The sequence below is a fragment of the Mirounga leonina genome, unplaced genomic scaffold (assembly GCF_011800145.1).
Source record: "Mirounga leonina isolate KUSES-001 unplaced genomic scaffold, KU_Mleo_1.0 Mir_94, whole genome shotgun sequence".
Lineage (NCBI taxonomy): Eukaryota > Metazoa > Chordata > Mammalia > Carnivora > Phocidae > Mirounga > Mirounga leonina.
The window spans coordinates 14,598,332-14,742,510 of NW_023270855.1; the positions used below are offsets into that span (position 1 = coordinate 14,598,332).

The following is a 144,179-nucleotide window of genomic DNA, read 5'->3' on the forward strand; positions in this document are numbered from 1 at the left end:
AAATGATGGTAAAAAGACACTACAAAAATTTTTGTCTATTGTCCAAAACAAAAATCTTACCCGTCACAGCCCCACTACTGTAACACAATTATGTTCGTTGTTGCATAGCTTACTTTCTCTTTTGCCATATAATAACCAATTTTTACTTAGTTGAAGTCATAATGAGTCGTTTATTTTACATTCAGACAATCTTACTTACCAGGGAATCACAGGCCTTTTTCTATTCTGTGTAATCATCATTTCAAGCATCTGCTTCTGATTAATACAGGTTAATTTTGGAGCACATGTGGAAACGACTGAAATTTGTTGAAAGGAGTATCAGCTATAAACTCCCTGCCCTCGGAATGACGCCTGCATCTTCCCAGTCTTCATACGCATACTTTGTTATTTAAAGATTGGAGTTAATGCCCTATAAGCAGGTTTCTACCTGCTCCCTGCCCCCTTCATTCGGCGCGAGGCGGAGACAAGGACCCGAGCCTCAGCTTCCCCACAGGCGAAACGTCACGCCAGGGGCGGGACCGGGCGAGGGCTCCGCAAGGACCGCGGCGGGCGGGAAGTCGCGAGCGACCGGCACAGCTTTCAGCCCCGCGGTGCGTCCGCCTTCCCGCCGCACCGTTTCCGGCCACGCGCTGTGGGCCCGGGGGCCGCCAGAGGGCGCTGTGGCCCCGGTGCGCGGCTGCAGCGGCGCGGTGCGGACTCTCCCCGGGCTGCCCGGGCGCCGCCCTGTCCCAGCCTCCTCTGCGGGTAAACAGACATGGCCGGCGAGAGAGACCCGCAGGACGCTGCGCACAACATGGGCAACCACCTGCCGCTCCTCCCTGGTAACCTCCCGGGGCCGGTCCCCGGCGGCGGGACGGGGCGAGGCGAGGCGAGGCGAGGCTCGAGCCCTGAGCGGCGCGGCAGGGCCAGGGAGACGGGCGGGGGGGGCACCGAGGCCTGCCGGGGCGCCCGGGGAAGCGGCCGCACGTCAGGCTTCCGGCCAGCGACCGAATCCCGGCTCATCTCTCTCCTGCCGGGTCGCCCCAAGCTTAGGACGAGGGTTTGGGATCGGGGAGGGGTCTGCATCCAAGGGCAGAGACCCTTCCCTCTCCGTCCATTGTGTGTCCAGAACTTGGCTCCAAGGAAGCGGCTTAAAACTGAGGGCGAAGGAGGGAGGGGATATGGGGGACCCGGACAGGTTAGCAGCCGTTACTTTTCTGGACTTCTTCCGTTTAATAAGAGTGACAGCTAACAAGTATTAAGCACTTATCCTGTCAGGGGCCCTGCAGTAAGCGGTTTGCATGCATTTCTCTGTTTAATCCTCCGCACATAACTTTTCTGCTCCCGATTTGGTAGGTGGGAAATGAATTAGCGGATTAGTTCAGTGACTTGCCCAAGGTGACACAGTTGCAGAGCCGGAACTTCAGTTCTAGTCTTTCTGTCAGCATAGCCAATGTCCCTTAACCACTTAACTGCCAAGGCAGTATTGGTATGTTTTTCTCAAGGCATGTAGCTCAAGCAGGTAGTAGAATATGCTTGATGAGAGAGACTTAGGAATGTGATGTTGAATTCGGTTTTCCCTTTTTCCTTTATATTTCACGAAAATTTAGACCTTGGCTTTATATTAGAATCCTGGGCAGAAGAAAATGCATGAATTAATTGTACAGAATTGTCATGGAAGACTATAGAAGTGATGCTTTTCAAGAGGTTATCAGACAAACGGGCTGTTAGCTGAGTTCCTTCACTGTGTACCAGTTAGGTGGCACACTTACTGTGGACTTGAAAAGAGATACGATACACAGTCTGGTACTTGAGAAGGTTTATAATCTCTATGAAGCAAAAGGTAGTTGATTTAGGACCTGATAAATTAATGCTATTATTGTCCTTAAGAGAGATTGAGGTAAAGCATTGTGAAATGGATCTGGAGACATCCAAAAGCATACACTTAGGATGGGGTTGTGGAAGAGAAGGCCTAGGAGGTAGGTTGAGTCTAATTTGTTGGGGAGCTTGCGTCTTTTGCCAGTGGGTTGGTGCTTTTTTCTGTGGGTTGCCAAGAAACAATTGTGGGTTACAGGGAGTTGCCCAAGGAAAGCTTTTCTTGAAGGATTAATTTGTCCCCTGGGAGTTGTGTGGCTTGAAGGAGGAGAAGACTGAATGAATGCATGCCCACCATATAGAAGGGACCTTTTATGTAAAAATAAACCAGAGTCAGAGTCGGTGGTTGTTCCTGAAGCCAACCTAGCTGAATTGACATAAAGGTAAGTGTGTCAGCCTTTGACTGAAGAGCTGAGCTGTTTATTTCAGAGACATCAGCCCCACTCTGAACATGCCAAATCCAGTGTTTCAGGGAGGTTACTGATGTTCTGTTGGCATTCATGTGGTGCTCCTGCATGGGATGAGTCATCAGACTTCACCCTGGTAGTTCCGAACACAGTGTGTGTTTTGTTGAAAAGAATCAGGAGTGAGGGGGTGTCTGGGTGGCTCAGTTGGTTAAGCAACCGACTCTTGATTTCTGCTTGGGTCATGATCTCAGGGTCCTGGAATCGAGCCCCTGCATCAGTCAGCTGCACACTCAGCAAGGAATCTGCTTGAAGATTCTCTCCCTCTTTCTCCCTCCCCCCCGCTCGCATGCGCGTGTGCTCTTTCTCTCTCAAATAAATAACTCTTTAAAAAAGAAAAAAAAAAAAAAGAATCAGGAGTGAGAAGGCCCAGAGAGGTTGTAATATATAATAATAAAGCTTTTCTAAATCATATGAGTTTTATTTGTAAAGAAACATTGGATCATCCATAAACCCATGTAGTATGAGTTGTTTTGAAGAGCAGTACTCTTTAAGTGATAAGGAAATAGTTCAGTAATTAAGATCCTTGGCCAAAGGAAACGTTAGTAAACAACCAAGTAGAGGAAAGTGGGTTTTGGCCATATTTATGAGAAAGGCTACTGTATATAAGGAAATTGGTTGAGATTTTTTGTTGTTTTTACTTTTGGTGAAACTCCTCTGTTCTTAGCAAAAATATGTATGAAGTGTTAGACCACTGACCATTCAAATATAAGTTGAAATAATTATGTTACTTTTTGACCAATCCCTATATCTAGAAATTCCTGAGAATTAATAAAAAGTCCAAGGCAACTACTATATTGAAAAACATTTGTTTTTTTCTTGTCAGGAACCTACCTGGAGGTAACTTGATTTAAATAGTGACATACACAAAATAAAATGACAATTTTGTAATTACATTTTATCTGTTTAGAAGTGTATTTGGGGCATTTAAAAGTACATGAAATATGAAATCAAAAATGAGATTCAGTTTGTCTAGGCCAGGATTTCTTAACCTCAACACTTTCGATTTTGAGGGGCTGGAAAATTCTTTGTTGTGGAGGACTATCCTGCAGGATGCATCCTTGTAGGATGTTTAGCAGCATCTCTGGCCTCTGCCCACTAGATGCCAGTAGGGCTCTCCTAGTTGTGACAACCATATATTTCCAGACATTTCCAAATATCTCTTGAGGGGCAAAATCACCTCTGGTTGCGAACTGCTGATCTAGGGTTGGAATTTTACCCACAGCAGGTGTTAACAGGACAGACTCCCATTTATAGTAGTATGCAAGAAAATGTCAAAGTGATTTAGTAGAATAGCATCTATTTGGTATAGCTTTTTCTATTATTAATAACATCAAGGTTTTAAAGTAGATCAGCTTAGTTTTCATAATTTAAAAACTGTGAGGGAAGTTTTCTAAGACATTAGCTTTAAAATATGTTTTATGTTCCATGTGAACTTTGTTTTTAAATTTAAAATTCCAAAGCAAATTTGGAAGGAAAATGATTACAGACATTTCATTTTTTAGTAGTATAGTGACAGCCAAGGAAATGATGTCCCTGCTATGAAAATGTTTTTGCTGGGTAATAATGTTAACTTTTTTTATTTTAATTAAAGGGCCTTCCTGCCTGCCTGCCTGCCTTCCTTCCTTCCCTCCCTCCCTGCCTCCCTCCTTCCTATCTTCTGTAAGAACTCTTTAAAGTTAAGAGTTTGAAAGAAACTTAGAGATTGTCTTGTTCCTGCCTGTCATTTTTCAGATGTGGAAATTAAGGCATAATCAGGTGAAATGAGTTGTCTAAGGTCCCTAAGTTAGTTACTACTGGCAAGAGAGAAGAAACAAATCTCGCACACTGAAGAATTAAAGTAATTTATGTAGATACTTCCTCTTCAAGGAGAAGGGAACATAATCCCTCACCTCTTAAGTGCGTGTTGTGCTGCGTAATTGGCTTCCAGATAGTACAATGTGGAAAGGAGGAAAAGAGTAACTTTACAGTAGAGAAACCTTTCAAAGAATACCTCAGGCAGGTGATTATGGTCAACATCAGCAGTGGTAAGTCATATTGATAGTATGCACCCTTGATATGATGTGATGAACACAGCCCTTAACCCCTTGTGGTCTTCTCCCCAAAGTACATAATGCCAGTGTAATCGTGAGAAATATATCAAATTCTAACTGAGGGACACTCTACAAAATGCCTAACTAGTACTCCTCACAACTGTCAAGGCCATCAAAAACAAGGAAAGTTTGAGAAACCAGCCCCAAGGAGGCTAAGGAGATATGACAACTAGATGTTGTGTGCTAGCCTGGATGGGATCCTGAAACAGAAAAAGGATAGTAGATGAAAATAAGAAAATATAAGTAAAATGTGGAGTTTAGTTAATAGTTAACGTGCCAACACTGATTGCTTAGACAGATGTACCATACTAATAGATGTTAGCTGTAGGGGAAAGTGGAGGGGGGATCTACAGGAAAAGGAAATCTCTGTACTATCTTTGCAATCTTTATGTAAATCTTAAACTATTCTGCAAAAAAAAAAAAAAAAAAGTGGTTAGTGGCAGAACCCGGCATAGACCCCAGCCCTCTGGCTGCCTCTTCGCAGGATGTAGAAATCACCACATGCGAGTTGCGTTTAGAAGAAGCCCTCTTCTCATGGGCTCAGAATCCTCGTGAAGGAATTATGCATTCGAAGGGAAACATCACTTTGACATTTTCTTGCATCCATTTTTTTTCTCATAATCTTCTACTTTTACAGCAGAGAGTGAGGAAGAAGATGAAATTGAAATGGAAGTTGAAGACCAGGATAGCAAAGAAGCCAAAAAACCAAACGTCATAAATTTTGACACCAGTCTGCCAACGTCACATACAGTATGTAATGTAGTAACAGATCTTAATAGATACACACATATAACAGTAGATGGAGGTTCCTTACAATAAGACCAAGGTTGGCCTTATTGGATATTACCTCACAGTAGGAATTGTGGATGAGGACATGGGCTATTTGCCAGTAGATACACATTCTTAACTCTAATTATCAAGCAGTTCAATACTATATCCTGGAATAATTCTTTGAAGAACTGTGACCCTCTGTATGTTTCTACTAATAATGGAGCTACTAAAGTACTTCTTACTCTCCTCAGTACTTGGTACCAGGGTGTTAGTTAACATGCTGACATCTTATGGTCGTCATTTGTGATATGTGAACGTAGAGATGTTTCTTATCTTAGTCAAAGAAAAATATTTTGAACTAAAAAATGTTCTTGAATTTGTGAGACATTCTTCACAAATAATAGAACTTACACTCCTAAGAATCAGAATTAGATTTTCATGTGGGAGGCTGATACACCTACTTTATTACTTAAATAAATATTTGTATCATCTGTTTATATTTCTTTTAATCTGATTTGCTCTTTAGGCTCTTGAGTTTGTATTTTTATTATGTATCTAAAATGACAGTGTATCTGTGTGTGTTCTTAAATAGTATCTGGGCGCTGATATGGAAGAATTTCATGGCAGGACTTTGCATGATGACGACAGCTGTCAGGTTATTCCAGTTCTGCCCCAGGTGATGATGATCCTGATTCCTGGGCAGACCTTACCTCTTCAGCTTTTTCGTCCTCAGGAAGTCAGTATGGTGCGGAATTTAATTCAGAAAGACAGAACCTTTGCAGTTCTTGCATACAGGTAAAATATTAGAATGAATTTGCTTAACACATTCTCTCTCACAGCAGAGTCACAGCAGAGGTCAGTGTTAAAGCCAAACCTGACTGTTATTTTGCATGCGCAGGAGACTGGATAAGGATGTGAGGTAAGAAATTTTGATGAAAGATTGAAAGTGCAAGTTAGAGTATTTTTATTGTTCTCATTACCATCGAGATCAGACATTTACTGTTACACACAATTAAACTTTCTGGTATTTGAAATTGTTTTCGTCATTAATGTCTAATAAAAATTTCTAGGATCTTATTTTCAAGCACTGTCCTTATTTAAAGAGAAGGAGGGCTTTTACATTTTAATGTAAAGGATTATTTTTACAAAGAAGTAGCTTGTTCTTTTGTCTGTCTCTCAGAATTCATAAGTTGAATATAGACCAGTGGCAAACTGGTATTTTAGGTATCTTGTGGCAACTGAAGGAAATCAGTGGTAGAGGCAGGAGATGAATACAGTGATTTCCCACCCCAGTACAATGCTGCTAGGATTAAGCAGCAGAATTGATGGTCTTCTGAAGTAAAAGAATGTCTCATTTGGAAAATGAGAGTTTAAACCCTTATCAGTCCTAGATCATTTTCGGTGACTAGAGAGCTATTATTTTCCTAAAGTGCTGTAATTGTAATTCTTTTTTTTCTTTTTTGCTCTGTCATTCTGAAGCCTTCTATATCTGCATTCCCCATGTGATTTCAAAATAAAATGATAATAGCTTTGCAATAAGGGCTAACTGCTGTAATTTTTTTTTATTGTGTATATTGCTTTGCCACTTTGCACATTTAAAATTTTTTTGCCAACTTTGCATATTTAAAAATTAAATGTTCAAAGTTATTTTCTTTTAAAATTTATCTTGGAAGTAATATACAGGAGAGGGAAGCACAGTTTGGAACAACAGCAGAGATATATGCCTATCGAGAAGAACAGGATTTCGGAATTGAGATAGTGAAAGTGAAAGCAATTGGAAGACAAAGGTTCAAAGTCCTTGAGCTAAGAACACAGTCAGATGGGTAAGAAATACCATAGATCTTAAAGCTGTATGTACATCATTAAATGAGGTGGTTTTCTTATATTTTTCCTGTTGTACTGACCCTTCACAGTTTGTAACTTTGAGTTAGTTGTTCTCTTTCCTTTGAAGGTATAACCTAGTGGTTTCCAACCTGGCTATGCATCAGAACCACTTAGGAAGTTTTAAAACTATAGATGCTTGAGTTTCATCCTCATCTCCCATCCGTAAAGAGTGGTTTAACCTTGGGTGAGGCTGCAGCGTCTCTTTTCATGATTTCCAGGTGATTCTCATGCCCCTGCACGTTTGAGATGAATAATATAAACCCAAAGTGCATTGTCTTTGGGGACAGGGCTTCTTTGGGATTGAAGGCCTCTCTTGAGAATGGAGAGGCCACAAGCTTCAGAGCTGTCTGTGTGCACGCAGGACAGCTGTGGTGTTTGCAGCATTCCTGTGATATTTGAAAACCACACCGGTTACACCTACCAGCTCCTCCATCCGAGCTGCAGAAACCATTTGCAGTTAGCACCCATCTCCGGTGTGAATTTCACATCACCCACAAATGTATTAACTATATAATAAGTGATCAATAAATGCTTGTTGTGTCTGTACCTTATAAAGTTTGGCAATTCTCTGAGTATATTGTTTTAACAGTTATTTTGGCATGACTCTCATGATTCAAGCTTTTTAAGTACTACTGACCTCATCAAAAAAAAAAAAAAAAAAATTCCAGTTCACCTTACTTCATCCTTTTAAAAACAAAGCAAAACAGAATAAGCATTTGTCCATATGATTGCATATTACCTGTTAAAGGAGTGGTTCTCAACTCTGGCACATAAGAATCACCTGTGAAGTGTTACAAGGATACAGATTCTTGGAATTCACCCAGTCCTAGTGAATTGGTCTCTTTATAGCCAAGCTGAAAATGTTATCTGACCTCTGTGTTGAACAGATAATATCTTCTGAACACATGGAACTTCAGAAGTTTTGTCTTGTTTTGTTCACATGGTGGACATTCACAAATATCACTGAGAATATGGAAGTATAATGGACAGGTGAGGCAACCCTTTGGGGCTAGGGAAAGCATGGAAAAATGAGGGATGAGGTGCCAGAGCCCTCAGTGGTACCCCCAGGACATTCACGATGCAGACTCTCGTGGTATTAACACACTGTACTGTCATTACAGGATTGTGTATCTGTCTCCCTCAATAGATGAGCTGCCTGAGGACAGTGACTAACACTTCTATATGTTCTACACTTAATAACTATAAATGCCATGTGAATGAATGAAACCGTGTCCTCCTGAGGGCTCTGCATTCTGATAATTAGCAAGCTGTTTTGTTACTGCAGATTTTGCTAACAGTTCCATATTTAAAGTGCTTCTTATCCTCCTGCTTATAAAATTTTTATTATTTGTGAATAGTATATTATAGGAACCAAAGAAGAAAAATGACTTGGGAGAAAAGTATGTTTCTGAGGCTTTCTTGACTTTTGATTGTGGAAAAACTATTTTCAACACAAGATGGCAGTAGACCATTAACTCTGAAAACCGGTCAAAGACTTAGTTTGACTCTAGTGAAGATAAACATGAAACTGATAGTCAGGTTAGACAAGACTTGGCAAAGGCACGTTCTCTTTATTATTCCATAGACCCACTGCTAAGACCTCTCACAGAGGTGAGTCTTTCTTACTATAAAAGGCTTCCATGGAGTGAGATTTCTCTGGTTGCCTTGCCCCTCTGGCCTGTAACTCCCTTCAGTAGAAATGGTGAGATGGAGATAATATAGGGCAATTTCTTCTTTTTCCAAATAAGACAACTAAATACTAGAGAGATGAAGTGATTTGCCTACAGTGATGCAGCTAGTAAGCAACAGTTGGTTGGTTCTAGGTCCCCTGACTTCCAAACTGGTGCTCCTCGTACTCTACCTGAACTCCTCCATAGCACCTTGAAACTCAAGCCAGTTTCCTTTCCTCCAGTCAGGTAGTGCTGGATAATAGTCATCTGTCTTTTACGTAAATGACCCTTCACTTAAAAACTATAGTGCTGCCTTCTGACCTTGTCTAAGTTAAGAGTCTTTATTTCTTTGGCATTTTCTGAACACATGGAAGGTTTTTTTTGTTTTTTTGAAAGGTTAATTAAAAAGTAGAAGTGTGTCATTGAATCACCGTAGAACCCTTCAGAAATAACAGGATTTCTTAGCATGTAGAGGGAAAGAGATTAATACCCTATTTGGAATTACAGGACAAGTTCTCTTACCTGTCATAACTGAAACCAATAATCATCTGAATTATTAGAACTGTCTGAACCTAATTTGAAAGCAGTTTTTATTGCTCAGCTTTATTCATTAAAGCCATTTTATTTAAGTCATATTTCATTGGTTTTTATAATACTTATATAAATTATGTAACTGTAATCACAAAACAACTGCTATAAACAGGTTGGGAAGAAACAAAAGTTTTGTTAAAAACAGGACCCAGCAGGTGGGAGAACTAGCCCGTGTGTGCAGCAGGCCCCGGGCATGTCTAGCAAAAGCAGCGGAGAGCATTGCTCAGTCCTGCAAGGCAGTTCAGACAGCTGGTACTGCAGACTGATCAGTAAAATGATCAGTAAGCCAATCTCTCAGTAACATTGATGTTTTTATCGTACTACAATAAAATCATACATGATAGTTGAGTTAAACATCATTCATAATTTAGTTACTGATGACCTTAAAGAAGAATCAGATTTCTAAACATTTCTTTAGAAAGGTACACACTTTTGTTCTAAAAATATGATTATAAGTATTTGTGTTCATGTGACAGGTGAAGAAAATAGATTTTGTTTTTAATGAGCTCTAATAATGTAAGAACATTTGAATATAGTTTGAACATAATTTGTTTTTTTAACATTTTCAGAAGTTATGCATACATAAATTTGAGCTTCCAGGAAAGAAATGAAGTTAGTGGAATAAGTCTAACCAAGTTAGCTATTTTTATTTAATAAATAAATAAAAGTATCAAAATTTCATTCCTAACTTTTTGTGGGTCAAGGCAGTAATTAATATGAAAAACCACTTGAGAATTTCTAAACATAACTAATAATGAAGCAGAGACTTTAATACATTGAATTTTGTCCGTCTGACAGTGATTTGTTCCAGCATTTGAATGTACTAATACATTCTACATTTCAAGAGCTGTACTCTAGGAAAAATGCTTCAAAAGAAAATAGCTCATAGGTACAGTGTTCCTATTGGCATTTGTTCCTGATAAGATGTTTGCAGTTACAATATTTTCCAGTAGCAATCTGGAAATGGTGACTTCACTCTCATGGGAGTTTAAGTAATTTTTAGGATTAAAAAAAGATAATATGCATATTTTGATTCTTTGCATTTTCAAGTTAAATGTTTGAGAAGGAGAAAAAGAATGCACATACAAATATAGGCTACATGTAATTCTGTAGTCTTATTTTAACTATCCACATAAATGGGTTCTTGATTTTCTTTTCCTTTCTCTACCTACTCCTCCAGTTAGATTAGACTTAGGAGAAGGGACAGGTGTAAGAGCCCAGCAGCAGATGGGGAGCTGGGAGGGGTAGGGTATTTAAGGATGTCTAAGAAACTAGTTTAGAAGTATCAAGCAGTAGTAGATGGTTGTATATTTATTTTTTTAATTTTGTTTCATTAATAGACTCTATATTTATCTGAAATGTACAAATCTCCCTTTGCATTTCACAGTGAGACTGAAAATCCATGTTTTAGGTTATCTTTGATTTTAACTTTGGTATGATTTATGAAATATAGATATTCTGAAAATACTTGCATCTTAACAGTATCTTATGGGTGTGCTTAAAAAAGAAAACTGAAAATCTTAGTATTTAAAACTGCCCATAATGTTCAGAAACTTAAAGTTTGCGTTAGTTTATTTTAAAAATGAACACCATGCTTGGTTCTCTTTATTTTAGAATCCAGCAAGCTAAAGTGCAAATTCTTCCTGAATGTGTGTTGCCTTCAACCATGTCTGCAGTTCAGTTAGAATCCCTCAATAAATGCCAGATATTTCCTTCAAAACCTGCCTCATGGGAAGACCAGTATTCATATAAATGGTGGCAGAAATACCAGAAGGTGAGAAACTGATTTTTTTTTTTTTTTTTGGTGGGAAATAACATTTTTTTTCTCTTTTTTTTTTTATCATGTTAATTGCCATGCATTAAATCTTAGTTTTTGATGTAGTGTTCCATGATTCATTGTTTGCATATAACACCCAGTGCTCCATTCTGTACATGCCCTCTTTAATACCCATCAACAGGCTAACCAATCCCTCCACCACCCTCCCCTCTAGAACCCTCAGTTTGTTTCTCAGAGTCCATAGTCTCTCATGGTTCATCTTCCCCTCCAATTTCCCCCCTTCATTTTTCCCTTCCTACTATCTTCTTTTTTTTTTTTTTAACATATAATGTATTATTTGTTTCAGAGGTACAGGTCTGTGATTCAACAGTCTTACACAATTCATAGCGCTGACAATAGCACATACCCTCCCCAATGTCTATCACCCAGTCACCCCATCCCTCCCACCCCCCACCACCCCAGTAACCCTCAGTTTGTTTCCTGAGATTAAGAATTCCTCATATCAGTGAGGTCATATGATACATGTCTTTCTCTGATTGACTTATTTCGCTCAGCATAATACTCTCCAGTGCATTCCACGTCATTGCAAATGGCAAGATTTCATTCCTTTTGATGGCTGCATAATATTCCATAGTATATATATACCACATCTTCTTTATCCATTCATCTGTCGATGGACATCTTGGCTCTTTCCATAGTTTGGCTATTGTGGACATCGCTGCTATAGACATCGGGGTGCACGTACCCCTTCGTATCACTACATTTCTATCTTTGGGGTAAATACCAAGTAGCGCAATTACTGGGTCGTAGGTTAGCTCTATTTTCAACTTTTTGAGGAGACTCCATACTGTTTTCCAGAGCACTTTTTCAGGTGTCTGTTGGCCATTTGGATGTCTTTGGAAAAATGTCTGTTCATGTCTTCTGCCCATTTCTTGATTGGATCATTTGTTCTTTGGGAGTTGAGTTTGATAAGTTCTTTATAGATTTTGAATGCTAGCCCTTTATCTGATATGTCATTTGCAAATATCTTCTCCCATTCTGTCGGTTGTCTTTTGGTTTTGTTGACTGTTTCTTTTGCTGTGCAAAAGCTTTTTATCTTGATGAAGTGCCAATAGTTCATTTTTGCCCTTGCTTCCCTTGCCTTTGGCGATGTTTCTAGGAAGAAGTTGCTTCGGCTGAGGTCAAAGAGGTTGCTGCCTGTGTTCTCCTTTAGGATTTTGATGGACTCCTGTCTCACATTGAGGTCTTTCAACCATTCGGAGTCTATTTTTGTGTGTGGTGTAAGGAAATGGTCCAGTTTCATTCTTCTGCATGTGGCTGTCCAGTTTTCCCAACACCATTTGTTGAAGAGACTGTCTTTTTTCCACTGGACATTCTTTCCTGCTTTGTCAAAGATGAGTTGACCATAGAGTTGAGGGTCCATTTCTGGGCTCTCTATTCTGTTCCATTGATCTATGTGTCTGTTTTTGTGCCAGTACCATACTGTCTAGATGATGACAGCTTTGTAATAGAGCTGGAAGTCCGGAATTATGATGCCACCAGCTTTGCTTTTCTTTTTCAACATTCCTCTGGCTATGCGGGGTCTTTTCTGGTTCCATACAAATTTTAGGATTCTTTGTTCTATTTCTTTGAAAAAAGTGGATAGTATTTTGATAGGGATTGCATTGAATGTGTAGATTGCTCTAGGTGGCATTGACATCTTCACAATATTTGTTCTTCCAATCCATGAGCATGGAACGTTTTTCCATTTCTTTGTGTCTTCCTCAATTTCTTTCATGAGTATTTTATAGTTTTCTGAGTACAGATCCTTTGTCTCTTTGGTTAGATTTATTCCTAGGTATCTTATGGTCTTGGGTGCAATAGTAAATGGGATTGTCTCTTAATTTCTCTTTCTTCTGTCTTGTTGTTGGTGTATAGGAATGCCACTGATTTCTGTGCATTGATTTTATATCCTGCCACTTTACTGAATTACTGCATGAGTTCTAGCAGTTTTGGGGTGGAGTCTTTTGGGTTTTCCACATAAAGTACCATATCATCTGCAAAGAGTGAGAGTTTGACTTCTTTGCCGATTTGGATGCCTTTTATTTCTTTTTGTTGTCTGATTGCTGAAGCTAGGCTTCTAGTACTATGTTGAATAGCAGTGGTGATAGTGGACATCCCTGCCGTGTTCCTGACCTTAGGGGGAAAGCTCTCAGTTTTTCCCCATCAAGAATGATATGTGCTGTGGGTTTTTCATAGCTGGCTTTTAGGATATTGAGGTATGTACCCTCTATGCCTATACTCTGAAGAGTTTTGATCAAGAAAGGATGCTGTACTTTGTCAAATGCTTTTTCTGAATCTATTGAGAGAATCATATGATTCTTGTTCTTTCTTTTGTTAATGTATTGTATCACGTTGGTTGATTTGCGGATGTTGAACCAACCTTGCAGCCCAGGGATATATCCCACTTGGTCGTGGTGAATAATCCTTTTAATGTACTGTTGGATCCTATTGGCTAGTATTTTGGTGAGAATTTTTGCATCCATGTTCATCAAGGATATTGGTCTGTAATTCTCCTTTGTGATGGGGTTTTTGTCTGGTTTTGGGATCAAGGTAATGATGGCCCCATAAAACGAGTTTGGAAGTTTTCCTTCCATTTCTATTTTTTGGAACAGTTTCAGAAGAATAGGTATTAATTCTTGAAATGTTTGGTAGAATTCCCCTGGGAAGCCATCTGGCCCTGGGCTTTTGTTTTTTGGGAGATTTTTGAATACTGCTTCAATTTCCTTGGTGGTTATACGTCTGTTCAAGTTTTCTGTTTCTTCCTGGTTCAGTTTTGGTAGTTGATACATCTCTAAGAATGCATCCATTTCTTCCAAGTTATCTAACGTGCTGGCATATAGTTGCTCATAATATGTTCTTATAATTGTTTGTATTTCTTTGGTGTTGGTTGTGATCTCTCCTCTTTCATTCATGATTTTATTTATTTGGGTCATTTCTCTTTTCTTTTTGATAAGTCTGGCCAGGGGTTTATCAATCTTGTTAATTCTTTCAAAGAACCAGCTCCTAGTTTCGTTGATCTGTTCTACTGTTCTTTTGGTTTCTGTGATTGCTGCTCTGAGCTTTACTTCTCTTCTCCTGCTGAGTTTAGGCTTTATTTGCTGTTCTTTCTCCAGCTTCTTTAGGTGTAGGGTTAGGTTGTGTATTTGAGACCTTTCTTGTTTCTTGAGAAAGGCTTGTATTGCTATATACTTTCCTCTTAGGACTGCCTTGGCTGCAACCCAAAGATTTTGAACAGTTGTGTTTTCATTTTCATTGGTTTCCATGAATTTCTTTAATTCTTCTTTAATTTCCTGGTTGACCCATTCATTCTTTAGGAGGATGTTCTTTAGCCCCCATGTATTTGAGTTCTTTCCGACTTTCCTCTTGTGATTGAGTTCTAGTTTCAAAGCATTTTGGTCTGAAAATAGGCAGGGAATGATCCCAATCTTTTGGTACTGGTTGAGACCTGATTTGTGACCTAGTATGTGATCTCTTCTGGAGAATGTTCCTTGGGCACTAGAGAAGAATGTGTATTCCGTTGCTTTGGGATGGAATGTTCTGAATAGGTCTGTGAAGTCCATTTGGTCCAGTGTGTCATTTAAAGTCTTTATTTCCTTGTTGATCTTTTGCTTAGACGATCTGTCCATTTCAGTGAGGGGGATGTTAAAGTCCCCCACTGTTATTGTATTGTTGTCAATGTGTTTCCTTGCTTTTGTTATTAATTGACTTATATAATTGGCTGCTCCCATGTTAGGGGCATAGATATTTACAATTGTTAGATCTTTTTGTTGGATAGACCCTTTAAGTAGGATATAGTGTCCTTCCTCATCTCTTATTACAGTCTTTGGTTTAAAATCTAATTTGTCTGATAATAAGGATTGCCACCCCAGCTTTCTTTTGGTGTCCATTAGCATGGTAAATAGTTTTCCACCCTCTCACTTTCAATCTGTGGGTGTCTTTGGGTCTAAAATGAGTCTCTTGCACACAGCATATCGATGGGTCTTGTTTTTTAATCCAATCTGATACCCTCTGTCTTTTGATTAGGGCATTTAATCCATTTACATAACTATTGAAAAATAGGATTTTAGTGCCATTGTATTGCCTGTAAGGTGACTGTTACTGTATATTGTCTGTTCCTTTCTGGTCTATGTTGCTTTTAGGCTCTCTCTTTGCTTAGAGGACCCCTTTCAATATTTCTCGTAGGGCTGGTTTTGTGTTTGCAAATTCCTTTAGTTTTTGTTTGTCCTGGAAGCTTTTTATCTCTCCTTCAATTTTCAATGACAGCCTAGCTGGATCTAGTATTCTTGGGTGCTTATTTTTCTCATTTAGTGCTCTGAATATATCATGCCAGTTGTTTCTGGCCTGCCAGGTCTCTGTGGATAGGTCTGTTGCCAATCTAATGTTTCTACCATTGTAGGTTACAGATCTCTTGTCCCAAGCTTCTTTCAGGATTTTCTCTTTGTCTCTGAGACTCGTAAGTTTTACTATTAGGTGTCGGGGTGTTGACCTATTTTTATTGATTTTGAGGGGCGTTCTCTGTGCCTCTTGGATTTTGATGCCTGTTTCCTTCCCCAAATTAGAGAAGTTCTCTGCTATAATTTGCTCCAGTATACCTTCTGCTCCTCTCTCTCTTTCTTCTTCTTCTTCTGGGATCCCAACTATTCTAATACTGTTTCGTCTTATGGTATCACTTATCTCTTGAATTCTGGCCTCGTGATCCAGTAGTTGTTTATCTCTCTTTTTCTCAGCTTCTTTATTTTCCATCATTTGGTCTTCTATATCCCTGATTCTCTCTTCTGCCTCATTTATCCTAGCAGTTAGAGCTTCCATTTTTGATTGCACCTCATTAATAGCCTTTTGGATTTCGACTTGGTTAGATTTCATTTCTCCAGAAAGGGTTTCTCTAATATCTTCCTTGCTTTTTTCAAGCCCAGCTAGTATCTTTAAAATCATAATTCTGAACTCTAGTTCCAACATCTTATGTCCGTATTGTTTAGGTCCCTGGCAGTAGGTACTGCCTCTTGTTCTTTTTTTTGAGGTTATTTTTTCCATCTTGTCATCTTGTTCAGAGTACAATAGAGGAATGAGAGAACAAAATGCTAACAGGGTAACAACGACCCCAGAAAAATATACACTAAACAAATCAGAAGAGACTTGAAACCAGGGGAAAAGAAAGGGAAAGAAAGAAAAAAGAAAAAAAAAGAATATGATCAAGTATGATCAGACTGGTGCATAGATCATTGCCACACACTAGATTTTGGGCATATTTTGGTCTGTTAGAAGAAAGTGCCTCCCAAAATTTTAAAGAAAGAAAACTTATATCTGTACAAAAATAAGGGTAAATACAATGAAGGGATGGAATATGACTGTAAAGATGATAATTATAAAAGATTTTATAAAAGGAATTGATAAGTTGGTTGAAAAAAGAAAAGAGGAATTAAAAAAAAGGGAGAGAATGTGATCAGGCAGGAGACTAGAACACTAGAGATTTAGGGTGTATTTTGGTAGTTTTTGGTCTGTTAGAAGAAACTGTATCCCAAAATTTTAAAGACAGAACAACTTATATATATATATATACCAAAAATAAGGTTAACTACTATGAAGGCATAGAACATGACTCTAAAAATGAAAAATAAAAAAGATTTTTAAGAAAAGGGATTGATAAGATGTTGGTTGAAAAGGGGAAAAAGAAAAATAAAAAAAAGAGAATTAAAAAAATTAACTTTGAAAGACTACAGAATCATGGTAAAAAAGCCATGAATTCTATGTGCAGTATTCCCCTAGCGCTGAAGTTCTGCCGTTCTCATTGACAGGTAAACTTGGTCTTGGCTGGCTGTTCTTGCTGATCTGCTGGGGGAGGGGCCTGTTGCCGTGGTTCCCAAATGTCTTTGCCGGAGGCGGAATTGCCCCGCCCTTTCCCAGTCGGGGCTAAGTAACCTGCTCTGATTTGCTCTCCGGAGCTTTTGTTCCCTGCAAGCTTTCCGTGCAGCTTTGGAGGCAGAGAGTGAAAATGGCGGCCTCCCAGTCTCCGCCCTGGAGGAGCCGAGAACTCGGGGCCCTGCTTCTCAGCACGCCCCCAGAGAAAAGCAGTCAGTCACTCCCGTCTCCTCGGTCTCTGGCCGCACTCCGTGCTCACTCGCCTATGACCGAGCATTTCTATCTCTGGCCCCTGACTTGGTGTGGAGTCTCCAAACACAGCAGATCCCTGCGGTGCGCTCCCGCGCGGCTCCTCCCGGGGGAGGAAGGGGAGTCTCCCCGGATCTGCCGCTTGTTGGGTCCCTGCTGGAGGAGCAGGGGCCCCGACTGTGCCGCGGATCACGGTTTATGGCCACCCCGAGCTGAGAGCCTGTGCCTCGGCTCCGTCTCTGCAGCCGGCTTCCCCGCTCCGTTACCTGGGAGCTCTGCCACACTCAGGCACCCCCGGTCTTTCTGTGACCCCGAGGGTCCTGAGGCCACACTGTCCCAGCGACGGTCCCACCCTTGCTTAGCCACTGGAGTGATGTCCTTCAGCAGAGCCGGCTTCTAAAAGTTCCAATTTTGTGCTCTGCTGCTCTATCACTTGCCAGAAGCAGCCAACGGAGGCTCCCTCCCCCGCCATCTACCCTCCCGAATATCACCTTGGATTCACTTCTCTGCACGTCCTACCTTCCAGAAAGTGGTCGCTTTTCTGTTCTTAGAGTTGCTGCTATTCTTTTCTTTGATCTCCTGTTGAGCTCGTAGGTGTTCAGAATGGCATGATCCCTATCTAGCTGAATTCCTGGGACCAGACGAAAATTAGGTCTCCTACTCCTCCGCTGTCTTTCTCCTCCCCCTGGAAACTGATTTTTTATGCATCTTCAAAAAATGAAGACAGGTTGCTTTTTTTTCCTGTATTTAAGAAAGGAACACAAACAACTCTCATGATTTATTCCCCAGACACCTTCTGTGGTAATACTCTAGCTACATTTGATCAAAGGTAGAGCTTCTGAAAATTTCATGGGCAGCCATTTATGTAAAAGCAGTTTGCAGAAATAGTAAAATGTCACAATACTGTAAGGTGTTCTTGCTTTTATGCCTTTCAGTTTTATATTAGTTAATAGCTTGTGATTTTTAGTTCTGGAGGAATCTCTTTCTAAATCTCTTATCATCAAATCAGATGTTTGGCTCTTGAATCACAAACACATTACCTTAAAGAAGAGTTTCGAGTAGCACATCGTAGTCATGTGTTTCAATTCTTCTGGACTTCTGAAAGAAAAGCTTTTTAGCTATCTTTTTATACAGTGTGGTTGACACCACAAAAATTGGCTTGAGACTGTGTACTCTGTTAAAACACTGCTTGTTTCGGCATTAATTCTTACACATATCCTTTTGGCTAGATCACTTTTAGAAAAAAATTGGTGAAGCCTGTTTCTACTCATTTTTGAGGTGTATCAGTTTTGAGTATAAAATTCCTGCCTATAGGAAATGACTATCCGTTTTTAAATTTAGGAAATACAGGTTCTTTGCGGTTTATCTTTTTAAAATATGGAGACGATTTCTATTTTAACCTGGAAAGTTGTGCATTAATCACCCCTATTCTTTGTCAAGTAGTGCAGGTTTTAATTGTGAGTAAATTAGCATAGGATCCTAGTTTGATATAAATATAGATAATTGAAAAAGGAGTCTTACTAGTCAGTGTACCACCACTTTTAATGTTCTGGAGGTAGCATTCATTCAGTTTTGAGAGAGGACCTTGTGAGGATGGCTGCTTGGTGGTCAGCAGGCTCATAACCAGGTATCTATATGCTTCTTGATCTTGTTAATCTGTATCTCAGTTGGACAATCTGAGACATGGTTTTGTGTATTTTAATGAGTGTTTCTAAGAGGAGTCTAATAAGCATGTTAGTTTGCTTAAGGATTCCCACGCCAGCTTGACACTATTTTTGAAGATTTAACAGATACTGCCTTAAGTTTGCAGGCAACTTTTGTATAGTTAGGCAGTCCTTCTTTTTTCAAACCTGATACAGACACTTTAGATACACTTTTACCCTTGTTTTAGTTTAATGGTAGAACAGTGGAAGATTTTGTCCTCATGGTCATTTTAAATATCACTGTTGAAATAAGTATGTCAGAGTCAGCTCTGAGGTACATGGGCTCTAAGGGAGTGGCTTTGGAATTTATTAAGTCATTTAATGCCTAATAGTGTGTTCAGCACCGGGTGGTACTGAGATGTTATGTGGCAAGGAAACTGCACAAGATGCTGCCTATTTCTTGTCCCAGTGTTTAAACAGTTGTGTTCATTTTTCTGCACTAAGATTGGTTGTTAAAAATTAACCATTAAAAAATCCTAACTTTGTTTTGTAAAGTGGTAAGCATAGGGTGAGCGTGACTGTAGTTCATTCCTGACTTAAGTGCTCTGTGCTAGTTGTGTGTCCTTGTCTGTGGGATCTTGCCATTTTAAGCCTGAACATGATGAGTGAAACAAATAAGACTGCTTTTTTATTCTAATTTTTTTGTGAATTCCTGATTGAATTCTTCCTGTTCTGTGGCTAAAGCACCTTAGCTTGTTCACAGTAAATTCTGAATTAGGCCTTTGCAACAGGGCTGTCACTGGCTTACCGCAAGCAAGGAGGGCCAGACGTGCAAAGACCAAGGATGCATATGTTTGTTTGGAACTAGGTCCTCTTTTCCATATTGTTTTACTTCTCTCGTAATAATAATAATAATAATTCTAGACTCTCAAACATTAGCACTCAGTTACTTTCATATTTAGAGTTGCCAAGGACTAAACAGAAGGTGCTAAGGAAGGAGAGAGGCATAAAAGATTTTAGGAAATACAATTCCTTCATCCCATGTATTTTTCAGATTGTTAAATGCGTTCCCTTGCTTAAAATTTGAGTAAAGTTTGTTAGGTTCTGAAATTTGGGTCTCGATCACTAGGCCAAGAAAAATTGCAAGCTGATTTATTCTGGACTGCAGATGACCTAAAAACTCTGTTCTACTTTAGGGAGACCTCTCTGAGCCACTCACAAAGTGTAGGGAAAGGGGATGGTAGATGCCCTTGGCGGGAACTCCATGTGCATTGGTACCGTCTCAGTGGTTCAGCTTACCGCGCCATTAGCCGGGTGCTGACTCACCACAGGACTGGATCACGTAACACCGCTTGTCTTTAGATGGATATAAGGCTCAATTCACTCCTCTCTTCATAGAGTTTATTCACATTTGCCTCATATTTCCCACCAGGACCTGAAGCAGTGCATCCATTTGTCTCCATGTCTGAGAAGTAGGTAGTCAGAATTGGGAGATGCTTACATGATTCTAAACCAACCCAAGCTTCTCAGGTTGCCACACATTTTTTCAGCAGAAATGATACTTAAAGGGTCTCGAAGTGTAGTCTTCCTGATGTGTATTCAGTGAACCTTGAAACCGTTTGCATACACTTCCCTTCACATTTGCCATTGAGAACTGCACATCCCAAACCACATAAAATTAAGCTTCCACAAGTATGCCTGTGTCATCTTCCGTTCTGACAGGGCTGCATCAGAGAAGATGTCCCTGATCACTAAGGAGTTAGGCCAGTATAATCTGGAACACTTCCAGAACTCACTTCCATCTGGAAATGTTCCTTATTCTGTGATTTGATCTTTGAAACTAAAATTTGCTTATTTCCTATCACAGCGCCTTTCACTCCTCACTGGGTTTATTGTAGTGGGGTTCTCACAGTGAGGAAACTTTTCTTTAACCTACTCGGGAGCGACGTAAACGTTTTTAAGTGCACTCTCTCCTTACCCAGACTATCTCTTCGTTCCTTTATACAGCCCTACTGTGTTCATCCAATATGAAATGTAAAAAGAAATGAAAGGTGGAAACAAATTAAGAAAGTGATCGAAGCTCATCTTTCTAGTCTTGCTGAATTTATAAGCCATGCTCATATGGAGCAGGGAAGAACTGAACACTGATTCCAAAGGGCAGGGCCCTCCAATGTGGACTCACATGTTAGTTTCCAGGTCTGCTACAGTTTCTCTACGAAGACGCAAATGTTCTCATCACGTTCCGTTTTCTTATGTGAAAGGATACACACTGTCCTGGGCCAGGAGATTATTCTGTATGGGCTTTTGGAGCACGGCTTCCTTGTTGCTTGAGCTGCACAGTGTTCTCTTGCGTGGCTGCACTGTCACGTAGATAACCGGTCCCCTAAGGATGACAGTGTACAGTGACCTCTCATACATGTAAATATTTATGATAAGTTTTGAGACATGGGATTATTGGATGATAGGGAAGCTGCATTTGTAATTTTGACAGATATTTTCGAAGCACCTCACTAAGGAGGTTGTTGCTATGTGTACCCTGATGCTGGCTTCACAGACTGTGTAGTGTCCAGCGTAATTTTTGATGACCTGATAAGTAAAATACAGAATCTTGTTGGAGGTTTAATTTGAACTTCTTTGGATATGAATGAGGTGTAACATTTTGTGTTGAATAGCAATTTGTATTTCCTTTATTGGGAAGTATCTGTTCATTGTATTTGCCCTTTGTAGATTTTTAGGAGTTTTTCATACGTCAGGAAACTTATCCCTTTGCCTGTAATTAATAGGTTCCAAACATTTTCCCTGGTTTGTGACTTGTCTTTTGACTTTGTCTTTGGTGTATTACAGAAAGGTTTTTTTTTTTTTCTTATGTAGTTGAATTTACCTTTCTTTGTCAATGCCTCTGTATTCTGACTTCTTTTTTTTTTTTAATGTTTTATTTATTTATTCATGAAAGTCAGAGAGAGAGAGAGGCAGAGGCAGAGGGAGAAGCAGGCTCCCCGCCTAGCAAGGAGCCCGATGCGGGACTCAATCCCAGAACCCTGGGATCATGACCTGAGCTGCAGGCAGTCGCTTAACCATCTGAGCCACCCAGGCGCCCCAATGCCTCTGTATTCTGAATTATAGCTAGAAATGACTTCCCTGTACAGAGGAATCTTTATTTTTTAAAAAAATATTAAAAATGTGATCTTTTACTTTTGATTGTTGATTTCATTGCTTTTAACGAAATCAAAGCTTTTAAGCTTTTATCCACGTATGGTTTATCCTGGTATGAATTCAATTCTACTTTTTTTCCTGATGGCTCCCTATTGTCCTGTTAGCATTTTCTGAAAAAGCTCATATTTTCCTTTACTGATAGGACCAGATATCATATAGACCAAATTCAGGATTCTTTTTCTTCTGCTTTGTTGTCAGTCTGTTTGTGTAGCTCCACAATACTGTTATAACCGTGGACAGTTTATAATTTTTATAAATGTAAATATGACTAGTAACCCCTTACTGGTCTTCTCTTTTTTCAAGGTGTTTGTGAAGGCTACTGTCGCTTCACCTTCCCATAGGAACTTCAGAATCTGGTTTTGTCTTGTCCCAGAATAATAATAGGAGCAGTAAAAAAAAAAATAGCACCTGTTACCTATTTTTGTAGTAAAGAAGAAAAAAGTCTTGAAATCTTAGGCTCTGTGTAGTCAGGGACTCCCGCAAACAGAGTTGTGATTTCCCAGGCATACATCTTATCCTTGTAGCTGTGCATCTGCCATGAGGAGTTGAGAACTCTCAGAGCAGGAAAGAGCATATCCTTCCATTCTCTTTTTTACACGCAAGTAGGGATTTGGTAAAAGAAGGAAGGAAACAAAAACTAGTAGCTTTTGAATAATTTGGATAGATTATTTTCATTATTTACATTGCTGATTGTGATGGGATTTAAAACAATAAATGACCACCTTTGGTCACTGTGTATATCAGTGGTGATGATTTACTATTCATGTTTAGCCTTTTAAATTACTCTTCCAATTTCATTGCACTTCAAAGAGCCATTTAAGTAGAGTTTCACATTTTTTTAATATTCCGCATTGTTGGAAGGCAAAGTTGGAGCTATAGTTACGAAGCTTAAAAATGGAAGAATGTGATGGATTATGTTCAGATAGCAGAGATTTCATTTTAAGGGCCTTTCTGCTTGCTTTCGATAGTAAATCCTGTTCCCAGAGTGAATACTCCTTCACTAGAGAATCAGTCATTGGTCACTTTTAAGCACCTAACTTTTGGGCTAGTATTAAAATTTTTTGAGGTATAGCCCTTTTAAGAAGTAAGTCATGGTGTTGATATATGTGAAGAATGCCCATAAATTGCTAGAACTTACCATCATTATTACCCAGATACAAGACAGGAGCCTCTGCTCTTGTGTCAGAAGTCTAAATTGGACTTCTAAATTTGAGATACTGAAATGGCTTAAATCTGGGCATGATTCGCTCTGTGCAAGCTAGCTAGTCTTCGCTGGTATACTTCTCTTCAGTTTGTATAGTTGACTGTATAAAGCACATCACAAATATTAAGGCTAAATATATTTAATTGATCTATAAATGGAACTTCAGAATCTGTTAAGATAATCCTGATAAGAGAATTTTTTTGGCCTTCTCACTTTAAAAAGTTACAGCTTGGTCACGTTCCCAAGCATGCGTGGGCGGCAGGGCACGTGGTAACCATCCTGAGCCGCTGCGCTGCTCTTAGTAGACTAGCCAGCCACGCTTTGTTCGCCTTATATTCTCGTGGGAAGGAATGTTTATAGATGAATAAATTGGTTTGGTTTCTCTTTATCTTGACATGGGTGCCAAATAAAATTATATGCTTTTGTATTACAAAAATGATCATTCTCACATCATTCTAAGTGTATATTGATAACTGAGCTGGGAGTGTGTAGTGCATGTCAATCAGCCACACTGAAGCTTCATTGCATTTTTGTCATTTTGTAATTCTGAGTATACCACTGGAAAGTAAGCTTCTCTGCACTAAAACATAATGCTCCACAGGACAATTTTAGTATTTTTTTTGTTTTAATCACTGGTTTACCCCAAATGCGTCAAGATAATGCCTGACACATATTGGGTGTTCAAAATATTTTTTGAATATCTGAGTAATGGTTAGAGTCAGACTCCTGGATGCACAGCCTAGCAACTCCCCATTTATGAACTGCGACCTTGGGCAAGTTTTACCATCCTTCTGTGCTTCTGTTTCCTTATCTTTATTTTTATTTATTTATTTATTTTTTAAGATTTTATTTATTTATTTGAGAGAGAGTGAGAGACAGAGAGCATGAGAGGGAGGAGGGTCAGAGGGAGAAGCAGACTCCCTGCCGAGCAGGGAGCCCGATGCGGGACTCGATCCTGGGACTCCAGGATCATGACCTGAGCCGAAGGCAGTCGCTTAACCAACTGAGCCACACAGGCGCCCCTCCTTATCTTTAGAATGGGGATGATAATGCTACCAAATGCAGAATTTTTGTAAGAAATGTACAGTGGTTGCCTTTGCTATTACTGAATAGTCAGGGTTACCTGATAGGCTGCTTTAGCATGTTTTTATTCTGTGTTTATTCTGTAGTATTTATTTGTACTGTGACAAAAATCCTTAGCCTTAGTTTTTTTGTCTGAAACGTAAAGAACTGATTGGAGAGTAACTTAAGTGTCTTATGTTCCGGCTCCTTTGGCTTAAATCACTTTTTGAACATGTACTTGGAGGCCATCCCAAACCCATTCTTTGTTTTCTTGGAATTGCCAAATTTCTTATGTTTGCCCCCGTGGTAATTCATCTTTTGGTAGCTTCAAATACAAGAAGGATTATATTGAACCAAAAAATCTCATTAAAGAATCCAGTGGTTCATGAGCCTTGAAAAACAAGTCTATCCTCATCCATGTAGTAGTTCCCTAAAATACTTAAAAATTATTATCATGTCCCCTTGAGAGGCAGCTCCAAACTGATCATCCCTAAAGCAAACTCTTGACCTCCCCTTAGCATCCTGATCCCTGACCTGACAATTGGAGTTCCCAGTTCTGGCTGTTACAGAAGGGGAACATTATCGTCTCATTTTAGATTCTGGATGTCTTCAAAACCATAGGATTGCGGAGAGAGTAGGATGTGAGCTCTGCAGCACAAGGGTTAGTTCATAACTGTCAACTGAGTCCCCCAAGTCTTTCCTACATGTGTCGTGTACCTACCCCATTTCATACCCATTCATTTGGTCTTGCAGGTACAAGCGTAGGATTTCCTTTTCATTTTGTTAAGTCTTATAGCTTGCTTTTCTTGTTCCACTATGGGACAGTCCCCATCTTCTTCCTTTCCCACCTACTTTTCATGTGTCATGCCCGATGTCTGACAGTTTACAAAAATATGAATATCTGTACCTCTGTAGGTTTTGTTTTCTTTATTGAGAAAGATGAAATCATTCATTGTACTGTGGGTTTGATATGCCTTGTTTGATCAGGTGCAGCATATCCTCTCTTACATACATACACAACAATCTATTGTTCCTTGACATTTAGGTTGTTTTCAATTTGTTGCTGTTAACAGCACTACTGCAATGCATTCTCTCAGTCATGTTTTTGTGTCCTATAGAACACTTCTCTTTCCAAACTTTCCTGGTAGGTTTTATACATTTATTTTTCCAAACCAACTTTAACTTACCCTTCTAAATTCCAATCTCACTGGTATTACATTGAATATATACTTTGAGGACTGACATCTTAATGATTATCGAGCCTTCTCATCAAACATAGAAATTCCACTGGAATTTAAGTATAATTCACATTTTTCTATGGTTTTAGGCATGCTTTCATTTGTATTCCAAAATACAACAATTGGAAGACATACCCAGTGGTTTTCCCCTTTCCCTGAATTCTATGAAATGGGGACTTCATCATGTTGAGTCTTAAGTGTATGATCATTGTTTCTTGGAATTGCCAAATTTCTTATGTTTGCCCCTGTGGTAATTCAGTTGAAAGCCATTTAAAGTTTTACACAAAGACCATTTGGATGGTATTTTGAGTTTTCACTGCTTATACTGAACAATAGTATAAAAGCAGATAATGTGGTCAACAGAAGTATGTTTAGTCACTCTTCAAGTTCATCTTAATTTTACTAAGTTTGCTTGGCACTGAAATTTTATACTTAAACTTTGCCAGTAAGAATGAGGATTCTAGGTACAATATAAAGATATAAAAACATGATTGTCAAATTTAATAGAAAATCATCTGTTACAGGGTTATCTACAAAATGTTCCATATTTTTGAAATTAAAAAATCTTTTCCAGGGCCAAAATCAATTTTCAAATATTTTTCTTTCCACTATAAGAATCTGAGTTTCTTAAGTGACTTTCTTTTTCGGTTTTCAGAGAAAGTTTCATTGTGCAAATTTGACTTCATGGCCTCGCTGGCTGTATTCCTTATATGATGCTGTAAGTATTACCTGGTACATTTTTCTTTCTACAGTAAGCCTTTTCATAATTAAGGGTCATTAGAATGAAACATATGCTTTCATACTCAGTGGTATCTCATTTTCAGAACTAATGCCATCCTTTACATTTAGGTAGAGCACGAAGGAATCGGATACTACTGGACTTACTTTGCTTTTAATCTATAGAATTTTTCATTTTCCCAGTTTCTAGTGGCTTATAAATTCAGGACAAGATGAGACATTTTGGGGCCTATTAAGGATTTGAAATGTGGTAAGTGTAGGTAGATTTAGAAAATTAAAGAATCCCATAATAATGTTTTGGGTTTTTTTCCCTAAATGAGTATATGAACTTATTGTCTCCTGATCCCCAGTTAGTCTGTTACATCCGCAAGCATTTTGCTCCTCAAATTGTAATACTTCAGCATCACCATGCCTTGCAAAACTTAAAACTGGAATTCTTCAAAGAATCTGGGTTTTAGACATAAACACTGTGTTCGAAGCTTTTCTATCATTTCCTCTGTGGCATGGGGCAAATTACTTACCTAAATAAATTGATTTTAAAAAATGGGTATAATGATAGTCATTGTACTTGGCACACAGTAGGCATTCAACAAATGTCAGTCATTCCCCTTAGTGAATCACCTCACGCACAGATGTAGACTCTTGCTTGGGAAGACTAAACACTGAAGGTTGAACACTTACCACAAGCAGAACACGAAAGGAAACTACAGTTCACTCTGCCCTGCAGCAGCTTTGGGCTATTACAGATGACACAACAGACAAGTATTTGTGAAAAGATAGTAGGCAGTCTTGTGTACTAAATAGGTGCCAAGTAAGGTATGTAGGTAGCAAGTGCTCATGAAGTTTTTAGGAACCACTGTCCCTATGAACAGAGTCAGAAAAGCCGTCCTAGAAAGGGGGAGAAGGGAGACCAGTTCCACACAGTTGATCAAAGAACACCTAGAAGGCAGTGAGTCAGGAGCATGTGCCATGGGGAAAGAGACAGTGGAGGAGAGAAGCCTGGAAAGCTAACTTAGTGCCGGGCACACAAGCTGGGGCTTTGATCATCTGAGCATAAGGCAACAGACACTTTTAAACTGGGACTCAGATTTTAGTAGAGTGAAGACTTAAATTGCTATTAATATAGTAGTTTTATTAAAGAGAGTTGAAAATCTAGCAGTACGTTCTAAAAAGTCTGTGAACCTTATTATGGCTGCTTTTACTTTAAACAAGGAAACTTTAATGGATAGAATCAAGAAACAGCTACATGAATGGGACGAAAATCTAAAAGATGATTCTCTTCCTTCAAATCCAATAGGTATGAAAAGTCAGCTTCCTTCCTGGGGCCTTTTGATATTTTACTAAATTATTTTTCTGTTTAATGAAACAAAAAATTTTAGTTTAATATTTTTATTTGTTCTGAAAAGCATACATATCTGGGCTTTTAAGAAAGATTTTTTTAATTAATTGTAACAAAGTTCTTAAATTTTGTGAGTACTCTAATCTTAAGCAAAGTTTTTTCTGTTAAGTTCAAATTGCAGACAAGATCGGGCACGTTCAGGGTGGTATGGCCGTAGACCAAATTGCAGTAAACGGGGCACATCCAAAAACTTGAGTGTCAGAACGCTCCCTTTTCTTTAAGATGGCTTTCAAAAGGACCCTGATTCTAAGACTTACTTAATCTTATGTACATCATTGCTCTGGTTATTAGGTACAGTTACTGTAGCCATTTTTCTAGTCTTTTAGCAGATTGACTTCCTATACCATGGGTTTGATTTTCATGTTCAAAAGACCAAAAAAAACCTGTTGATAAAAGTCAGAAACCCAGACCCTGGAGCACAGCTCTCTTGGACCTCGCCGCCCTCACATCTTGAGAGTGTAATTTGGCTTCAGTAAACTTTCCCGCCTATACTGCTAAAAATAAGTAAATAAAAGACATTTCTAAAACCAATTATGGGAAAATAATTTTAGAACTTCCTAAGAATATATACTCGATAGCTAGTGTATTTTAGTATTAATTATGTCAAACACATTCTTTGGGAGCCCTGTAGAGAGGGTTTATTTCAAAAAGACACTGTCTGATTCATAAGTCATCTGTTACTTATCTGCTTCAAAAACTTGAAAAACCACCATGTCTTTAAGACTTTTCTTACAGAGTAGCTGCTTGTCTTCCTATTGATGATGTATTAAGGATTCAGCTCCTTAAAATTGGTAGTGCCATCCAACGACTTCGCTGTGAACTAGACATTATGAATAAAGTGAGTAAAGTGACCATGTTCGTGACACCTATTTTAGGCTTGATTATCTATGGGACCCAGTCATGTAGTCATGCAATTAGAAAACTAGTTGTGCTAGTTTTATTTATTTGAGAGAGTGAGCGAGCAAGCATGGGGGTGTGCAGAGGGAGAGGGGAAACAGACTCTCTGCTGAGCAGGGAGCCTGACACGGGGCTCGATCCCAGGACCCTGAGATCATGACTGGAGCCGAAGGCAGACGGTTAACCTACTGGGCCACCCAGGCGCCCCGCTAGTTTTACATGATTTAAAGGATAATTCAGACATTTCATTTGGGATCATACAGACACTTAGATTGTTTTTACATCCCTCACACATTTAAGAGTTTGTGAAGACACTCCATTTCTACACGGAGCATCTGTGCCTGTATGTATCTGTCACTCCTTGTCCTACAAAGTCAGTAGTTTTATAAATGAGTAGGTGTGAGATCTCAGAGGTTTTCTTGGTCCTACTTTAAAACTCTATTTTTGAATGATTGGAAGGAAAACATATTTAGAGGGATCAATACTTTAGAGAAGTTTCTTGATGAGCTATGTAATTACATAATTAAACAAGTGTGATTTTTCCCCACTAATTTTCTCTTAAATTTTTTAGTGTACGTCTCTTTGCTGTAAACAATGTCAAGAAACAGAAATAACAACCAAAAATGAAATATTCAGGTGAGAGCTTTATTACATTTTCAGTATACTTCTAAATACATTTTCCCAACTGCTGTAACAGAGTTATGGTCAAGACCATATTTCCATTTCCCATAGATTTCCCTCTATTAAATAATAATCATTCAGCAAATGCAATGTGGGGAGTTTGGGTACTCAGCAGCAATGATTATGTAAGATAGTATTCACAGGTAATGAGCATGGTAGAGTCAAACAAAGGGGCAGTCCTTATTTTCCTCCATTCCTGCTTGATAATCTGTTTATCTTCTTAGTGATTAAGGACCTAACATGAATGCCTCAGGTATGGTCTTCCAGGCAGACATAGGGCCCAAAGGTAAAGTGGGGCATGCTTCTGAACATGTACTGATGCTGTGATATAAGTGTTTAAGAATTATTTTAGTTAGTACTTATAAACCAGGACAGTAAAGATAATCAGTTGCCCAAGGATGACTAAATAGGACCTTTTCACTGTACTTCCACTCTGAGACTCCTTTAGATGAGCTCCCTGTTTTACAAACATGTAGACTAATGAAACTGGGCTGACTCCCAACCTCCTCTTCACATACTAAAGTTCTGATATTACCTCTTATAACCCCATTAGACATTTTTTTCCTTCCCATTTTGACTTCTATGCTGATTCTGTCTTGTAGTTTATCCTTATGTGGACCAATGGCAGCTTATGTGAATCCTCATGGATATGTGCATGAGACACTTACAGTGTATAAAGCTTGCAACTTGAATCTGATAGGCCGGCCTTCTACAGAGCACAGCTGGTTTCCTGGGTAATGTGGTGGTTACTTTTTTTGGGGGGGGAGTGGGTTTGCCTTAATTGGACAGAGTCCTAAGCAGAGCTGTTAGAATTGTAATCAAAAATAGTGAGATGAATAATTCTATTTAAATGTTCATTTTATGAATGGCTAGTAACAGCTAGTTTGGCATACTCTCACTAAATATAAAGTTAGAAGGTTGGCAACTGCAGTTATCCTTAAATTAACTATACATTTAATCCAGACTTAGCTCATTCTGAAAACCAGCTGGCTTAAAATCCAATAAAACTGTATCTGAACCATATTCTGTACTGTCAAACCAGAGAATATTTCCCAAGCAATGACAAAACAGCTGGAAAAGCATTGAATCCTGGTTTTCTTCATTTTTTTTCTTTCTTTAGCCCAGTGGCCTTCAAAGTATGAGCCTAGAACTAGCAGCACCACCTGGGAACTAGTGTTAATAGTCTGCTTCCAAATTCTGGGTCAGTCTTTTATTTTGAAAGAGGCCAGCAGAGTATGAATTAATGATTACAATTATCCTTTTGGGAGCACCTGAGGAGCAAAGCTGGTTAAGCATCTTTTAGTTTCTGCTCAGGTCATGATCTCAGGGTAGTTGAGCTCAAGCCCCCACGTCTGCTTAAGACACCCCCTAAGGCTTTCTCTAAAATAAAAATAATTGCCATTTTGGATGTAGGACCATATCACTTGAATTGTCCAAGCTTATTTAACATCCTTGTTAAGGATTAAAACTAGAATTAACTGATTTTCTGGATGAATTTTCTGACAAAGTCATTCTTCAGAAGTAGTTCTTAGAAATTCATGTATGTCTCCCTCCCCCCCCTCCCCCCCTTTTAACTCATAAGTGTATTTCTGGAAGTGGATAGTGTTTTGTAACATGACTGCAATACAAAACCATGAAGGAAAGGTACCTGCGAGTTAATCCATATTAACAAGATTAAGTTTTTTCTCCAATGCCAAGAAAGAAAAAAATAAACACAGCTTAAGAACACAATCAAATTTGTTTCAGGAAACCATATAGAATTTAGCTCTGTCTTGATAACAGCTTTATACAATGATAGGCTTGGGGTACAGAAATGTGTTTCCTTAGCTGATACCTTTCTTTAATTTTGTAGGTATGCTTGGACTATCGCCCAGTGTAGGATCTGTGCAAGCCATATTGGATGGAAATTTACAGCCACCAAAAAAGACATGTCACCTCAAAAATTTTGGGGTTTGACTCGGTCTGCTCTGTTGCCCACAATCCCAGACACTGAAGATGAGATAAGCCCCGACAAAGTAATACTTTGCTTATAAACAAATATGGTAGAGATAGTTATTTATCTAGTTGGTCTTGTAAAATCAGATCTGCTTTGGAAATTACTGCTTTTGATGCATACCTAAGTAAAAAGCAACATTATGTGGAAGGTTGCAGTTTCTTAGTCAAGGGTTTTTGAAGATTTAAATTAAAATATACTATTGAAAAGGCTGAAAAGCAGTCTAGAAAACTTGGTTTTTAGGAATATCTAGCTTGATACCATTATATTCTGGCCTGCTAGGATACGAAGACCTCTCTGAAAGGGAGGAGATGGGTTTTCCTGCACCGAACATATTTGTAATTCCCCTAACTCGAGGTTAATCATACATGGAACCAACAGCAAGTTTTTAGAAGTTCCCAAAGCTAGGGTGCCAAGTACATGTTCCCTTTGAAAGAGGCAAAGGCTTTAATTTTCTTGAGTTTCTCTCCTACTGATTTGTAAATTTTGAAAATATTAAAGAGTTAAAATACAGTTTGAGCCCCCAAATAGTGTTCATTTCCTTATGTATTTGCTGAGTGTGTCTGAACACCCTGCTTATTCTGTTCCAAATTTCAATTTGAACCTTAACTAGTATGGAACAGAGATACTAAAACATACCTTCCTTCATTCAATCAGGCTACAAGTGACTATTTTGTAAGCACCTTTGTTCCATGTAAATTGAAAATCTAAGTAAAGATTAAGAGCAAATATTACACATTTTCTTTGTCTAAATAATGTAGAATATTTACTCACAAGCTGATAATTTAAGCATAAAGATGAAGCTCTAGATACTGATTAGCCACCTACCTCTTTGCTTGATGGATCCTTTCACATTTGTGTAATTAACTTCAGTTTTCATAACTGGGCAAAGGTCAACTGATGGGGAGACTGTTAAATCTCGTTTTAATTTATCAATATTTTCTTTTACCAAATGTGCAATGGTTGTGAGTGCCTAGACTAAAATGATCAACTGAAGATCTCACATTGCGTATTTACGTACAGGAGGCAAATGAAAAGCAATGTAGGACCTGCCCAAGTTGTAGGGTTTTTGTAATACTACTGAGAACCTTGGGTTTAGAGGACTATACTAGTTGTTCACATAGTCTTACACTATTCCAGTAGCAGTCACAGAGAGGGCACCCCGCTTTTACTTTTGCCACCTGAAGGGTGTAACCACAGAGTGTTCTATTTATTTTGTTCATTGACACTGGCCAATAAAATTTTCTGATATGTAAAAGAAATGCATATAACACTTTTAGATTGGTTTTATACATAACAAAACAAGGCCTCTGAAATAGCGGTATCTCTGCATACTTCCTATTTAGAATAGAGATTCTATTTTAGTAGGACTTAAATTACTGACTTGTCCCCACAGAGGACAGAGATGCTAGGACTGGCTATACAAGAAGTCAAATCAGTTATAAAATGTTAGAACGTAACAGCTGAAACAGTACTTTGCACTGTACACCCCTTTACCTACCCAAAGCATTTAGGGCTCAAACCTTTAAAAAGCATATGTACAAGCCTGGTCATGGATATTTTAATGTAGGCCATTATCTTTTTAATTCGTGAAAAAAATTAATGACTAAGGGTACAGGAGAAACCTGATGTATACTGTCACATACCACATAAGCACATTTATCTTCCAGTTCCAAAGGGAATGTTTATTAAAGGCTCAAGAGTAACTTTCAAGCCAGTCTTTCTCAGGCTTAGCATGCATAAAGAAATCATTATGACAAAGGAAGGTATCAACTACATACTAAAACTTAGAGCTTGCGAGAACAAGTTTCAGGTGTATGAATGCCAGCCACCCAGGACATACCTAGTCTTCATAATTTTATACAGGATATTGTCAACTAATTTCAACACAAGTTGGTGTTGAAATTAAATTCATTTAAATGTGTTAAATTCAAGTAAGAATTAACACTTAAAGACACTGATAAAATAATGTAGTTATTTCAATAGCAAACACTTTTTTCTTAAAGATAGTTACCACTTTTTAAGATCAGTAATGCGCTACACCGGAAAAAAAAAAAAAAATTTAAACCCTAGACAGGGGAAGCCAACTATACTATTCACAGCAGGAACTATTCCAGAAGCAGCAGAAGGTTCAAGGATATAAATGAGATTTAAGAGGAGGTAGACTTGAGTTTACTGCCAGAAACTCAAAAAGACCTCTGTTGATCTGAGAAGGTCCTCCAAGCTGGCTTTCATTCAAGTCTCTTAAATCTCACTGAGAGGGAGAGAAGAAAACCTAGCCTTACCCCCAATTTTCTGCTATTTAGTGCCAGCTCTCATCAATTTTCGCTCTTCTTTATGTAACTTAGGAGTTCGTCTTTCTCCATTTGGTAGCCGCTTTTTTTCCACTGTTCTCGCAACTGCTGCAACAGAGCCCCAATTTCTTTTCCTGAAGAAATGCCCACTTTTCTGATGTCATGGCCACTCACAGGAAATGGAGGAATGCACCACTGCTGCATCTGCTGCAGAAGACCATGCTCTCCCTGGTACTTCAGGAGTTCACACACGCGGGGCATTGCATCAGATTCCCTAGACTAAGGGCCAGAATCAAACATTAAAGTTCCATCTCACGTTAGAATGCTTGCTAACGAGCATATCCTAAAAGGTAAATAATAACCGAGGTGAAATTTTTCATTTAAAATAAATGACATCCACATAACACACTGTAGACCTTATTAATTAGTTCTGACCAAGCCTGTATATACTTACATCTATAATGAAGTCTTGATAGGGTTTCAGTGGCTCTGAACTATCCATTGCTTTAACTAAATCTTTCCTGTTTTTAACTATGAATATACCAAGGTTCTTCTCTTCTTTTGAAATCTTCAACCTCAAATCCAATTTTGTGACATCATCCTGTACTTTGAATAATGAGGCCAAGAGAGTCATTGGCTTTGGTGAAAAACCATCAGCATTTTTACTAACTTTGTTAAATTCTTCTAAACTTGCACTAGTAGGTAAGCCTGTAGGGACAAAAACATTTTTCACCGATTATGATTTTTTACACACTCATATCCTCAACCAACCATGGTGTAATATACAAAATGCCCTGTCACTAGAACTCACTGATTCAGTCTGATGCTCCATCTTACAGGTTAGTTGCTATTCCCTCCCATAATGTCCCCAAAACCCAGGGGAGTCCTAACACATGAGTTTCCATTACTGAGCTACATCAGGAGGTCCTGAGGCAGTGGTGGTGTCAGACTCATGGGAGATACTAACTTACTCATGACTTCCCACTGACCTGTCACAGACCATCCACGCCCCACACTGCCATGCAAAAACTGTATATGACATAGCCCCAAGTTTCCTGCAGTGTGCTCCAGCATAGACCACTGTTCTTTCTAAAACAATATTAATTTCTATGTATCTCACTCTTTCAAGTGCTTTACACGTATTAACTCATTGAATCTTTTAGCCCTTCTATTAGACCGATGCTGTTCCTCTCACACCCTTTTGGATTCAGTAACTAATGATCATGGAACTAATCCAAATCACAAAGCTGACATCACTCAAACCCAGGTCTGACACCAAAGGCCACTGTGTCCCACCCCCGACCCCGAAGTTTATCTTATTTTAAAATACTGCATTTCTCCTTTTGGAATTAGTCAAACATTTTTCCCTATGAAATTTTAAACCAGATGTTTCACTGTAAAAAATTCAAATATTTTGTAACTTGCTCTCACCTATGTAAGGAGCCACATCAAGATCATAGAGGAGGTGAATCAAATGATTTACATGGTTACCAACAAGAATTTTTTTCAATTCCACCCAAATCCTCTCTCCTGATATTCCAGCCAAGCCTTTTGCATTTTCTGCAATTGCTTCCAAAGTCTCAGGATCGTGGTCACCAGGTTTGTCTACAATTCTCCCATAAAACCTACAAAACAAAATTCTCAGAGCATGTTACCTCTATGTTGGCGTATCACTAGAAAAATCTTGTTTTTCATTTAACTGGTACTATTCCATACATCTAATATGAGACAACACAGATTTAGGTTTAAGAGGGACCTTAGACATCATCTGGTCAAATCCTTACCTTCCTTTTGTTCCCAAATGACAAAACCTGAGCTCCAATAAAATATAAATAACTTTTTTTTTAATAAGTAACTTTCTTCAATTAACAAGAACTAGAAACCTCTACTCACTTGCATTTCCAAATCAGTGACTCAGACATTTAGAATGGCCATCAAATGTACTTCCTGGAACTGGTACCTATACTGGATGAATAACGCAGAACATTCTTGGGAAGACTGGAATGCCATCAACAGAACAGTGTACAAAGCTTGCCTCTCTGTGCCCATCAATACTTTTAACGAAGAGTTTCAAACAGGACTCATCTAGCTGCAGACAACGGAGTATATTTCTAGCAATCTCAGAATTGGAAGCTTTAAAATACACCTGTACTAACACATCTTTAAAATTCAGTTCATTAATAATGTAGATTAAATGACAGTAAATACAGATGTCAGTCTGTGTTCTATTATTTGCAAAGAGAGACTTTTGCAAATACTCAAATTTAAAGGAAGAGCGTTTACTGACAAAATATGTAGGCTCTGTTACAGAATATTCTAAATATGATCGCAACCAGTGAAAAATATTATTCGACATAAACTAGCCAGTTAGAATCGTTTTTAAAAAGGGTTACAGCTTGGAGTTTAAAAATCAGTGCTATGCACAAAACCATCCAAATTTATTTCATGCTTTTAGCAAGTTCATCTAAGGGTTTCTCATGACCACCTAAAACTGTAAACCATATGAAGGCAAAGACACTCACTCCTCCGTATTCAAAGCACCAGGAAGTGGTTGGCCTGTGGTAAACACTCAATTTTATGATCAGTGCAGGAAATAAAAAGAAAAATGGACATTTAAAAAATGATTTAAAGCTGAATTCTATAAAAGACCATCACAGAATGGAATAAATATCTATGTTTTGGGAACAATCTCACAGTTAAGTCACATTTTACTAGTAAGTCTATTGGAAGCAGACATTTGGGATGTCACCATGTTGTACTCTGACCTGCGCATTTCACATGACTGGAATTGTGCTCTGGGATATTAAAATCTGTATTATTTTTTAAAAATTCTTACCGGAAATACCGTAAAATTCGAAGATAATCTTCTTGTATTCTCTGTTTAGCATGTCCAACAAACCTAACTTTCTTATTTTTTAAATCTTCATAACCATTGAAGTAGTCAAATAAGGTACCATCAAAACCTATTCATTAAAAAAAAGGGAAAAGATCACTGTTAGCAAATAAGAACTGGAAAACAAAATTCGCTTTTAAAAACTACTACAACAGTAAAAGCTAAGTGAAGAGTTACAAAGTTAAAATACAGACATGAACAGCATTCATGCATACCTACTATCAGATGGAAGATCGAATGGAATAAAAGGCTGTATTTACAACAGTAATTAAAAAGATAACGCCCAGGGGTGCCTGGATGGCTCAGTCCTTAAGCGTCTGCCTTCGGCTCAGGTCGTGATCCCAGGGTCCTGGAATCAAGCCCTGCATTGGGCTCCCTGCTCCGCAGGAAGCCTGCTTCTCCCTCTCCCTCTCCCACTCCCCCTGCTTGTGTTCCCTCTCTCGCTGTGTCTCTCTCTGTCAAATAAATAAATAAAATCTTTAAAAAAATAAAAAGATAATGCCCAGAAATGAACTAAACAATAAATATGTCTCAAGTATGAACTGGGGTGGAGATAAGACACCAGACAAGCTGATTTTCAAGTTAATATAGGAAAATAAACAAGAATAGCCAAGGTAATCTGGGAAAAAAAGTAAGCAGCAAAAAGAATCTGGAAAACTAAAACAAACCTAGGAAAAAAAATTTATGATCCTGGGAGAAGACCTTTCAAAATACACAGTTAGGGTGCCTGGGTGGCTCAGTTAGTTAAGCGTCTGCCTTTGGCTGAGGTCATAATCTTGGAGTCCCAGGATCGAGTCCCACATCGGGCTCCCTAGTAAGTGGGGAGTCTGTTTCTCCCTCTGCCCTTCACCCTGCTTGTGCTCTCTCTTGCTCACTCTCTCTCTCTCTCAAAAAAAATCTTAAAAAAAAAATACAGTTAATCCTTAAACACAGGTTTGAACTCTATACATCCACTTACAGGTGGATTTTTTTTCCTGAAGATTTTCTTTTTTAATTTATTGGAGAGAGCAAGAGAGAGCACAATGGGGAGGGGGGGGCGGGAAAGGGGGGCCGAGGGAGAAGCAGGCTCCCTGCATGAGCAGGGAGCCCGATTCAGGGCTTGATCCCAGGACCCTGGGATCGTGATCTGAGATGAAGGCAGACGCTTAACCAACGGAGCCCTTATCTTTTTTTTTTTTTTTTACAAGACTATAAGTGTTTTCTCTTACGATTTCCTTAGCATTTTCTTTTCTCTATATTGCTTTATTGTAAGAAGGCAGTATATAATACATTGAACATAAAAAGTTTGTGTTAATTGTTTCTGTTATCAGTAAAGCTTCCTACCAGTAGTAGACTATTACTAATTAAGTATGGGGGGGTGGAGTCAAAAATTAATATGCAGATTTTAGACTGCATGGGGGTTTACTTAACAAAACTAAACACACACACACACACCACCAGAACCTTAAATAATTCAACCACCTAAAAATCAAATATGCCTACATGACAAGAACCACCATAATGAAAAGCGTAAGATAACTGACATACTGAGAAAAAGACATGTAGGTCAGTATAGAGCCAAATACCTAACTTCCAGAATATACAAAAAGCTCTTGTAAATAAACAAAAATACCATGTATAAATAGAAGAATTAGCTAAAAATATACTAAGGAAACATAAAAAACCTTTAAAAATGAAGAATTTTTGGAGAACCTGGGTGGCTCAGTTGGTTAAGCTCAGATCATGATCTTGGGGTTGTGAAATTGAGCCCCACATGGGCCTCTGCACTTAGCTGGGAATCTACTTAAGATTCTGCTTAAGATTCACTCCCTCTCCACACCATTCAACCGTCCAAATGGGGAGGTCGGTGATTCTGAGAGATACTTCACTTGTGCTCTCCCAGAAGAGAAGCACTGCCACTACTTCTGAAAAACTACTTCTCAATTTAGTTCTGTCTGAACTTTAATGCTTCTTGATATCCCGAATGCAAAAATAATAGTAAGCTCAGGCTTAACACTTCCCAAACTGTTTGGATTTATATGGCATTTCAATATGTATAGCAAATTCAAAAGGCTCCAAATTCAAAGAAATAACAGAATATGGGGGAAAAAAGGAAATAGGCAAAAATATGATTACAAAGTAGCAAGTGCATGTGGTATATCTGTCTCTTAATGACAAGACTGGACTCTCCCTGGTGAGCACGGAAGTACTACCAAAATTTGGAGGGAAGAAAAAGAAAAAAGAAAAAAAAAACACACACACACACACAGGATAAGACAAGAGTGAAGTTTGAGAAGCAAAGTAACCAGAAATGCCAGAACTCGGAATGCTTCATCCAGTAAGGCTTGAAAAAAGCCTGGATGGAAAAATGGGTTAAAAGTAAAAATTAGTGAGAATATCCCATCAGTGTGCACTTCATCTTTTGCTCTGAATAGCACTTTCAACATATGGTGCATAAAAGTAAGAAATAAAGTTGAGCTGTAAGAATAATGTGTAGTGGTTAAGAAAGTGACCTCTGGAGCCAGGATGCTTAAGTTGGAATCCTAATTCTGCAATCTACCAGCTGACTTTAAGCAAATTATTGTGGGTTAAACAGCAGTACCTGCATCATAGGGATGCTGGGAAGATTAAATTTCTGTGATGTGCACAGTGCCTGGCATATTATAAGGGCTCAGCAAATGTTAGAAAACAGTAGTACCAATAAGAATAGCTTTTATTTCTATAAAACAGTATACTGAAAAGGAATATTAGTTTCTCTCTTTTAGTTAGGTATGCTTAGGAGAAGCCAGTTACAAATTTTATAATTGCACTAGTTGGAGCAGTTTACCCTAAGTCAGAATGGGCTAAGAAGAAACAAACACCTGGAGTTTGATCACATAATGGAGAGAAAACATGTCCCAAACTGGGTTCCCTCTTGTCGTAAATCACCTAGGCTTTGGAAATCCAAGCTTCAATCATGGTAGTCTGTGACTTGAGCTAAGCTCTTAACATCTCAGTCTATTTCCTCACCAAATGGATTTAATACTTAAGTTTTTGTGACAGTTCAAAGCGATAAAGTATATCAAGTAACCGAGAACCTAGCAAGTGCTCTAGAAACACATCATTAATGTAGTTAGCAAGAGAGTCCCATCTTGGCATACAACCCCCTTCTCCATCCCATGAAGCAAATCCTATTACAGGTTTTCCTGTAATATCTCCAAGTTCACTTTAGGCCGCATCACCTTTACAAAAGACCTACATTAATACCTGTTTTTGTTAACCAAAAGAAATCTGGAAGAGGATTTTCATGTTGATGAAACAGTAATTGCTTCCACACCTTATACCATTTCAACTTGAAAAAAGTTACACAGGATACTTTTGGGTAGCAAGGAACCTGTCCTTCATCCTTTCACTATTACTGCTGCCACAACTAGGTTATGAAGAGTGGTTGCTTCAGCTCTATTTTCTAATCCAGTCTTAAACACAAAGGGCTTGACTACAATTTATAGGACAAAAAATAACGCTTCAATAAAGCACTAACTTAATTCACCTATTATGAGTCTCATTGGTTTCATTAACAAAAAAATCAAGTTGAGATGATAAATAGGTTCTCTCTTGCATGCCAACTCTGATTACAGGTGAGTCCTAAAATGTAATGCTATGAAAGAATCGGACCTTGTGTCTGGGCACAGCCACAGAAAAGGTGCTGAGGTCATTCACAAGTGTGTGCCATGGGCACCAGAAAAGAGGAAAGAAAGGCTAGTGTGGGCATGCACAAAAGACAGTGCAATGGAGAATGATTTGGGGGATGTATGTGGGTATATTTTTCTTACCTGAAATGTTAACCATTTTTAGATGCAATTAATAAGTGAGCACGGAATGTGTACATGTGCCAAGCACTGTTCTAAAGACGTATAATTATTAACTCCGTTAATCCTCACGACAGCCTTGCAAAGGAAGCAGATATTAGCATCCTCATTTTACAGCCAGTGAGTCAGAGTCAGAGAATTTGAATCCAGGACTTTTGGCTCCAGAGTCATCTTTTAACCCATACACTACACTCTCAGATGAAACTAAACCTCTCGGGTTGGAGAACATTTCCAGGATGCAGATTCACTCGAAAAGGCAGCTTTCAGGGGTTAAGCATCCAACTCTTGGTTTCAGCTCAAGTCATGATCTTGGGGTCGTGGGATCACACCCCACATTGGGCTCCTTGCTCAGAACAGGGTTGGCTTGGGAGTCTCTCTCCTTTTCCCTCTGCCCCTCACCCTGCTCTCTCTCAAATAAATAAATCTTTAAAAAAAGGGGGGGGCAGCTTTCAGAAAGACTGGATTAAAACATTATCTCTAGATATTACCTAAAAACATAGAATTTATAGTGAGATCTCTGCGTTCAGCATCTTTCTGCCAATCAGTTGTGAATTCTACCTCAGCATGTCTTCCATCAGTGACAACATCAATCCGCAGTGTAGTAATTTCAAAATTTTCTTCATGAAGCTGTAATGAAATGTTTTTTAATTAGTTTTTAGTATCACTGGATGAATTGAAAAAAATAAGAGTCCTGACAAGTATATCTTCTTTCTTTTCAAAGTCACCTAGTACACATCTATCTTGAAACAGAAAGACACAATATTCAAGATAGATCCAAAGAATTTTTTTTAAAAATAAATCCATCTTAATTAAAAAGGATGAGTCTGACATTAAAAAAAAAAAAATGACAACTCTAACAAATGCTGTGGCAGAGAACAGAAGAGGCCCTCAAAACAGTGTATTCCAGTTCTTCATTTCAAATTAGGCTACTCTGAAATATTTTTTAATAGCTCCAGTTTGCCTCTTAAGAGCTGAATATCAATTTATAACATATATACCATTAGCAAAGGACTGATAGAGGAAGAACTACAAACCATTAACTCCTTCTGCAACTGGTAACCATCAATGAAGCTGAAATAAAGTACTATATATATATATATATATATATATATATACACATATATATCGTGGGAAGAGAGATGAGCTCCAGCTGGGAAAAAGCGGAGTAGCTTCAGGATAGATGACATGTGAGCTGAGCCTTGAAAACTAAGTAGGATCTGTACGTGCACACGTGGAAAGAGCATTTCAATGAAGAGAAAAGATAACCAAAGGCACAGGTGAGAGAAAGAGGGATATATGCACAAGTATTGCTGACAAATAGCATGTTAGCATTTAGGGTAGACGGCAAAGGGTTTCACATGCCACTGAGGAATTTGGAATCTCTTCATTAAGAACTGAAGGCTACTAATGATCACTGTAACTCTGTTCTAGAATTCCTCTCGATCTCATTTCTTCTCTAGGAACAAGTTAGATCTCACTATAAGGTTCTAGAACTCAAGAATTTGAAGCACAAGTTTTCTGTAAAGGTAAGCGGTAAGAAAAGGGTTTGAAATATGGAAGACTGAAAATCACTGTAGGAAACAGACCCCTGGAATGTCTCCCTGGCAAAGAACCAGAGATTAACTCACTAGAAAGGCTGACCTATAAATAGTCACAATTTGGGACACCAGACACAGAGGATGGTGGGAGTGAAGCACCACAATGAAAACAAGATTAAGTGAAAAAAATCAACACGACCCTCATTCTCTTTCCCCACTCGGTTTTCCAAATGCTAATAACCAGGCTTGTTCTAACCTGAATGACACTAAAGGATTCTTCTGATTTTCCCTAATGAAAAGGCCTACCAATACTGACACTGGTGATCCCACAACTAACTAGCTGACATTTCCTACACAAACTACAGTAAAGTTCGCAAGTCACCTTACGAACACCAGAGGATCACCCAAACTTAAGAACCAGACCACATTTAAGGAAAGCCAACAGCAAAGACAGAAAAAGAGGAAAGAGAGTGTCAAAGCAACTATAACCGATATCCTAAAGAAAGAAAGACACTGCATCTGAAACAAGAAGAGAAAGTTTTCAAAAGAAATATTCTGAGAAACACCTCAAAAATTTTTTAAATGGCAAAGGTTGCAAATATAACAGGAAAACTGGATGATCAAGTTAAGGCAATCTCACGGAAAGTAAAATAAAGATATGAGAATATAAAATAGGAGAGGGGCGCGTGGGTGGCTCAGTCAGTTAAGTGACTGACTTCAGCTCAGGTCATGATCTCAGGGTCCTGGGATCGAGCCCTGTGTAAGGCTCAGCGTGCAGCAGGGCGTCTGCTTCTTCCTCTCCCTCTGCCCCTCCCCCTGCTCGTGCTCGCTCACTCTCTCTCTCAAATGAATAAAAAAAACTTAAATATAAAATAGGAGACAAAAGATAAAACTAGCAGATCAGAGTCCCCATGGTCCAACATCCAACATCACAGCAGATTCCAAAGGTGAAGACCTTGAACAAAGGGGATGGAATTATGAGAGGAATACAAGAGGGCCCACTAAGTATCCCTACACAGTGAATGAAAAGACACATCCAAACCAAAGCACAGCGTCTTGAAATTAAAAACACTACGTAAAAAGCTCAGAAAGCCTTCCTAAGGAGGGGTGGGGGGCTGGGATCCGGAGATGAAGTGGCTCAAAACACAGGAACTGAAACTTGATGGGTTTCATCTACTAAGAGGAAGGTCACAGAGTACAGGAACGAAATAATGGCACACAGAAAGCTAGAGAAAAGAAAAATGCTGTTAAGTGCAGGGAAAACCAAAATCACCCCAGAAAGAGATGCAGGCACAATACACTTCATAATCCAGCTGCAACCAATACAGTCAGAAATGAAAACACTGAACATGAATTCAACCAAACATGATGGTCCAGGCATAGTGTGAAGACGAGGGAGGGAGAGCTGCATGCACTGTGGGCAAGAAGCTGCCACTCTCCCGTGCAGCAAGTCAGCACACAACATCTCACAACTGGGAAATCTGAAACAAAGACAAACTCTGCAGCATAGAAATGACTTTTTTAGAAATGTGGGGCTAACAGGTAAGTACCATAAAAACTAGTTGAAAGTGGCTGTAGCAAAGGAGGATGCAGGGTGTAAAAGGGAGAGAGAGACAGACATATTTTATTAGTTTTTCGTCACTTGCTTTTTAAAACTAGAAAAAACATATTAAACTTCTAAAAATTACAAAAAAGACAATGTAATTGCTGTCAAACCTTTCACTTACCCTGGCAGTAATTGTTCCATGCTTTTCTCCTTTGTTGTTTATCATACGAATACCCGCAGCCTGAAACATGTCCTTCATTTGAGCAGGGGTAGCAGTGGTAGCAAAATCCACATCTTGAGGCTTTACTCCATTTAATAAATCCCTCACCGCTCCTCCTGCTATTCTTAATTCATGATTTTCTTTGACAAATAATTCTGAGAGGAGAAAGAATATATTTTACTTCAGTTTATTTAAGAATTATAGAAGTACAAGGTTTTTCCAATCTATTAGGGACAGCAGAAATTACTTAACTAGACTTTTCACATAAAAATTAGAACAAGGCCCACAGAAATGAAGTGACTTACCTAGAGTAGAATGCCTCTCACAACTCTTGAGAGCAGGGAATTTGCAGATTTTTTTCTTGGCAGATTCGGAAGATAATTCAGAATTATCTTCCCAATTATCTTCCACAATCCCCCAAGGTCACCGATACGCATTTGAATTATAACCAAAAAGTGAAGAATTCTGCTTTTCCTCCAAGTTTATGTGCATACTTCAGAAACGTCAGGTGTTCTTAGACCTATTTCTCTTTGTGTACTGATGCTGAGGCTATAACGTTCATGCATGAAGCTATGAAACTGTCAAACAACATTAGTCTATCACCCCAGGTATGATAACGTTACAGCTAAGAATCCCTCAAGAAATAATCTGCATACAATGTTTATTTCTGCTCCTCTCTGTGCTCTAGAAAAGCCATAGGAAGGCTCAAACTACTGTGAGGGCCTCAATACAGGAGACCCAGAGTGGGCTCCTCTAGGTACAAGATAAGGCAAAGTCCATTGTTAATTACTCATGACCAAAGGACATCATATGGCACCTAGGGAGAATGACATCCAGAAACTGGCCTTATACAAGCCCCTGAGCCTTGGTATTGCCAAAAGGTGGCCTGGCACCCATAACTGGGCCCTGGTATTCTCCTGTTGAACCCAAACAATGTCAGAGAACATCCACATCAGACAAGTCCACTCGGTGACCATGATGGATCGGTTAAAACAAGACAACTAGTAATCCTGTCTGAACACAGAAGACAGGAATACTATCAAAGACGCCACCTTATGACAATTAATAATATGTGTGACTTCTTATTTATCCACCGGTTAACAGAGCAGAGAGCTGTGTTCTCACCTTCTAGGTAAGAATTAAGACACCCATCGCAGATTTATCCTTGCTTCCTGATACCACCTAACCCACAGGAAACTGTACTTCTTATACCTGCCCCAAAATATGATACAAGCACAAACCCTACAAGAAGTCCTTTCTAAAAACCTTTGGCTGAGATACTCCAAGGTTCTCCATGGTCAGTGTTCTCCTAACAACTCACCTGGTCTCTGACTGGAGGGCACTGACCTGAGCACTGAGCTAAATACATCAGAGTTCTGACATCCCTAATCACAAGCCAGTATGTTAACCTCCATCCCTACCCTAAATCTGTGCTTGCTCATCCTCTTCCTCTACCTATTCTTCCTAAACCTTCAGCCCAACTCTCTGGAGACAACCTACAATGATCTGCTACAAAGTAACAAATGCTCCCTCCATTTACCTTCTGGCCTAAATTTCTGGCTGTCCCAGACCATCCTAAGTCCTTTCCAAGAGTATGTGTTGTTCATCTTCCTTTCACTCCACATTTCTAATCAAGTCCTACTGACTATATGTCCCTATTAAGGGTTCCTTCATATAGGGTTCATGGTCTCTTAAAATAAAATATAAAAACCATGTATGGTAGTCAAAAAAAACAAAAACAAAACAAAAAACCATATATGTTAGTCCAGTTTTCATGAGATTTATAGAGGTCCATGACCCAAAAAGTTAAGGACTGCCAAACTATTTCTGGACTCTATCCTCATTTCTCCCTAGTTCAGGGCCTCTTCATCTCCTTCCTGAACAAGAGTGCTACATCAGCCCCCTTAAATCCAGCTTCCACCGTCTAGACAGAGGGTTCTAAATCACTCGCTTGATTAGGCTATGCCACCGTTCCTCTGACTACTCCCAGCACAATATCCACATTTCTGTGGTACATTATACAAGGGCCTCCTGACCCAGTTCTGTCTCCTCTCTCACTAATCTCTGCATCGTGCTTTACACTCAAACTCTCCCTGTAGTTTCTCTCTGTAACTTTGCTTGCAAAGATCACTTCACCCAAACACCTTCCCAGCTTACTCACCTCGCTAAGCAGCTGGCCATGAAATGTCTTGGTGCACAACCCACACCAGGAAGACATTTTGCATGTTAGTCACTCATACCTAAACCGAACTTTCAGGATGTCATACCACACGATCTCATCTATTCTACCCTCTTTTCCTCTGTTTTTCTAATGCTGGTCATGACCACTAAATTGACTTTAAGGTCGACTAGTGGGGTTACTACCCACAATGAGGAAAACACTGATCTAGCACATCCTTATTCATCTTTTGTGATTCAGTTTAGGAAGCCTCTCCTGCTGGTGGAGTTAAATCAATTTCCTCTAAGCTATGAGAGGAGCCTATTTTTTATGCATACTAATTATATTAAAATTACCTGTTCATTCTTAGGGTAGAATACTTATCTTACTTATCTTTACACCAATGTGGCTCACGATGGAACCTAATTGTGATATCCCTGCTTCAAAAAAAATTTAAAAAAAAAAATCAGAGTGACCTCATTGGAAATGTATTTTTTTTTTTTTTAAGATTTTTTATTTATTTATTTGACAGAGAGAGACACAGCGAGAGAGGGAACACAAGCAGGGGGAGTGGGAGAGGGAGAAGCAGGCTTTCCACTGAGCAGAGAGCCCGACGCGGGGCTTGATCCCAGGACTCTGGGATCATGACCTGAGCCGAAGGCAGACGCTTAACGACTGAGCCACCCAGGCGCCCCGGAAATGTATTTTTTAAAGGTTTTCTTCCTTCAATACAGTGAGAAACTATTTTGAAATGCAAAAAATGAGTAAGTTTTACTTTCACTTGAACCTACTTTAACAGGATGAAGAAGGTCAAGACTGAATACAAGATCACCTGTTTTAAGATTCTCATGCTAGCTTGACCAAAATTTTAAGTTCAAAGTCACCTAATCAATTAACCGCATTACACAAAGAGATACAGAATTCAAAGTAATCTATTCATCATTTTGATTAGCCGTATGGAAATAGATAACTATTTCCCAAAAACTCACAATTCTAACATAATACCACTGAGAAAGGCGTATTAAGGCAAAAAATGTGCCCATGTGGAACAGTCATAAAAAGTGTAAGAAATGCAATGACTTTATGCTGACCTAAAAGAATAGGGATTATCAAGCTTAGACACTCCTTTTCCTCAATTACTGGTATCTTCAATCTTACAGAAATCCACATTTCAATGAATTTTGTAAACTACATACTCAGAAAAAAAATACCTAATGCAGCTAAATTTAATTGTAAATTTAAGCCTGAGACTCAAGAAATGCATAATTTCATCATTCCAAAGCTATTAATCTGCTTCAACTGCCACAGCTGATAGTAAGCTATTTTTAATTATTATCGTTAGCAATCCAAAGGACCATGATATTATATATCAGAAAATTTTTACAATTGTCTATTTTTTTATTTTAATTTTCAATCTAATTTTCATTAACTTCTTCCCTCTACAATTTTGAATTTTAAGTTTTGGAGGAAGGGGGTACAGAAAGTGCAACTAAAATGGGAAGACCATTTTATGTCATGACTATTCCTACCAAAAAATAAACGAACTGTTCTTCAGTTTTTCCAGGATCTCCCAAACTTGAAGAGTGATCAGGTGTTCCTACTGTCCCAAAAGTTACAGTGATGGCCTTACGACAGCACATACCAAAGCACTTAAAAGCTAACCACTGAGTGCTAATGCCCAGTATTTGACCACAGCCAAGCAGCCAAAGAAGTCCTGGCTTGTCCACTAACCACGTTAACTTAGGAAAAAAATCAATGTTTGGAACTTCAGTCTCGTGTATAGAATGGAGAAAAAAATCTCATATGCCCCTAGCATGCCTCTACAATGTTGTCCTCAAGCAAAAGGAAAAATAAATTACATGAAATAAACTGACAAATTATAAAATCCTATACAGTGTACAGATAATCCACTACCCTAGCTTCCCTAAGTCTTGCATACTGGAAACTAATTTCACATGTGGCAAAGCACCTATTAGGATTTGAGAACTGGTATAGTATTCAACTGCACAGTATCACCATCCAACAGCCATCATTTGTGTGTATGTGTTTGTGCATTGTTTTCATGCAGAATATCTTATTTTACCAGAACACGCAAGTCCTTAGAAAGTAGCAAAAAACAAATAAAACCAATTATTTGATTTTCTAACTGATGAGCTTTGCACTAAAAGATTCCATTCTTGCCACTTCCACTCTAACCTAAAAAAGTCAACTTTAGAATATGTCCGTGCTGGGGCACCTGGGTGGCTTGGACAGTTAGGCATCTGCCTTCAGCTCAGGTCATGATCCCAGGTTCCTGGGATCGAGCCCCACATCGGGCTCCCTGCTCAGGGAGCTTCTCCCTCTCCCTCTGCTTCCCCTGCTTGTACATTGTCAAAAATAAATAAAATCTTTAAAAAAAAAAAAAAAAAGAATATGTCCGTGCTACCATTTGCCAGGCTTTGGAGAACAAGACCCTGGGGGTAAATAGATCTGTATCTTCCCACCGTACTAAGTTCCTAAATCCATAGGATTTCACCTCTCAAGATGGAGACAATTCAACTCTTGAGGTAAGGGTTAGTAAGCCAAATGAAATTGTTAAAATAAAAGATGTTCAAGAACCTATAGCAATCAATATCCAGAGCCTTGTTTCCAAAAGAAAAATGCAGAAGGACCTGAAACAGGCCACCAAGAGTTAATTACCTACATCCAAGCATTTGGCACCTTTCTTCCAAGAGGCCTCTTGCAACTGAAGGTGGGAAGATTAGGAGCTGGGAAAGGCATATAAAGAAAGAACAAGCTTGAATTCAACTCAGATTTGGAGCTTCTAAACTTGTGCTGTTCAAACAGTAGGCATATATGGTTACTGAACTGAGCACTTAAAATGTGGTGAGTCTGAATTAAGATGGTTGGGATGTGCTAACCACCAGATTTCAAGGACTTGCAAGGAAAGATGTGAAATACCTCATTAATAATTTTACATAAATTTTATATTAAAATGATGGTATCTTAAATGTAGTTGATGAAATGCTATACTAAAATAATTACTAAAATTAATTTCACCCATTTCTTTTTATCTTTAATGTGGCTACTAGAAAAGTATACATTGGACATGTGACTGATATTTCTATTGGACTGGAGTTTCTACACTTTTTCACTGTAATTACAACTCAGAGTGAAGTATCAGCTTTAGACCCTCCACTTCAAGATCACATGAAGAATCTATATGAATCAACAAGTTCTGGACCACTGACCTGTGACATGTATCTAAAAAATCATCTAAATTCAAGAATAGAAAAGTGGCTCTGGGAATAAACGAATACAAGGAAAGTCATTTCAACGCTCCTCCACCTTTTGTGCACAGGATTAATGGAGTTCTTACAAAAATTTATGGATGCCCATCCTCCCCAGAGATTCCAGTTCAGTAGGTCAGGGTGGTACCCCAGGATTTGTGTATTTTAAAAGCTCCCCAGGTGAACCTAATGGACAGCCAGGGTTGCATGCCACTGTATAGGTCATGTTTCTACAAACACATACCTTTGTGTATTTCTTAAGGGCCACTAAAATACCAGAGGCTTTGGAATGCGGCTGTGTGGCTGCTTCAGTAACAGCATAGCTGATTCTGAGGACCAGTGTAAGGAATGGTAAGACTGTGACAAGCAACCTGAAGCTGCTGTAATCAGGGACTTAGCTTAAGTCATTTCCTGTGCCCCTTCCAGGTGAGTTTTGTATGTGCACAAATGGAAGGAACTCCTATTTCCTTCTGCCTTCAGTTCACTCAGAAAGCACTTATGACTAAGGAGGAAATACAGCTTGATGGTTACAAGCTGGGTACTGAAAGCAGACTACCCAAGTTCAAAATGCAGCTCTCTAGTTATTATAAAAATGTTGGCACATTCCTAAGCCTCCTTCCTCATCCACAAAACAAGAAAAAATGTATCTACCCATTAAGTTAGTAGGCCCAATTCTGTAACCTATCTATAAAGTAATTAGCATAACATACAGAAAAGCCATGTTTTTTAATTGAAGTCACTGCCTGAATCTTTTATGTCTGGCTATAGTTTGGGATTACCCATAGTAAACCTTTCTTTTGTTAGCTCAACAGCAAAAAAAAAAAAAAAAACCTGAGTGTTGACTAAAAAACATTAAGCCTCCATTTCTCCATTTACACGGCCTTCCAAAGCAAGAAAGCATCCTAATCTCTCACCTGTCAGACTCTTCAATCCTGCTGTGAACAGTGACTGGAATTCTGGAGACTGCAACTTCATTGTAAACAGATACTGCTTGAAAAGGCACAGCCTACTCCAACTACCGCTCAGTAATGGCCTGCGGCAGGGATTCAGGCACCTCAGCATCTGGGGGCAAGGTCACCAACCACACATCTACAAGACAAACATGCATGTACGATAATGAAACTTACAAGTGAGGGAAACTAAAGGGATATACTGCAATTCTATTTTACATCGGAGAGACACTCAATCTCCTGTTCAGATGAAAAAACTGAAACCAGTGACAATTGGAGGGACAGTCACCTATGACTAGATCTATGCTTGTGGCTAAGCAGTTTTGTACTCCTGAAGCACTTACTGCTATAGTCGCGTTATCACCTTTTACTATTACAGTGCTCCCTGGAGAGGTGGGTTTCGGTTAAAGCCTGAGGGGAGCAGGCTGCCAAGAACAGTGGTTGCAGAAAAGGAAACTCAAAACACAGGAAGACCTGGCCTCCTCCAAAACACGGCACAGCCACACGTTTAACACTGCACTTGCCCACCTGCACCTAAGATATACGACCCAGGGACATTTCCCAGGCATTGAAAATCATTTTCCCAAGACTCGTCTTAGCTGCCCGCTTTTTTCCTCATTCACCATTCCTTTCCGTCCTGCCGGCTCCTGAGTCCCACCCACACCGATTTCCACGTGAACCGGGTCTCCGTGAGGGACTGACAGGATTTCAAGCGGCCCCCACGGAACCCACAAGGGAGTCCTTCCTTTCCGTGGGCAGCAGGTTTCAAAAGGCGGCGTTTCCCACCAGGGGGCGAGACGAGTTCTCCTCACCCAGACCACGTGGGGAAGAAAAAGTGTCCTTCCAAGTCCGCCTAAAATCAGAAAAACCCGCTGAGGACCCTGGCCTCGAAGAGGCGTGTCCCGCCCCTCATTCCGGGTGCCAGACCGAAAAAGCTTAGTGAGACCCTCGGGGGGCCGGCCCCAAAGAACGGAAAGTGCCCGGGGAAGCCCGATGATTCAGCCTGCAGTTACTGGAACGTGGCGGGGACGCGGCCCCACGACCTGCACGTCGAGCTCTGTTCCGCAGTGGAGAGAATGCCTCTCACCGCCACAGGCTCGCACCCTCCCCAGGAGGCTCCACCGCCCCGGGGCCCTCCCTGCGGCGCGCACCCGCACGCCCTCCCTCCCTGCGGCGCGCACCCGCACGCCTCCCCCGTGCAGCCGCTCACCGGCCCCACCGCCGCCGCCGTCGTCGCCACCCGCGCACTTCCGGACGGCGGACGCCGTGACGTCACCGCCGCGCGTCGGTCGTCAGCGAATGGGGAAGTCGCAGCGGGGCGTGGGCGGGGTCCGAGTGGGCTCTCCCCGCGTGCCTGCCTCCCTACCACCGGGCTAGAAGCAGAGGGCGGTTTTTCCGCGCCTCTGAAGCCAAGCTACGCTGCAGGCGGTGCTCCTGGGGAATTCGAGGCACCAGGGTCTTGTATATCTTTTAACTACATCTCGCTACACCTCTCTCTTGCCCTGAGGTAGTCAGACGCCCATCTGCGTTGCATGCCCGTGTGATCTTGGGCAAGTGTCGCTCTTTTCCTTTGTAGAATGAGACTGTCAATAAAACCTATTACAGGGGGTTGCCAGGCTTTAATGTCATGTTACTTCCCAGCAAGGAGGGAATGCTCAATTACTCTTCCCTTTCCTCAAGACCTAAGCAGAGGGTTTCAGACACTAGTTCTAAATTAAACCCTCTAGTTCGTTGAAATTACTGGGCATATTTTATTTTCCCACCTGGTTTTTGTGAAGTCTGAAGGCTCTTGCAGCTGCAAAATGAAGAACTTGGATTTGATGCAGTTCTTTCGTTTTTTCCAAGGCTGAGAAGAGTAAATAAAGTAGCAAAGGAGTAGGAGTAAAGCCCTAAATCCTTGAAAAGGGACACTTCCAATTAATTTGCCAATTATCTTTTAAAAAAATTTAAAAATCAGGGCACCTGGGTGGCTCAATAAGTTAAGCGTCTTCCTTTGGCTCAGGTCATGATCCCAGGGTCCTGGGATGGAGCCCTGCGGTTGGACTCCCTGAGTCAGCTTGTCCCTCTGCCCTTTCCCTGGCTCGTGTGCACGCTCTCTCGCTCTCTCAAATAAATAAAATCTTTAAAAATAAATAAAATAAAATCGCATCATATGTTTTCATTAAGTGTAGTCTTTATAGCACTCTAATTTCCCTAAAATTTTCCTAGGAAAATTCATGTGCCGTAGTATTTCTGTGGTTTCCAATGATCAGCCCTCTTATCTTCAGGGCTATTAGGTAGCCCATTTTGAGAAGAACAGGCCTAGTGTCCCAAGTTGCTGTTCAGAGGCCAAGCATTGATTTATGTTTCTTCGTGTGGCAATGAATATATTCATATATCCTAACTAGCCTGTGCAAGAAAAAAATTAGAGAATTCAATGTGAAAGAGCATAGCACTACAGACATAAGACATTAACAGGATAATAGAAGACATTATGGACAATTTTACTGACAATTTGCACTGGGGATGAAATGGACAGATTCTTTGAAACATACATCAAAACAAACAGGATGAAATTTAAAAATCTAAATAGGCCTTTACTACTAAAGAAATTGAAGTTTGTTCACAACCAACTTCCCACAAAGATAATTCCAGGCCCAAATGGTTTTAGTGGTCAAATTTATCAATCACTTAAGGAAGACATAACACCAATCTTCTATAATTTTTGTTCAGAAAATAGAGTAGGAAACATCCTCTAATTTGGGGCCAGCATGACAACTGATAACCTGAAATAGATATAACCAAAAAAAGAATTTATACATCAATATCCACATGAACCTAGAAAAACATATATTTAATGAAATATTAGCAAACCAAATCCAGCAAACTGGATTTTGATCAAGTTTGATTTATCCCAGGAATGCAAGATAGATTTAATATTTGAAAACCAATCATTGGGGGCGCCTGGGTGGCTCAGTTGGTTAAGCGACTGCCTTCGGCTCAGGTCATGATCCTGGAGTCCCAGGATCGAGTCCCACATCGGGCTCCCTGCTCGGCAGGGAGTCTGCTTCTCCCTCCCCCTCTCCCTGTTTGTATTCCCTCTCTCGCTGTGTCTTTCTCTGTCAAATAAATAAATAAAATCTTTAAAAAAAAAAAAAAAGAAAACCAATCATTGTTATTCACCATATTAGCAGACTAAAAAAGAAGACTGTATGATCATCCCAATAGATGCAGAAAAAACACTTAAATTCCACACTTATTAATGACTATAACTCTCAGAAAACTAAGATCATGGAGCACTACAACAAAAACTAGCAATGTGTTGTATGGTGACTAACAAAATTAAATTAAAAAATAAAGTTAAAAAAAAAGAAAACTAAGATTAGGAGACTTCCTTAATCTGGTAAAGGGCATCTATGAAAAATGTACAGCTGCCATCATACGTAATGGTAAAATATTGACTACTTTTCCTCTGATATCAAGAACAAAGATGCCCAGTCTCATAAGTTCTTTTCAATATTTTACCGTAGTTCATAAACATTAACATGAGAAAAAGAAATAAAAGATGTCATAATCAGGAAAGAAGCAACACTGTCTTTTCAGATGACATAATGGTTTGCATAGGAATCGACAAAACTACCTGAATAAGTAGATCTAGAGGTCTTAGGATTCAAGGTTAGTAATTTAAAAACAAACGTATTTTTATTCAGCGGCAGCAAATATAAATAAGTTTTAATATTTTAAAGATTTTATTTATTTGACAGCGCACAAGCGAGCAGGGGTGAGCACAAGCAGGGGGAGCAGGAGACAGAGAAGCAGGCTCCCCACTGAGCAGAGAGCCCAATGCGGGACTGGATCCCAGGACCCTGGGATCATGACCTGAGCTGAAGGTAGACACTTAACCAGCTGAGCCACCCAGGCACCCCAATAAGTTTTAATTTTAAAGCATTTTTTTAAAGATTTTATTTATTTGACAGAGACACAGCGAGAGAGGGAACACAAGCAGGGGGAGTAAGAGAGGGAGAAGCAGACTCCCCACTGATCAGGGAGCCCGATGCGGGGCTCAATCCCAGGACCCTGGGACCATGACCTGAGCCTAAGGCAGACGCTTAACAACTGAGCCACCCAGGCGCCCCAGTAAGTTTTAATTTTAATAATAACTTAAAGTATAGAGAAACAGGTTATAATACAGAAACAAATGTAGCAGAAGTTATATGGTTAGCAACCAATCCTGTAAAGACAGGCAACCTCAGTTATTAGGGAAATACAAATTGAAGGCACAGTGAGATGCTATTACATACCTATTAGAATGTTTCAATCAAAAACCTGGGATTATCAAGTGCTGCCAACAATGTAGATCAACTGGAACCCATACACTGTTGATAAGAATACAAACTGCTACAACTATTCTGGAAAACAGTTTGGCAGTTTCTGATAAAGTTATATCTACTCTTTTTTTTTTTTTTAAGATTTTATTTATTTATTTGACAGAGAGAGACATAGCGAGAGCAGGAACACAAGCAGGGGGAATGGGAGAGGGAGAAGCAGGCTTCCCACCGAGCAGGGAGCCCGATGTGGGACTCGATCCCAGGACCCTGAGATCATAACCTGAGCTGAAGGCAGACGCTTAACGACTGAGCCACCCAGGCGCCCCTATATCTACTCTTAATATACAACCCAGCAAACCTACTGCTTGATATTTAACGGAGAGAAAAGAAAACTTACGTTCACATTTAAAAATGTATGTGGGGACACCCGGGTGGCTCAGTCGGTTAAGTGTCTGACTTTTGATCTCAGCTCAGGTCTTAATCTCAGGGCCATGAGTTCAAGTCCTGTGTTGGGTTCCATGCTAAGCATGGAGCCTACTTAAAAAAAAAAAAAAAAAAAAAGTATGTGAATGGTAGTAATAGACTTACTGATAATCATCTGTACTTGGAAATAAGCCAAATTTCCTCCAACAGATGTATGGATAAGTAAACTGTGGTACATCCATACAAAGGAATATCACTTAGCAATATAAAAGAGTTAACTCCTGATATATATCTCAATCTGAAATAAAGAAAGCCAGACTCAGTTGGCTACATAATGATTCTATTCATAAGACATCCTGGAAGAGGCAAAATTATAGAGATATAAAACAGCCCAGTTGCCACAGGGAACAGCAGATGGAGGGAGGGGCTCACTACAAAGTGGCGTGAGTGAACTTTGGGGGGTGATAGAATGCTTCTATATCTTGATGGTGGTGGTGAGTGCATGACTGTGTCTGTCAAAACACATGAACAGTACACTAAAAAGGGTAAACTTTCCTTTATGTAAATTATACCTGAAAAAAACCTGACCATTTTCTTTCCATATATTAGCCAAAAACTAGAACATGAAAGTTTAAAAATATATATTTAAAAAGGCTCTCAAGAAATGCTTATTCAAATAAATTCAACTATTAAAGCATTTCCATATGAAGGTAGAATGAAGAACTTTGAGGCCATTAACTAAAGTGGAAGAGAACTCTGTAGACAGATGCTGCTCAACCCTCCCCCCAGGACAATGGTAAGAACCACCAAAGCAATGAAAAATCCTTTCTGCTGCACACAAGAGGTTTACTATTCTCTCTTAGTATAGACCCATCCTGAGGGAAATAGAATTTTACCTGCAAAGGAACTGACATTTATTACACAGAACTCCTACAGAAAGTATTCTTATTGTATATTATCTACCCCCAAGTAAATATGAACGGAGGGGACTGTTAGGGTAGGGCAAGTTTCCATTATACTATAGAAACACCACTGCCATGAGTATTATTCTGCAGTTAGAATGCAACATATTATTAAAAAGTAAAGAAAATTAGATAAAAACGGCTTAGAGTTACTTATTGTATATACAAACTTCAAGTCTTAGTTACCAATGCTGGTTTGAAAACCCATTAATGTTGGTTGGTATGCACTTCAGTGCTGGCTAAAGACTCCCTCAGGAGTGGACAGCTTTCAACTTTCTTCATAGTGGATCAGATTTTTTTATTCCAGTTTATACATCTAGTAGCCAAAATGTGGCTCCCAAATGTTCAGTTGTCTCTGTTCATCTAAGTTTTGGTTGTGTTCCTTTAAAACTGAATCATCTCTGCAAATCAGAGAGAAGTAACAGACTATGTGCAACAGTTGTGAATGCAATGCTGTTTTCATCCATCCATCCATCCATCCATCCATCCATCGTTTAGTGTCTACTGTGTCCATGGCATGTGTGAATGCTCACAGTAATGATAAGTCTACATAGTAATTTATACTATGCTTAGAATGGTGACAAGCATTGTATTCTTATTAATCCTCAGGAACATGCAATGAGGTATTTTCCAATGAGAAAACATAAGCACAGAGAGGTTAATTTGTCTAAGGTCACACAGGTAGTGAGGAGCACACGCAGAATTCAACTCAAACATTCCGACTCAAAATCAGTAGAGTACTCTGATGAAGCTGAAGCAGCAGGCAGGACAAGATCCTGCAGGGCTGGGCACCTCACATGATGACACTTGAACTTCATTTTAATGGTAATATGAAAGAACTGAAGGTTTTTTAAGCAGGAGTTTTCATAAACCTACTGTATTTTCATGTGACTAGTCTGGCTGTAGCATGGAAAATGGGTGGAAGGGCCTGGTACATAAACTTATTTTCTCCCTTTCTGACCTTCTCTGGAGGTCACAAGTCTAACATGAGTCCAACAGGCCTGCATTCCCTCTAGAGGCACTTGGGGAGAATCTGTGTTTGTTTTCTTTTTGGTCCTTTCCAGCTTCGAGAGCTTCCCTCCCTCCATCTTCAAAGTCAGCAAACATAACCTCTTTCCTTTCTGACCTCCCTGCTACCTCCTTATATGGAGCTTTGTGATTACACTGAGCCCCTTGGGTAATCCTGGTTAACCTCCCCATTGAAAGATCCTCACCTTAATTACATCTGCAAATAAGGTGATACGTGTGCAAGCTCTAGGAATTAGGAGGTGCACATCTTTGGGGGTGGGCTCATTATTCAGCCCTTCAAGTGTGTGCTTTTGTGGGTAGGGGGATAGGAAGATATGGGAACACCAAGGATTATCATATGACAAAACAACTGGTTGATCAACTTGGGATAATAACTGTGTTGACCTTAATGCTGATATTTTCTCCATTTCTTCCTGTTTCTGGTTTTAGGCAGAGGCTTTGATTTCAAGTAAAAACACATGGCTGAACAGAGGTAAAAACCATTAAAAAGCAGAGTGGTAACCCTGAGATCAGAGGTCCCCACCCCACCTGCCAGCACCCACTGGCATCAGTGTCCTTAAAACATCACTACTCCAAAGAGCATCTGCATTTTGAAATAGGACAGAGAAAGGAGAATAATGCTTCCTATAAAGATAAGATTTTGTAATAGCATTTTAGGCCCCTTGAGGAAGATATTTGAAGCAATATTTAGACAAGTCAGATAAAAACATAATTTTGGCCTAATTTTAATATTCTGCAATTTGGGAGTTGATTCTGGTTAAACCTCAAACCCCTCCCCCACCCTTTTGGGGGTAAGCAACACTGAGTAATTTGTTTAAAAGACATGTTCTCTTTCAAGAATGTCTTCTTTCTTCGAAACAACAAAAAGTACCTCTTTGAAGGAAAAATCATTCACTCGTTTTGTTCTCATAAAAGTTTAATAGAAGCCAACTAAAGTTTAAGATCTCCCAGAGGACAAATAAAGAGATTTCTCAGAAAATGTAGAATCGCAATTTTCATTGGTGCTAGGGGATTTTACACACAAATGCAATTTTATTTTACATTTAAAAGAGGTAAGTAAATAGACAAATCAATTTTAGCTGTTCTGAAATCTCATACTGGGTCATTAATTTTAAAAGATGGGACTTCAATAATAGTTAAAAGAACAGAGGCCCAAGGGTAAAGACTGAGAATAATCACCTTCAAAATTCTGACTTACCAGCAGCCTCAGATCAGAACCAAGAGTCTAAACCAGCTTTCTTGCGATGTTCTCCATTGCATTTCTACCTTAAAATAGAGAATCATACGGAATTCCCTATTGTAACAACACAAACTCCCTCTTCTTTTCTTAAAACTGGATACTCTGATGGATTCTGATAAAACCAAGCTAGATCAAATTAAGACCTGCCCTTGTATCTAGTGGTGGAGATAGAGATATAAACATACTATTCAGTACAGTATAAAAATAAAATAGTCTCAGCTGCAGAATGAACACTCCCTTGGGAGAAAGGGTAGAGTCGGAGAGATCTTCCCACTGGAAATGATATTCAGACTTCACCTGAAATAATTGGAAGTTTCTCCAGAGGTATCTCTTCCCCCCCCCCACCACCAAGTAGGAGACTTAGTCCTTGTTAAGTACTTGTTACATTGTTTCTCTTAAAATAATTATGACAATTACACAAGTGTTGCCATTGTGAGCAATGTGACTCTGGGGAGCATAACAACCAAACTGGGCTAAATTGTCTGAGTTTCAGTTTATTCATCTGCAAAATAGGCTTATAGGATTGTGATATGATAATGTGTATAAAGCAATTGACAGCCCCAGGCATGAGGTAAGTTACCTCCTGATTGAAATAGAATACTAATTTACCTTAATAAAGTAAGCTTAATTATATAGTTTTTTTTTTGTTTCCACATTCTGGTTGATTTCCTGTATCTGGCTTTGCAAGTAAAGAATTGGTCCCTGCAAAATTATTTTGTAATGTGTAGTTACAACAAACCATTATGTTGTACACCAACTTATATAATGTTATATGTCAATCTTACCTTAATACAAGTGAAAAAATAATACAAGCAAGAGTAAAAAGAAGAACTGGTGATTAACAACTCAAGATGCTTAAGCTCCTGGGATTCTTTTTTGAATAAAGATATGCTTTTAATTTTAGCTATACATGGTAAACCTACACATTGATTTTACACTGGAATTGTTCTAATAACTACCTAGGTTTCTATTTAAATCCTGTTAGGGCATCTTTTTTTTTTTTTTTTTAAATAAGTTTTAATGAGATGTATTCACATCATAAACTTCACCTATATGAAGTATATAACTCAATGATTTTTAGCTTAGTCTCCGAGTTGGCAATCATCACCACAATTAGGGACATTTTCTTTACCCTCTGAGAAACCCCACCGCCATCAGCAGTCACTTCTCATTTTGCCCACACTCCCCCTACCCAGCCCTAGGCAATCACTAATATACTTTCTATCTCTATGAATTTGCCTATTCTAGACATTTCATATAAGTGGAATCATAAAATATGTGGTCTTTTGTGAACTGGCTTCTTTTACTTAGCTTCAGGTTTTCAAGGACCATCCATGCTCTAGCATGTGTGGGTACTTCATTTCTTTTCACTGCTTAATAACATTCCATTGCATGGATATTTATTTATTTTATTTTTATCTTTTGAGAGACAGTGAGCGAGTGGGGGGGGGGATAGAGGGGTGGGGGAGAAAAAGAATCTTCAAGGAGACTCCCCACTGAACACGGAGCCTGACACGGGAGCTTGATCTCAGAACACTGAGATCATGACCTGAGCTAAAACCAAGAGTTGGACAGCTTAACCAACTGAGCTGCCCAGACGTCCATCTATTGCATGGATATACCACGTATTCTTTATCATTGGTTGACAGGCATTTGTGCTATTTCCACTTTTTGACTATTATGAATAATGTTGCTATGAACATTCACATATAAATTTTTGTGCAGATATAGATTGTCAATTCTTTTGGGTATTTGCCTAGGAATGAAATTGCTGATTCATATAGTAATTCTATGTTTAACTTTCTGAGAAACTGCCAGACTGTTTTCCAAAGCATCTGTACCATTTCACATTCCCACCAACAGTGGTAGAACAGTGGTTCTACCCAGAACCTATGAGGGTTCTAATTTCTCCACATCCTCAACAACACTATTAGTTGTCTTTTTTATTTTAACCATCCTAGTGGATGAGAAGAGGTATCTCCTCGTGGTTTTGATTTGCATTTTTCCAATGGATGATGTTGAACAGCTTTTCATGTACTTGCTGCTTATTGTGGCATCTACTTTGGAGACATGTCCATTCAAATCTTTTGTCCATTTTTCATGGGGGTATTTATCTTTTCATTGGTGAGTTGTAAGATTTCCTCATTTTTTTCCTGGTTACAAGTCCCTTACCAGATATGTAATTTGTAAATATTTTCTTCCATTCAGTGGGTTGTCTTCACTTTCTTTCTGGTGTCCTTTGCAGCACAAAAGCTTTTAATTCTACTGAAGTCCAACATATCTACCTTTTCTTTCATTGCTTTTGGATCAGGTTCAAGGAACCACCGCCTAATGTGAGGGTCACTAAGATTTATGCCTATGTTTTCTTCTAAGAGTTTTATAGTTTTAGTTCTCACTTTTAAGTTTTGATTTCTTTGGAGTTAATTTTTGTATGTGGTATGAGGTAGGGGTTGAACACCATTCTTTTGCATATTTATATGCCATTTGTTAAAAAAAAACAAACTGTTCCTTTCTCCATTGAATTATCTTGGCATCCTTGTCAAGAATCCATCAATCATAAATGTGAGAGTTTATTTCTGGATTCTCTGTTCTACCCCATTAATCTGTGTATCTCTAATACTTTTTTTCCTGCATTTATACACAATAAGATATTTGTATATATTGGAGCATAAGAAGAAAATTAAGGGACATGTTAATCCCACTGCAGTAGATGAGCCATTGGTTCCAATTTTTCACAGCCCTCTAGCAGTTGCACACATCCACACCCTTATGGGAGTAGACTGTGGCTGGGTCCACTCGACTCTGGGTGTGACCATGTCATCTGTTCTGATTCTTGGGATGTCAGTGAATGTGACATAAGGAGATAAGTGAAATGGGCTTGCACAGTTGGTCCTGTTCTCTTGCACATTTGCTATCACCATAAAAAGAACCGCCTTGGGTAGCCGTTGGTTCCAACAGAATGACAGTGTTGAGAATACACGTGATCCCACTCTGTGATCTGGAGCCCAGCCAAATTTAGCCAGAGTCTAGTCAAAACTCAGACATTTGGGGGCGCCTGGGTGGCTCAGTCGTTAAGCGTCTGCCTTCAGCTCAGGCCATGATCCCAGGGTCCTGGGATCGAGTCCCACATCGGGCTCCCTGCTCGGCAGGGGGCCTGCTTCTCGCTCTCCCACTCCCCCTGCTTGTGTTCCTGCTCTCGCTATCTCTCTCTCTGCCAAATAAATAAATAAAATCTTAAAAAAAAAAAAAACAACTCAGACACTTGGGCAAGAAATAAATGCTTATCAATATTTACCACTGCAGTGTCTGTGGGTGGTTGTTCTGCAACAATAGCTAACTAATAACCTACTACTTAGAGATAACTGCTCCTATCGGTTTGCTCTTTTGATCAAAAATGAGATTATGGAAAAAATCTATCTATATATGTATACTTGCTCTATTGTTTTTGCTTAACATTTTTCTGTAATACCCTGTATTATTAAAAGTTCTTGATAAACGTTCCCTTTATTATCTACATATTTCAACCTTTAAAAGTTATCTTTCTTGCAACCATCCCCATATTATTTTTCCTATTACAAGTAAAGGTATAATGAATTTCACTCTTTTTCTCTCATATAAATCTTGGTCTCCATTTCACATTTCCATGGGATGGATTCCTACTTATAGACACATTTAGTAAGCTTCGGTAACCAGAGTCCAAAATGGAACCACTGAATCCTGAGTTCCTTCCTGTTACCCTATTTGTATTTTCAACTATACTATTTGGCTGAACCAAGATTGCTTTTCTTCTAAAAGATACAGGCAAATTTGATTTTACTTAAAAAAAAAAAAATGGGGGGATTCTTCCAGCATGTTCTGTTATACTATCTTTGGACATTTACAGTTTATTCTAAAGAAGAAAACCGTTGCCCAAAAAGTAAACTATACAAAACCATCATTTTCCTTCAGGCTACAGTGGAAATAGGACATGGAGACAAAATATAAGCGCATTTTTAAAATTATTATGGAGAAAGCTGAAAAAAGATCATATATCCAAGAAGATGGTATCCAGTGTAGTAGCCAGATCTAATAGTCTATGTTCTTAACAGTGCCTGGCACTGTGCAGAGCTGCATTCAGTAAACACTCCTGGAGTAAAAGAATATAAGAAATAGAACGTGAAAGCAGACTTTGAGGCCAGAAATTATGGCCCTCACAATGATCAATAACTATTTTTAGGGTTTCTATAGTGACAAGTATGCTACACCTAAAATTAGATGTGTGGGACATCCAAGAGTAGGTCAGAGGCTGATGCTCTATCTCAACTTTGCTGGGTGCTTCTTAGCAAATAAATGGATCTCTCTCCCTTTCCCCAGGGAAAATCGCATTTTTTCAGGTCATCCAATAATGACTGATCCAGTTTGGCAACTGCTACAATGGATACCTTAAGAACCCCACTCAATGTTCTTACACATTACCTACACTGAGCCTCCGGGAAGTCTCATTCAGAGTACCTGTGGTTCCTCATCCTGCAAACAGAACTGATCTCACCTGGCAATTGCCTCTGGGCCCTTGCTCCCCCCTCCTGCTTTGGCTTCTCAGAGACCATTGTCACTCAGCTCCTGGGGCTAAGAGTGGAGGTCCCCTTATAAAGGCAACGACTAGTACCTGGCTCAGATGCTTAGTACAATAAGTGCTATTCTTTTTTTTTTTTTCCTAAGATTTTATTTATTTGAGACATAGTGTGTGAGAGACAGAGAGAGCACACATGCAGAGGGAGAGGGAGAAGCAGACTCCCTGCTGAGCTGGGGGCCTGACATGGGGCTCTATCCCAGGACCCTGGGATCATGACCTGAGCGGAAGGTTTAGCCGACTGAGCCACCCAGGCACCCCAGTAAGTGCTATTCTTATCCATTCACACCCTAGGCCACATGTTTTTAATTAGCTTTGCTAGTCAGTCACCTCAAAATTTCTAGACAGAAATGGAACAAAATAAAGGAAAAATGCAACTCAGTTTACTTCAATTAAAGCATACTGAGGACAGCGGAGGCGCTCTGCTGGAACCTGAGAGTTGACAGGAGGGAGAAGGTCCTGGGCCGTGCCCGCAGACCCAACTGCCACTGTCTGTCACAATTTGTACAGGACAAGCCAGGCTACAGCTCCCAGCAGTTTATCACACTCAGAAGCTCTCCCTGCCCCTGGCACACAGAAGTATTTGCAGGTGCAGGACTTGCTTGCAAAGAAGAGAAAAGGCTAAGGCATTCTCCTAAGACTGAGAAATGCTGCTAACGCTCAGAAGGCAGAGAGACTTATTCCTCACGCTCCATTCTTCTTGTCCTCACATGAGCCTGGCGCTGTGTGGGTGACAGAGACGCAATGCATACATACCTTAACTGAATGGAGCATGTAAAGAACATAGAAAGGCAGTGCTTGAGAGTACCCACAGAAAACTTGACCTTGTCACCCAGGACTAAATGTGACTTTCAGCTCCAGAACAGAGCCAAACATCTTGAAAGAGAATGAGAATGCAGATGAGACCGTTATCAGATAGTGGTTATCTGGACAAGAGAGATCCTTTCATTTCATTCATTGGGGAGCTGCTGTTGAGGGTCGTCCATAACTGCTTTTACAGATGCTCCTGGAGATGTGCTTGGAGAAGCTCTGTTGCCATCCCAGGTACAGCAAACTGCCTGTGAGTTTGTAACCATTACAGCTGTGATGACGAAACAGTAAAGAAGAACCGCCTCTAAGTCAAAAAGTGCACCCAGAGATAAGATTCATTTTCAATGCCCTTGCAGCTGCTCCTGATGGCATGGGGCCACCGCACTTCTCAGTAAGTGGGGATCCAAGGCTGATTCATCACAAAGTGAGCAAATGCCTTTTTTTTTTCTCTAAGAGCACCCTATGCTCCACCTCCTAAGAATTTCATTACATGGGGAAGGGTGGGGGAGGGGGAGGATAGGAAAAGGGAGAAATAAGTGATTTCTAAATATATGGCAAATTTTTAAATAAAAAGGGGAAACAAGACCCCTTATAACTATTATTAGCAGGGGCAGAACTAATAATGGTGCTATAAAACGTCTATCAGGCAGGTCATATCGATTCTGGGTATAGCATTCTATTCTTGTGTCCTTGTAACTCAGCTAAGTAACTGAGGAGGGCAAATCCATGGCTAGGTGAGTCATATTAACAAGACACCTAAGGTTTTTGTTGACCCTTATATAGGGGACTGGTTTGCCATTGCTGCAGATACTTTAGGGATTAAAAGGAAAATATATACTCTGCCAAGATTTCTTAGAAAATACCTGAGGTTAGAAAACAGGGTGTAGCAGTTAATGAAATATCTTGGTGAGGACGTTTGAGAGTTAATTAAGAAAGCTACAAATTAAGGAACAACAGCAAAAAGGAGATGATTGCACTGCATCTAACTGAAGGCATTCTGCTTTTTGTCTCTCCTGGGAGTTCTGGGATTTTTCAAGATTGTTTGACTTGATACGAGATGTACAATAATTTGAAGTATCTAAAACATAAATAGCTGAAATATCTCACTTGGTTTTATTAATTATTTACCCAAACTGACAATTTTATATATTTTATATTTCCAGGAGAAATTGATTGAATGAAAAATTAAAAAAAAAAAGAAAAAGAAAAATCCCTCAGTACCCCATGAGCCTAACATTCATAAACACGTGAAAAGTGACCGCTTTTATAGCCATATTGATTAATGTATCTGATACTCAATTTAATGGATTATCATGCCCAAAATTTCATTACCAGGTACAATTTTTATTTTGCAGGAAAGTTATGTCCTCTTTTGTAGCTATTGAAAAATATATTAAGGTATGTAGCTATTTGTTAAAAGTTTGCCTTTCAAAACATAATGAAGATTTGGAAATCAAATCACCTCATTTGTTTTCATTACGTGAAATGCTACTTGGGGAAATTTTTAGGCAAGGTACCAAATGTATCACACACACACCCCAAATGGACCAGGCTTATTAATATGCTCCCAGCCTCCTGAGCTCTGGTCTCTCCCATCCCCATGCTAGATTTTACCCTGCAGAGCTGGGCTTGGTAAGGGTAGCATATTAATTTGCCTCTATTCTATACAGGGCCAGGCACGTTTAACATCTGCCCTGTGCCTGACACTGTGCTAGGTGCTGGGGCTGCAGCCAAACGCACGGACAGGATGGATCTGGTCCTGGCCCTCTGATACTGAGCACGGTCGTTGGAAACAAGAGGATCACCAGAGGAAGGTATGCCCCGGAATGGGGGAGCACAGATGCGAGATGGCAAATCATACCACGTGGGATTAGCTGGCAGACATTTAACCACCACTGGGAGATTAGCAGCAAAGTCCTTCTTCCTTCATTTTCCCAATGAAGCACCATTCCTACCTTGGCTAAAGATTGTTTATGAATGTATAGGGCAACAATTTGAACCCATGACTTATATTTTATGACTATTTCAGAAAGTTGACCAAAATCCAGGAATAGTAAGAAAAAATTGCACGCATTATATACGGTCCTTATCACTCATTTATATTTTTAGGAAGCTTGCACATGTTTTCATTTGGGGGTTAATACAATATACCTAAATGCTAAATGTGTCATTTGCATTTTACACCTTGGGTTATTTATTTATTCTTCATCCCTCAAGAGATGAGTTTTATTGCTGATTACGCTGTACAGGAAAAAAAGAGGAAGTAAAAAAGCAAACTCTTTACTTTTAAGAGCCTAACAGAGCATGAATCCTCCCAGTTGCTTTTCAATTTCTGTGCACTGAGGTTGAGTCTGGAACTAGATGTCACCACAAGTGACTCAAAAAAATGCTCTAAAAACAGGGTTGCATATACAACTTTGGTTATAAAACAAATGCCCCAGGCAAAAAAAAAAAATAAGTTGAAAAAAAAAGAGGGGAAAATATTCTTAAGTTTGAACTTCGGTAGAATTTGACCAATTCTTAGGAACACTGGGGAAATCCATTGCCAGTTGCCAAAACTTAACCCAACTTTCTACAAACATCTATAGTGCAAGAGGTTGTGCTCCTGTTTTCTCCCAAATTTCCAATATATCACTTAACCAGAAGGCAGATTCTTTGAGGGCACTCGAGGAATTTTAGGTAAACTCAGTGAAATGTCACATGAACAAGTAGCCTATGATATCTCTAAGAAGACTGATTTTGTTTTGTGAGGACTGTAAGTAGGCCCATATTTGCTTTATTCTGCTGAATTTGAATGTTATCTTAACAACTTGATATCTTTCTTGCAGATTTTAATTGGTAGCCATGAGAAGTAGTTGATCATATTGTCATTTTGATATATATTTTTTTAAGCTAGAGAGGTAGCTAGCTCTGTTCTTGTACAGTGAAAGGTCTCCCAGTTGACATCTATTTAACAATATACCTTTGGATTAAAAACATGGCCCAGAGAGATTTGGGTTGTTTTTCCAGCAGTGGTAATTGTTCTGCCTGAGACCAGAAATAATAAGGGATCATAGACAAAGGCTGGAGGAGCTTTCAGGGAACAGAGCAGAGAATGAACAGGAACGGGAACCCGGGAAACACGGGTCAACTGCCAAAGCTCCAGTAATACCCAGTCTTGGAGGCAATTTATCTGGCTCACAAAAAATTGTCATTCTCACTAATATTTTGACTTCTATTTGAATATCTTGTGTCATCTATAGGACACCTAATTTTGTTGTGTCGCCTTTTTGAATGGAAAATATCACAATGAGATGTGAAAAAAACTGTATGGCTGTTTTATAGCAAAAAAGAAATTAATCATCAGAAAAGTTCTGAGTGATTGAATACAAAACATAATTCCATTTTCAGCAGCTATGATGTCGGAATACGTAACAAATTCTACAGGAGGGTGCTTGGTTATGTAAAATATTCAATTATTCTCCCAACAAATTCTATGGGACGGTGCTTGGTTATGTAAAATATTCAATTATTCCCCCACTTAGATCTTCAACAGTTTTATCTCTTCAATTACTTAACTTAGAAGGACAAATAAGTGTTTGGTCATAACATACTATTTGCTTTGCCAGTCAGTACAAGTCACTAGGGAATATCAATCTTGCATTCTTTTTTTCTGACCTAGAATTCCTCTTAATGACCATTAGTGCAAAGTTAGAGCATATCTAACATTTCAGGAAATGCTGACGTTTCAAAGACATAACTTTCTTAACTTGCAGAGGAAACTGTCTTTATTGTTATTTGTTAAGGGTTTTTTTGGTTTTATTTTTGTATTGTTGCTTCTTAGGCTCAACAAATTACTAATGTTTCCCTTTAACTCCTTAACATTCTTACTTGTTGAAAAATTTTAGAGTATTAAAATATCTGCTTTTATTGTCCTTGTCATTTTTAAAATTCTGTTTCTACACAATGTGGGACCAGAGTAAGAGAAAATTATTTTTATCAAAAGTAGCACAATTCTGATTAGCAATACTGAAGTTTATTTGAAAAAGAAATTGATTTGTATGATGTTGCTATCTTCTATATTGTGATATTTTACTAATTTCATTACAAAGTTAAGAGTGATAGTCGTAAGGTAAGTAATAAGTTGGTTAAATAGCGAGCTAAAAAATAAGAATTTTTTTTTTTTGCCATTTAGCCAAAAGTCTATCTTCTGTGGTTACCATTATATTGCCAAATACCAGCCCATTTAAATAAGTTTTTAAAAAATATTGTACTTTATGTAATCCCTATACCCGATGTGGGCCTCAAACTCATGACCCCGAGGCCAAGAATCACATGCTCTTCCAACTGAGACAGCTGGGCGCCCCTTTTTAAATAAATTTTTAAACTGAAAACTAGAAGTCACTTAAATTAGTACAGAACATAAGCTTTGTTGTTGGTAAATCCAAGACTGGGTCCAAATTCCACTTTCTACTAGCTGTTTGATCTTTGGAAAATTATTTAAGCTTTCAGACTCCTTTTCTTCATTGCCAATTGGCTAATAACCATGTGGGCCACCCACTGAATCAAAGGGTGGAGGGGCATGAGAGATAAAAGGAAGAACTGCTTTGTAAAAGCCAGGATAGCACACAACACAACATGGAGAAGCTGTGAAAATTCTTTGTTCCTTAAAATCCAGGCCATGTGAAAAATGCCTTTCAATATCTTCAGAGGAAGCCCTCAAGATTTCTAATCGATAATTCCCAACAAGGGATCCCAGTCCCTTCTTCGACAACATGTCCAACAAGATGCTGATGTTAACAACCACACTTCCCAGACAGCCATGCTGAGTTATTATAACATTACTACTCTAGATTCAGTTTCATTGTCCAGTTGTTTCAAGTAGGTAGCAAGACCGTGTTTATTTTCCTCAGGTCTGTACCTATGTTTTTAATTCTCTTTAATGGCCTGCCCCTATTTGGATTCATCAACATATTTAACCTCTCCAAAGCTCAAAGTGCCATAATATTCCAGGTTTGTGATACGAAGTGTCTCTTTCCCACATTAAAATTGTTTTAGGGGCGCCTGGGTGGCTCAGCCGTAAAGCATCTGCCTTCGGCTCAGGTCATGATCCCAGGGTCCTGGGATTGAGCCCCACATCGGGCTCCTTGCTCCGCAGGAAGCCTGCTTCTCCCTCTCCCTCTCCCCCTGCTTGTGTTCCTCCTCTCGCTGTCTCTCTCTCTGTCAAATAAATAAATAAATAAAATCTTTAAAAAAAAAATTGTTTTAGATTTAAGTTTCTTGTCATGTTGGCCCGTATTTAAATACTTGTTAATGAATCGGAATGGTGCTTATTTTCAATCTGAATAACAGTGCCTAGAAATTTTTACTCTTCAAAGATCTGCTCTGGTCTCCCGCTCAGTACCCAACCTCACCCACTTAATTTCTGCTCTTCTGACTTTACCCTCGCTGTGGATTCCACCAGGACTGCCTTTCCCCTTGGTGTGTCAAGAACTCTAGTTAAGGGACGCCTGGGTGGCTCAGTCGGTTGAGTGACCGGCTCAGGTCCTGATCTTGCGGTCATGAGATCGAGCCCTGCATCGGGCTCTGTGCTCAGCACCAAGTCTTCTTGGGACTCTCTCTCTCCCTCTTACTGTCTCTCTCTCTCCCTCTAAAACAAATAAATCAATCTTAAAAAAAAACAAAAACTCTAGTTAATCCTTCTCAATTCAGAAGTCTCTTGGCTCCTACTGTGCCCCATTCACACCTTTACCGCAACAGTGTTTAACTGGACTACAATTATTCATTTACATTTCATCCTGCCCCTCAGACTATGGATCCACGTTTTAAGAACAAAACCCAACATTTGTTCATATTTATATTTCTAGCACATAACAGATAATTCAGAACTGTTAAATGGGGAAAGGACTACATTTTATATTCAAAGGTAGCTTCCAGTTTTTCTTAAAAATGGTGACTGGTGGTGATTGGGATCTTCATCCTTCTGTTTTCTGTAGGATGTGATGATCATGGCACCTGCATTACTGATTCTGTTGTGGGCTATGGTGATACCGAGAGCAGACTTACTTCCTGATAAAAAATGTAGGTACACCATCTATTAAATTCAGTAGTGTTTCTTTAAAAAAAAAAAAAAAAGGACATTACAAAAATGATAGCATTATTTTTTTCCTAAATAATCCCTTAATTAGGAAATTATGTATGGATTTTTTTAAAAGAAGAATATTTACTCTCTTCAGAATACAAACTTTTTCAACACGCTGTACTTTAAGAAAGCAAAGTTGGCTGGAATGCCAATTTTATGCTACACTGGGGAATCATATTCTGCGTGTGGGTGTTTGGGCTCTATGGAATAGAGTTGGAGCTGGTGGCCACATGTGAAATGCCTTCCCATGCAAGGGGTTGGTTACAAGTCCTCACAACCAAAGAATAAAAACTTCCACTACGCTTCAGTTCAGAAACTTGTTGATCTATGGATATGGTATAAGGACAGAGTCTAAGAAAAGAAAGTTATCATATGGTCCATATGTAATGTTGTCTAAGAGAACTTTCTATGATAAGGACACTGTTCTATATCCCCATTGTACAATGGAGTAGACACTATACGTAAGTGACTACAGAGTAGTTGAAATAGGTTCATGCAACTAAGGTAACTTAGTTACCTTACTAGGGTAACTTACATTTATTTTATTTTATTTTTTTAAAGATTTTATTCATTTATTTGACAGAGAGAGAGAGAGAACAAGTAGTCAGAAAGGCAGACAGAGGGAGAGGGAGAAGCAGGCTTCCCGCTGAGCAGGGAGCCTGATGCAGGGCTCGATCCCAGGACCCCGGGATCATGACCTGAGCCGAAGGCAGCGGCTTAACCGACTGAGCCACCCAGGCGCTCCGGTAACTTACATTTAAATAGCCATATATGGCCAGTGGCTACCATAATGGACAGTGTGATATAGACAGAGCCCTGTATGTGGCAAGTATAGACGCAGAGTTATAGAAGGCTATTCAAAATTAAAGGTCAGTGGAAATATCCTAACCATGTAGTAAAGGAATAAAAGTCAGTTTCCTAATGGTGTGTACAATATTGTCCTAGTTTTAGGAAACAGTTTAACACGTTGTAGCAACATATGCCAAGGACAAAAAATAATGAATATATCACATATTAACACTATTCTCAGTTGCAGGATTAGAGGTAATTTTTCTTTTTCTTTTTGCTCACCTGTGCTTAAAGGAAAGTTTTTATTTTGAAAACGTGGTTCAAAGAAAAAAAACCTCTTTTCTATTAAAGTCTAAGTAGTTTTGCTCACAAATTGTTTTGACTTTGAATCAAAATGAGAAATAAATTAATTTTACATCAAGAACCAGTACAAATACAAATATTTAAGTACATTCATGTAGTGGAAATAAGAGGTTCGTGAAATAGTAATTATGTTTCATGGACCCTGATATTTTCTATCCTATTTTCTTCCATGTCATTAAAAAAAAATTCTAGCCACAAACCAGTAAGTTTTTCTAGCCAATTTATAGATAATGGCCCTCAGCTTGAAAACTAGAGGTATAAGGAATGATATATTAAAATATTCATATTTCAGTAAAAACCTGTATATGCTATAGGGAAATACCTGGGCAAAGTTAGAAAGATAAGGAGTTAAAAGCAGTTTTTTAAAGCAAATTTTCCAAAATTATTTCAGTATTATACACTCTAATAATCATAAGATCCTTACTCCACACTAAAGTCCTTGAAAAATTTAAAAGTGCTGCCTCCGTACAATTAACATCATGTGGCTCCTTTTCATCACAGCTTTACTTCTCCCACCTGTCAACTTCACCATCAAAGTTACTGGTCTAGCCCAAGTTCTTTTACGCTGGGAACCAAATCCTGATCAAGAGCCAAAGGATGTCGAGCTAGGGTATCACGTGAGAATAAACGCTCCACAAGAAGATGATGTAAGTATTTATTCTGACAGTCGTCTTTATTTAGAGTCACTTTTAACTCTAACTGCATTTTCCCTATCAAATTAACTTTTAAGTTACCAAAAAAAAAAAAAAAAAAAAAAAAACCCACAACCGACCCAAGGGTTTTCCGTTAGGCTCCAAGCAGAGTAGGGTGTCAGTTGAAAGGACCATGAACTAGTGCTGTGTGTGTTGCTTAGCATTCGACAGTGGCACAGAACCTTTTAACTTTGCCCCGATTCTTTCACCAAGAAAAGAACATTTAGGGACTTTGGAGGTAAAATGGATTTGATACTTGAAAATAGGCAAAGAGAAAAAGAGAAGAGAGCAGTGGCATAAAATGGGAGGCAGTGGGGTGCTTAACCAGAGAAGCCAAGTTCGAATCCGGCTGCAGTCACTTCCTGCCTCGGCAACCTTGGGCCAGTCACTGTACGTCTCAGAGACGCAGCTTTGCCATTTCCCACTGCAGGGATTATGTTAAAGCACCTGATACCTAAGAGATGTGCAGTAAAATGAAATGAAGGGAGAAGCGATTAGTATTAGCTATTTTTTTCAGTCAATATGGAATTCTAGAGAAATTTCCCTTAGAAAGTTACCTCTGGGGAAGAGACTGGGTTTAGAGGTGATGGCTGAAGTGAATGTGAGCCTTAATCATAGTATTTTGTTTGTTTTTATAGGAATGTGTTCATCTATCATTGAGGAATTATTATATATTTTTGTATGTTTTTTTTTTTTTAACACCCAAATGCTAGAATTGGGTCATTTATTTACTTGCTCATTTTTAAAAATCAACTTCGTTGAGGTGTGAATGGTGTGGAAAAAGCTGTACATATTTACCTAACTCGATGAGTTTGGGGATGAGCAGATATGTACCTGTGAAATCATGTGCTTAATTTTTTTTCTATCCAAACTAGTTCCCTGAATTTTATTTACATGCCATTTAAAAAGTGGAAGAAAATGCCTATTGGATTAAAATAGCTCCCTTAATGCTCTTTCCCTTTTCTGCATCATGACTTGTGGGGTTTATTTTTAGTATGAAACCAGAAACACTGAAAGCAAATGCGTCACCGTTCTTCATCAAGGCTTTTCAGCAAGTGTGCAGACCATCCCATGGAATGGCCACTCCCTGCTGGCAAGCAACTGGGTTTCTGCTGAGCTTAAAGCCCCACCGGGTAAGGCAGGCTCCTAACAGCCTTGTATTGTATTCCTGACTTTGGAGATCAGGCAAAGTTGGAAAAGAAACTGGCTTTTCTTTTCCGTAGTCAGTCAGCAGTTCCTGCCAAGTATTCTTCCTCCTCATCAACATCCTAACCGAGGCTGTGATCACTTATTGTCATAACCCACCCCATTCCATCTGGTGCATCCCTGCAGACATAGCTCACCCTTCTCGCTCCCCTGCTCCCAAGTCACAGGGTCATCAGCAAAATCAGGGCCAATCAGATCTTTCATAATTGGGCTATAAGACATTTTCTAACCATACCCAACATGATTCCTCTGCTTTTCTCAGATTTCTAACATTGGCCGCCCCCCGCCGCCCCCCCCACCCGTTCCCCCACAGCAGCTTTTTCTTGCCTCAGAGGCTTTGCTCTCTTGGATTCCCCTCTGCCTGCTCTTCTGAATCCTTTCCATACTTCAGAGCACAAAGCAAGTTGCACCTCCTCTAGAAAGCCCTTTTACTTTTCATCCCGTACACTGAAGGAGGCTCTTCCTCCTCAAAACCCACTCATGGGCTGTTACTCATTTAGCATATATGCCATTCTCTTTCACAAATAGCTTTATACCCTGCCGCCTCTGAATGTAAGCCTTTTGGGGGCAGGGATGGTGTCTCATGCTTTACTGGGCTATGGAACAAGCAGTGCACACTTCAGAAGGAGCGTTTCCTCCTGTCCTGTTTGTGGCGTTCTGCACTCTAGGACTTGTCATACCAAATTTAAGGAAGCTGCTGGTGGTTCACAGCAGCCACAACACGGAACATCCCACCATGAAGAAAGAGGATAGGTAGCATCCACTGTCTACACTGTCCTTTGGTGGGAAATTGGGGTTTCTAATACGTAGAATCAGTGATACTTGGGATTAAAGCCTTGGAAACACACACACCCACACCAGGGAAAGAGAGAAGGATCACCATGTCCCAGGTTACGTGAGTGTTCCTAGTAACTGTTGTCTTGGCCCGTCCGGCCCATGGGTAATCATCCAACCGTTGTCTCATCACATCACTGAATGAAAAGGCTGTGTAGCCTCTGAATTGTGTCAATGACCGAGAGCAGCCCTGTGAACATCTTTCTGTTTACTCATTTTAACGTGTTGCGTAGACCATAGAACAGCCAATTCACAATGGCCTTGACTCCAAGTTCAGAGACTAATCCAAGGTAGACATAAGATCACAAATACAGACCTCTGTGTGCCTTACCTTAAACTACTTTCCCACATCTCAGTAACAGGAGTATACCTGTAATGCATCTTTCAGAATTACATGTCTGCAATTCTAATTATTCTCTGAGCATGCCAATATACAGTGACAGGAATGAAAAATTAATTCTCCCCTGAATCAGTCTGAATTCATACCACATGATTCCTTGGAAGAGAGGTGGGAGGCAAACAGATTACAGAAGACTCCAAACTATACTTGGGTGTGGAACATCTGGTCATTTAACACACTGAGTACAAGGCATACATACAAGTCTGTGTACATTTGTTGTATATGAATATAGAGGAAAAAACCTATCTGACGGTGCGTGGTAATAACACAAACTAGCCAGTGTCCCTTTTGTCCAACTTCTCTGCAGACACAAGTGGTCTGTCTTTTCTCCCCCGTGAGCTACACTGGCTGACAGTGATAAATATGAATTGACTTAAACTAAGCTAAACTAAGAGACCCCCTTCTATCATTGGAGATTCAATCGCAAGGCTCCCGCTTTGATGAGGTCCTCCTTGACCCTCAGCCCAAAGTGTTTTTTCCCTCCTGTGAGCAACCACAAGGCCAGTGTCTCCACTATGGTGTGTTCTGAAGAGCCCCCAATTAACATGGTGACAGTGCAGTTTGAAATGAAAATAAGGCTTTCCAGTCAAATAATCTTCAGAAATCCTGGGTGAAATGAACATAATGCGTTTGGTGGAAAATCACAAGATCCCCTTAATATCTTTGCACAGTAAAGCTGACGTCAACAGACTACTGTGCACGGAGTCTCCAAGGAAGTTTTTTTTTTTTTTTTAAGATTTTATTTATTTATATGAGAGAGGTAGTGAGAGAGAGCAAGAGTCGGGAGGAGAGGGAGAAGCAGACTCCCCACTGAGCAAGGAGCCCGACGCAGGGCTCGATCCCAGAACCCTGGGATCATACCTGAGCAGAAGGCAGATGCTTAACCGACTGACCCACCCAGGCACCCGAGGAAGTGTTGTTTTTCAGTGCTGCTAGAACCCACTTCCTTCGGAGCGGCAATCTATGTTATTCAGGACCATTTGGGTGCGACCTAATGAATCCCATAATTCTAGGATGGAAAGTGGCACTAGAGACCTTCTTCTGTCAACTCTCCCGTTTACAGCTGGAAAAACTGAGGTCCAGAATAGTGGGGTTCAAAGTGTCACAGCTCATTGTTGAAAAATGTGGCATTAGAATACCAAGCTTTGAACGACAATCTCTTGTACTGCTCTTTAATTTTCATACAAGTATATCACGCAGACACACTCCCTTAGCCCAAAGTGGCCAGGAAGTTTAATGCCAGAAACTCAGGCTTTGTAATCCTAGCTTCATCCCCCCAGTAAGCTGGCCCTTTGCAAAAAGGTTTCTAGAAATTTATGATAACGTTTACTTTTTCATGGTAAGATGTTCCCAATCACTACAGTTTCAGAGGAAGTGCAAGATTTAAAAGCTGTCATGGCAGTGTTTTGTTCTTATTTTTGACCCTCTTATTGACCATCTAGGGTCTCCTGGAACCTCAGTTGTGAATTTAACGTGTACTACGAACACCACATTAAATAACTATAATCCCTTAAGGCCATACCAAGTTTCTCTTTACTGTACCTGGCTCGTTGGCAAGGATGCCCCTGAGGATACGCAGTATTTCCTCTACTACAGGTAAGTAGCTATGTTTACTTATGAAAAAGCATTGTTGCCTCTCATCTTAAAAACTTATGAGTGTTGCCATTTAGGTATGGCTCCTCGACCGAAGAATGCCAGGAGTATAGGAAAGACACGCTGAAGAGAAATATTGCATGCTGGTTTCCGAGGACTTTTATCAGTGGCAGAGGGAGTGACTCCCTGGCAGTGCATACTAACGGCTCAAGCAAGCATGCTACAATCAAGCCTTTTGATCAGCTGTTTGCTCTGCATGCAACTGGTAAGGTAGACTTAACTCAGAGCTGAAATAACCAAATCGCAGAGTCCCAGCATTGGAAGGGATTATAAAGATCACCCAGTTTGACTAATTTTCCAATGCTAAATGCGATCTGTCCCCTAACAATCACAGGGACCAGCTTTCTCAACCTAGGCACTACTGGTATTCTTGATGGATAACTGTCATGTGGGAGCTGTCCTGTGCCTTGCAGGATTTTGAGCAGCATCCTTGGTCTCTACCTACTAGATCAGTAGCATCTCTCCCCCCCACCCCCCACGCTGTGACAACAAAATGTCTCTCAACATTTCTAAATGTCCCATGGGGGACAGAATCTCTACCATGTGAGAATCACTGAACCAGGGAATGTGAACTCACTGCTGAAGGGAGCAGCCCTTTCTCAGCTCTGACTCATTTCATGAAGTTTCTGCCCATTGGTCCTGCCTATTGGTACCAACCCCAAATAATTCTCAACCCTTTCCCCCACAAATGGTTTCAGAGCTAGTCAAAGACAGCCAGCTTTCTCATCCTGAGATTTCTCTTCCCCAAGCTTCCCACCCCCAATTCCTCTTAGGATCATTTACCATTCTGGTCTGTCTCCTCTGGGTGATCCGAAAATGTTTCACTCAGCATATGATTCTCAGATCTAAACGTATTATTTAAAGTTTCATTTGCTCGGTTCTCAAAATAGTCTCCTTCCATCCTAGATACTTGTACTAATGAAACTCATCAAGAGCCTTTCACGTCACATTCTTGTTACTAATGCTCAAGATTTCAATCGTGGCATATTTACTGGTGTGGGCTGTGGAGTCAGGCTGCCTGGGCTTGGATCCTGGCTCCCCCACTGACTAGCTGAGGGACTGTAGAGAAGCTGGTCATTCCTCTGTACCTCAGTCTTCTCATCAGAAAGAAATGGGGAGAAATTAACACTTCCTGCAAGGCTTTTGTGAGAATTAAGTATGTTAATAACCATACAGTGCTTAGAACAATGCCTGGTAATTATACATAATTATAAATATAAAAAATATTATTTAAAGGGACAGGATTTACCTATATCTCTATCAAATGAACTGTTTAAAGAACCATCTCAATGAAGAGGTTATGCAATTCTATTCAATAGTCTATTTCTCAGATGACCTAAAAATGTCACTTTCCTGAAATTTGGTAATAAAAAAATGCTAAGGAAGACCTAGGAAAAAATATTAATATGAAAATGGACACGACCTGATACAGACCACAGGGATTCATTTTCCTGTATGATTTTCATTTCTTTGAGATAAATTCCTCATATTACTAAAAGAAATACATTCTTGGTTAAATTTTTTCTGCTTAGGGAATGGCAGGCTGTGGAACCAATAGGTCCCATTCTTAGCTTATCCTTATGATTCATTAATTGTGAGATCTAAGTCCCATAACCTAAGAGAACAACGCTCACTTAGAAATAATTTCCACCCACATCTCGAAGCGATAAGACAATCAAGTGATAAGTCAGGGAAAAGAACTCTAGAGTTGTAAGTTAAGACAAATGTGGCCCAATCTATTCTTCTTATGCAAGAGAATATTGAAGCTTCCTGCTCCATCTCCCAAACCTGAAAGAAGGCAAAGAAGACAAAATGAAACAAAACTGAAGCTCAGAATGAGGAAATTACTACCCAGGGCCACACACCTGGCTCAGGAGAGGCAGGGCTCAGTGGAAGCTCCAGAGCAATTTCTCTCCAGGTTGAGGCTGACCCTGTTTGGTCCCACTTGAGAAACAGGGATAGTGAGGTGGGTCTTGCAATGAGCTGAAGGGGAAAGGGACTCCACCACTCAGTGCCATTTGGAATAGGAATCCTTCAAGATTCCAGTAGAGATCTCTTCAGTGCTACAACGTAGGAGTCATCTGTGAGCCACTGGGGTCTTGTGGATCAGTTAGTTAAATCCCGAGGGTAGATACTTGAGAAGATTGTATCTTAGAAATGCCTTGAGGAGTGTGAGTGGATTGGATTCATCAGCCCAGACTACTGACCTTTCCTTCTCTAACCTAGATCGAGTTAATCCTCCAGTGAATGTCACAGCAGAGATTGAAGGAACCCGTCTTTCTATTCAGTGGGAGAAACCCATTTCTGCTTTTCCAAATCATTGCTTTGAATATGAAGTGAAGATTTACAACACAAGGAAAAATTATTTTCAGGTAATTCTTCAGATCATTCCAATTTTGATGATAGCATTCTCTTAGAAACATTTTAAAAATTCTATTCGGTGATAGCTTGGCAATAACAAGGTCAAAGGTAACTTATATCCACCCAAGTTTTGTAAAAATAAACCAAACTTTACTGTCTTTTTGTGTTGAAGGACAAACTTTTGGTTCAAGATAACACAAAGATCAGATAAAAACTCATGAGCACTACTGTTGGTGTAAATATAAAAATTTTTTTTATATTTTATATAAAATATAAGCAGCCACTGTGGAAAACAGTATGGCAGTTTCTCAAAAAATCAAAAATAGAATTATTGTGTGATCCGACAATTCCACTTCTTGGTATACATCCAAAAGAACTGCAAGCAGCGTCTCAAAGAGAAATTTGCACATCCATGTTCATAGCAGCATTATTCACAAGAGCCAAAAGGAGGAAACAACCCGAGTGTCCCCTGACAGAAGATGAGCGGATCAACAAAATGTGGTCTATGCATACAATGCACTGTTGTTCGGCCTTTAAAAGGAAGGGAATTTGGACACATACTACAACCTGGATGAACCTTGAAGACACTGTGTTAAGTGAAATAAACCAGTCACAAAAAGACAAATACTGCAGGATCGCACTTACAGGAGATACCAAGAGTAGTCAAATGCAGAGAGACAGAGAGTAGAATGGTGGTTTCCAGGAGCTGGGGGGAGGGGGGCGTGGGGGCTGTTGTTTCATGAGCAGAGTTTCAGTATTGGAGGGTACAAGAGTGCTGGAAATGGTTGCACAACAATGTGAATGTATTCACCACTACCAAACTGTACACTTAAAAATAGTTAAGATGGTAAATTTTGTTTCCTATTTTTCACTACAACTGAAATATACTCATCAGCACTAAAGAACAAAAAGTTCAAGGGACAAGGAAATGAGAAGCCAGCCAGCATTTATGAAGCATTAGCTCTGGGTCAAGCTTCATTATGCTAATTTATTCCATCCTCCCAATAACTCCATTAAGTCACTCTCATTCCCATTAGGCAGGAAAGTGAGGCAGATTAAGCCACTTGCCCAAAGTCACTAGGCTGGCAAAGCATAGGGAAGTTAGGATCACCACTGGCATCGTACTGACAGGAGGCAAAGCAAGTTCCATTCCATCCAATTTGATTCAACCAATACTTACAAACTGGTTTCTATGTGGGAAGTACAAAGATAAGTAAGATAGTGTCTCTACCATCAAGGGGCCTAAGTCTAGTGGACACACTCACCACGTCACTGGAAGGGCCAACAGAGGTCCAGAGGAGGGGGTGGGCAATGCAAGGCCCGCTGAGGGCCCCCGCTGAGAAAAATTGAGCAAAATCATGCCTGGTGACACGGGAAGAGGAGACCAACTTCTGTAGCCAGCGCTTCCCCAAACACCTATGTTGAAAGACTGGCTTTCTTTTTATTTAAATTTCGGATCTAATTTCCAATTTTTAATTAGATTTCTCATTTAATTTCTAATTGTTCTTTTGTAAAATACAATAAAAATGAGAGGCCAGAAAAACCAAATATGCCCAGAAAGAAGCCCAGCGATCATGGGCTTGGATGTTGTGGCAAAGTCAAATTGCTACAAGAGCTCCAACTGTCGTTTTGATTTCTGTGTTTCCCTCACTGTGGCTCAGCAATAAACAGCTCCTGACCCACCCCCGTCAGCCAAGCACACTCGAAGTGGCAGGGGGTCTAGGCAGAAGGCAGAACTCAAAGGCTTAAGAGAGCATGGCTCCTCCAGCCAAGTGGCAGTAAGTGAGTCGGCCTGGACAGAAAGCCAACATTGGGATAACAAATCTGGATCCTACACGGGGACTTTTCCCCGAATGACTGAGATTTTGCTTAAAAAAAAAAAAAGCGGTTTCTATTTTTAAAACCACTGCCATAGGGACAGAAAACCACTGAAGGGTTTTATTCAATACAGAAATGCGACTGCATCTGCAAAATCAAAGAATAATTTTGGTAGCAACATGAAAGCTGGATGCATGGGGAGGGGGCCATGTGGACATAGGCATGTGGGGTTAATGGCTCTGGCAAATGGCCAAGCAAAAGATAACAAGACAAATGGGGCAGGGCGAGTAAAAGAAACACACCCAGAGGAACGGAAGATGTAGGTGTCAGGGCTGCATCTCTGGTCTGGGGCATAAAGGATTAGGTGAACGGTATGGACACTGACCAGTAGAGAGAGTAACGTAGAAAGGCTCATTTGTGAGGAGACAGCCTCGTGTAACACTGGACAATGTTAGCCCAAATTCCCTGTGGCAAACTAGCATTTCCTGAGTCCCCGTTATTGTATTGAACTAACCAACATTGCTGTTTTTGCTCATCAAAGATGGGTTGAATATTGGCAGTTTTCATAGGATTCAACCCAATACACCCTTAAACGTGGAATTACAAAGGTACGGTTTAGTTCAATAATTCGTGCTCAGGTGTTGTTATTCCCATTTTATAGATGAGAAAACAGGCTCAGAGAGGTCAAGGAATTTGCCTTGCAGGTAGTTTGGAGCATAGGATTCAAGCCCAGCCCTTCCTAGATTCAAGGACTCTGCTCTTTCCTCTTTATCATGGCGCCCCCGCAGGCTCCAATTATTTGAGACATTCCTATACATCAGCGTTCAGCAAACCTTTTTTTTTGGTAAATGGCCAGATATTTTAGGCTTAGCAGGCCATTTGGTTTCTATCACAATCACTCAGCTCTACCACTGTGGAACAGAAGCAGCCATAGATAATAGGTAAACAAATAGGCATGGGTGTGTTCCAGTAAAACTTTACCTGTGGATACTGAAATTTCAGTTTCATGTGTCATGAGATACTCTTTTGATATTTTTCAATCATTGAGAGATATAGAAACCATCCGCAGCTTGCAGGCCCTACAAAAAGAGGCAGCGAGCCAGACTGGCCCACACGTTGTAGTTTGCGGATGCCTTCTTGCATAGGATGGAACCCAGGTGATATCGTTGAGTAATTTGACCACAATATGGAGGGACGAGATGAGGGGGATTATGCGTTCTACTATCGGCCACTCCAGTCACTTCATCTGGAAACATCAGCTGGGCCCAGATAAATCATCTAGACGTTATGGTTGACTTTTTCTTGATTTTGGTTACGAGATTGCTTACCCCAGAGGGTAGCTGCCGGCACATCCATAACGAAGCCTTCTAGAATAAACTAATCAATGTATGTCCTGTGGATTTTAAATGGGTCAGGTAACAGTGAGTCACATTACTTAGGTACGGCCTTCCATTCTTCCATTCTGATAACTGACATTACTTAAATTACGTGTCCAGAGATTCTTATAACGCTAATTTTTTCCTCATTTAGACAGAAAAAATGACGACGAATACATTCATCTCGATAATTGATGATATTTCTAAGTATTCCGTTCAAGTGAGAGCAGCAGTGAGTTCTGTGTGCAGACAGATGGGGTTTTGGAGTGAGTGGAGCCAACCTGTATATGTGGGTAAGTCTCTTCTATTTTAAAGCGAGCGACCTTCCTCATGGTTAAAACCGATAATCCTGGAAAGTGAACACATTCATTCATGGACCCAAAATGCCTCATCTTCTGTCAGTCTACTGCCCTTTTGACCATTGCCGTGCTCTCTCGGCTTCAGACGGCGATCCCATAACCTGGAGGGTATGGCCTTGCACCTTGAAGACAGAAAATTCACAGCCTGTGTTTGTCATTACCTGGGCGTACTGGGTTTCCATCGACGTTTTAGGACAGAGGTAGACAGTGAAAAAGCAACTAACCTATCTCTTTTGTGCGCTGCAACTATGCAGCCTGAGGATGTGGACGAATGTGGTTAAGTGTTACGTGAGATCTACGAGAACTCGGAACAGTGGAAGGAACACGGGAGTCGTACTTCCATAGCACAGATGTAATACCCAGCTTTGGTACGTAATGACCGCATTCCCTTGGAAAAATCCCTTCTGACTTTGCTTGGGTTCCCAGGACAAAGCACATAATATCCACCTCACCTGCCCCACAGGGTACTATGAAATAAAAAATAATGACCGTAGCTAACATTTATTGATGGCTGTTTGCCAAGCACTGCTAAATGCTTCACGTGCATTACCTTCGTTAATCTTATCAACAAACCTATTTTGCTTTGAAAGTTTAGGCAATTTGCTTAACTCTGCATGCCCAGCGAGTGGCAGATATGGGATTCAAACTGAGGTTGGCAGAATCCAGCTCCAGAGCTCTTAGATATAGGCCACGGGGTGACAGGATTCTACAAGCTGCAAAGTGCTGAACAAATTAAACAATTATGAGATCCTGGGAGCTAACTTTGTGGTTATGGCTGGGCGAGCATTTGAATGTTATCTCTCACTCATCCTCTGGGGCATTCAATGATCGTTTGAAGAGGTACTTAAGGAGAGCTGTCTTTCAGGCCTGTTGTAAAATTTTCTATTTAAGTCATTCACTTAGGCTAATGGGTGGGTCTTCAGGAAATTCGTGGGCAGTGACCCATTAGATTATGAGGATGTGAGTCAGATTAGAAATGTATCAGGTAGATTTCCATGGAACGATGGGTGAGATCAGAAAAGGCCTAAGAACTGCAGAGTGGTTGTGAGTCTGCCAGGGGGATGGCCATGAAGAGCTGCAGAGTTTGCAAAGGGGGACGGCACCCGCTAGAGTTGTGCAACACACAATCAGCACAGCCTTATGGGAGGGCCCCCAAATCACCCCACTGGAACTCAGAGGGGCAGCGCAAGCCTTCCTGGGAAGAGGGACAGGAAAGAAGGATAAAAGGACCCAAGATTGGGCCAAGTGCACCTACTTCCCAATTCTGCCAAGACCAATCTTCCCTGCCTCTTCTTCTCCCTAGGCTGATGCCCCGACCTTGTTCCCTGGACCCGGCACACACAGGACCTCCCTCCACACTGTTGCTTCTGCACAGAGTGGATTCGCTTTGCTCACCAAGATCAAAACAAACAGAACATTAATCAGTCCCAGGAAATTTTTAACAAGATTATTCCTTTTATCAAATGCCTGTGATAGAAGCTTAATTTTCATTACTTACATTTGGTCACATTTTTTTGAAAGGTGTATGTTATTCCCCAAGGGCACAAAACTTGTTGGCTCCGAATTACTGATATTTCTGAGCGTCTCCCCAACATTACTGCACATAGAGCTTCAGAGATTTTTTTTAAATGCTGTCCAAGGACTTCAAACCAGCATGATGGAAACCAAAAGGAGAACCCTAGTTAAGAAGCCAGTTCTGCTTTCTGAGTGTTTGAAGTTCAGGTCAGCGTTGACCGTAGACGGTTTAGAACTTACAGAGCAAAAGAGACCAGATCAGGAAATCTAGGTTTTAGCCATGACTCTGTCAATGTCTAGCTCGCTGACCCAAGCAAGAGATAGCAAAAGATAACACCTCATGAGCCAAGGAATCAGAGCCAGCTTCGCATGCTGTGTTGTGAAGGATTCTCAGGCTACGTGCCTCTCAGGAGTGGTGATCTGTCACCCCCGGCAGGGTACAGAGTGGTGATGAGTATGCCCGGCATTTGCCACCCCTGACTGGCGATCCATGCCTAACCTCTCTTGGTCCCAGTTCCCTCACCTCAAAATGTGAAAGCTGCCCCCCAAGTTTCTTCTACACTCCCTCAGCCCACCACAAAAGTGCTGAGAGTGAAATTGTGATCCATAATGAGAATTTATTTTAAGCTTCTTTTTAATTTATTATTCACTCTCCACTTTAGAGCTCTCCTCCCATTATTATTTCCTAAATAACAGCTTCCTAGTTTGTAACTAGGCTCATTATAATTGCCCCCCAGGTATACCTCACTGCCATTATCTATGGCAAATCCCATTTCATTTACTGCCACCCTTTTCATAAGATGAGCTGATTAATATTACCACTCACCTTACAAATCCATCGTTTCTAGAATTTACTCCCCTGCTCAGTTTAGGATCATTAGTGAATTTAATCAATGCAGACTTTCCATTTTCATCAAGATGATTAATAAACATAATAGGAAGTCCAGGCCCCTCTGGGATATGTTGCATGGCTCTTCCTTACCCCTTGAGGATGCAACCATAATTATGCTCAGCTTGCAGTCTCTCAGGCAATTTTGTCGCTACATTCATTTCCTTTAGACAACCTTCCTCCTCTCCTACCTTGTGTGTATGGCGCCCTGAAGCCCTCCCCTTCCATTGTCACTCTGCAGCCCCACTCAAATATCATCTCGTTCTCACGTATTATTAAGTCTATCTCCTTTAATGTTAGGAAATGGAGACCCAGAGATATTAAATAAATCAGTAGTTACCCAACAGCCCAGAAGTGGCTATTAATAGCTAATTTTCTCAAATAGGTGACATATTCGTCAATTGGTGAAGTGGAATAGATTCAATTCACTCATTAACCCACGATAGCCCAAGGTTATTCAATAGTGAGACCCAGGAAGACTAAGTTTTGGCAGTGAGAGGGTCCAGCCGGCAAGGGCCCTGAATCTCGGCCCTAGATGGGCCCTCCTGTGCTAGGATTTCCAGCATATGCAACATGTTTGTTTTCAAATGGAAATAGCGGTTGGTTTCATTTTTATCAATACTCGTTATCAACTGCCCTTCCTCAACTGGCCTCTGTCTTAAGAGCTAACTTCCACTTTTCACATGTCTTTCTCCTTTTTAAGACTGTCTTAACTTCCGGATTCTTCTGTTCCTTTATTATCTCTGCTGTCTGTTTATTTAAACCTCTTCTCTCCTAACCCTGGTCCTATGAAGCCTTCCATTTGCTCCAGTCCATCATCTCTCTCCTCCTACCCCGTCCATGAAGCTCACACAGCATGCATGAAAAAAAGCAATTATGAAAATTAAATGCCCTACAGCTATAGCCTTCCCTTTGGAAAAGAGCGCTTGTTATATGAGTCTACCCTGTGCTTCTTTCCTGCCGTGTCACTGGTCAGGCTCAGTCCTTCTGAGACCTGCTTATCAGAGATGGGTCTTAACTGCAATCACAGGCATGGCCCTCCAAACCAGCGATTGGGTTTGAATCTGACTTCACTGAAGGCCCTATCTGAAGGCCACCATCTGTGTCATGACAATACCAGGTACCAATTAAGAAAAAAAAACAAACACCTTTTAATTTAAAGATTTCCTTAGGCTTGAGATATGCAGCATTTTTACCTCCGGGAGTAGAGCAAAGTTTCCCCGCGGTCCTCTGTTGCCTTCAGAGGCTTCTCTTTCCACAAGACGAGTTAGTCAGAGGAAATCTGGGCTTTAGCTCTCCTGTCACAGTTTGGGGCAATGGTTGGGGGTACTGGTTCTTAGAGCCACGTGACCCAGCCTAGAGCCTGTAAGGACTTAATGAAAGTAGGCTGAGGCAGAAGATCAGGGATATGTTTAAGAATTTGGGTTGAGATGGAAGTAGGGTTCCCACAGGCAACTCTTGTTGCCTTTGTCCTCCGACTAGACTTTAAGAGGCTGTGAATAGTTGCGGAACCAGATACATTGGCCCAGGTCACCTGGACTCTCCTGCAGCCTCACCCTCAGCCCTGGACACACCTCCTGCGCTCTCTCCTGGGTGGTCCCCGTAGCCTGAAGGACAGAAGAGGACTAGCTAGAAGGGAGCTTTCAGATTCTGTCTCCATCTGTCAGGAGCAGGGCATTTTACTGTGTTTTCTGGCATGGACCCCTCTAGTGGTGTCCACACTGACCTTCCGTGCATGAATCCCACCCCACGAAGGGCCCAGCAGATGGGCTCAGAGGAAGGAAGGACTCGACTGTTGAGGCAGGCACTGTGCTAGGCACATTCACCTATGGTATCTTGTGTATCTATTTATTTGACAGAGACAGACACAGCAGGAGAGGGAACACAAGCAGGGGGAGTGGGAGAGGGAGAAGCAGGCCTCCCGCAGAACAGAGAGCCCGATGCGGAGCAGGGTGCCCGATGCGGGGCTGGGGCTTGATCCCAGGACCCTGGGACCATGACCTGAGCCGAAGGCAGACGCCCAATGTCTGAGCCACCCAGGCACCCCTCTATCTTGTGTATCTTCACAAACAAAGGATTTCCTTAATTACGTGGATTTACAGATTATGTGAAAAAAGATGCAGAGAAGTTAAGGAAATGCCCAAAGTGACAGAGCAAGGAAGTAGTAGACCTGGGTCTGGAACCAAAAGCCATAGGACTGGCTCCCCACCCTGTCATGCGTTCACATCCCAGAGGTCTTGGTGCCAGCGAGGGAAAGAGAGTCAGGAAGATGGGCAGTGGGAGCTGGGGTTTGTGAAAGGGTGACGCTCTACCAGCCCACGATCAAGTTGTCAGTAATTTCATTTTAACGTAGACCCTTGAGGATTAGGACCCTACATGCCTTGTGTTCCTAGTATCTGGATTATTTGGTGCATTCCTTTCCCCTCCAGGGCTGAGCTCATTACTCTGCATTCTGAGAATTCTGACAGCCCTCGAATTTTAGTCTTGCTTTGACGACTTAGGGAAATCCTCTTGATTCTTCAGTTCTGACACAATGTGTTTAATTGCAATTATAATGACTACTATTTATTAAGCACCTATTATGTACTAGCACCGGGCTGACGACTTTACGTCTACCAACTCCTTCAGTCCTTATCCCCATTTTACAAAGCAGGCAGCGCAAGCTGGAGAGGACACCTGCTCAAGGTCGTCTTGGGGGCGAGTAACAGAACCAGGCTGACACCCTTCTCCCCCTCGTTTCTTATTTGTATGCGATGCCCGCAGCCGGCTTGCAATGGTGCTTCCTAGCCGGCTAACCGAACAGGCCCAGCAGCCCCTTAGGGAACAAAGTTCCGCGTGCCTGGGAGTACGGGGAGCGCTGTGTAGGAAAGCCTGCAAAGCAGAGAACAGCAACAAGTTCTCCAGTCCGCTTCAGCGCGCCTGGTCCCGCGAGGAGTAAGGAACAGCCCCGCAGCGAGCTCTCTGGTGAATCCCGAACACACGGGGGCGCACGAGTGCACAGTCTCCATTTCCTCTCCGTGTTTCAGTCTACTTGAGCCCCGTTTCCACAGAGGAACACGGGGCACGTTTTGTCTGTCTTGCTCTGGGCCCTGGACTACCCTGAGTTTTGTCCACTGGGGCTGCACTTACTGCCCTCTTTTTTTCTCCCTAAACCAGGTGAACCCCACAGCCCACTTGACGGCCGCCTCAGAAAGCTCCCCCGGCTAAAGGGCCGCTTCTGACTTTCGCTTGCATTGGGAGCCCGTGGCCTGGTTTGGGGGCCGCTGGTGAACGATGCCACAGCCTCTCCTTGCAACGAGAGGCGAGCCACGGGCAGCTTCGTAGGCGGACGCATGCGTATCCTCTCCGTGTCCTGGCAGCTGGTGGTGCCGCTTGCCTCCTCCCAGCACCCGCTGGTTCTATGAACACAGAGCAGGGCTGCTTCATTGGAAGAGTCCCATCAATTTACCAATTAGCTCCTTCCCCTTGAAACCTATTGTTAAGTCTGAAGTCAGATTCAAAGTCAATATGGAAGCACTGAGAGCCATACATGCATGGACAGTTTAAGGTGGAACAGGCTTGCACGCCAAATTGACCCTCCTCGGAGTTATTAGCCTGAGCTCCATAGATGCCAGATTCATGCGCCAAGAGGGGCCGCAGCATCGGGGGAGGGGGCTGGGGTGGCGGGAAGCGATTGGACGAAGCTCCAGAAACAGCCAGATGCGGATGAAGGGATTAAGTCGGGTCTGGTGCCTGGGTTTTTGTCCACCCACCCACCATCCCATTCCCTCCCCGTCCCATGCGGCGTCCCACCCCCACCCCACAGGCTGCCACGTCACAGACAGCAGAATTTTCAGCAGCTGGTTTGTTCTCAAGGTAAAATGGGTGAGAAGTCAAAAATGATAGCCAAGGTCACCAGAAGCCGGACAGCTGAGCTCCCAAATGCTCTAAGTTGACAATGTCAGAGGAGCATCCAGGAATGCGGTGGAGGGTCTGGAGGGCTTCTCCTCCTTAGAAGGACCGACGGTGTGACTTCCTCTGCATAACTAAATAGCAGGGCCCTTCAATTTCTTGAAAAGAAACATCTGTGGCTTCCGTTTTAGGGTAGGAAAGGCATTCTCCTTGAGTCAGAGAAAAGATTCAAGTTATCTGGAAGTCATTTTTCTTAAGAAAATCTCCAAGGCCAGAAACCCCAGAATTCAAATTAATGATATATTCAGGGGCCTCCCAACTTTTCAGTATTGAAATTTTTTATCACTTTGACCCAAAGGACATATGTACTGCCCTTGGGGCCTGTTCCCTTTTTCTACCTTCAGTGAAATCAGAGTCGATGCTAACTTTAATTCACTCATTTATCTAACTGACTCAAGACTTTTGCATTAATAATTAAACAGTAGATAATCCACAAGTAATTTCCATTTGGCGGTGAGTATGTGAAAGCTTTTCCTTGTACTAAATTTACCTGCCTGTTTATGTTTTCTTCATGGTAGCACTGACCTTGGCTCTCTCCTCTGGGGCTGAGCTCTGTTCTCACTTGGTGGTAGGGGGGTCTTTCTAAAGCGCATCAGGAACACTGCAGAAGCCAGGCCAGGAGAAATGACTCATTTGCCAACTCCCTCCAGGCAGCGACCATGACTTTGCTTCCCACGTAGCACCTTGCATGCATCAATAACTTTTTTTGACTGAATGAAATAAAATCAGTTGCCTTTGTATTTTTTGCTAATTCAGTGAAAAGCTTTGTTTATCAAAGTGAGAGCTGAAGTGAATAACTGGAGAGTGGCTTAACTGAAAAGATTTTTGTAATCATGGTCAGAGGTGAACGGTACTATTATCAGCGCTCAGCATATCTGACTAGGAGGTATTTCACAATTTGAGACACAAATGGGACCAAGTGTGTGACCCTGATAATATTTACAACATGTCTTTTTTTCTGCGGGGCCTACACTTTACCTGTTAAACCTGGTTGTAAACAGGATAACTTTTTTTCTGCTGACATACCCCTTGCTAAATTTATATCCCATGCATGGAATAGGAGTCTGGAGTTTCTGAATGTACTTATTAAGGTACTTGAACAACGGTTAAGAGCATAGAATGGTGCGTTCCAGAAATGGGGAAATGAAGCAGAAAAATCCCTTATTCAGGACATCAGACTGGGGAATAAAGCTAGATGGCATTTGACGGTATTAGTTCATCCCAGTTGCTCTTTACATTAGCTATGAACCAGTGCAATAAAAACTAGGTTTAACAGGATGCTCAGTCACAACCCACACCACTGAGTATTAGTTCTAGAACCTTTCAGTGTCTGTGGCATTTGGGAAAATAAAAGTTTTGCCTCCTTATCACTTTTTTTTAATCATTTTACAAAGTATGACTAATGCCTCTTTGTAAAATAATACGTATAAATACCCAAAACTTGGGGCGCCTGGGTGGCTCAGTCCGTTAAACCTCTGACTCTCAATTTTGGCTCAGGTCATGACGTGAGGATCATGAGATCGAGCCCTGCATTGGGCTTTGTGCTGGGTGTGGAGTCTGCTGTGGGTTCTCTCTCCCTCTGCCCCTCCTCCCCTGCTCCTGAGCATGCTCTTTCTCTCTCTAAAAAAAAACAAAACCTTAAAACTTAAAAAAGATACAATGGTCATAGGTTTTTAATAAAGTGATTCAGTCCCAACTGCATGCAGCCTGAGGACATCAGGGGGAATGCTAGTTTGCAATGCAGCCCCCTCCTGTTGGAGTGCAGCCCACCAACTTAGCTATGTCCAACCGTGGGGACCCCACAGTGAAAGAGTGCTTCCCTGGAGGGAAGTGGTATCCAGCTGGGAAGATGACTTTCAGGAGAGTTCAGTGATAGGGAAATGCTTAGGATGTCTTAAGTGGAGCTCCTGTCTGGGCCGTTTGTGTCCTCAGTTTGGGGATGATGGGCAGTGGAATGGGATCCCTGCATCATGGTTAAGAGCATTACAGCTCAGCCATTCCCAGGCTTGGATCCCAGCTCCCCCTGCGAGCTGTGTCCTCAGTGGACTGAGTCGGCCCTTCTCCGCTCCGGTTTCTCCATCTGCCAAGTGAGGATAGTGGTACCCACCTTGACACACTGTTGTGAGAATTACACTAAAATGCATGCTGAGCACCTTGCATAGTGTCTGGTACCTATGAACACTGAGAAAAAAAATGAAAAAGTATGTACAGAAAATAAGCTGTTAGTTACTTCTGATTACTGTTTTTATTTTGTATACTTTATGACAATTTTCAGAACTTCAGCAACACAAACGACTACTTTTCTAAAATTGATTGTGTCAAAGGTTAAGTACATAGGAAATGACAGTGGCCTGGATGGAGTCCATGGTATTAGAAAGAAGCTGACTTGGCACAGATCTTAAGGATCATGTATTTCAACTTGCTTGTTTTTATGGACGAGGGAATGGAGGCCCAGAATGGCGACCTCCACTGGAGGCTGAGAAGAGAAACCAGATTTCCACACCAGGCAAGGATGCATGCATGGGACAAAGGCAGGCCTCTCTTACTTTTATGAGTGATGATGTAAACTTAGTCCGTGGAGAAAGGCTGCAGGGGTGTAGAGAATAGTAAGAATCAGAGTGACTTCCAACGATCCCAGTAGGGAGACCATCATGGGGAAGTCAGTGAGAGAAGGCGTTCTGATGTGAAGGAGAGCATAAGCTTAATTTTCAATGTTGTCAGCTTGGAGGAACATCTAAGTGGGTTTCACCTAGGGGCAGTTTCAGATCTACAAGTGGAGCTGTGTTGTTAGGGATGGGCCAGGAATAAAGACCAGGGAGAAGAACGCACGGAATTCAGAGATGCAGCTCTGTTCAACAAGCTTTCCAGTGGAAAAGACCCAAGGGTCCAGAGCTGAGCTGAGAGGGTCAGTTAAAATTAAAAAGGGAAGAAGGAAATGCCACTGAGAAAGGGCAATATTGGGTAAAAGAGCCAATGACTTGGTTTCAAGGTAGGCGCAACCATCATGTCTGAAATTCACGAAGGAGGTCAGGCAAAATAGTTGGAAAAAGAAACCACGTGTCCTTTGGATTTGACTAGGAGGCAGCCACCAGCAAATAAAAAAGCAGTTTCTGAGGTGGGAAATGAAGCAGCCTGAATCCCTTATTCAAGAAATTAGGCTGGGAAATAAAGTAGGAAGGTATGTGATGATAGTTGGGAGAGATGGCAGAGCAAAGTAATGGCTTATTCGAGATAAAGGACTCTATGAATATTTGAAAGCAGAAGGGAAGAAATGAAGGAGGAGAGATTAAAGGTTTGGTAAAGTAGAAGATAAATCCCAAATAGAGTTCTAAAGAGGCAAAAAAGCAAGAGATCAAGGCAAAGTTGGACTCACTAGCATTAAATCCTCAAGACATCTCTCCCTCTTAATACGTTGAATGTTTTAAGTTTGAAGTTATGTTGGAGCTTTCAGAAGGCTTAGGATATTTACAAGGACTTGAAAGTTCCACTTCCTCACTTTTCATTTTATAAAAGAAACAATTAATGGCAAACTGAGGTTTGGGGCCCTTTTCTTCTGGTGCAGTGTAGTTTGACCATCCCCCACACACTTAGCGCAGCCGGCTTTAAGTCATTACCTATGTCATTATTTGCTTAGAGCCTTTCTTCTTCAATGGATCTAAGTAGCACACAGGGAGAGCCCACATGTGTGCTTTTAACCCAGCTCCTAGCAACCTGTGCAGTGCCAAACATAGAAACGGAGTCTAGTATTTATTAAACGGGTGAATAAAGGAATGAATTAGTGAGTGGCCTCTCCCACAGAAAGCAAACTAGTATCTAGGGAGATAAGGCAAGATTTGCCTTATTCTCTGGAAGTGAATCAGGCAGTTTAACAGGTGCATTACCTCTTTAAAAACCATGGGGTTAAGGACCTGGGGCTTTTCCTGAAAGCATTTCTAGTACCTTAAAAAATAATCACACATCCCAAAGATATCATCAAAACTAATAGAAGAATCTGTCCTTGAATGCAGATGAGAAGCAAATTTAACTGGAGCGTAAGATGGTATGCAACATATTTATATTGACTTAATGGCAATTTGCTTCTACTTTCCTATCTGTGAAATGGGAATAATGGTTAGGGGGTATTGAGCATAATTAAGATTGCAAAGTACTTCTAGCAGAGTCTGATGCCTTTAGGGTTAACTCTGAGTATTATTCCATCATTTACTTCCTCTACAACTTAAGTTTCCAACTTTATATACTATTTTTATTATGATGCAATTAGATTACTAAGAGGGCTTATCTTTTATAGCTTTTTTATCTAAAAACCTTACTACTCACCCAAAGCTGATAAGCTTCAAGATTCAGGAGGCAGTATTACATCAAGTGTGGTCCATAAATATCTGCGGGCTGACTAAATAATGTTTTAATATTAAAAGTGGCTTCATTTCACCCTCATGAAAAATCTCAGGCTCAGGAAGGCTAAACTACTTGCCCAGCCTCACCCAGCATTGGCAACTCAAACCCTAGCTTTCTGATGCCTGCCTCTAGTCATTTCGTATATCTGCAGCTGATTCTAGCTCTGATTTCTTTCTTTTTCCATCAGGAAATGATCAGAAGCCCTCCACAGAATGGTTTCTCATCGTGCTTATGGCAACCATCTGCTTCATTGTGTTAATTTTCACCCTCATCTGTAAAATGTAGGTATATTTTTTTATTTCCATGTTTCCAATGAGGTCTGAGTATGGAATTTTTACACTTGTGCCCTGCATCCACTAGGGTGCTTGTTACCAGATGGGATTTACAGTGCTTTGGTGTCTTCTGTACCGCCTTTCCAAGATGAGTATGGACCGAATTAAAAAGTGAGAAACATCCTTAGGTGATTTATGGAAACCAGACAGAGCACAACACAGCCCCTCAGCCATTACACACCCTTCTTGAATTCGACAATGTATTCATTGCTGTGAAGCCTTTTACTTTCATGTTCTTTTTACTCCTTTACTGCCTTCCCACTCAGTATTTGGTGTTCTTAGTTGAGCCACTAGCAGACTCCTTCTATAGCTTGGGTGAAGGAAGGCAGCCCCCTAGAGACTGAAATCACCCCAGTGCCTCCCATGGTATGATCTCTAATTAGGAGGTGCCAACTCCTACCCATACTCTTTGTTCACCCAGTCCCTGAGTGGCTGATTGTCCTTTGGTCAAACACAGATTGTAGAAAGGTGATACAGATCTGCTGACCAATCCTCGAGCCTGCAAATGGCCCCATAAGAACTCCTCATCCACTTTGGCATTCAGTAAGGCAAAGTGCCATTTAGGAGGCTTAAGAACATGCTCTGTCTCAGTCCTTTCATAATTTAGAAAATTACTTAGGTTTTAAAGAGCTTCATTATTATAAATGTTATATTCCGTGGGTTGGAGCGTGGCAGTTCAAAGGAGAGGAAAAACAAAGCAAACTCTGTGAGCCAGCATGGTTGGGTAAGGGGCTGGAGCCAGCACTGTAGTTAGTGGTGGGGCACAAGGGCTTACACATCACCCATGTTCAGAAATTAGGCCTGAAAACATGGACCAACATGAAGCAATCACTATCATGTCTTTCTTGGATGATCCGGAAGCCACATCATAGCCCAACTAATATTATAATACAGATATTTATAATCTTGGTCAATAAAGGTTTTGAATTTATAGAACAGCAAGTCCTGAGATTAACTAGGTCAATTTGTAGAGTAGATACTGAAAGACAAGAAAGGATGCTCTTGCTCACCTAATTTTCTTTTACGCTGTTTTCAGAGGTCACTTATGGACCAGGCTGTTTCCACCGGTTCCGGCACCAAAAAATAGTATTAAAGATTTCTTTCTAATAGTCAGCCCTGAGGTAATGTTGAAGGTTCTTATGATGGGTCCTATCTGCCCAGGGTTGGGTCTCCAGGGACTGGTCATCAGGTTACTGGTTTTCCATATTCCAAAGCAGTGTCTACCCGGGGGGTGGGGTGGGGGGCTGGCAGTGACTTTATGTCGCTGTAGTCATTCTGCTCTTTGGATCAATGTTATGTTACATATGTTCATTACTATCTTAGAGTATTGGAAAGGTCCTGCTCAGTTATAAGTGTCCTCACCAGTCAGACTGGAATTTTTTCTATCAGCCATCTCTTAGCTGAGCTTGGGCAACTCCTTCAATCCCATGAGCCCTGACTTCTTTTTCTATATAGTCAAGGGGCATAGATGAGATGGTCCAATGTCCTGTTTAGCTCTGATGTTTTAAGAACCCGTGTTTCTGCACATGGATACCCTAATCAATAACATTTTTCAGAGGAACTTTTCCTAGGTTCTTAGTATAAAGAACCATAGAGAAGGCAAATGACTTCCCCAAATACGCATTTCCTTAGGCCCTATTTGCCATTCACAGCACTTAAGCTTAACTGAATGCTCACTTACCCATGGCTGCCCAATTGTTCTGGCATCATTTTGTGAAAAAAAAAAAAAAAATCACCCTTTCCCCAGTGAATTGTCTTGGCATCTTTGTTGAAAATCAGTTATCTATATATGTGTGGGTCTACTTCTGGACTATCTATTTGCTTTCATTGATCTGTTTGCCTATCCTTATGCCAATGCAATCTTGATTACTATCACTTTATTGTGAACCTGGGGATCAGGTTAGTGTAAGGCTTCCAAACAGGATTTTTTTAAAAAAGATTTATTTATTTAAGGGGCACCTGGGTGGCTCAGTTGGTTAAGCATCTGCCTTTGGTTCAGATCATGATCCCAGAGTCCTGGGATCGAGCCCCGTATTGGGCTCCTCACTCAGTGGGGATCCTGCTTCTCCTTCTCCCTTTCCTTCTGTCTGCTCCTCTGCCTGCTTGTGCTCTATCAAATAAATAAAATCTTTAAAAAAAAAAAGATTTATTTACTTGAGAGAGAGAGCACATGAGCGGGAGGGGGAGAGGGAGCGAGAGAGAGAATCTCAAGCAGACTCCATGCTGTGCACAGAGCCCTACTCGGGGCTCGATCCCAGGACTTTGAGATCAGGACCTGAGCTGAAACCAAGAGTTGGAAGCTTAACCGACTAAGCCACCCAGGTTCCCCCAAACATGATTTTTTCCCAAAGTTGTTTTGGTTATTCTAGGTGTTTTGTTTTGCATTCCCATATAAATTTTAGAGCAACTTTATTAATTTCTACCAAAAAAGCTGCTGGGATCTTGATTAGGATTGTGTCTTAAAAATGAGTCTCCCAATCTGTAAACATGACATAGCATCATACTCTACAAACACAAAATATCATCGACCTATTTAAGTTTTAATTTCTCTCAGCAATGTTTTGTGATTTTCAGTGTATCGTTATTATATACTTTGTCAAATCCGTCCTTAAATTAAGTGGTTATTTAGATTAGGGATCAGCAAACTTTCTCTATAAAGAGCCAGATAGTAAATACCTAACAGCCAATAGGTTTCTCTCAACTATTCAATGCTGCCATTGTGGTGTGAAAGCAGCCATAGACAGTATGCAAATGAACGAGATTGGCTCTGGCCAATAAAACTTTATTTACAAAAACAGGCAATGAGCCAGATTCTACCCACAGGCTGTAGTTTGCAGATCCCTCATGTAGATCAAGCTATTTTCTTAACAAATAGAGTTTTCTAATGAGGTGCTTCATGAATGGATGAATAAACTGGTGACTGTTTGTAGGGCAGTTAAGGGTCAAGCACTCACTGAAATGGATCATTTCAATAAGCTGTGACCTTTAGAGTTTTCGATTTGGGTGTTTGGAATAATTATAGACCATAGTAGTTATGAAACTAGTCAGGCAAAGAATGGAGTCAGACAGAAGAACCACCTCCACCTGAGTCCTTACCTCCATCCTGAGTTCTCCTTTATCAGGGAACAGGGGCTTTGCTTTTGTTAACCCATAGCTTTTCTGGAAGAAGAATGGACTCCAGTGTGAAACCTTGTTTTGGTTTCATCTGAATTTGTGCCGTCAATCCCCCCTTGCTCCAGCATACTCATCCCTGAAAAACTACATTTGATTTTAGCAGCCCACTGAAGTCATTTGTCTTGCCTCTTAGTGGAACATCTTAATGCTGGTATCTAATTTCCCTATAGAGCCCCCAAAGGTTTTCTTTAATATTCTGAAGTTGGTGAAAGAAACTGGCTTAAGAGCTTATTGTATAAGCTTGTGGTTTGTTGTTAATTAAAATCAAGTCATGTGTGCAAAATAACAACTTGGGGTAGAAGGCTGGTTTCAAAATAAGCAAAGAATTAATGTCAGAGCTCAGCACTGCTAGGCTCCTCTTAGACAACTTACTTCTCACATTGTTGAGTTTCATGTAAAAAAAGACAAGAGAGAGCCCGACAGATATAGCAAGTAGAACTCAGAAAATGAAGTATTGCCCCATAATGCTGTCAGCCCTATGGCCTCAATTCTCCACCTGGGAGAATATGCAAGCAAGGGCAGAGTTGACCACAGCCTCGGCCCCATGTAGCAGTGCCCCAGCCTGTAGCTCTGAAGGTAAAGCCCTTCAGACTCACTCTTGGGGCCTCTGCTACAAGGATGACAGAGGGGACCAATTAGTGCTATTGGCAATGATGGTTTTGGTTTTGCACCCCACTAGGAAGCCTTTAATGAGAGGGGAAGGAAACTTTCTGCTTTCAATTACAACCTGTATCTCTGAGCTTGGTGTGGGTACCCAGAGTCCTGGGATTTGGAGGATATCTGCCATCCCTGAGCTCTCATTAAGCAAGTTTTTGCTTTTCCAGACCCAAGTTAGAAATTGTTTTGTAACATTCAAGAGACAGGTACTGGCAGGGAGAGGTGGGGGCGGGGGGGAAGACGGAGGGGCAGAAGTTGACATTTATCAATTACAAAGAAGGTATCTTTTTGTTTAAAAAAAAAAAAAAAGATGTATCCTGTGTTTTAGATTTGTTAGAGACCAGTTTCCAGCTGTTCCTTATTTCTACAATGGTAACCAGAGAGAGTTCCTTCCAAAATGAAATATAAACCATTTAAACTGTAGTACCTAAGGCAGAGAGCACATCTGCTTTGTCACTGCATACTCAATGCACAGCAGTGTACAGTAGGTATTATAGGTATTAAAAATGTGTTAAATGAGAGGCACCTGGGTGGCTCTGTCAGTTAAGCATCTGCCTTTGGCTCAGGTCATGATCTTGGGGTCCTGGGATTGAGCCTGCGTTGGGCTCCCTGCTCAGCTCCCTGCTCCCGCTGCCCCCTTCCCCCCACACCGTGTGCACACATGTGCATGCACGCTCTCTTTCTCTCTCGAATAAATAAAATCTTTTAAAAAATGTGTTGAATGAGTAAACAAGGTAGAAAAATAGTTCTTGTAGGGGATTTCTGTCACAAAGTTTCTACTTAATAGCATTATATTAGCCCAAATTAGACAAACACATATCTAAATTTAAGGGGAAACTACAATAAACTATGAATGAAAAATGGTGGAGCTATTCAATGATGCAGCCCAAGAGTATATATTTTAAAATATTACATGATGTTACACAGAAAGCAATTTATGAAGCTGACTATCCATTTGCCTTCATTTAACTGTAAAGGTAACTTTGTACCTAGAAAACAAGGCTGGAGGGAAACAGTGGGCTGTGTTTGGGAGATAAGGTGATGGATAGGTTTTCGTTTTCTTCCCATTTTCCCTATTTTCTTAGTGAACATTTACTATTTTTATAAGCAAAATACACTTAAACAATTGTAAAGAAATTCAAGAGAACAAAAAGTGTACTAAAAGACACCTAAGGAAGGATGTTTTGTTTTACAGAGAACTGTTTCCAGTGAAACAGAAATTGAAGTCATAAGTTATGTGGAAGAGCCTGGACTTGAGACCCTGGAAGATTCCGTGTTTTGACTGGCACTGTAACAGTCTCAAAAATGAACTCACACTCATATGCCTCAGTGATAAGAAGAACGGGAACTGTTGTTTCTTGGCTAACAAGAGTTCCGATTTTACTGAACACTCAGTTTAGCTGCAAGGCAATACAGCCAGACAAATTTCTTAAAAGCGTGGATGGCTCTTCAAAAACTCCTTGCTCACTCAGGGCGATTGATCAATCTGACCATTCTGCCATGTCTTTTCTTCCCACTCTGCAGGGTACCAACTCCTCACCCGCGAATCTTTGTGATTTACATTACTTGCCTGAAACTTTGTGCAAGAGACGGTTTTTAAGGCTGATGTCAACTGGCAGAGCCCGTTTTATAGCTGAAGCTGCCAATGGTAATACTCAGCTGAAATATCAGCAAGAAAGCATTTTGCACCAGCGTGGAGTTCATTATGAACCTAGATTTGAGGCTCTTTCCTAGAACAAGTGGGAGCCAGGGTGCTTTTTTTTCCCCCCTGAGTTCTAGAATACCTTTTCTTTCAAGTAGTGTCTGGGGGGTGGGCGGGCTATGATTTAGGAAGGGCGACTTGAGGCAAACTCATTACAAATGTGAAGAGCTAATACATCACTCCATACCAAAGCAGAGAATAGGGTTCTATATTTGGGATTATATTCTTGAAGGCAGCCTTGATATTTGGGAATATACTGAGAAAGGCATTAGGTAGAATTGGGTTGGGAAGGGGATTGCTCAATCAAGAATGACCTTTCCGGAGAGATGTTGGCTTGCACATATTTTGGAGCAACTTGTCAGGTGCTGGTCAAGTAGCTCTGGGTCAATCCTACAAGCATCCCATCAAACATCCCAATCTAGACATCCTCTCGACATCCTCCTATATGAGTCTGCATCTAGATTGGAGGCCTTCTTGATGGGCGATGGGCTATAGGTAGAACCAAGTACATACAGGTGCGTCTGGGGGAGAGAGGAGGTAGGAGGAACAGAACTCGGAAGGACCCCAACAGTGCTGATGGTACCTGGGCCTGGAGTAGGAAGCTTAGGACAGGGAAAGGAGGTCACAGTGTTCCAAACCCCCTGTATGGCAGCACACAGTTTCCAAGTATTATGGACTGAATGTTTGTGCCCATCCCCCTCCAATTCATGCTGAAACTCCATACCCCAATGTGATGGTATTAGGAGGTGGGGGTCTTTGAGTGGTGATTAGATCATTGAGGGTGGAGCCCTCATGAAGGGAATTAGTGCTCTTTAAAAGGGACCCTAAGGGGTTTTCTTTCCTCTATGTAAAGATAGGAGAAGTTGGCATTCTGCAACGAGTACAAGGGCTCTCCCAAGAACCCTGCCATGCTGACACCTTGAACTGGGAACACCAGACTCCAGAACTGAGAAATAAATTCCTGTTGTTTATAAGTCACCCAGAGTATGATTCTTTATTATAGGAGCCTGAGCTAAGATGCCAAGGGTTGGGAACTATACTAGATACTTCGCACACATCATCTCTAATCCTGAGAGGCCCACATCATTTGTATCACTGCATTTTACAGGTGCAATCACTGAAGAAAGTGCATGATGAAGGGTTGACCACCAGGCTCAAGTGAGCCCGGTAATGTAGAGAGGACTGCTGGAAAAAAGTTGAAGCCTGCTTAGAGGTGGGACCAGGAGGGCATGGCCTATGGAGGTGCTGCAATCCCTGGCAAAATGTTTGATTATCTGACTGATCCAGAATCTCTGTGACTGGCATTCAAGGACCTGTATTTTTAGTGAACATTCTTAGACATTCTGAAACTTGCCAGCACAGTAGAATCACCTGGAGGCATCATTAAAACAGATTGTAGGGCCCCAACATCAGTTTCAGATTGAGTAGGTCTGGGGTGGGGTCTGAGATTCTGCATTTCTAGTAAGTTCCCAGGTGATGCCGATACTTGTTTCCCAGTCACACTTCATGAACAGTAGCCCTGGGTGTTTCTGACGAACAGCAAAATTTGAAAACCAACTGTTGAAGGAGTGACGGAAAAGTCCTGCCCCAAATTGCTACTTTTGGGGCTTATCGCTCCTTGTCTGATGTCTTTCATAACCAGAACCTGGAAACCTAGGTTTATGGCCACTGCCTCTGCTAGGAGGCTGCAAGAGAAAGAGGCTGCCCCCAGTTTGGCTGCGTCTTCACTGTTGGGTGTGGTGTTCCACATCAGAGATGCCTCCCTCAACCTCAGCGGCCAGCCGTCACCGTACTGAACCAGTGCCACCATCTGGATCTTTGTCTATGTGTTTCAGGAGCAACACAGTGTAGACCATGTGGTCTCGCCAGTGCATCATGACCTTCCTCTTCCTCACTGCTCAGCTCCTACCGATTTTTTGGAAACCTAAATCCCATGTCTCCTCTGCGAAGCCTTCAAAAACAGTTTGGTTGATCCTGCCTCTGGGTTTTCATTCTGGGCTTTGCGCCTCTCCCGGAGCTATTGCATTGTAGGATATACCATCCACAGTTTGGATGTCTCCCCAAACTGTGTGCTCCAGGAGGATGGGGCTCATGTGAAATTCGTCCTTTTATCTATGGTGTCTAGGACCACTGCACCCTTTAAACCCTCTTTCAACCCTGGCCCAGGTCCTTGCATGTAGTTGGAACCGAGGGATATTTGGCAGAGATCACCAAGGCCTATAATAATATCATGGAAAGAAAGATGGGTGTCTAATGAGAACATGATTGGAAATAACCAGGACACACATGTGCGCCCGACCATCTGGCTAGTGTACCCCAGTCCTTTTTTGCTGATGATGTGGCTAGGTGGTGACGTATAAACGCTGTATAAAAGGAGTTAGGCTTTGGATGTGGCATGCTTTGAGTGGTCTGTCCAGTCTTCACTAGCCTTGTCATGACAAATCAGAGTGTGAACATTCTCTTAACAGTAAATACCCTCGTCAACAGGTTGATTAGACATTGGCACCCACCTCTTTCCATCTCCCACCAGGACAGGAGAGAGGGCCAGCTGTCTCCCAAACAGCCTTCAGTCGCACGCTCAGAACAAACTGTGCTTCTCTAAGACATCCTTTCCAATAAGGATTTTAGTCCAATGTCTTTCTTTGGCAGATGGAATTCTCTGAGCGCAGCATAGGGAAAGTGCTGGGGAGCCTGGAGGGGAAGTTCAGTGTGCCAACAGCCATCTGAGCCTTACTGAAACGCCTCAAGGCCTCAAGCTATTTATGCAGGCTGGGCAAGAATTCCACTTGGGCAAAGAACATCCTGATTAAAAAATCCAAACGTTTTCATGGTGAGACTTGTATGTGTCAGGACCATCTGTTGGTGGAATTAATAAACCTTAGGTGCTAATTTGTTAAAGAAAAAGTAGGTGTCTAGAAGCAAGAACAGAGAACTGAAAACAATCTTTGGTGGCACGAGGCAAGGTGAAAAACCTAATTAGAACAGGACTTGGTGTTAGCCCAAGGATCTTTGTGACAATGACCGTGTAGCTATTCCTGCCTCCACACCCTGCAAATCAAGTTCCAGGACACGAACTTTTTGAAAGCCATTTTTCAAAGATTATATTGAACCAGAATACAATCTTATCTTTTTGCCAGTAGCCCTCTGTTTTAGGTAATACATGTGAATGTAAATTCACTTCAGAGCAAGAACTGTTTCACACAGATGACGGTGGATTGTCTAAGTCCGCAAATCGAACAGGAGTACACTTCTCATTCCCCGCCCCCATCATCGTCTTTATCATCTCTCAGCCGGGACCATTACAACTCAACTAAAATCCTGGCCTCCAGTATTATCTTTCTTGGAAGGATCTCCATAAAAGGCACATCTGCCTCCATCACCCCTGTCCAAGGCCCTCAGATAACTCTATCACCTTCAAGTTAAAGCTCCTGTCAACGCTAAGGCCCCTGGGACACGGCTCCTCAGTAGCTCCCCAGCCACAGTCCCAAGGAGCACCCCTCCAAAACCAACACCACACTCTCTCAACCCTCCATGCCTCTGCGTAAGCTTTCTCCTGTGGAAAAAGCCTTTTCAATCTTTTTCTTCATCGGTTGACTGTTACCTTCTAAATTTTAGTCCTTTGCCACCAGGAAAACTCTGTATTCCCCAGGTAACTTCTTTTTGATTCTATTTTATCACTTACTGTATTATTTAAAATTTTTTGGTCTCATTTAAAGTTGAGACATGTTGAAGTCAAGAACAATGTACTTAACCACTGAGTTGGAACTGGCTGAATTTAGCTGGACAATGAAAAACAAAGTGAATTTCTCAAAAGTGTACCAGAAAAAGCTACATATATTCAATTTAGCTCTAAAGAACGAAGCTCGAATGGGTAGATTCATCTATTAAAGCTGTACAGCAACAGCCAGAAATTAGACCATCACCAAAGCTTAAAAATGAAGTAATAAGAACTCACAGTTGGTGTGGCTCTCCTTCCAAAATGCCTCTCTCTACCTCACCAGCCGCCCAGCCCTTGGGTTCCGTGGAGCTCCCGCTGAACTTCGGGAGCCGGTGCGACCCATTTGGCTCTCGATAAATGAGTGGCAGGTGGAACAAAATTAGCCCAAGTGGCCCGTGAGCGTTATTTTTAAGTTCTGGTGGACCCTCTTCACCATGAAGGTGTGTTATCAGGTTAGTTTCATTCATTAAAACTAAAAGCAAAGCGGCTGTCCCTGCCAGGTGAGAAAATGAAAGAAGACGTAAACCTGAGAAGGGGCGGGGGGAATGGCAGGAAAGAAGCCAACAATGAAGTACTGGTGTCATAGTTCAGAAGTCAGCAGATTTCTTCTTAAAGAGCTAGATAGAAAATATCTTCAGCTGTGAGAGCCATCTGTTCCCCGAGGCAACCGCTCAGTTCTGCCACGATAGCGCAAAAGCAGCCACAGACTATATAAAGGAGAGTGGCCGTGTTCCAATAAATCTTTATTTACAAAAACCAGGCAATGAGCCAGGTTTGGCCTGTGGGCCAATATTTATCTGTACGTAGCTTAATGGATCCAAAATGTTACATTTGAGTGTGCTGTTTCTTTCTCTCTCTTTTTTTTTTAAGCAAAGCAACCAACTTGAGAAATATGTTTAATCAATAAAAACCATTTTATGGTGGAGGGGGGCACCTATGTGGTGCAGTCGGTTGAGGATCCAGCTCTTGGTTTTGGTTCAGGTCGTGATCTCAGGGTTGTGAGATCAAGCCCCTGCGTTAGGCTCTGCGCTCAGCATGGAAGATTCTCTATCTCTCTCCCCCTGCCCCTCCCTGCCACGCTCTCTCTCTCTCAATCAGTCTTTTAAAAAAAATCTTTCTATGGGGGAAGGTGGTGGTGAAAAAATATGTTGTGTTTGACTGAACTTAAGCTTGTTATGAGTTGGTTTTGCAAGAAACAAGGGTACAGAATTCTGTTCATACTTTTATCTGTTCACATGTTTTATACCATTTGCAAGTGTTTCTGTCACCTCCAGTGAACCCTGAAGAGGGAAGCCTTAATCTGATTTCTGTGGTTTTCCAGTGCCCAGCACAGTGCTCAACACATAGAAAGCAGTCAACATCTTAACTGTTGACAAACAAAAGAGGAATGACTGGGCCAATTCAAACTCTGTTATTTGATCTCAGATATTTGGTTCTAAAGAATGATAAACGGTACACCAACCACATAAATTTCTTTTTCAACTAGTTCTGTTATAGTTATGTTCTGAGCAACAAGCCCATTTTTATAACCCTTCAAAACATTTCTGGAATCCCCCTCCACACCTCAGAGCCATGGACCTTTAGAGATTTGATAACACATCAGCAAGGTCCTGGAATTTCTCCCCCCCTTTTTTATTATGTTATGTTAATCACCATACATCATTATTTTTTGATGTAGTGTTCCATGATACACCCAGTGCTCCATGCAGAACGTGCCCTCTTTAATACCCATCAGCAGGCTAACCCATCCCCCCACCCCCCTCCCCTCTAGAACCCTCAGTTTGTTTTTCAGAGTCCATAGTCTCCCATGGTTCATCTTTTTGCATTAGAAATTAATTACCTCAAAGAGGAGGAATCCTCCCTGCATGAGGTTGCCAGACTTAGTAAATAAAAAATAGATGAAGCCCAGTTAAATTTGAATTTCAGATAAATTTTGCATGGGACATACACTATAAAATTATTGATTTTTTAAAAATCTGAAATCCAAGTTTAACTTGGATTTCCGTATTTTATCTGGTAACTCGGATCTTGCAGGATAGCCTGTTTGAAAAATAGCTCTGAGAATGCTTGAAGTCCAGTATAACAAACAAGCAAAAAACACCATTTGCAGTAAAAAAAAAAATAATAGCCAAACTGGGCTGCTTTGGAGCAGAGAAGTAACCACACCTGAGGTTTATGAGGTTTTTCTGCAGGAATCCTATACCTGGGATCTTGGCTTAAACCCCTGGTCACTTTTTAACAACCCACATTCAACTTCCTGGGAGGCTCACCACCTTATTTCCTTTTTGTTGCCGTATGGCAACCAAATCTGTCTGTCTGTGTTCCTACCTACCTACCTAGATATCTAATGTTTTGGACTGGACTTGCCTGGAGTCAATCTACCAGCATCTCAACTCCTGGTTTCCCCTTTCAGTGGCGTGACCTGGGACATACTGCTAAACCTCTTAGTCTTGGCTCCCCACGTGTCAAATATGAATAATGAATAGTAACTCAACCACCAGGTTCATTTGCACAGAATCGATGTCAGCTAGTATTCTCATTACATTTTTCCATATTGTGACAAAGTGCCAGGACTGGTCCCTTGGCTTCCCCCCCTACCATGGGACTCCAAGGCAGGTGACTTCATACTGGCCTCGGGGGAAGGGGGGGGTTTCCATCTCCTTCATTCTGTGGCCCTCGTGGAGTCTCTCTGCCACAGCACTCCCCTGTGCTAGAACAGTGCCTGGTACACAGAGGGTGGTCACTAGTCCCTTCCTGAATAACCGACTGGAACCCACTTCAGGGACCTGATGCTCCAAACGGCTGTGCTGAGTCTGCTCATCCTTCATAACTTCTTCACCTCCCACATCTCAGCCTCCGATGTGCTCTGCTTGGACCTCACCATTTCCCTCTTGCCCACTCTGTGTTCTGACTGCTTTCCGCATGCACTTAAGACACGATCTCCTTATTCCCTCTTATTCTTTCTCTCAGGAAAGACTTATTTCTAGGTGTTGAAATGCACTGAATTAAGAGTTCTAATTTCTAGTCCTGACTTTCTAATCATCTGTGTTACTTTGGGCTTGTAGTACCATCTCCTTACCTCTATTTCCTAAATGAAAAAGGAATAAAACTGGCGTCTCCTGCTTCTTGGTGTGAAGAGCACTTTGAAAACGATAAAAACAAATTAAGCTATTACTCTTTGTTAGTTAATATCCAAGACATACATATTTCCTGGTAGAGTTTGTGCTGTTCATTACAAGTGGTAAGAAGATGTAGCGAAAGACCCATGTACAGCTACTGGGACTACCTCATTAAGTTACCCAAGCCTTGCAGACTCAGACATTCAGATCTCTTATATGGTTGATCTTTAAAAAAAAAAAAAACAACTTTCTCTCAGTATGGTCTTTATTACTAGAGCTCTGCTAATCTACAACTGACCATAACTGTTGGTGATAAAGGACAGAGGACGAGTTTGTTTAAATTTTGAGCTCTCTTGAGCATTGCAGTTTACACTTGAGTTGTGGGATTGGAACATTTAATCTTCATGGGCCATTTAGCATGAGGGGTAAAGGATAGGGGCTTCCTTTTGGACTGGCATATGGTAATCACATCCTGCCAGGAGGGCAGGGGCTGAGCAAATCAGTCCCCGTGGTGCCAGAGACTCTTCCCCCTGTAGCTTTGTTCATGTCAGAGGAGGGGGTGGAATACAGCCCTGGTGCTTGGGAAGTACAGTCAAGAATCACAAGCAGACTCTAACCCTAAGATGTTCTCTGTGTACTGGGAAGAAGACATGAACACAAATGATTTAAATACCAGCTAATGGGGGTCCCTGGGTGGCTCAGTCGGTTAAGCGGCTGCCTTCAGCTCGGGTCATGATCTCAGGGTCCTGGGATTGAGCCCCGCATTGGGCTCCCTGCTCAGTGGGGAGTCTGCTTCTCCCTCTCCCTCTGCTGCGCCCCCTGCTTGTGCTCTCTTGCTCCTGCACACACTCTCTCTCTCTCAAATAAATAAGTAAATAAATAAATAAATACCAGCTAATGGGATGATAGACACGTGTGGGTCCTGATGAGGTGCCCTGGAAGTCAAATGAGAGGTCAGTACCAGATGGAGAAACTGAGGAAGCCTTTGTAGAAAAGCTGGCATCTGCATGAGGACCCAACTACTTAAATTCTTTTATAAATATTAATATTATTAAATATTTTTATTTTATTGTGTTATTTACATAACTATATTAAGACATGAAAATATTTAAATAAAAGGTGATAATGGACGTGTGTGTTGAGTTCAACTCATTTTGGCTTTGGGAAGCATCAACATTCTTCATCTGGTTTTTGTGACTATCTCAGTCACTTGGGAAAAAGAACAGTGACTGATCTATAAAATAGTTGCTAATGTTTAGAGAGCTATGCATTTAGACTTTACAAGCCTTACCCTATATAATAAGTACCAATTGTCACAATGCATTCCAGGCGGTCAGACTCCAGAATCCATATTCTTAGACACTGTATTAAGCTGCCTGTGTAAGGTCCAGGGTCTCTCATTTTTGATGGAGTAATTTTGGGTGTGCCTAGAAATGGAACAAGTCTTTCATTGTAAAAGGCTTGCTCCTCAATGTGGTTGGCCAGATAATTGTTTTAATTGTAACAACAGGAAAATACAGTCAATTCTTTTATCTATGTTAATGGAGGAGAAGAGTGGCATGGATAATCCAATACAGTGTATAGAAATCACCTGATGGTGATTACATTACACCAAATTACTTTAAAAATTACATGACATTTTAGTAGCTAATTATGTACTATTTATGTACTTTTTATAATTCATCACTCAGCATATATTTTGCAGAAAGGTAAGGGTGGTGGGAGAGACTGGGAAAAGGTTAATCAGGATTGAACATTGCTTCCCGGACGTAAATAACCAAAAATCTGATGGTAGGAATAACTTAGTCATTCTATCTTCAGATAAAAAGCTATGGAAGCGCCCATCCCACAGGCTGGAAGAATTCTGAGCTCACCTGAGAATTGAAATTTATCATTCATGTCTTCTGCCTCCATGCAAAGATGCTGTTTTGTACATAGAGTGTTTGAGCTCTGTAAAAACTCAGGACCACTGAGAGAATCCAATTATCTGGCAAAATAGAATTTCCTTTTAAACAGTTAAATCACAGGTGGATCAGGTGGATTACACACACAAAAAGAAGGTAAGAGTAAGCACTTCAAACAGTTAAATGACCAAAGCAAATAGGCCCCTTCCTAGTGCTCTTGCTTCAGAGTCACTGTCCCAAGTACGAAATATTCCATCAAGTGTAGTATTTGGGACCAGGGCCTGGGGAAGTCCCTTGGATAGCTAAGCATAGAATGTGTGTTGCTTAGATCTTCCTAGTATCTATTATCTCATCTCATGGAAATATCATATCAATTTTCCTTTAACAAGCTATCCTTTTTTTTTTTTTTTTAAAGATTTTATTTATTTATTTGACAGAGAGAGACACAGAGAGAGAGGAAACACAAGCAGGGGGAGTGGGAGAGGGAGAAGCAGGCTTCTTGCCGAGCAGGGAGCCCGATGTGGGACTTGATCCCAGGACCCTGGGATCATGACCTGAGCCGAAGGCAGACGCTTAACGACTGAGCCACCCAGGCGCCCAACAAGCTATCCTTTTGCTATGAGTGCAGGTTTGTCGTGATCAAGGATATGGAGCAGAGTAGCATCAAAATTATAAACAAAGCCAATTCATTTCCAGAAAAGCACTTGGAATAGAGTTTCCAAAGTTCCTGCAGTCTGGATTCTTAGAGTATCCTCATTCTTATTCTCACCAACGCGTGGCCATTCAGCGTTTCCTCAGCTCCTGTGACCTAATCTGTGTCATTCCTTTTCGTTTGCTCAGTTTAGCTCAATTTTGTTTCCTGTTGCTTGCAACCAGTGATCCCAACCTGCAACCATCACGGAAGCTAACAAATCAGACGCGTGTGGGTGAAGGTGCCTACCATGCACTTTCTAAAATACCTTCAGCTCAATTAGACTCAGCTAATCCAGGTCTTCATTTATCAGATGATGGAACAGAGAGATACAAAGGACTTTTTCAAAGCATAAAGTTTGAAGCCAGGTCTTCTAATGCTTTCCAGCACCTAACAAAAACAGTGACACAGTCTTCTCTGGTTGGGTCCACTGTGGCACACAGGCAGGCAACTGATGCAAAATGCTACTTCAAAGACCCCTTCAATGAATTAATCAATGATTATTTATTGCAAGGCACTGTGCTAGGCACTATGGAGAGTACATGGAAGATAAGACCAAAGTCCCTGCCCTCAAGGAGCTTACAATCTAGTTGGGAAGACAAGGCATAAGTACAAGGAAAATTAAGTAACAATACAGGAATTAAGTTAAAATGCAAGATAACAGTACAAGAGATTTCCAAAAGTAGTACCTGATTAATTACTAAATGAGTGGTATTGACAGGGCTTGCAGCTAATTCAGAGGAAGGACATCCTAAAGGGCTGAAGTGTGGGAAGACTTCACAGAGAGCTGGAGCTGGAGCTGGGTCGGGAATTGGGTGAGAAAGAAGAGTGGGGAGGGCATGTCAGGAAGGGTCAGCTTTATGATCAAAAGGCACAGAGGTGAGACCAAAAGCAAGCAATGTTTAGGGGCCAGTGAGGGCTCAGTGTAGCTGGGTACAAAGTTACGTTATTAGATTAAGAAGGGCCTTAAACGATCAAGTTTAGATTTTATCCTTTTAGCAACGGGGTGGAGGAAACCCTAAAACAACAGATATCCCTAGGTTAAACATACAAAAGACTTAGCTAATCAAGAGGAAATATTAAAGTTTGATCTTCAGGATATTTATTTGTGGATTTCGACCCTCTGTGCTTCCAAAGAGGATTTGAAATGGTGTCTCCAGGGTTGTCAACTGCAAAGGAATGGCTCTGGGTCATCTAGGTTTTGATCATGGCCAGAGACTTTTGAGTCCCTCTATCGTCTCAAATTATAACGAGCACAAGGGTGAGCTAACAAATTCCCTGACAGGCAGGCAGGAAAAATGCTCCCAAAAGACAAGTATCTTTACAAATGACAGAATATTTATTAACAATACCTTTAAAAAAAGATTACATATGCTAGATCACTGGTAAATATCATTTACACTGGGGTTGGGAACTACCTGGGGTGTCATTTTTTTTCATTCATTTTATTGTTTTGTTGATTTTTTTGCGTGTGTGATTTTAAGTTCTGTTTTATTTTAACAAAGAAGTAACCATATCAAACTAAGAGAGGAACACAGCTTGAAATACTGACAATATTTTTTCTGGTCACCGCCCTAGTTTTTACACAAGTGGAATCCTGATTATGACTTTATTGGATAAATATGGCTAGAAGGTTGAAAAGTTAACTTATGTTATTTGTAAGCAAAAATAATGAATTACAGGCAAATTTGATCTGTCTGAGAAAGAAGAAAAGGTGGCAGAGTGTTTACATGTGAAAATCTTTATAGAAAATTTCATTGCCTTTTATATGCACTGTTCCACAAGTGTCAGCTTACAAAACCTCCCCCATTATAACAAATAGTTCTTTTCAAAAGAATATTTTTTTGATATTGTCATTTTCCAATGTGTGATTTTAAGATTTAGAAGGTAAAGCTTATAAAGCAACTAAGCTACCTACTGCAAAACAGGATAATCATCAAGATAACATACAGTTATACTAAAGATCTTTTATCGTGTCATGAAAAAATTCTTTGCAGCAACTATTTGCTGAAATAGGAGAAATTTCCCAAATTCCATACATGATTTTAATTCAAAAGAAGGGTTCTATTATTAAAGACATACACATATATAAAGAAATAATGACTCCATCAACAGAGAATTACCTTTTTAAAAAACGTACATTCAAGACAGATACATTTAAAGATAGTAAAATTATCTTTTATCCTTTGAAAGACTTGGTTGACTATAGTCACTTTTGGCCTATGTTACTACTGGATATGTAACTTCAAATTTAATGTCTAAGAAAATGCTACTACAAAGACAATGCTAACTTAGTTGAGTGAAAAGAAAGTCTTACTGTACAATGCTAAATTCAGGGATGGGAATATTGCACAAGGTACCTCTTGGGCAGTTAGTTTAGGTTTTGAATTTGCAGCCATTCCTGAAACCATCTTGAGTTGTATTGAACAACAAAATTCACAACAGGGTGGGAAAATATATTGTACATGTCAAAAGGACTTGATTCAGTGCATTAACCATCCAAAGAGTCATTTACATACAGTAGCCTTGAGTTACAGACCAAATCTTCAGCTCTTCTGTCACTGAATCCTTGTAAAACTGTACAAGTAATGTGTAATTTATTTACCAAGATGAGTTTCAAACTCTTTCTCTAAAGGAAATATTCTGAAATAATAATTGTATGATTGTGTTGCCCATAGCATTTTACAGCAGAGGAAAAAAATTAATATCTACATTTCATGTTAACTTTAAAAAATTCTATAAAACACTAAATATATAATAAAAAATATGCATATAAGGACATATGTAAACTGCTTTGGTAACATCATATTACAGATGTCTTCAGTGCATTGCAGAGTTTCCAAGGAAACTTCAGACAAAGCTAGATTTGCTTTGAGGAAGTACTGTATAATGCCATTCCTAAAGAAGCAAAAAACATTTTTTTTCCAGTAATAAGATGTACTTGAACAACAATATTACTTAGTACTGGGTGTCTTCAAAACAACTAGCTAAATGTTGCTTATATTATAAACAGCAAGTCCTTTAGATAACTTTTGTCATAAACTGGACCTAGCTGTGAGGGAAATCATGATTGTGCTGATGGCTGACAGCGTACATGCATTTGAAGTGGAAGGTCCAGCTCCTCTTGCATAGGCATCTGAAAAGAGAGAATAAATTCGCTCAGTATCGCTTCAGCCTGGCTACAGAGGAAAGCAAGGCCACGGGTTTTTAGGCAACAGCAGAACCAGCCAGATCCCACCGGAAAGAGCAATTTCCTAATGCCTTTTTTTTAAAGATTTTATTTATTTATTTGAGAGAGAGAGAGAATGAGAGACAGAGAGTACGAGAGGGAAGAGGGCAGAGGGAGAAGCAGACCCCCTGCTGAGCAGGGAGCCCGATGCGGGACTCGATCCCGGGACTCCAGGATCATGACCTGAGCCGAAGGCAGTCGCTTAACCAACTGAGCGACCCAGGCGCCCCCCTTTTTTTTTTTTTTTTAAGATTTTATTTATTTATTTGAGAGAGAGAATGAGAGAGAGAGAGAGCATGAGAGGGGGGAGGGTCAGAGGGAGAAGCAGACCCCCTGCTGAGCAGGGAGCCTGATGTGGGACTCGATCCCTGGACTCCAGGATCGTGACCTGAGCCGAAGGCAGTCGCTTAACCAACTGAGCCACCCAGGTGCCCTTTTTTTTTTAAGATTTTATTTATTTATTTGAGAGAGAGAGAATGAGAGAGAGCACATGAGAGGGAGGAGGGTCAGAGGGAGAAGCAGACGCCCTGCTGAGCAGGGAGCCCGATGTGGGACTCGACCCTGGGACTCCAGGATCATGACCTGAGCCGAAGGCAGTCGCCCAACCAACTGAGCCACCCAGGTGCCCTTTTTTTTTTTTTTAAGATTTTATTTATTTATTTGAGAGAGAGAATGAGAGAGAGCACATGAGAGGCGGGAGGGTCAGAGGGAGAAGCAGACTCTCTGCCGAGCAGGGAGCCCGATGCGGGACTCCCTCCCGGGACTCCAGGATCATGACCTGAGCCGAAGGCAGTCGCTTAACCAACTGAGCCACCCAGGCGCCCCCTAATGACTTTTTAATATCAGTTCTATGACTACCGAGCCAGGAACCTAAGAGTAGGTTATGGGACGTCTCTGGACCTCCGTTGATGCATCTGCAAAATGAGGATTCTACATCTAATTTGAGAAGAAACTTCAATATTACTAATAGCTACTAATAAGTATTATATCAATGATGCAGCAAAATATAAGTTGCTGTTCCCTTTTTAACTCTACCTTTGTGTTGGGCATAGAGCCACGGGACACTTGATTCTTACAAAAACTGTAAGCATATCTGGTATTGTTATTACATTATTAAACAGATGAGGAAATTAGGGCCCAGAGAAGTAAGATAACTTGTCTAAGATCAACCAGTTAGTAAATAGCTGAATTGGGATTCAAACCCATGTCTGCCTAAATATGTCCCTTTTCCCCCAACAAAATAATCTCAATATTTTTAAATAAAACCTTTTCTTAGAGGTCTTACATTTTTCATAGTAACAGACTACCAACTGTCGTTTGAGGTTTCTCCAAGATCTTAAGATCTCTGACCAACAAAATGGGCAATCTTTTGAGGGAGAGAACATGTTTTTTTTTTTCACAATTACATGCTTATCATTTAATATCAATTAATTATACCAATATAATTGCTTAAGATTTGTTTTTATAATGAATTAAACCAAGAATCACCAATCTAAAAAAAAAACAAACAATCCTTACAATGACAAGAAAGTATGAAGTCAGATTTCAACAGAGTGAGATAAATTAACCCCCAAACAAACCCCAATCTTGTGTTTTTGTGGCTTGGTGATTACTTCCACATCTCTGGTTTATTTCAACAGAATTTAGAGCCCTTGCCTTAGTGAAGTATAGAGTCCAATTCTCCCCAGTTTTTTTAAAAGACAAAAACTCTGGGGCACCTGGTAGGCTCAGTCAGTTAAGCAACGGACTCTTGATTTCAGCTCAGATCATGATCTCAGGGTTGTGAGATCGAGCCCTGAGCCCCGTGTTAAGTTCTGCAGTGGGCATGGAGCCTGCTTAAGATTCTCTCTCTACCACATCAAAAACTAATGATGTAATGTATGGTGATTAAAATAACAATAAAAAATAAAAAAAAAAGATTCTCTCTACTTCTGCTTCTGCCCTCCCCTACCTCTAAAAAAAAAAAATAAATAAAAGACAAAAATGCCTTCAGTGTTTGTGTGAAAAAAAAGGTGCCGTAAATATAAACTCCATCTGGAAATTGGCAAATCACCCCTGAGCTGGGAGCATGGCTTGCTGCAGCCTCTGTCCCCAGGAGGTCTTGTTCTATTTGTTAATGTTAGCAAATTCTTACTCAGGGAGAGGGTGAAATGACCAATGAACATTTCCTTTTCTGGTCAGAAGCATCCACATTTTACAGATGCAGTTTAAAATTGCTTAGTGGATGCTTTACTATAACTTGATATCAGCAAGACATACTAGACCCTTTCCTCATCTGAAAAATAATGTGATGGACACTAAACAGAGTGTCTGAAACTCAGGATGGTGTGCCCATGATTTAAAATATCATGTCTTCACTGATGGCTTGAAAATTTCTATCTCCAGCCCCTTATCTTGAGACAGTTAAACGCAAAGGCCAATGAAAATCTACACTTAAGTATCTGGCTGCAATCTTTTTTTTAATTTTTTTTTTATTTTTTATTGTGGTAAAATACATGTAACATAAAAGTTACCATTTTAACTACTTGAAAGTGTACGATTCAGTGGCATGAGGTATACTCCAACGTTGTTCAACCAGCACCACTATCTAGTCCAGAATTTTTTCATCACCCGAAATGGAAACCCAGTACCCATTATGCTGCAATTCATACCACTGGCCAGACACTACCAGTCACTAATCTGATTTCTGTCTCTATGGATTTGCCTTTTCTGTTTTTTTTTTTTTTTAAATAAATGAAACCATGTAATAAAAAATAATACTCTGCTGAGATAGTTGCAAACATAGTATTTCAAAAAGAAGATTGAATATATTTGCTCAAAAAAGAATATTCTCACACTGTTGTCTTTGTAAATAAAGATCATCTTGACTATATATAGACATATGTATTTAATAACATGTTACATACACACATTCAAAATTAATAGTGTCAAGTTCAAAATATTTTCAGCCACAGACATAGAGTTACATTGTTTTGCTAAAGACAAATTGCTACAGCATTTTAAAGAACGCTTTGTTTTCTTCTGACTTGAGTCATGCTTTTAACTTTCTGAGCTATAATTTTACAGTTACTGTAGATGCCCACACATGTCCACATGGGAAAACCTGTGTGACAGATCTGGGGCTGCTTTAATCTGATTTTTGATTGGCAACTGATTAAATCAGTCAAAACTAGTCAAATTGTTTTTTATTGAAGCTGCCTGTGATGAGCGAACATCAGTTGTCTGATGAAAGGGAACAGTACTGCCCATTTTTGTAGAAGCCTTTCTTTGTGGGCTTCACTTTGTCTAAACCTGGACTCACTGGGAAGACTTAGGAGATCCAGCAGGCAGGGGGAGGGGAGGAAAAAGACACTCTTACTTGATATCTTTGGAATTCGAATTTGTTCACTGCTGCTGCCGTCTCCTCCATCACTGAATGGCTTAATTTCTATTATATAATCTTCATCAAAAGGCAAAGAAAGCTCCACTGATGTTTTATTTGTCTCAATGACAGATGTGCTGCTTTGTCTGTTCCATCTGTACAAGACCTGCCAATACAGAAAGAACAGGTGTCACCTGCTGTCCTCATAAAGACCCCAAAGATGGAGCATTCATCTGGGCACCAGCAAAATGTGGGGACGCTGAGGCTGTCAGGCTGCCCACACACACTGGGGAGACTCATTTATAGTAAGGGGCACATCTGCACCCACTGTTTCCTTATGAGGACACTGCAGCATGGGGACAGGGGTAACAGCAGTCAACCAACGCGCCATGTGGCCTCACATAACCTCTGGAAGGCGCAGGTAACACACCTGGAAGACAAATTCCTCTTGGAGGGCATACAGAGCTCAGTTACACATGAGGGGCTTTGGCATCAGAATCAACTTGGCCACTGTGGGACTATAGTCCTCTTTACAACCTGAGCTTCATTTTCCTCATCTGTGGATGAGGAAACGATGACACCCACCTTTCTGGGGTGCTTTCAAGAGTGCATAAGGATTGTGTATAAGTGAAGGACTTGGCTCAAAGGAAGCATGTTTACGACAGCTTAAAGGGAATGAGAGATAAACAAACATCGTTGGCAAAGGTGAGAAGCACAAGGCAGGCATCATACATTATTATTATTGTATGAATAATCTGGAGATTATTCATACAATATGAATGAATCCTCTGGAGAAAGCACATTTCAGCCCAGGGAGATGATCTCCGAAAGGCAAGGCAAGGGCAGAAACCCCCTTTTCCTCCCCCTGGTGACCCCTTTCTGAGCTACGTAGAAAATAGGAGATATTCTGTGGTGATCACTGTCACTCCAGAATTGTCTATAGCTTCAATAGTCCCACTCGTGTTTCCCTTCTTGGCCTCCCCTGGATGGGAGTCTGGGTTGGTGGCTCATTTGATGAGGTTCCCAACTAGGTCTCCTGAAAACACATCCCCCTGCCAGGAATTGCCTACTCTGATTGCCACCAACTCCAACCAGAAACAAAATCTAAAAGCCTGGACAAGCGCATCTTCCCTTTTGGATATAACAACTGTGATGATAACTGTCCCACAAACACTTTCTGATGTTGACTGTGACCTAGGCACCTTAACAATATCGTCATGTTGAACTGTCACAACAATTGGTCAACACAGGCATTATTATTTCTTGCCACAGATCAGAAAACAGAGGCTGGATGAGGTCACAGAGCTGGTAAGTGGCAAGGTGAGAACTCCTAAACCCCTACTCCTAAATCATGATCCTCCAATACTGCCAGTTTCTCCTGGTAGTGAGAAACAGAGGGGTAGGTGATCAGTGTTCTCTGTCCTGGCTGTGTGGCAGGAGAACATGGGGAACGTGTAAAAAAATATTGACACCCTAGCCCAGTGCTTCTCAAGGTGGGTGGAGAGTTGGGGGAGCTGGAGGGGCAATTTTGCTCCTCTCCCGGGGCGGGGGGGCATTTGGCAATGTCTGCAAACATTTTTGGTTGTCACAACAGGTGCTACTGTTTACGGGTGGGGGGCCAGGGATGCTGCAAAACATCCTACAATGCAGAGGACATTCCCTTCACTGAGAGTTCTCCAGCCCAAACTGGCCAAAGTGAAGAGGCTCAGAAAGCCTGCTATGGCCCCACTCCAGAGTTAGACTCCACGGAGGTGAGGCTGAGGCTGCGATACTTAAAAAAAGAGTTGACGTGATATTAATGTGGCTGGAAATCCTGGATTAGATCAAGGATCTAACCTGTGTATCAGAATTGCCTGAAAGGCTTGTTCAAACACAGATCACTGGACCCCACCCTGGAGTTTCTGACTTAGTGGGTCTGAGGTTGCACCTGAAAATCTCCATTTTTAACAAGTTCTCAGATAATGCCATGGCCTCTGGTCCAGGAACAGCACTTTGAGACCCTTAAGATTAGCTCACATTTCAAAATTCTGATCTGCTGAAGTTAGAGACATAAGGCCACTCCACTATTGCAATAAAAACCAAACACACATAAAATTCAAAAAATTCCCTTAAAATGGTATAGATCCCATTTGTTCCCTGGCATTTCATCACCTTAATTTATATCTCTCTAATACAAGGTGGAAAACGCAATTTCCTTAAGGTGGAAAGATTCATAAGCGCCCCCCTTCCTTCTCCGCAGCATCAGTTGTATCCAGCTCGGCATCCCCTTGTTAATGATCAGGCTCAAATAAATCCTCAGGCACATTCAGGAGTGTCAAAGCGTCTCATCACGGCCCTTCAGGAACATGGGCTGGCTGATGGGATGCAAGGGCACATCTGGCTTTGAGGAATAAATTGCTTCTTTGATTTACCTCTGGTCCTTGCCAAAGCACAGAGAATTTAACCAGTTTCAAATATAAATCCAAAAGAAACATTTCCAGGAAAAAACAGCCCTGTTATCAGCACGGCTTATCAGTCTTGTAATATTAGGGACTGCATTGGAACCTAAATAAAAGCCTGTAAAACCTTTATTTACACCAAACACTCGGTTCAGCTGACTGATCTGAAGGCTGTGCTTGCATTTCATATAATCCAGGGTGGAAGACAGGGGGGAAAGAGTGGATTCATGGGAGTAATGATAACAGTAGCAAACATGATTCAATGCTTACTTTGTGTTTGAACATCGTATGTTCTTTTTTTTTTTAATGAAAAGTAAGAGAAGTTTAATTTTTGTTCTTATCACATTAGACAGTGTCAGCAACCTGAAATTACTTCAGTTGTAGTCCATTTTTCAATGTCTGGGTGAAACATCAAAGTGGAGATTTGTCCTAAGTTATCAAAGATGACAAGTTTTGCCTTGGGAATCAGTAAGAGTTGCTGAAATGGAGCCATTGGATCTCTGATTTTCTCACCAGATGTAGATCAATATATGAAGTGTCCAGACCATCAGTACCCAAAAAGAAAGAGAAGTCACAGCCTCCCAAAGGTGTGATTTCCTTGGACTTCAGTGACCCTTTGGGGATGGTCCTTAGTGCACAGTTCTGTGCTTCTTACAGAACAGCTACGGTCCCTGGATATTTTAAATCACTGAGACATTCCCGTCATCAAGGTTAACAATAGGGCTCTCAGCTACTTTCCCTCAAACTGCACTTTCTCTGCTCCTTGTCCTTCATTGGATGTCCTTGTATACTACAACAAACAACATTTAAGTGAGTATGTTCTATGGCTGTTCCCACTCTTTGGCTACAACCATCACAGTGATCTGGCTTTCGAGACCACCACACCAGGGAGAAAGATGAGGCAGTGATTGGTAGCAGAGCACCTAATTTGTGTTATTTTGACCTGTGTTTCGATTCAAAACACTATCTATAGAACCTGGCAGGGAACCTCTCCCCACTTCACCGACACAGACATAGACTCGGCTCCTGGAGATGTCCTCCTCACAAGCAACGAGCGCTCTGTCACCACCTTCTACCATGTTATGGGATGCCTGGGCTCTTTGACCCTGGGGAGCTGCATTGTGGCTTTGGAGGAATCTGCCTGACATCTTCAATGAGGCCAGTGAACACTATTTGTTCTAAGTACTAAGACCATCACCTCTTGAGTTAGGCACTCTTACCATTCTGATTTCAAAGATGAGGACGCTGAGACGTGAAGATATTATGCAATTTGCCCAGAGTACCATGAACAGTAAAGGGTATATTTAACATTCAAACCCAGGCAGTCTGGGTCAACAGCCTATATTCTTAACTCAGCCTAGTTTGGCCACCATCTGTGTGGGAAAATTGTTTCCCCTCTCCGGTGTCTGTCTTCATGAATGCAAAACAAGGAGGTTAGATGGTAGAAAACAGATAGCCCATGGGTCACATCTGGCCTGCATATTTTAACTGTTTGGCTCTTGTAGTGTTTATTTTATTTTGAGTTAGAAGTCAACACTTAAAACTGTCCAAAAAGTTATACATGAAAAGAATGTTGGGTTTTGCTGAAAAAACTGGAAGATATGTCCACACTGTTGGGCAACAATATGCAAGAGCTCAGAAGCCATGGCTCCTTCTGGACAATGAGAAAATCTCTAATTCATCACAGTCTCCTATGCTTCCTGTTGTTTCACATTGGCATGTGCCCACCTCAGGACCTTTGCACATGCCATTCACTGTGCTTGGAACATCTTTTTCCCAGAAAGCTGTCTATCTTTCTTCCTTTTTCATGGCCCAACTGATATGTCTGAGCAAAAGTTCAGAGAACTATGAAGATACTAGAAAATTTCTCCTTTAATAAAAGAGAAAATGCAGTCCCAAGAGGTTAAGTGATTTACTTAGTCAGTCACATAGTCAATAGAGGACCAATATGTGGGTCTCCTATTTCTTTATGCTATATGCCAGAAGACCCTGGGCTCTTAAAAAAGGGCCCAGTAAAAGATCTGGAGATTAGTTTTTCAGGAATGTTTCTCTGTTGGTCCAATACAAACCACCGTGCCATGTAAATGAAAGAAAAGGAATCCATGACAGGGAGTGTTTTCCCGAATCTCTCTCTAATCATAATACCCAAGGTTCTACCACCAACTACACCAACTCCTAATTCCAGCTCTGGTTTTATCAACTACTTTCCCATGCTCTTTAACTAGTTCCTGACCAGTTAAACTAGTTAAACCACCTATCTATTAAGCTCAACATCTGTGTGCAAAAATGCCACAAAACAGAGCCTACAGACTGCTTTTGTTTGGCCTGCATTGCACTGTCTCGAATGTTGCTTAAAAGTAAAACAAAAGCAAGATAATACCAACTGCTTTTAATTGTGGCACCAAGGCTATTCACATTTTCTTTTCTAGCTCTTTAAAGTCAGGTTAACACTCTGGGAATAGGCCAGTGAATCTTCTACAAATTCCTTGCTTCCTTTTCTCTATATAAATCTTTCTAACTCTAGGAACATGAACAAAAATGTTTAACCATTCATGATAGTGTTGATTAAAAAAAAAGACAATCAGGAAAAGCACAAAACAAAGCTGACAGGAGAGATGTTACAAGTGTGGGTCTTCATGAGTTTCTGAAGACACAACCACAGGGTCTTCAACCATTTCTGATTGACTGTCTGATTCTAAAGTTTAGGCAATTTTCTACAGTTGGCTTGTTGCCATGGACCATTTATAAAACTCAGAGCAAATCACTCTGGGGACAGAGATGCCTAGAGGGGCTGTGGGACATCATCAGGGAAAGTGAGAACATAGTTCATATGATTTCCTGAGAAGAGACTGTTCTTATTAACATCAGGATTAGGGGCCTCTGCAAAAAAGAAATTACCCACTTTGTATCCTTTTACTTCCGACTCATTATCTAGGGCCTTCACTTGATCCCAATTCAGGATAATTTTGGAGTCCGATGAATTCCATATGATGTTTCCGGGGGGTTGACTTGGTGCTATAAAAAAATTAAGATATACGAAGTCACAGATTATTAAGTCTCAATGGATTCTGAGGAATATCTCCTTACTAGAATTCAAGAGTGGAGGCAATTTAATGGGCTATTGCACTAATATGTGTCTTCAAGGTCACTAAAATCTGACGAGATACAGCATTACAAATGGAAAAAGATTCAGTTGGTCGCCTAACATTTATAACTAAAAGAAGTAGCCCTTCTCAGTGAGGAAAAAAACATTTATCTTTCTGTCCTCTGGAGCAATGAATTTTGCATGGTATTCGGAAAGGTTTAGTTAAAATGCTAAGGTAAATTTGAATCCACATAATGATACCAATTAGTATGCAAATGATCATTGGGAGGTGGGGATGGGGAATGAACTGGGGATATATCTGATGAATCCCTAAAATATTTCTGAGCAAAGATGTTCTTACGTGGCTTTCTGGTTGTCACATTGACCGTTGCACTGGACGGGCCTGTCCCCGCAGTATTATATGCCTTGACAGCTAAATGATACAGCGCACTGCCTTTCAAATTGGTGATTTTTGTTGATGTCTGATTTCCAGTTGTTCGTATTTTTCTAGCATTTTCTTCCTTGTCATCATGTCTCCAGTATTTAACCTGAAAAAATAAAGGGAAGACCTTGGAAATCATACCTTTTGGGGATATTTCCAATGCCATCAGCTGATTTTTTAAAAAAATGCAGATTCTTATGATGGAATTAATTTTTTATACCAACTCATAAGCAGAACTTTCAGAGCCAAGGGCTTGGTATGCTCTGAGAATTTATCTGCAATAGGAAGGGCCCCCGTTTTTGTTCTTAGCTTCATAGCGAGATGGAAAATGGGCACAACCATTGTTGGCTATTTCTCACTTGTTCCCCGTATTTATTTTGAGCCCAAGTGATACTGCGTGTGTCAAAAGTCAAAGCTCATTTTGCCAACCCTCTTATAAATGCTTAGACCCACAAGTATTTTGGAAAAGATTTCTCAAGTATACCAGAGAAAGGGTGATCTCATAGCGGAATGTTAATGCTTCAACTAATATCTACTAGAAGACATCGTTCTCTGAAACAAATTCCTCTAAATGGGAATCTGAGTCTTTTTCTCAATAGAAAGTGTCTTGAAGGTGTCAGTGAAGGGTAGATCTTTCCCAGACCCAATGTGCATATCTCTTGCTTACCTCATAGCCTTGTATCCGTCCTCTATTCTTCTCCATGGGGGAGGCCCAGAAAACTTCAATGTCTGTGGCAGACAGACTTCTGGCAAAGATGCTGGCTGGTGGTTTGGTGGGTTCTACAGATAAGTGTGGAAAAAGTAATTACTCTGTCAGCCTCATCAGGATAGGTTTCTAGATACTGGCATTATAAAGAATAAATAACTCATGGCTGTATAACAGCCCTTAGTGATTATGACCCTAACCATCATTTTACAGAGGAGCCATGATTAATAGCTGGAAGGGAGTGGTGCTTTAGATGGTAAAGACAAAGCCTTTGGCTTCTAAATTTGGGGGTAGACGGAAGGGAAGTAACCCAGGACTGCTTAAATTTAAGCATCAAGTTTTCATAGCTAGCAGTTCCTTTAACACATATCCTTCTTAATTAGCATTTGCCACAGGTGAGAGTCCTTGTCATTGGATTATGAAAACAAGAGCATAAGAACGAAGGAAAGCCAACTGACTTGACTAAGATCCAGCAGAGCTGGCAGACAGCTCAGTCCTAAAATCAACACCATCTCAGAAGTGAACAAATATCACACATAGAGGCAGCATAAATCATACCTTCTTCTGCAGAATATACTACTGTGGTGGGACTGAAAGGGCCTTCTCCCTTATTGTTGAAGACGCCCACTTTAACCTCAAAGGGAGAGAAGGGGCGCACGCTCTCGTTCTTGAACACGTATCTGGAGGCATCGGCTGATGCCAGCACTGTCAACATCCAGATCATTTTGCCATAGGGCCGGAAGGCCACCACGTAGCCAAAGCCTCTGCCATTCTGCAATTCCTCGGGGACCGTCTGGGAAAGAAGGGAGGTAGTCTTCAGAAAGCACAGCAGTTCGATTCAAACGCTAAAGTTGTTTTATTTCACCCTACCTTCCAACATTCTTATATACCTTCTTGCCCACCTATCTTACTTTGGATTTTGTCAAGAGACTTAGGTGTGGGGCTTGCCATCAGCCTACCTTAGCTGTGGATGAGGTGTTGAAGTAGGGTTAAACCAAAAAACAAACCCCAATGAGAACCTGCAGAGGAGAGCCGAGCTTCTTGATGGGGGACACCTAGCTCTGAAGTTCTTAGAAATGACTAGGAAATTCAGTGGCTAGTTGATCTAGGATCCAACAATGCAACATGTTCCGTCCAATATGAATCTTCCTCCAGTGCCAAACAGACAAAAGATCTCATTGAAGATCTCATCTTGGCTCAGGCAAGATCTTCCCCCTCAGAACTGAGGAGTTGAGCTGGAGGGGGTGAGTAATTTCTTTTACTGCTGGGGCTTTAGTCAAATGAAAGATTTTAACTTTGGGGACTATTGTCTAGAATCTTTCAAAAACATTAAGAACCCTTTATAAAACTCCAATCTCCTCTCTCAAAATCAATTTTTAATAAATTGGTAACTAACCTGCCTCCAAGTTGTTTTAAAAATACCTCATAGAAGAGGGCTCGCTCCAGAAGCAAAGCCAATTGCCAGGAAATTGTGCTGGTACACCAAATCTTTTGCTGGCAGAGGTTTTAAATCAAGTGGCTATGCATCAATTCAGGAAGGAAGGAAAACTGGTTTTCTTTGAACCAGCCTTCACAGATATATATACGTATATATTTTTTCTTGTGTTGTCTTCCATTTCATGATTGTTTTTTCTGTGATGAATCCAATTAAAACTTAATTCAACAATTGATGGGCAAGCACCATCTTTTCCTGCTGCCCATCAGCTAGGTGAGAGGGAGTGTTTGCACGCCACTGAATTTTAGCTCTTAAAAACACAGGAGATGACTTCTCAGAGTTGTTTAACACAGAGGAAAAAAATAAAATAGCCTAGACTACCATACGTTCCTTTTGTTCCATGATTCATTTACCTCCCAGGTTATAACCAGTTCAGATTTGCTGCCTCCACCACCACTGACGTTAGCTGGGGTGACTTCGGGGACTGTGCAGGAAACAAAAAACAAGTCATGTCAGGTGGTAAAAGCAAATGAGGGGCAGCAAGGTCGCCTGGCTGAAGTGACTCACTTTATTTTTTTTTTAATTTTTTATTTTTTAAAGATTTTATTTATTTATTTGAGAGAGAGCACATGAGAGGGGGGAGGGTGAGAGGGAGAAGCAGACTCCCTGCCGAGCAGGGAGCCCGATGCGGGACTTGATCCAGGGACTCCAGGATCATGACCTGAGCCGAAGGCAGTCGCTTAACCAACTGAGCCACCCAGGCGCCCATGAAGTGACTCACTTTAAACAAATATGCTGATAAACATATCTTTGTCTTTTGAGATCAGAAGCAGTGTGGCCAAGTGGCCCAAAGCATCAGTTTAAAGAAGTGAAACGTACCAAGGAAACTGCTATTAGTTACCTGTTTCCCATTCAACAAGGTACACAAGGTATGTGACAAGTCTGACCAAATGAGTTCAGCTCCATCCCTAGAGGCCGAGCTTCAGTGGTTTGAAAGGACTGAGGTTCTGGTTCTAATGCTTGGAGAGATGTTTATTAACTATGCGGTAGTACATAAAAGACAGACAATACACACTCAGCCCATGCAGAACTTACAATCTCTTTGGAGGTAGAGAGCACATGCAGAACAATTACAGAGGCATGTTGACAATAAACAACAATACGGTGCAGACAGATTGAAGTGCAGTGGTGATCTGAAGTAGCAGGCTGCTCAGGGTAGGGTTGGGCTAATGGCTTCTCAGAGGAAGGGGAGTTTTGAGATGGGTGCTGAAGGAGGTGGTGGACATAGGTTGACCCCTGGCTCACTGTGCTTAACCTCTTTCATCCCCAGTTTTCTCTGTAAAAGAGGGGAAATTATGCTCTGTAAAAGAGGGGAAATTATGCAGTCTCAGGACTGCTGAGAGTAATCAATTCAAGGACAGTTTTGGAGGGGGAAAAGAGAGCATGGGGATTGGCTAGTTATCATCATATAAACAAAAGACTCCAGACAGAATTTAAAAATTGGTGACTGGGTGTGTTCCCTCGGTGAAAGCCAATGAAATACATCTAGATGGATTTCTGTCCAAAGAGTAGGATCAGAATTCCCATTTGCTTAGAAACCTTTAACAAACATTTGGCCTTATCACAGTTGGGGACTCGCAAAGACCCACACGCAGGCCTCCTACTTCTCAAGAGAGAAGGAAATGTACAACTGAGGCAGATGCACATTATTCTCACCCTGTGCTCATTCAGGCTGTGAACACAGAGGGTCATACTAAATTGCTGACTGGGCTTGTAAGAATTGGCAGGATGTTCTGAATCTTAGCTTCTGGGAATGGTTGATACTCTGAGAAAATTTTACTGAATATTTCTGAAGAACTTATTCTTTGCAACTAGTGATTTCTGTGTGTTAATTTCATTTGAAATGTGGGTGTGTATTAAAAAAATAATTCCTCGTTGAAGAATCTTGGTGACAAGTGAGCCAATGAAGAAAGAGTTGGCGTTCCAAAGAACTAAGCATGGGGTGTCTCTCCCTGTACAAGGAGACCCAGTGAAAAGTGAGAACTTAACTCTTGACTGAAACTCAGTAAGCTGAGCATCTACTGGCTTGATTTCTGATCATTATAATCATTCAAGAGAAGGGGGTGCTAAAACAGAGCCTCATTAGGGCTGAAGAGCAGGAAGAATTCAAAGCCTTTCCCTAAGAGATCATAGCCACTGGCACCGACTTTGTGTCCTGGCTGCTACTCACGAGCCTCTTCCGTCCTACGCTTCTCCGAGGGCCGGCTGGGCTCCCCGATCCCAATCACATTGGCGGCAACGGTGCGGAATTCATACTCGACCCAAGGGTTCAAACCCACGACAGTCGCTGTGAATGTCTTCCCATCAATAAGTTCTGGGACTGAAAGACATCGAAAGGTGGGGATGTTTTACAGGATTCCACGTTAAGCAGATAGGAGCTTCCATCCATCATCATCACCATTACTGTGTGCAGGGCATTGTAGTTGGTCTGAGACAAGTTGTACAACAGCTGTTACAGGGAAGTAATCCCAGAATTCTCTTTTGCTAAACTAACAAGTTCAAATCAGATGCCAGCAGATGACATTACGGTCTTTAAGGCCCCAAAGCACTTGACTGTAATCATTATTACTATCACCTAATACATTTTTCAGCATTTACTGCACAGTATTGGGCACACTGTTTACTTTTTACAACTGTTCTATGAGTAAAGTAAAATTACTGTCTTCATTTTTATAGATGAGGAAAATGTGCCTTATAAAGATTAAGTTACTGACACAAGATTGCACTGGATTTGCACCTTCGACTGCGTGGTCCAAGCTCTATAACTTACTATAATAATGAAATTAACAATATTACAAACCTATAATACCACTGACAGGAACTGTGCTAACATGTCTCAAGAAAGAATCTGTAAACATAAAAGAAAAGGCCATGAAAAACACAAAAAAGGGAGTCAGAGAGGTAGAATTTGACAGTATTCACCCAGCAGTATTTGGAGAAGGGCTCCTTCCCAAGAGGACATGGCCCACTGTTTGATGCCATAAACCAACAAGCTATGGACATTGTCTCCATGCTCAAGGCCCCAAAGCGCTTGAGTAATCATTATCACTATCACCTAATACGTTTTTCAGCATTTACTGCACAGTATTGGACACACTGTTTACTTTTTACAACTATTCTATGAGTAAAGTAAAATTACTGTCTTCATTTTATAGATTTTTGAGTTCTAAATGGGTTGTCATAAGGATTTCCCATGTAAGGGGTGCCCAGCTGGCTCAGTCAGTACAGCATGCAACTCTTGATCTTGGGGTTGTGAGTGCAAGCCCCACATTGGGTGTAGAGCTTACTAAAAAATAAAATAAAATAAAATAAAATAATAAAATAATTAGATTTCCCATGTGGCCCAGAAGACTCAAAGGAAGGTCTCCTGTGACAAAACTGAGGTCATCATACTGGTGACTAGGATTCAGTGGCTGCCAGCCTCCTTAGGCCACACTAACACAGTCCTAGCCTCCAAAGGTAAGGAGTGTGGGCTTTGGAGTTAGACCATCTGGATTCTAAACTTGAACCCACACTTAGTAGCCCAATGACCTTGCATAAGTCTCTTAACCTTTCCATGCCTTGGTTTCCCTACCATACAATGAGGCTAATAACAATATCTATTCACAACACTGTTGAGAAAATCCAAAAAAAAAGCACCTAGCAGAGCATATAGCACATTGCAAGGGCTCAGTAATTTCTAGTGTTGTTTTTTTTTTTTAACCATTATTATTATCAGCGGTAGCATCTTCATCCTCTTCCTTTTCTTCATTATATTTCTGTAGTACTTCCTGTTCTTAAAAATGTTTCACAATTGTTTCTCTTTTGGGTCATAAACAATTCTTATCATGCCCATATCATTATCATGCCCAGAAGAGGAAGATGCAGTCGTATAGAGATCTGCTGAGTAGCTGAGTCAGGGCTAGCACGATCCCCTAACTTCCAGATTTTTTCTATCTTTCCTTCCTAAGCACTCCTCTGACTCAGAAGAAAGTCAGAGATTGAGCTGGAAACACAGAAACCCATTTCTGAGGTTGGATAAGCTGATGTGAAAAAAAATGAGGTTGTTAAAATCAATATGATTCATCTGAATTGCACAAAACTAGGCCTATCACTCCATGCATTTCTACCTCAAAACATCAAGACCACACAGCCAACCCTTGGGGACTAGAGGAGTGTGTACCTTGCTTGCAATAACTACTTGTTTGTCCATTATTCCTCAAATGAAACCTAGATAAAATAACAAGCGTCAATTTGGAGGGGCAGGGATGGTATGGCCAACTCACATAGTTTTTTTTTTTTAAGATTTTATTTATTTATTTGACAGAAAGAGAGATAGCAAGAGCAGGAACACAAGCAGGGGGAGTGGGAGAGGGAGAAGCAGGCTTCCTGCCGAGCAGGGAGCCCGATGTGGGACTCGATCCCAGGACCCTGGGATCATGACCTGAGCCGAAGGCAGACGCTTAACGACTGAGCCACCCAGGCGCCCCTCACATAGTTTTTAATATAAGAAAATATCATGCCTCTTCATGTCCAAATTTAGCCATCTAAAAAAAAAAAATAGATAGCAAGTCAAGAGGCTCTAGGCAGTCCTTAGTTACTGGTTTCTTGAGAGCTGTATATAAACTTTACAGAGACTATGTAGACTGGCATAATCCACTGCTTCTCAAAGTGTATTATCAGTAGTACACAGATAATTTTAGGTAATATGCAGATTGATGCATTTTATTTTTACAACTAATATATTTTAATATGTATGTTAAGAAAAAATATAACCAACATACAGACCTAGCATTTCATAGACATTATTGCTTAGGACAAGTTCAAAAGCAAACAAACGTGAGTTGATATAAAGAAAAATATTAAATAAATGATAGTACCATTGACTGAGGTTTAGGAAATACTGCCATAATGTCTCATTCATAGCTGTGTCTGAATAAGAACCTAGATGGCCCTTGGCTTCTGCCACGGTGCTTTGTCCATTATGCTGAGTTTTAGAAGCCTCTGTGAGACACCAGCACCAGGCATCCAATATGGTACCTGTATTGACTGCTTGCCAGCCCACGGAGAACGGAGTCCTGGCTTGAATGACATACATGGTGATGGGGCTGTGGTTGTCAGGTCCAGATCTCCAGGAGAGCTGAGCGGTGGTATCTGTAATTTCATCTATGGTCACAGCCTCTGGGGGTCCCGGGGGACCTGTGAAAGAGCAAGACCCTCAGAAGTGGAGCAGTGCATTCCACATGTCCAAGCAAGTGATTGTATAAAATTGAATGCAATGCTGATCTATTCAACCATTTATTCACCCGCTTACAGATTCATCACTTGTCAATTCCTTTTTGAATGCCTATTGGGTGCCCAACATTCTTCTAGGTTCTGAAACTGCAGAGATGAACAAGACACAGACCCTTCTTTCTAGGGGCTCACTATATAATCAGAAAAAAATAATAGGTAAACAAAGAATCAAAATAGAATACTGGTTTCAAATGCTAGGAGAAAATAGTGGGATGCCACAAAAGCTCAAATTCATTAATTCATCTATCATATATTTACAGGTTTCTGGTATGGGTCAGGCAGTGTTATCTGTGGATAGAGTAGTGATAAATGAAGATGACAGTCTTTTGGAAATGGTCATTTCTAGCACTGAGAATGTGGATTTGAGCAGAACTGGCTTTGGAACTTTGATGGTCACAATGCTGCTCCATACATTCCCACTGCACTGTAATTAGTGACCCCACCCTTGCCCCACGTCATATGCAAACACACACTTCTATGCAAGGGAACCCCTGTGAAAATGGCCAGTGCTCAAGAGTCACAAGATTGTGGCTTCCTCAGTACAACTTCAGAACCGGGCTGGAGTCTAAAGACCCTCATTTGCAGTTTCTGAAAGTCATACCTGTATTTTTCCATTTATCTTCCTGATGTTCACTGTTTCTGCCCATGTATTTAAACCACAGAAATGAGAGGAAATCAGTTTTAAATGAAGGCTTGGAAATCATAAATAAACAGAGGATGGAAAGCAGTAGGCAAACAAACACAAAGTATCAACCCAAGCAAAGCTCCAGAGGTGTCTTAGATTCCAACAGGAAAATCTCTTACCAGGCAGTTAAATGCATTTGTAGCAAGATACAACTGACCACCTCAGGAGGGAAGGTGATTGTGAGGGAGACATGATAATCCTCATGTCCCAGAGAGAGGAATAAGGAGATATTCCTGGGAGGGCTTTGCTCAACCCCATATAGCGGTCAAGTGAAGTGCCATGCACTGCTGGGCCATGTCACCGGGCAGGGAAGAAAGACATCTAGCAGAGTGGTGAAAAGTTAAATGTAATTTCCTGAAGTAAGACTTTGTTCTGAGATTCACTCCTGTACCCTTCATAGGATGCCCTAAATTTCTCTTTCCTTTTTTAAAAATCATTTTTATAGACCCACAGGTGAAACTAAATTTATCTTCTCCCTCCTACTCCTGAATGAAAGGTCTGGAAATCTGTACACTGAAACTGATTAATTTTCCATGGTGACATTTCAGCATGCCAATCTAATGCCACCTGGATAGAGCTGTGGCAAACTTTGGTCTTTGCAACCCTGATTAACCAGATAAAGTCCAGAAGACTGCATCAACGTCTTTTTTCTTACTAGCTTTCTCATCCTAGATTCCCACCCCCAATCCCCATTTTAATGGATGCTCTTTTTTGATGGCCTTTAAAATCAAAGTACTATAAGTAGAAAAGTGTTCCCCTCTAAACTCCTCAAGGAACTAAATTGATAGAAATTATCTGAGCCCGCTGTGGGCAGCCGAGTAAAGGAAAATGAAGGGGTGGTATGAATTTGGCCACTGGCGGTAAAATGGTACTTTCATAACTTTGTTTGCTCTGTATGCTCCTGCCAATGACCACAGCAGTGTGTAGATAGGACCTCACAGAGCGTTTGCCAACTTTGTGTTGGGGAAGTTGGGTCCCTCTTTCAAAATGAGAAAATGAGCCAATGTTTATCCTCTGAACAAAATGTTCACATGCTTAGGGGCTCACAGATGTTTTGGTCAAGGCAACAGAAGAGGGAATGTTGGTGTGAGACCAGTGCCTCAGCTTCTCTGCTAGTGAAGAAGGGCCTTTCTACCTGCCCATAGCAGGCTATACACTAAATAAAGTAGGAATCAGAGAATCAAGGGGGCTGGAGCCAAGACTCAAAGCTTTACCAGTTTCAGATACAAAAATCTCTTACAGGGCAGTGAAATGCATTTCTGCATCCTCTCTGTAATATGCAGAAAAAGCTGCAAGGGCAGAGCTAGAGGAAATAAAACGAAATATTATGGTTTAAAATGGCATATTAATTTATTGGCTTTATTAACTGATTAGACCAGATTTTCTTTTAGACTGAGTTTGCAAATTCCTCTTGGTATTTAATGTTATTTTCTGTGAAATGAAGTATACAATATCATTTAAGAACTTCAGGTATTACTGATTTAAATATTTATTAGTCTAATTTATTGGTGTTTAAACTGCTGATCTGAACATTATCCTAATTAAATAGAGGATAAATTTTCGGCAACAGAGTTCTTTTGTCCCCAGGGAGAGAGCAGACCAGCACTCATGTATTTTAAAATGGAAATAGGGGGGAGGGGAAAGATGGCAGAGGAGTAGGGGACCCTATTTCAACTGGTCCCCGGAATTGAGCTGGATAACTACAAGACCACTCTGAGCACCCATGAAACCAGCCTAAGATGTAAGAAGATCTGGAGCTCTACAAACAGAATATCGCAGGCAGTTGGTTTTGAGGTATGAAACGGAGAGCGTGATCCTGAGGGCAGATACTGGAGGATAAACGGCGGCGGGAGGGTGCCTGGCTGTGAGGATCCTACACCACCGGTGAGTGACAGCCTCGCGCGCGGGCTGCGGACGGGGCACAGACTCGCAGACCAGTAGCGTCAGGAAAGGACTTTAGGGCAGCCCCCGGGGTGGAAAACCAGACCAGCGGGGTCGCGCGCACGCGAACCGCAGCCCCCCCCAACCCCCCGACAGAAACCAAAGAGATGGTCGCGTGCACGCAAACTGCAGCCTCCGAGACCGAGACCGAAACCGGTGCGCCAGGGTCCCGCCAGTGAACTGCAACCCCCGGGGTGGAAACCCCGAGCAGCGAAGTCACGCGCACGCGAACTGCAGTCCCCGGGACAGAACCCCAAGTGGCGGAGTTGCGTGCGTGTGTGAACAGGGAGTGGCTGGCGGTTTTAGAAGCACAAAGGGCAGAGACGTGCCCCGACCTGGAGGCAGGACTGGGAGCGCTGTGGAGGGGCGCACAACCCAGGATGCTGCAGTTTATAGCAGCACCGACAGAAACGGAGACAGTGTGGCCTGGAGAGCTCACTGAAGAACAGACTGAGGTCTCTCTGCTCTGAGGCAGAGGGTTGGAAATGGTCTCTTCCGCTCTGACTCGCGGAAGAGACGTGGAAAGCTGCCAGGGAAAGGCACCAGAGAACAAAAGCCCCAAAGACTGATTCCCACTGAGCCCATCCCCTGCCACGGGGCGCAGGGCAACTCCACCCAAACAGGGTTGCCTGAGTAACAGCCCGCAGGCCCCTCCTGCAGAAGACAGGCTGGGAAAACAAGAGGCCAGCAACCCCAAGGTCCCAAGAAAACAGGTGCATCTTGCTTGGGTTCTGGTCAATAATTTGGACTCTATACATTCCCTCAAACACCCATCAACAGAATGACTAGGAGGAGGAGCCCCCAAAACAGAAAAGACTCAGAGATTATGACTTATGCTGCAGATTTACAAATGGATGCAGATATAACCAAGATGTCGGAGCTGGAATTCAGGCTAGCAATTGTGAAGACAATGGCTAGAATGGAGAAATCAATTAATGGCAACATAGAGTCTCTAAGGGCAGAAATAAAAGGTGAATTGGCAGAACTTAAAAATGCTATCAATGAGATCCAATCCAATCTAGATAATCTAACAGCTAGGGTAACTGAGACAGAAGAGAGAATAAGCGATCTGGAAGACAGTATAATAGATAAAAAGGGAAAAGAGAAGGCCAGGGAAAAACAACTCAGAATCCATGAAAATAGAATCAGAGAAATAAGTGACACCATGAGGCGTTCCAATGTCAGAATCATTGGAATCCCGGAGGGAATGGAGAGAGAGAGAGGGCTAGAAGATGTATTTGAGCAAATCGTAGCTGAGAACTTCCCTAATCTGGGGAATGAAACAAACATTCGAGTCCTAGAGGCAGAAAGGACCCCTCCTAAGATCAAGGAAAACAGGCCAACACCCCGGCATGTAATAGTAAAACTTGCAAATCTTAGAACCAAGGAAACCATCTTAAGGGCAGTTAGGGGGAAGAGATTCCTTACGTACAGAGGGAGGAACATCAGAATAACGTCAGACCTATCCACAGAGACCTGGCAAGCCAGAAAGGCCTGGCAAGACATATTCAGAGTACTAAATGAGAAGAACATGCAGCCAAGAATACTTTATCCGGCAAGGCTGTCATTTAGAATGGATGGAGAGATGCAGAGCTTCCACGACCGGCAGAAGTTGAAAGAATATGTGACCACTAAGCCGGCCCTGCAAGAAATATTAAGGGGGGTTCTGTAAAAGGAGAAAGACCCCAAGAGTGATCTACAACAGAAATCTACAGGGACAATCTATAAAAACAACGTCTTCACAGGCAACATGATGACAATTCATATCTTTCAATAATCACTCTCAACGTGAATGGCCTAAACGCTCCCATAAAACGGCACAGGGTTGCAGATTGGATAAAAAGACAGGACCCATCCATATGCTGTCTACAAGAGACTCATTTTGAACCTAAAGATACATCCAGACTGAAAGTGAAGGGATGGAGATCCATCTTCCATGCCAGCGGACCTCAAAAGAAAGCTGGGGTAGCAATTCTTATATCAGACAAATTAGATTTTAAACTAAAGTCTGTAATAAGAGACACAGAAGGACACTATATCATTCTTAAAGGGTCTATCCAACAAGGAGATCTAACAATTGTAAATATCTATGCCCCCAACATGGGAGCAGCAAACTACATAAGCCAACTGTTAACCAAAATAAAGAGTCATATTGATAACAATACGTTAATTGTAGGAGACCTCAATACTCCACTCTCAACAATGCACAGATCATCTAAGCAGAAAATCAACAAGGAAACAAGAGCTTTGAATGATACATTGGGCCAGATGGACCTCATAGATATATATAGAACATTCCACCCGAAAACAACAGAATACTCATTCTTCTCGAGCGCACATGGAACTTTCTCCAAAATAGACCATATACTGGGTCACAAATCAGGTCTCAACTGATACCAAAAGATTGAGATTATTCCCTGAATATTCTCAGACCATAATGCTCTAAAACTGGAACTCAAACACAAGAAAAAATTTGGCAGAAATTCAAACACTTGGAAGCTAAAGACCACTCTGCTCAAGAATGTTTGGGTCAACCAAGAAATCAAAGAACTTAAACAATTCATGGAAATCAATGAGAACAAAAACACATTGGTCCAAAACCTATGGGATACTGCAAAGGCGGTCCTAAGGGGGAAATACATAGCCATCCAAGCCTCACTCAAAAAAACGGAAAAATCCCGAATTCACCAACTAACTCTACACCTTAAAGAACTAGAGAAAAAGCAACAAATGACGCCTAAGCCACGCATTAGAAGAGAAATAATTAAAATTAGAGCAGAAATCAATGAATTAGAAACCAGAAACACAGTAGATCAGATCAACGAAACTAGAAGTTGGTTCTTTGAAAGAATTAATAAGATTGATAAACCACTGGCCAGACTTATCCAAAAGAAGAAAGGACCCAAATTAATAAAATTATGAATGAAAGGGGAGAGATCACGACTAACACCAAGGAAATAGAAGCAATTATTAGAAATTATTATCAACAACTATACACCAATAAACTGAGCAATCTGGATGAAATGGAGGCCTTCCTGGAAACCTATAAGCTGCCAAGACTGAAACAGGAAGAAATTGACAACCTGAATAGGCCAATAACCAGTAACGAGATTGAAGCAGTGATAAAAACTTCCCAAAAAACAAGAGTCCAGGGCCTGATGGATCCCCTGGGGAATTCTACCAAACATTCAAAGAAGAAATAATACCTATTTTACTGAAGCTGTTTCAAAAAATAGAAACAGAAGGAAAACTTCCAAATTCATTCTATGAGGCCAGCATTACCTTAATCCCCAAACCAGGCAAAGACCCCATCAAAAAGGAGAATTTCAGACCAATATCCCTGATGAATATGGATCCCAAAATTCTCAACAAAATCCTAGCTAATAGGATCCAACAATACATTAAAAGGATCATCCACCACGACCAAGTGGGATTTATCCCTGGGATGCAAGGGTGGTTCAACATTCGCAAATCAATCAATGTGATAGAACACATTAATAAGAGGAGGGAGAAGAACCATATGGTCCTCTCAATAGATGCAGAAAAAGCACTTGACAAAATACAACATCCTTTCCTGATTAAAACTCTCCAGAGTATAGGGATAGAGGGAACATTCCTCAAGTTCATAAAATCCATCTATGAAAAACCCACAGCGAATATCATCCTCAATGGGGAAAAACTGAGAGCCTTTCCCTTAAGACCAGGAACACGTCAAGGGTGCCTGCTCTCACCACTGTTGTTCAACATAGCACTAGAAGTCCTAGCAACAGCAATCAGACAACAAAAAGAAATGAAAGTATTCAAATTGGCAAAGAAGAAGTCAAACTCTCTCTTTTCGCAGATGACATGATACTTTATGTGGAAAACCCAAAAGACTCCACCCCCAAATTACTAGAACTCATCCAGCAATTCAGTAATGTGGCAGGATACAAAATCAATGCACAGAAATCAGTTGCTTTCTTATACACTCACAACGCAACTGTAGAAAGAGAAATTAAACGATTCCATTTACAATGGCACCAAAAACCATAAGATACCTCGGAATAAACCTAACCAAAGAGGTAAAGGATCTATACTCTAGGACTACAAAACACTCATGAAAGAAATTGAAGAAGACACAATGCTCCATGGATCGGAAGAATAAACATTGTTAAAATGTCTATGCTACCCAGAGCAATCTATACCTTCAATGCCATCCCGATCAAAATTCCAATGACATTTTTCAAAGTTCTGGAACAAACAATCCTAAAATTTGTATGGAATCAGAAAAGACCCAGAATAGCCAAGGAGATGTTGAAAAAGAAAAACAAAGCTGGGGGCATCACGTTGCCCGATTTCAAGCTATATTACCAATCAGTGATCACCAAGACAGCATGGTACTGGCACAAAAACAGACATACAGACTAATGGAACAGAATAGAGAACCCAGATATGGACCCTCAACTCTATGGTCAAATAATCTTTGACAAAGCAGGAAAAAACATGCAATGGAAAAAAGACAGTCTTTTCAATAAATGGTGCTAGGAAAATTGGACAGCCACATGCAGAAGAATGAAACTCGACCATTCTCTAACACCACTCACAAAGATAAACTCAAAGTGGATGAAAGACCTCAATGTGAGACAGGAATCCATCAAAATCCTAGAGAACATAGGCAGTAACCTCTTTGACATTGGCCACAGCAACTTCTTTCAAGATACATCTCCAAAAGCTAGTGAAACAAAAGCAAAAATGAACTTTTGGGACTTCATCAAGATAAAAAGCTTCTGCACAGCAAAGGAAACAGTCAACAAAACAAAGAGGCAACCCACAGAATGGGAGAAGATATTTGCAAATGACACTACAGATAAAGGGCTGGTATCCAAAATCTATAAAGAACTTCTCAAACTCAACATCCAAAAAACAAATAATCAAGTCAAAAAGTGGGCAGAAGAGATGAACAGACACTTCTCTGAAGAAGACATACAAATGGCTAACAAACACATGAAAAAATGTTCATCATCATTAGCCATCAGGGAAATCCAAATCAAAACCACACTGAGATACCACCTTACACCAGTTAGAATGGCCAAAATGGACAGGGAAAGAAACAACAAATGTTGGAGAGGTTGTGGAGAAAGGGGAACCCTCTTACACTGTTGGTGGGAATGCAAGTTGGTACAGCCACTTTGGAAAACAGTGTGGAGGTTCCTCAAAAATTTAAATGACCCAGCAATTGCACTACTGCATATTTACCCCAAAGACACAGATGTAGTGAAAAGAAGGGCCATATGCACCCCAATGTTCATAGCAGCAATGTCCGCATAGCCAAACCGTGGAAAGAGCCGCAATGCCCTTCAACAGATGAATGGATAAAGAAGATGTGGTCCATATATACAATGGAATATTACTCAGCCATCAGAAAAGATGAATACCCAACTTTTACATCAACATGGACGGGACTGGAGGAGATTATGCTAAGCGAAATAAGTCAAGCAGAGAAAGTCAATTATCATATGGTTTCACTTATTTGTGGAACATAAGGAATAACATGGAGGACATATGGAGAAGGAAGGGAAAAATGGGGGGGGGGGGGAATTGGAGGAGAGATGAACCATGAGAGACTATGGACCTGAGAAACAAACAGGGTTCTAGAGGGGAGGGGGGAGGGGGGATTGGTTAGCCCAGTGATGGGTGTTAAGGAGGGCACATACTGCATGGAGCACTGGGTGTTATACGAAAACAATGGATCATGGATCACTACATCAAAAACTAATGATGTATTGTATGGTGACTAACATAATATAATAAAATTAAAAACTACAAAAAAAAAGAAAGAGAAAAAAATTAATTTTATCATTGGTTCAGTAATATGGAATTATTTGATACTAAGTAAAGATAAAATACACAAGTTTGTAATTACAAATGTACTTAGTAAAGCAAAAACACAGCATTCTTAATTAGTAAAAGAAAAATCAATGGAACAATAAAAACAGAACTATTACCAAAAAAATAAAAAATAAAAAAAATAAAATGGAAATAAACACGTTTCCATAAGTTATTCAATGGGTAGCTCAACCCAGGTTGAAAGTTTTTTTCTCTTATCTGGCTCTTATCTGTAGTGTTATCTGTACTGTAGTGTTACTGAAAGGTTTTTGTAGGCAATTTATAGAGGAATGAAGACAGGGATGGAAAAGCTATTTTTCTTTAACCTCTCTTGACAATGAGTTTAAGTTGCTAACTCCCACACATCTCCCCCCTCAGGTTCTGCCTAGAGGTTACGGCAACACGTCTGTTGCTTCCAATAATACCTTATTCTCCCTGAACTCAGATTTACCCTGCCTCCACACCTGATTTCCGCTGGAGTTTTGTATTCTTGCACTCAAGGTTCTGCTGGCCGAAGATTCCGAACCACCAATGGTTAGGGTTCAGAGGAAGGAGGTGCTAGCCAAGAGATTATTTGGATGTTCTGATTTGGCTTCACTTTCAACACTTTAGAAAAGTCCTGAGCATGAGTCCGTTTGATTCTGGTACGTCCACTGGTTCCCCAAAATTTTAATTTCAATATAAAAATATTTGTTAAAACTCCATTTACTGTTGCTTTATAAACTGGTTCCATGGGACTCAGCCAGGGCCTTTGGGGCCATTAGGCTGAAGCTAGGCCACGTGGGTAGGACTCAAGAAAACCTCACAAATGTCAGTTTGTAGGCTGATTTACTACATCCCAGGCAGGCAGGAAGTGGTTTCCCTCTAAAGCCATATTTTAAGAACTGGAGAGAACTATTAACTTTAGGGGAAAAAAGGGAACTGGGAAAAACTGGTGATTTTTCTGAAGCCACGGTTCTATCAGTGCCCTAAGTCACTAATTTGGCTTAGCCCAGATAAAACATCAAAAAGTGCAGTCTGATCCTTCTGTAAACTATTTGCTTTTGTTAATCCAAAATTATTCTAGAAGGTCCTATCAACCCCAACAGCCATACATCGGGGCACTCGGGGCACTCACAGGAGTTATTTTCAGTACGGAGTAACCGGATTTGCTCTGCACTTTCTGGTGATCCCCACCGCCCCCCCCCCCCCCCCCCCATGAGAAAGAGATACACACAGAACTTCTGTGGGCTGTTAACCACTGTTTACAATGTTTAGCTTTTATCTGACTTTCCCCGTAATTCTAAGCCGTAGAGGTTTTTAGAAATCTGTGCAGGAGTAGATATCACAAAAGTATTCCAAGAACAGAACCCAACACTCCCATACCTCTTACAATCAGGTCTGCAGCAGCAGAGAGCTTGTCTACACTTGTTTGGACCATGCAGACGTATTTCCCAGCATGCTTCAGCTGGATGTTTCGGATCATCAAATCACCAGCTGAATCCTGCTGATAAAGTAGGGGAAAGTGGTTACAATTACTTTTTAATGAGCTCTAAATATCATTATCACATGAAGGACACTGTGACTAATGGATTTATTTTACACTGGCTGATGAAAACATTAGTGATGCAAGCCATGGCCTATTAAAAATATGTGAACCTGCCTAGGAGATAAGAACACCAACACTTTCAGAACACACCTTGGACAAGACCTCGGGTGTCTGGCTTCTCTGGGTCTCCAGAGCAGGTTGCCACCCAGGTCGGAAGCACTTAAACTTACTTAAGGTGATTCTTGATCTAGTCCTGGGGGTTTTTTCAGATATGCCCTCAACCTGCAGCCTTCACTGGCATTCCAATACTTTGGAACTCTATATTTGGAAAGGGGAGGCAGGCCCACATTTGGAGGCATCTGCATTTTCCTGCGCAACTCTGTCTTACAGCCAGCATTTTGATTGCTCCCAGGTTTGAATTAATAGAGTATGAGGACCACACTCTCCAAGGAAATCTAGCATCACCTAGTGTGGAATGCTGCTAATTTGTTTTTGAAATGCCAAATGCAAGTTTGATTAGCAGATGCATGGGACTGATTACATCCCAGTATGGACTTCTATGTGCCCTAGAAATATTCCTACATGTTCACCAGCATGGTACTTTTAATAAATATGAGACGATGCCTCTACAGTTTATCACAACTAAAGAACATGGCTACACCTTGGAGTTTCATTGTTTCAGGCTCTGTTCATCAAAAGCTTGGATAACAGGTGGCTTGCGTATAAGTGCTCCCTAGAGGTCAGATTCAGGAAGCTATGCTTACTTCAAACCCCACAACAGATGATAAGATAACATAGGTTATGTTGGCCCTGTTGCTATTCTTCCAAATGACAATAATGTTGGATAATGCTTAACAGTATTTAAATATGGGAGCCATATATTAAAGCTAAATACTCACATGTTCTATAAGGTAGGTGCTCCTGTTATCCTTACTTTACAGGTGAAGAAACTCAAGCACAAAGAGGTTGTATGACTTGCCTAAAAATCACTTAGCTAATAAATGGCAGAGCCAGGATGTGAATCCACAAAGTCAGGCCATTCTACCATCTGGAAAGACCTTATTCTCAATCTAATTTAATGTGTACTTAATTCCCTTTGTTTTAGAGCAATATATCACAAATCCATCCGGGACAATGGAAAACCTGGAACTGCCAATAGTTGTAAATAAGTTTAGAAGAGAGGCTCAAGCATTCAGTGAAGGGAGAGCTGATGTTTAGGTACTCAGTTGTCTTGGGCTGATCCCTGCTGTGAGATTTCATGTAAGTCTCTGGGTCTTAGTTAACTGACCTGTGAAAGAAGGATGCATTGTCCACTGCGTGAGGTTGTGAGAATCAAATGAGACTGTATGTGTACGTGAAATCCTGAAAACTGGGAAGCACAGAGTTAATTTAAATTGGTATTATTGATGACCACAAGTATCAGGTCAAAAATATTAAATCTAACTCAAGGAGAGCTGTGATTTTTATTTATTTATTTATTTTTACCAGGAAGCTGTTTTATTTATAACACTTGGGTTCTCATTCAGATTCTGTTTACTAATCAAGTCTTATAATTGCTCAGTAAAATAGGATAATAATTGCTACCCTATTCTGCAGGCTTTCTGTGAGGATTAAAGAGCTGATAGACATGAAAGTGCTTGATAAATGATTAGGCGCTTTGCAAATATAAAGGATCATCACCATCATAATTAATACTTCTTTACCTAAGACATTCATGTGGTTAGGACTCTTGAGTATAGGTTTAAACAAAAAAATATGCCTCACAAGGAGGTATGTGCGGGGAAGGTGGAAAGCCGTGTTTGTTTTAAAGAAATGGGTATACTATGTCGATTATCCATTTCATTCACCAAGGGATTAAAGTCAGAATAAACCAGTTGTAGCCTGGAAATTTCAGAGTACAACAATGTATTAACAGAATGTGCTGTCTTTATTTACAGATTTGGATCACAGTTGTGTTTTTAAAGTGAAACTGAAACAAAGAAAAAAATAAAGTCAGGATTGAAGTAAGAGTCTCACAGAAGGAGACCACAATCAACTTTCTTTTTTCCTTTGAAGTCATCCAGATGAAACAGTTTACTGAGATCTACATTCGTGTTCCTACCAAAGTGAACAAAACAGTACCAGCTTATTTTTTCTTGTTGTGGTCTGTTCTGTTCCTGACAGAGCACTTGGAGGCCATCAAAGGACAAGGGAATAACAGCTTTTCTGAAAATTGCAACAGGTTGGTTCTACCAAGCATCCCTTCCACCATGCTGACCCAGGAAGCAGAAACTGAAATGGCTTGCAGCATTGCTTCCTTCCCTCTTCTGCTGTCAAGTTCTACTGCCATAGACATTAAAGATCCTGGGGGCTAATACACCGATTTCTCACAATTTGTAGTGCTGTCCTGAATTTTGCACTTCTTAGCAATAACTGATGGGTATTAGCAAGAGTTTCACAGAAGAGACGAGCTTTTCCCATATGAGATGCTAATGGCTGTGATTCCACAGACAGAGCTCTCTACAAAAGGTGGTCATTAGTGCTTGACTCCATTAGGGGTGTCCCCACCTGTGCCTCAGCCAGTCCAGCATAAAATCCACATCTGACTGATAGGGCATCTATTTTGATCGGTCAGGCAACTGTTCTAATTGGTTGGTGACTGTGCCATTCTGGGAGATAATATTTTTAATATCTCTCCTGGCCAAGACATTGGTCTTAGCATGAAAACTAATATTCTGCTTAATCTATGAAGGTTTTCTCAATTTATACTTTCCTGTTATTAAAATCCATGTTATTCTTCCTTCAATTAGCACAACTATTAAAATTTATCAAGTACTACTTTTGTGGAAGGCATTAGGTTATGCACTTTTCTAGACCTGAAGGTATTTAATATCTTCAATGCCCTTGTGAAATTAATATCTCTCCCACTTGGTGATTAAGCTGAATCATATCAAAGAAGTCCAGAATACTTAATATTGGCAATTTCATCCAGGCTTTCTCAACCAGGATTCCAAGAGTGAATCCCTCGTGACCCAAGGCATCCACTGATGTAATAAACTAACTTCTCTCCTATGTATCTAAAATATTACCAGTTATATATGATCTTTGGAAAAATTGAGAAAATGTTCAGATTATTCTTGGTGTTCCGTGAGAGACATCATTTGAGAAAGGCAGCAAGAATGTAATTAACAGAATAGTATTATAGTTGAGTGGAAAACAGGCCCTCAACATATCATACAGATAATTTTATAAGCTTTAGCCCACTTATTCTCAACATAAGGGGGAGGGGAGGCAAAATGAAGAGGACAAATTAGATTCCTATGGCAGAGGAATTGGGAGGGCTTTTTTCAAGTCATAGCCTCATTTTTATTTTCTTCTGTCTTTGGTTGGACCCTTCCATGAGCATGGCAGCCAGAGTGAATCTTTATTACTAATGGGAATGTACGGCAGTATTAGGGTAAAAAAAATTTTTTTGAGAACAATTGTGATAGATACAGATTGTTTCCAGATTTAACCTCATCTTGGTGTGTATTCAATGGTAATATGTATTTTTATGGAAAGGAAGGCATTATGAAAATTCAAACATTTGAATTCAAAATTACCTGGAGATATTAAATACCCTGATCAGACTTTCAGATTCAAGAAAGAGAGCCCTAATGTCACAGTGAGACTTCTATAAGAGCCAAGCAGAGTTTAATCAGCAGCCTAAAACCACATGAGTAAACTGTCCTTAAGATATTTTCTTAATCATGTGCTATGATATATGGTATTGCGTGGAGCACAGAGCCAGGGATTTGAAGTTTTTTTTTTTTTTTTTTAAGATTTTATTTATTTATTTGACAGACAGAGACATAGTGAGAAAGGGAACACAAGCAGGCCTCCCGCTGAGCCGGGAGCCCAATGTGGGGCTCGATGCGGGGCTCCATCCCAGGGTCCTGGGATCATGTCCTGGGCCCAAGGCAGATGCTTAACGACTGAGCCACCTAGGCGCCCCCAGGGATTTGAAGTTTAAAGCTGAGTTCCACAGTTTAGGGCTTTGAGGCCAAGGTAGACCATACATTTCCCCCCGAGCTCTAGTTTCCTGATTCATACATAGTTCGGAATAACTAGCCTATAGCATTGTTGTGGGGATGCAGAGGACTGTCATCTAGGGTTACTCAGTAAGTGGGGCCGCACTGATCAGGCAAAAAGGAGCAGGAATTAACCAAGAATTTCTTAAAATCAGGTGTTGGAACAAGATCAAGAATAACCTTATATTTCGTTTCAAGTTAGTCTAAACAAGTTGAGTCACTTTGCAGAAGTTCAGTGCATACTCAATTTCCTATAGACAGTTTGATATTAATACTTACCCCTCCAACTCTTTCAAAGTGGTCCCCATCTTTGTCAAAATCTATCAGGTGTCCATTAAATGACCAAGTAAACACGATGTCTAGCGAGTGATCATGTGTTACCTGGCAAGGCAGAACAATACTTTCTCCAACAGTGACATCCATGCTGGAAGGGGGTACCATCACCCTTGTTGGATCTGTGGGTGAAAACAAAGGCAAATCATTAACAAAGCCTGTGAGCTTGTGTGGAAGTAAAACGTAGAATCCAAAAGCAGGATGAAATACTAAGTAGTTTTGCTTTATTTTTTCTTAGGCTGTGACCAGTAAACCTCAGTCATCTGGGAAGCTGAGCTTCAGGCCAGGAGGTCATTTTTAATATGAAAAGATGAAAACACTCATTATGTGAATCTTCACAGAGCAACAAAACTCAGCTGGGGAGCACTGAGGTTAGATCTCTGAAGACACTAATGGAAGGGCCTACTTCTGACAGCCTGCTTGGAAACTGCCTCTTTAAAAAGGTTTTCATATCTCCCCAGTGTCACTAGAAAGCAGTAATTCAGCTGAATACTAACAGGAGAAATCCATGTTAATTTGAAGTTTGTTTGGCTCCCCCCTACCTTATTATAAAAGTGATAAATGTTTAGCATGGGAAGTTTAGGAAATTTAAGAAAGTTAAAAGAAGAGACCAAAAAACAAACAAAACAAAACAAAACAAATCCTACTTACTCTCCTTACTGTCCAGATAAAATGTCTTTTTTCATTTTGATGTAATTTCCCTCTGTCTTTTTGGTTTATAGTTTTTCAAGTTGTTTTGTTTTGCATTCTTATAACATGATACACATGATTTTCCTTTTTTCTCTAGTTAATATAATACAGGTTTATATCTTTATCTACATATTTTTATAATCTGCATAATGTACTATTAAGTTTATAGTCTCAACCATTTTGAAACTAAGACATTTTAGCAAATTTTTATAAATATAATATAAAAATGCTGTAATGAACTCATTGACAAAATTATATATATTTGCATATTACATCTTTAAAATAAGTACTAATTCGCTTTTAAATTCACCCTTTACATTATGATTTTAATTGAAAAGGAAATGGGCTTGTTTAGCTGAGACAGTTTATAAACCCTAATCCTACATTGACGTGCCGATGATCTTTTATTTTTTCACTGCAATATGATTTCATAAAATGTTGTCAGAATACAACGGTGAAAAGAAATTTGAGTTAAATATAAAGGTCATATAAATACCTAAAGAATGAAATTCTGAATTCAGCCATATTCCAGAAATTTCTCTGCACTAAACCAAATCAAACAAAACCAACTAAACAAACCATAACAAAGAAGACAAATCAAAAGCAAACAAAACAATGAAAGAACATTGATTAATACCCTTCTATACTCACAGGATTATATTTCAGGCTGTGGGGTATATAAATATTTATTAAGTGTATCTCCTCGATTAAAATCTCAGTTGGAAATTTTGAAATGATGTCTCATAGGACATGTCTGATGGGTCTTACTTTCCAGCAATGCATACAAAAACCTCCTCTTTAAAGAGAGTATTTAAAAGAGTTTTTCTGCCCTTTTAACCAACTATGGAAAGCACACATTTCAAGTCATTAGAAAAGGAAAGTCTGTGTCCATAAACAGATTATCAGCTTGGAGTGAAATATACTTTTGCTGTTTTCCAAAACTAGGAAAAGATCATAAATGGACTGCTTGTGCTTTCACTCATTGCCGTATGAGTGAAGTTCATGAAAAGAGAAGGTAAAAACAGGTATTTTCAGCTAAGAGATGATGGGAGGGAAAATCCTTTATTTTAAAACCTGAGGCTTTTACAAGTCATATAATCAAAATTTGCTCTAGTGATTCACTGATCTGCAGGTATAGATACAGATTGAGATTTTTTTTTTTTAAATGAGGGAAGGAATTGAGAACAAAGCACTTTAGAATAATTTTTGCTTTTAAAATTTAAATTTTCCTCATCTATAGAATGAAGACTGGAACGAATTATTCCTGGCCAAAATCATATGTGTGTATGGTTTTTACTCAGTGAGATGTTGCCTAATTCTCCTTTAACTACCTGTGTACTGATTTCACAATTTAGATTCTTATCTTAAAGAACATTCATTTGTTGATTTATCCACCAAGCGTGTAGTGTGTGTTGCATGGATCACAGTGCCTTGGTAGCCAAAGAGATATAAAAGAGAATGAGGGAATGAAAACATTCATAATAACTAGCTGAGCCCCTTACATTCCAGACACTGTGTTAAAACTTTACATTTATTCTTAACAAATAGGTATTATTATCATCTCTACCTAATGGATGAGGGAAACTGATGCCTAAGAGTGTTTAAAAGGAACTATCTGCTGTGCTGAGCTGCATCCTTTCATTTA

The 144,179-nt window shown here is 40.6% G+C and overlaps 4 protein-coding genes and 1 long non-coding RNA gene across 13 annotated transcripts in view; 3 read left to right on the forward strand and 2 right to left on the reverse strand.

Moving 5' to 3' along the window:
• The first annotated feature begins 714 nt into the window (after positions 1 to 714).
• Positions 715 to 32,053, forward strand: CRBN (cereblon). 4 transcript variants are annotated; one of them, XM_034997919.1, is made up of 12 exons: positions 773 to 821; positions 2,054 to 2,237; positions 5,049 to 5,161; positions 5,775 to 5,977; positions 6,856 to 7,005; positions 10,942 to 11,101; positions 26,267 to 26,329; positions 27,562 to 27,646; positions 28,471 to 28,586; positions 29,217 to 29,281; positions 29,929 to 30,060; positions 31,179 to 32,053. In XM_034997919.1, exons 3-12 carry the CDS (start codon positions 5,078 to 5,080, stop codon positions 31,357 to 31,359), a joined length of 1,239 nt encoding a protein of 412 aa, XP_034853810.1. In that variant the 5' UTR covers positions 773 to 821; positions 2,054 to 2,237; positions 5,049 to 5,077; the 3' UTR covers positions 31,360 to 32,053. The 4 variants fall into 4 exon arrangements, with proteins under 4 accessions (XP_034853807.1, XP_034853811.1, XP_034853808.1 ...); XM_034997916.1 differs by lacking the exon at positions 2,054 to 2,237 and having other exon boundaries at positions 715 to 821; XM_034997917.1 differs by lacking the exon at positions 2,054 to 2,237 and having other exon boundaries at positions 738 to 821; positions 5,052 to 5,161.
• On the forward strand, positions 7,013 to 8,084 carry LOC118005750. Its single transcript, XR_004677872.1, has 2 exons — positions 7,013 to 7,284; positions 7,954 to 8,084. It is a non-coding gene; the product is annotated as an uncharacterized LOC118005750 (long non-coding RNA).
• Positions 21,088 to 51,283, reverse strand: TRNT1 (tRNA nucleotidyl transferase 1). Of its 4 annotated transcripts, none has more exons than XM_034997924.1 (8): positions 49,979 to 51,054; positions 43,599 to 43,792; positions 40,822 to 40,960; positions 36,450 to 36,576; positions 35,045 to 35,238; positions 34,068 to 34,321; positions 33,605 to 33,892; positions 21,088 to 21,277 (listed from the first exon to the last, which is right to left on the reverse strand). In XM_034997924.1, the coding sequence occupies exons 1-7, from the start codon at positions 50,124 to 50,126 to the stop codon at positions 33,638 to 33,640; spliced, it is 1,311 nt and encodes a 436-aa protein (XP_034853815.1). In that variant the 5' UTR covers positions 50,127 to 51,054; the 3' UTR covers positions 21,088 to 21,277; positions 33,605 to 33,637. The 4 variants fall into 4 exon arrangements, with proteins under 4 accessions (XP_034853815.1, XP_034853813.1, XP_034853814.1 ...); XM_034997922.1 differs by lacking the exon at positions 21,088 to 21,277 and adding an exon at positions 51,225 to 51,283 and having other exon boundaries at positions 32,990 to 33,892; positions 49,979 to 50,153; XM_034997923.1 differs by lacking the exon at positions 21,088 to 21,277 and having other exon boundaries at positions 32,990 to 33,892; positions 49,979 to 50,153; positions 50,827 to 51,053.
• A 12,435-nt stretch (positions 51,284 to 63,718) lies between these two features.
• Positions 63,719 to 98,955, forward strand: IL5RA (interleukin 5 receptor subunit alpha). Of its 3 annotated transcripts, XM_034997318.1 has the most exons (12): positions 63,719 to 63,818; positions 65,065 to 65,208; positions 69,370 to 69,454; positions 71,169 to 71,314; positions 72,354 to 72,492; positions 75,242 to 75,395; positions 75,470 to 75,657; positions 77,679 to 77,824; positions 81,162 to 81,300; positions 92,304 to 92,397; positions 93,485 to 93,569; positions 97,475 to 98,955. In XM_034997318.1, the coding sequence occupies exons 3-12, from the start codon at positions 69,376 to 69,378 to the stop codon at positions 97,559 to 97,561; spliced, it is 1,257 nt and encodes a 418-aa protein (XP_034853209.1). In that variant the 5' UTR covers positions 63,719 to 63,818; positions 65,065 to 65,208; positions 69,370 to 69,375; the 3' UTR covers positions 97,562 to 98,955. The 3 variants fall into 3 exon arrangements, with proteins under 3 accessions (XP_034853209.1, XP_034853211.1, XP_034853210.1); XM_034997320.1 differs by lacking the exon at positions 93,485 to 93,569; XM_034997319.1 differs by lacking the exons at positions 63,719 to 63,818; positions 65,065 to 65,208 and having other exon boundaries at positions 69,362 to 69,454.
• Positions 98,956 to 110,208: 11,253 nt separating this feature from the next.
• The window catches only part of CNTN4 (contactin 4), a 308,099-nt gene continuing 274,128 nt past the window's right edge, over positions 110,209 to 144,179 (reverse strand). The window contains exons 12-22 of the mRNA XM_034997401.1: positions 141,791 to 141,966; positions 137,300 to 137,420; positions 127,189 to 127,347; positions 124,340 to 124,489; positions 122,523 to 122,593; positions 121,233 to 121,467; positions 120,636 to 120,748; positions 119,888 to 120,074; positions 119,344 to 119,456; positions 114,001 to 114,169; positions 110,209 to 110,549 (exon numbers count right to left, since the gene is read on the reverse strand). Coding sequence (XP_034853292.1) covers positions 110,449 to 110,549; positions 114,001 to 114,169; positions 119,344 to 119,456; positions 119,888 to 120,074; positions 120,636 to 120,748; positions 121,233 to 121,467; positions 122,523 to 122,593; positions 124,340 to 124,489; positions 127,189 to 127,347; positions 137,300 to 137,420; positions 141,791 to 141,966 — 1,595 coding nt within the window. The 3' untranslated portion in view covers positions 110,209 to 110,448. The remainder of the gene's footprint in view (positions 110,550 to 114,000; positions 114,170 to 119,343; positions 119,457 to 119,887; positions 120,075 to 120,635; positions 120,749 to 121,232; positions 121,468 to 122,522; positions 122,594 to 124,339; positions 124,490 to 127,188; positions 127,348 to 137,299; positions 137,421 to 141,790; positions 141,967 to 144,179) is intronic.

Excerpts from the sequence above, each read along its gene's own strand:
- CRBN (XM_034997916.1), top strand. The coding sequence starts at position 755 with ATGGCCGGCGAGAGAGACCCGCAGGACGCTGCGCACAACATGGGCAAC. Across the intron at positions 28,587-29,216 it reads AACTAGACATTATGAATAAA|TGTACGTCTCTTTGCTGTAA; the intron begins GTGAGTAAAGTG and ends TAAATTTTTTAG. Across the intron at positions 29,282-29,928 it reads ACCAAAAATGAAATATTCAG|TTTATCCTTATGTGGACCAA; the intron begins GTGAGAGCTTTA and ends TCTGTCTTGTAG.
- TRNT1 (XM_034997924.1), bottom strand. The coding sequence starts at position 50,126 with ATGCTGAGGTGCCTGAATCCCTGCCGCAGGCCATTACTGAGCGGTAGT. Across the intron at positions 35,239-36,449 it reads CGAATTTTACGGTATTTCCG|GTTTTATGGGAGAATTGTAG; the intron begins GTAAGAATTTTT and ends TTTGTTTTGTAG. Across the intron at positions 33,893-34,067 it reads ATCAAGACTTCATTATAGAT|TCTAGGGAATCTGATGCAAT; the intron begins GTAAGTATATAC and ends TCTGGCCCTTAG.
- IL5RA (XM_034997318.1), top strand. The coding sequence starts at position 69,376 with ATGATCATGGCACCTGCATTACTGATTCTGTTGTGGGCTATGGTGATA. Across the intron at positions 75,396-75,469 it reads CAGTATTTCCTCTACTACAG|GTATGGCTCCTCGACCGAAG; the intron begins GTAAGTAGCTAT and ends GTTGCCATTTAG. Across the intron at positions 93,570-97,474 it reads TTCTAATAGTCAGCCCTGAG|AGAACTGTTTCCAGTGAAAC; the intron begins GTAATGTTGAAG and ends TTTGTTTTACAG.